The sequence below is a fragment of the Bombina bombina genome, chromosome 4, assembly GCF_027579735.1.
Source record: "Bombina bombina isolate aBomBom1 chromosome 4, aBomBom1.pri, whole genome shotgun sequence".
Lineage (NCBI taxonomy): Eukaryota > Metazoa > Chordata > Amphibia > Anura > Bombinatoridae > Bombina > Bombina bombina.
This window is the reverse complement of record NC_069502.1, coordinates 358576756-358720934: the sequence shown is the minus strand read 5'-3', so window position 1 is coordinate 358720934 and position 144179 is coordinate 358576756. Positions and strand designations below refer to the sequence as shown.

Genomic DNA, 144179 nt, shown 5'->3' with positions numbered 1-144179 from the left:
TTTAGGGGTTAACAGGCAGAGTGGTCAGAGAAGCAGAGTTCAGCAGCAGTATATCAATCCAGCAATTTAGGGGTTAACAGGCAGAGTGGTCAGAGAAGCAGAGTTCAGCAGCAGTATATCAATCCAGCAATTTAGGGGTTAACAGGCAGAGTGGTCAGACAAGCAGAGTTCAGCAAAAGTATATCGATCCAGTAATCACACCCAGGAGCACACAAAGTAACACATATACTTGGGCAGTGATAGATTGCTAAATGGCAACTTAGGATTCGCGCCACAGGGGATCCCAACCGGCATCAGAGCGGAGAGCGTGTGACGACTGCTAGTGCGGTGCGGCGTGACAGCTAGCCCATTTATATAGCACTATATGGCAGCAGTGTTGCAAGAATGTTATTGATTTGCAAGAGCACTTTTTTAAAACAATATGTTCTGTCTGAATCACAAAAGTACATGTTTGGGTTTCATATCCTTTTAATGATAAAAGAAGCAGTATCCTTCTTTGTTTCTCCTCAATAAATTTCAGTATAGGTATACAATAAACAAGCTTTTATTTATGCAACCTTACCTTGATGACTCTATGGATGTCAAGACAGTTTGGTCACAATCAGAACTTTTTTTCCCTGACACGTGGAGAATAAAGGACTTTGCATTGTCCAAGGTAGATTATTTAGTTAACAAGAATAAGTGTTCATTGCTTTGTGGAGGAAATATTTACCATATTAAAACCCAAGGGGGCCTTTCTGACATTCACCTAGATTACAAGTTTTGCGTTATGGTGTGGTACGGCTATAAAATTGACCATTGCAGGTGGAATGGCAGGTAACGCATATTACAAGTCGCAGCGGTACAGCTATACTGCAAGCATTTTAGCCTTTATGCAACAATCTATTCTGCACTCAAAATATGACGTTTGAGTGCAGGATTTTCCATAGCTCCGCATTACAGGTTGTGCGGTCCAGCTAAAATGCTTGCTTTACAGCCTATACCGCTGTAAAAATCTAACATTACAAAAAAACCTCTAAAATTACGAAAAATAAAAAAACACTAAGATTACAAAAATAAAAGACAAAATTATCCAAAATAATAAAAATTACTTTATTATAGTAACAACAAAAGAAAAGGGGGCGCCCTTGAGAGTATCCAATATAATTTTAGTTTCCTAAATTGACAATTAAATTTATATGATAATATGTAGTATAGAACGGTAGATCATATGTTACCAATTATAATGCACCTTTCAGTATAAGTAATGATTCACTAGATCTGTAGTAACTTGTATATATATTATGAATAGAGTACATATATATTAACCCATACAATTGATAATCACAATGTTAATCACAATGTTAATAGGACAGTTGTATCTCACTCAAAGATAGTAATAATTGGGTGATGATGATCACTAAATTGTCTTTTATAAGGATCTTGATAGTAGAATACCAAGGCAGCAATCTGTAGTGGTCCAGACCAGGATCCAATTAAGCAATCTAAAATATCAAACAGAAACAGATGCGCCACATGGCCCAATATTGTAGTTTCCAAATGTATGTAGATTTTACTATATAGTTGCACTCACATGTATTGGAGCACCTCAATTGGTGCAAATGACACAGTCTGGGATCTATAACAGTCACCCAGCAGACCGGCCTCTCGAGTTATTGCAGGGTCTGTGTAAAATAGAAAACACAAAAAAGCCTATATGGCCTAGTATTGTATGACTAGAGTGATTCCACACCAAATAGTAGTATAAGATTTTGAACTCACATTTGGTGAAGCATCCCCAATGATGCTATAGAGACAGGCTGGGATTAATTCGGTCACCCAACAGACTTAACTCGTTGAACAATGTACATCAGATTTACATTTTATGGGTTCATCTGACCCATAAAATGTAAATCTGATGTACATTGTTCAAGTATACAATACTGTGTCACATTTGTTGCTAAAACATATTAGTAGCTAGGATACTGATGATGTCATAAACCACACCCACAACAAGTGTTACCAATTATGTTAAGTGGTTTGTTTAGGAATATATAGCAAGTGTTTGTAAACTATTTTATTATGCCTGAAGAAACAGTCTGAGACTGAGAAACGCGTTGCAATTTTTTATTATTTTATTAAAGTGATTTTAACTTTTACTAAAAACACTTGCTGCCTTTGAATTGGTTTTTATCTGAGGATATAACTGACCTATAGACCACCAAGAGGATTATTGCATGCTGTATGCCACGAGTTAAGTCTGTTGGGTGACCGAATTAATCCCAGCCTGTCTCTATAGCATCATTGGGGATGCTTCACCAAATGTGAGTTCAAAATCTTATACTACTATTTGGTGTGGAATCACTCTAGTCATACAATACTAGGCCATATAGGCTTTTTTGTGTTTTCTATTTTACACAGACCCTGCAATAACTCGAGAGGCCGGTCTGCTGGGTGACTGTTATAGATCCCAGACTGTGTCATTTGCACCAATTGAGGTGCTCCAATACATGTGAGTGCAACTATATAGTAAAATCTACATACATTTGGAAACTACAATATTGGGCCATGTGGCGCATCTGTTTCTGTTTGATACTTTATTATAGTGTTGGCAATGTGGGGGGCTGGTGGTTTAGGGATTAATAGGTTTATTATAGCAGTAACGATGTAGGTGGGCGGCGGATTAGGGGTTAATAGATTTATTTTATTAGTTGCGTTGTGGGGGGGCAGCAGTTTAGGGGTTAATAGTTTTTTTAAGTGTCAGCTATGTCGGGGAGTGGCGGATTAGGGGTTAATAACTTTATTTAGCATCAGTGATGTTGGGGAGTGGCGGATTAGGGTTATTTAGACTAAGGGTTTATGTTAGGGTATTTTAACGTAATTTTCTTTTCCCCATATACATCAATGGGGTTGCGTTACGGAAATGTATCATTCCACGATCGAAGGTGTTCGTTTTTTTCTAACACTTTCTCTCCATTGATTTCTATGGGGCAAAGAGTGCACAAGCACGTAAACTCAGCCCTTTGCTTTTGCGCGGCATGAAGCTTATCGCACAATAACACACAGCAGAAGGAGGTTTTTCAGTAATTTGTAATGGCAGCGCTATGGAAAGTGCGATACCGCTAATTTTTACGTACCCAGTATAGCGCAAAACTTGTAATCTTGGTGATTGTTAATCCCAAATAGAAAAAAAGAGTGAAAGAGTAGGAGATAGAGGAATGCAAATCATTTAAGGTATTAGGGTGAATCACATGTAAGACTATCACTAGACCACCTTTCATTTAATCAGCAATAAGTGATACAGTAAAACAATAGAAACAGTAATCCAGCAGTGCCAAGTTAATACAGTAACACATATTGCCCCTAGACATTCTCCAATTAATGCAGATTAAAGGGAAATGCACTAAAATTTTCTTCTATTGTCTGAAAATAGTTAAAGCTGTTTACATTAATTCTGCAGTATCAATTGTGTGCTCCCTACTAATGCACAATAGCTGATATGATCAACTCACAAAACTCTGTTCATAGAGAAGAATGCCCTCTAAAAGCCTGACTGTCCTGATAGGAAATCTTTGTTTATTGAGAATAAGAACATTCAGTTTATGAAAAACACATTTTTACATTTTAAAATGTTCTTGTTAAAATGAACAAGTAAAACAAATTACTATAGTTTCCTTTTAATATTGTGTGTGATACCTGCCAACCAGAGGAGCATAAAGGAGGAACTTTTTAGTCAAACGTTCTATAGGGGACATAAATGATTTACATCATACATCACATTTTATCAGTTGGAAACATTGGCAGGTTGTCACATTAGTTCCACAGCTGAATGGTTCCTTTAAAATGACTTATTTAGACATTTCACAAATATTTGACAGTGCTGTCAAATTTCCAGCTATGATGATCAATATTTATTCTATAATTCAGTAAGTAAATAGGTCCACCGGGTCACTGATTGTGAATGTTCTGTATAAGAGAGTTTGCCCATCAAACTATAAACTAGCTCATGAGAACAATAAATCCAAAGAAAAGACAGTGTGTAGCTAGGAAGCAGAGAACTGATAGAATTCATCATAACACTGTGTCTGAGCAGATACAAAACACAGTCTTTCACTTCACTAAAAGTATTTTTCATATATGTGACATGAGATGTATAAAATATACAATGCATTGTGGTTCAGGAATGAAGATTTAAACTAAATAGTTTATTTCTATGGTGAGGTGCACATGTAGAGAGAAGCATTTGCTACTTCAAAATTAGTTACAATTAGGAGTGCCAGATTCAATCCCGGGATGGCCATGAAACTGACTCCACAACTACTGGCCATAGCTCCCAGGTTGCATGTAAATAAATTACAATAACTTAAATCAATTGGATAGGAATTCAACAGGTGTCAAAGCTGAGCCACAAAAGTCTGCTGCAATTGTTCAGAAGACTGATCCAACACAGATATTATAATTAGGCTTTGGAGCAGGCCACATCTTTCACTGCCCTGGAACAATTTGATAATGCAGAGTTCACTCAGATAATAGAAACAGATTGTTTGAATGTCTTTTGCGACTTGTTAGTTTAGTGGCTAACATTCTCAAGACAAAATTTAAGATCCTCAAATGGATATAAAGAAAGCACATTCTAATCTAGTGCAGTATTTGTAGTCCACTTTTCTTTCTTTAATAATATTGTGCGCCCACAAGATCATCACATTTGGGATTATACTCCTACCCTCTAGGAGGAGGCACCCCTATATACCAGAGCTTTAATCCATCCCACTCTCTTTGAATCCCCCAGTCAAATGTTTGCCACCTTGATTGTGTAAGGTGAATTCAGAAGTGTTCCGCTACAAGGTAAAGAAAAGGAATCTCTAACCTACTTGTAACCCTATTTCCTCATCAGAGAGTCTGCAAGGTGGACAAAGGGGTAGACGTGTTTTCAGCCATGCAGGGAAAATCTTGTGAAATATGGCTTTATCCAACACTCCCCTGGTGTACATAGTGCTGCATCTTGTATGCTGGAGCTGTGCCACTGGGAGAAATGTGGATTTGTCTCCCAATTCTCCTGTCTTAGAGTGGCACATTTACAATTTATGTAATTTTTGAGGTGCTGCCACTTTAAATCTAGCGCTGGTTTAGCTCTTTCTGGTGCTACAGAAGCTACTGAAACAGCCATTATTCTCCATGTGCTATTGACACCATTTTACAACATGTCTCAGGCTCTCTTGGATAGTAACGTGTGCTAGCAATTTTTACCTATTGGGAGAGGTATTTCCATGCCAGTGGAGGTGGGAAGCTCACCGTGTCTTACCATATTTTACCCTTTTATGCTCCAAGGTTAATTAAATTATTTACTATGTTATACATTTATTAAAGGGTCTGCAACAAATTCTGTAATGTTTAACTCCCTGTACTCCCTATCAAGGGACTTATCTAAATTATGCTTTATCTATATTTATGACCAATAATTAAACCTAGTTGTTAATTATGTGATCATTTTCATGTTAATCTGTGTTTGCTATCATCTGATACAGCACCACTTATTCCTTTCTGTAAATACTATATTCTAATATGGAGCTAATTTGTGCAGCTTCAGTCTCTGGATCATACACTGACCCTTTGGAGGGGAGATCTACTGACCATTTAATCCTTTCCATCCCCTGTTAATTCTAGTCAAGGTACTCCAGCTTTGACTTATTCCTAGACTTTTCAGGAGTATGCAATGCCCAAAATTTATACCCCAGGATTTGCGACTGATTTTTTCCGCTGAGTACATTAACTCAGCTTTATCTATGTTATTCCTTGAGTTGCCAAACATGGACACTTTCTTTGACTTTAAGCTCATCTAAGATTTCTCATATAGACAACCCTCTTTAAACTGTCTATTATAGGTAATTATAATCTAATGTCAGCTTACATACACACCAGCTTCACATTTAAAATCAGATCAGAGAACTTATCTGTACTTAACCCTCTTCCATTCCCCTCTTACACAAGCTATACATTTGAAACAGCCAATTCCTCTTCTGAGAATGGATTACCAGAAACCCAGGACCCTCTACTTGAGGATGTTTCCGTTAATTTCAAACTAGAATATATTCATGCTTTTTTTGAGGAAAGGTTTAATTACTTTACAGGTGGATGATGCTTCTGTTTCAGGCAAACAGCCTGTTAAAAGAATAGATAAATTATTTACGTCAACTCCAAACTGCTTCCTACCTTTCCTGTTCCTGACTTTTAACTTCTAAAAAAATTGAACAATTTATACTCAATATACTCAATTCCTTTGAAGGACAGTATCTCAATCAAGAATCCCATGGGAAAAAAAATTGGATGGTTTTCACAGAATGTCCTTCCAATTAGAAAGTTTTATGTTTATACCAGCAGTCAGCATAGCTTTTGTGGCAGCAGCTACAGCAGTCTGGTGTTACAAACTTACTGAACTTCTAATGAAGTATTCCTGGAGGAGATCCAGGATAGCTTGAACCTATTAAGGACCGCAAACATCATATACTTTAATGCTGCTATGGCTTTTTAGTAAAACATATAGCTAAAATCTTGGTCAGCAGGCATAGGGGCTCATTTATTAATGTCCGCCCCACATTGATAAATGCCGACAGCATACTCTGTCGGCATTTTTCATTGCACAAGCATTTTGTGTGAAATGCTTGTGCAATGCCGCCCCCTGCACATTCGTGGCCAATCGGCCGCTAGCAGGAGGTGTCAATCATCCTGATCATATCCAATCGGAATGATTACTGTCAGTCACCTCAGAGGTGGCAGATGAGTTAAAGGGACAGTTTACTCAAAAAATTTCTCCCCTTTAATTTGTTCCCAATGATCCACTTTACCTGCTGGAGTGTATTAAATTGTTTACAAGTAGCTCCTTTACCCTTATATTGGCATTTGAAATGGTTGATTTAGCATGTGGTATCCCCACCTATTCTGAAAGTTTGTGGCCGCGCGTTCCAGCTATAGATAAGCTTTGTAAACACAGCCAGCAGAAGAAATTACACTCACAGTTGGATATAGCAGAGATAAGGTAATAAAATGTTGATTTTCCATTGTTCTCTCAAGGTACTGGTGATTGTTTTAAGGACAGATATAAGATAAAGAAGCAGGTATATGTGCACAATGTGATACAGTAATGAGATCTGATTATACCTACAAGCTCAACCCATTGTATTAGGTTGTGGCTTCAAAACACAAAATCAGAGCTTTAATATACACAAATAAACCTTAAAAAGCTAATTTTCATACATTTTTTACTCTGCAGTTGGTAAAAAAAACAATTGTAAACACATTAAGGGAAAAACTATTTTACAGTATACTGTCCCTTTAAGGAGCAGCAGTAAGACCGTTGCTTCTTAAAGTAAGTTTCCTGCAAGCCTGAATGCTCAAGCGGAAACAGCAGCATCCGCTGCTTCTTAAATCGGCCCCATAGTCTCTAAGGCTAGACTGTTATCCTTTCATTTAAAAAAAATATATATATTTGGTCCAGGACAAGAATCAATTATTGCCACATTTACTGGAGGCAAAGGATCCTTCCTGTTTTAAGGCAAAATCTAAGGACAAACAGAGCTCTAACAGGATGTTTTGTTCCTTTTTGCAGTGGAAAAATCAGAGAGCTTCTTACTGTACCCAGCATTCAGGTTCTCCAAAAACCTCTCAGATGTCCAATGCTTTCTGGTGTAAAAGCAAACAGACCAAGAAGCCTTCCCACACCATCAAATTCGCATGACTGGTCCAGATCAGAATCTGGTAGGGGCAGATTGAATCTTTTTCTGGAGGCTTAAACTCCTGTTCATGATCCTTGGGTATTGGACATCATTTCTCAAGGGTATCGTATCATGTCTCAAGTTCCTCAGAATACTTTTAAAGTCAAAGCCTTCCTGGCTTATGTTCAAAATCTAGAATAGAAGGGAGTTATATTTTAAGTTCCAGGATCAGATCTAAATCAGCAATTTTACTCCAATCTATTTATTGTCACAAAGAAATAGGACATGCTCAAGATCTCTAAAAGCTTCTATCTTCAAGATGGAAAATATTTGCACTATACTTTCTTAAGTGCTGGAGGGTCAATATATGTCTATGATAGACTTAAAAGATGTGTGTCTACATATTCCTATTCATAAGGAACATATAAAGTTCCTCACATTAACAATTTGTGCATTTGGTCTATCCACGACACCCAGACTGTTTGCCAATGTATTAGAAACCCTTTTATCAGTGATGTGAGATCAAAGAATATCTTCCTCCATATCTAGAGCCCATTCTGGTACATGCTCCTTCTTTTCAACTGGCAGTGACTCAAACTCCAGCTGTTCTCACATTGCTTTGCAGTCAAGGTTGGAGAATCAATGTAGTAAAGAGTTCCTTAATTCCTCAAACTTGTGTTTCTTTTTTTGGAACATCACTGACTCATTGTCAATGCAACTATGATTAATGGAGCAACAAAGACTCAAAACTAAAGACAGCCTGCTCTCATCTACAACTCAATCCACTTGCTTCTGTTGTTCAGTGCGTATTCCACCATGGAACAGAGACTATGAGGATACAGTCTTTATCTTGGTTCTGTAAAACATAAGAACACAAGGGCAATCTCCGTCTCAAGGATTAGAAATAAATTTTCTAGAAATCAGTGAAATAACAGCTCCTCATCACAATAAAACTCAGTCCATCTGATTGCCTTTCAGCTTTCCCAGTTGCAACTCTGTATGTGGTGTTCTTTCACTATATATTTATATACAGTATATATATATATATATATATATATATATATATATATATATATATATATTTATTGAAACACAACTTTTTCCTTGTAGATTTTACAGCTTGAGAGTGCAGGCAGTTTGGTCTCTTTGGAAGGAAAGGTTGACAGTAAACATCCTAGAACCCAGTGACATCTTCAGGGTTCTTCATAGTTGGCCCAGTCTCAGGAGGGATATAACTAAGTGGGTCCAATAGTGAAGCCTAAAAATAAAACATAACTTTTATTGGTAAAGCTAAAAAGCATTTGTCTGAGCATTTATTTTGGGACATAATTTTGTTTTTTTTATACAAGCGTAATCAGAGGTTGTTTTTGTGATTAGCATATTTTGGAGCGATGTAGACAATGCCCTTTTTCAATAATTTTGTTTAAGAACACCTAGCGATAGTATATTGTTAAGCCCCCTTATTGCCCACTGCCTGTGGGACTCACAAAATCATAGTCTTGTCTTTGATAGGGAACTTTTTTGAAATGGTCGCTGGGTGCTACACAATAGGCCTCTCTGTCCATGGTAACGTGTTCCTATATGATTCCTCCTCCTTGTCATAATTTTATGACTATTATTTGTATTTGACAGAATACTTGTATTTCATTCTCCCTTATACCTTAGACAGTGATAATCTTGTTTTTATATTTTAATTGATGTTATACTTGTGTTGTGTCAACACTTTAGCTTTACCAATAAAAGTTATGTTTTATTTTTAGGCTCCACTATTGGTCCTGCTTAGTAGAAGTGTGTGCCTGATAATTATATATCTTTTTTGTATTTGAACTGTAGCTCTGTATATACTCTTGGCACCCCCTGGATACCTGAATGATTATTTGTCAGTGAATGTATGGCTTTCAATAATACATCCAAATAGATATTGGGCTCAGCATCACTACTATATTAATATATAGAACATCACCATTGTCTGATTTTAGCCATTCACATTCCCGGAGTGAAAAATTGTGAATCAGACTTCTTAATTAGCCAGCGTCTTCACCTGGGAGAAGGGTCTATAAACAAGGATATAATTGACCAGATATTGAGAAGCTTGTGTTTATTAATGATAGATCTCATGGCTTTACACCTGAACCATAAGCTTCCTTGCTATTTCTCTAGGTCATGAGACCCTCAGGCAAAGCTGATAGATGCTCTAGTACTTCTTCAGTTATTCAATCTCATTTACTTTTTCATCCGTTTGTGTTGCTATCAATTCTGATTGCTTCACTGTGGCCTCGCAGACCTGATTCAAATGTCGTCAAGTGCACATTGGCATCATCTTCTCAGGAAAGATCATCTTTCTCAATGTGTTTTCTTACATCAGAAACAAAAGACACTAAATTTGACAACCTGGTGATTAAATGCCTAGTCCTGTCACAAAGAGGTTTCTCTGTTAAAGTGATCAATACCTTAAATCAGACTAGAAAACCTCTGACCAGGTCTATCTAACATATGCTTTGGAAAATCTTTTTGTCCTTGTGTACAAGCACAGACAGGTCTGGGTGCAAGAACCATAGGGAAAATTACAAAACAAATTAATACAACACACAGAGAAAACCCAGCACTCACTTACAAGCTCTCAGCTAAGATTTAAAAGCAAAAATGGAAAGGTTAGTCACCGCATCTGGCCAAATGGGACAAGCTCAGGTACCACGTCAAGGTCCTCTCCAATACCTGAGACCCTAAAACAGCCACACAATGCAAGCTTTCAAATCCAAACAAACTGAAAACAAGGGAAGGGTGCACAAGAATATGTAACCACCCTAGACATATACAAAACACGGAAGGGAACTGCACTCTCATACCGGACCGGGTACACATCCCATGACCCTGCAACATGCTCAGCCCTGGGTGCCACTGGCACTCACAGGAAGCTGTGCTGTCCCCAGAGCCACAAGCAGTTAACCCCAGACAGGTCTGGGTGCAAGAACCATAGGGAAAATTACAAAACAAATTAATACAACACACAGAGAAAACCCAGCACTCACTTACAAGCTCTCAGCTAAGATTTAAAAGCAAAAATGGAAAGGTTAGTCACCGCATCTGGCCAAATGGGACAAGCTCAGGTACCACGTCAAGGTCCTCTCCAATACCTGAGACCCTAAAACAGCCACACAATGCAAGCTTTCAAATCCAAACAAACTGAAAACAAGGAAAGGGTGCACAGGAATATGTAACCACCCTAGACATATACAAAACACGGAATGGAACTGCACTCTCATACCGGACCGGGTACACATCCCATGACTCTGCAACATGCTCAGCCCTGGGTGCCACTGGCACTCACAGGAAGCTGTGCTGTCCCCAGAGCCACAAGCAGTTAACCCCAGACAGGTCTGGGTGCAAGAACCATAGGGAAAATTACAAAACAAATTAATACAACACACAGAGAAAACCCAGCACTCACTTGCAAGCTCTCAGCTAAGATTTAAAAGCAAAAATGGAAAGGTTAGTCACCGCATCTGGCCAAATGGGACAAGCTCAGGTACCACGTCAAGGTCCTCTCCAATACCTGAGACCCTAAAACAGCCACACAATGCAAGCTTTCAAATCCAAACAAACTGAAAACAAGGGAAGGGTGCACAGGAATATGTAACCACCCTAGACATATACAAAACACGGAAGGGAACTGCACTCTCATACCGGACCGGGTACACATCCCATGACCCTGCAACATGCTCAGCCCTGGGTGCCACTGGCACTCACAGGAAGCTGTGCTGTCCCGAGAGCCACAAGCAGTTAACCCCAGACAGGTCTGGGTGCAAGAACCATAGGGAAAATTACAAAACAAATTAATACAACACACAGAGAAAACCCAGCACTCACTTACAAGTTCTCAGCTAAGATTTAAAAGCAAAAATGGAAAGGTTAGTCACCGCATCTGGCCAAATGGGACAAGCTCAGGTACCACGTCAAGGTCCTCTCCAATACCTGAGACCCTAAAACAGCCACACAATGCAAGCTTTCAAATCCAAACAAACTGAAAACAAGGGAAGGGTGCACAGGAATATGTAACCACCCTAGACATATACAAAACACGGAAGGGAACTGCACTCTCATACCGGACCGGGTACACATCCCATGACCCTGCAACATGCTCAGCCCTGGGTGCCACTGGCACTCACAGGAAGCTGTGCTGTCCCCAGAGCCACAAGCAGTTAACCCCAGACAGGTCTGGGTGCAAGAACCATAGGGAAAATTACAAAACAAATTAATACAACACACAGAGAAAACCCAGCACTCACTTACAAGCTCTCAGCTAAGATTTAAAAGCAAAAATGGAAAGGTTAGTCACCGCATCTGGCCAAATGGGACAAGCTCAGGTACCACGTCAAGGTCCTCTCCAATACCTGAGACCCTAAAACAGCCACACAATGCAAGCTTTCAAATCCAAACAAACTGAAAACAAGGGAAGGGTTCACAGGAATATGTAACCACCCTAGACATATACAAAACACGGAAGGGAACTGCACTCTCATACCGGACCGGGTACACATCCCATGACCCTGCAACATGCTCAGCCCTGGGTGCCACTGGCACTCACAGGAAGCTGTGCTGTCCCCAGAGCCACAAGCAGTTAACCCCAGACAGGTCTGGGTGCAAGAACCATAGGGAAAATTACAAAACAAATTAATACAACACACAGAGAAAACCCAGCACTCACTTACAAGCTCTCAGCTAAGATTTAAAGGCAAAAACGGAAAGGTTAGTCACCGCATCTGGCCAAATGGGACAAGCTCAGGTACCACGTCAAGGTCCTCTCCAATACCTGAGACCCTAAAACAGCCACACAATGCAAGCTTTCAAATCCAAACAAACTGAAAACAAGGGAAGGGTGCACAGGAATATGTAACCACCCTAGACATATACAAAACACGGAAGGGAACTGCACTCTCATACCGGACCGGGTACACATCCCATGACCCTGCAACATGCTCAGCCCTGGGTGCCACTGGCACTCACAGGAAGCTGTGCTGTCCCCAGAGCCACAAGCAGTTAACCCCAGACAGGTCTGGGTGCAAGAACCATAGGGAAAATTACAAAACAAATTAATACAACACACAGAGAAAACCCAGCACTCACTTACAAGTTCTCAGCTAAGATTTAAAAGCAAAAATGGAAAGGTTAGTCACCGCATCTGGCCAAATGGGACAAGCTCAGGTACCACGTCAAGGTCCTCTCCAATACCTGAGACCCTAAAACAGCCACACAATGCAAGCTTTCAAATCCAAACAAACTGAAAACAAGGGAAGGGTGCACAGGAATATGTAACCACCCTAGACATATACAAAACACGGAAGGGAACTGCACTCTCATACCGGACCGGGTACACATCCCATGACCCTGCAACATGCTCAGCCCTGGGTGCCACTGGCACTCACAGGAAGCTGTGCTGTCCCCAGAGCCACAAGCAGTTAACCCCAGACAGGTCTGGGTGCAAGAACCATAGGGAAAATTACAAAACAAATTAATACAACACACAGAGAAAACCCAGCACTCACTTACAAGCTCTCAGCTAAGATTTAAAAGCAAAAACGGAAAGGTTAGTCACCGCATCTGGCCAAATGGGACAAGCTCAGGTACCACGTCAAGGTCCTCTCCAATACCTGAGACCCTAAAACAGCCACACAATGCAAGCTTTCAAATCCAAACAAACTGAAAACAAGGGAAGGGTGCACAGGAATATGTAACCACCCTAGACATATACAAAACACGGAAGGGAACTGCACTCTCATACCGGACCGGGTACACATCCCATGACCCTGCAACATGCTCAGCCCTGGGTGCCACTGGCACTCACAGGAAGCTGTGCTGTCCCCAGAGCCACAAGCAGTTAACCCCAGACAGGTCTGGGTGCAAGAACCATAGGGAAAATTACAAAACAAATTAATACAACACACAGAGAAAACCCAGCACTCACTTACAAGTTCTCAGCTAAGATTTAAAAGCAAAAATGGAAAGGTTAGTCACCGCATCTGGCCAAATGGGACAAGCTCAGGTACCACGTCAAGGTCCTCTCCAATACCTGAGACCCTAAAACAGCCACACAATGCAAGCTTTCAAATCCAAACAAACTGAAAACAAGGGAAGGGTGCACAGGAATATGTAACCACCCTAGACATATACAAAACACGGAAGGGAACTGCACTCTCATACCGGACCGGGTACACATCCCATGACCCTGCAACATGCTCAGCCCTGGGTGCCACTGGCACTCACAGGAAGCTGTGCTATCCCCAGAGCCACAAGCAGTTAACCCCAGACAGGTCTGGGTGCAAGAACCATAGGGAAAATTACAAAACAAATTAATACAACACACAGAGAAAACCCAGCACTCACTTACAAGCTCTCAGCTAAGATTTAAAAGCAAAAATGGAAAGGTTAGTCACCGCATCTGGCCAAATGGAACAAGCTCAGGTACCACGTCAAGGTCCTCTCCAATACCTGAGACCCTAAAACAGCCACACAATGCAAGCTTTCAAATCCAAACAAACTGAAAACAAGGGAAGGGTGCACAGGAATATGTAACCACCCTAGACATATACAAAACACGGAAGGGAACTGCATTCTCATACCGGACCGGGTACACATCCCATGACCCTGCAACATGCTCAGCCCTGGGTGCCACTGGCACTCACAGGAAGCTGTGCTGTCCCCAGAGCCACAAGCAGTTAACCCCAGACAGGTCTGGGTGCAAGAACCATAGGGAAAATTACAAAACAAATTAATACAACACACAGAGAAAACCCAGCACTCACTTACAAGCTCTCAGCTAAGATTTAAAAGCAAAAATGGAAAGGTTAGTCACCGCATCTGGCCAAATGGGACAAGCTCAGGTACCACGTCAAGGTCCTCTCCAATACCTGAGACCCTAAAACAGCCACACAATGCAAGCTTTCAAATCCAAACAAACTGAAAACAAGGGAAGGGTTCACAGGAATATGTAACCACCCTAGACATATACAAAACACGGAAGGGAACTGCACTCTCATACCGGACCGGGTACACATCCCATGACCCTGCAACATGCTCAGCCCTGGGTGCCACTGGCACTCACAGGAAGCTGTGCTGTCCCCAGAGCCACAAGCAGTTAACCCCAGACAGGTCTGGGTGCAAGAACCATAGGGAAAATTACAAAACAAATTAATACAACACACAGAGAAAACCCAGCACTCACTTACAAGCTCTCAGCTAAGATTTAAAAGCAAAAACGGAAAGGTTAGTCACCGCATCTGGCCAAATGGGACAAGCTCAGGTACCACGTCAAGGTCCTCTCCAATACCTGAGACCCTAAAACAGCCACACAATGCAAGCTTTCAAATCCAAACAAACTGAAAACAAGGGAAGGGTGCACAGGAATATGTAACCACCCTAGACATATACAAAACACGGAAGGGAACTGCACTCTCATACCGGACCGGGTACACATCCCATGACCCTGCAACATGCTCAGCCCTGGGTGCCACTGGCACTCACAGGAAGCTGTGCTGTCCCCAGAGCCACAAGCAGTTAACCCCAGACAGGTCTGGGTGCAAGAACCATAGGGAAAATTACAAAACAAATTAATACAACACACAGAGAAAACCCAGCACTCACTTACAAGTTCTCAGCTAAGATTTAAAAGCAAAAATGGAAAGGTTAGTCACCGCATCTGGCCAAATGGGACAAGCTCAGGTACCACGTCAAGGTCCTCTCCAATACCTGAGACCCTAAAACAGCCACACAATGCAAGCTTTCAAATCCAAACAAACTGAAAACAAGGGAAGGGTGCACAGGAATATGTAACCACCCTAGACATATACAAAACACGGAAGGGAACTGCACTCTCATACCGGACCGGGTACACATCCCATGACCCTGCAACATGCTCAGCCCTGGGTGCCACTGGCACTCACAGGAAGCTGTGCTATCCCCAGAGCCACAAGCAGTTAACCCCAGACAGGTCTGGGTGCAAGAACCATAGGGAAAATTACAAAACAAATTAATACAACACACAGAGAAAACCCAGCACTCACTTACAAGCTCTCAGCTAAGATTTAAAAGCAAAAATGGAAAGGTTAGTCACCGCATCTGGCCAAATGGAACAAGCTCAGGTACCACGTCAAGGTCCTCTCCAATACCTGAGACCCTAAAACAGCCACACAATGCAAGCTTTCAAATCCAAACAAACTGAAAACAAGGGAAGGGTGCACAGGAATATGTAACCACCCTAGACATATACAAAACACGGAAGGGAACTGCACTCTCATACCGGACCGGGTACACATCCCATGACCCTGCAACATGCTCAGCCCTGGGTGCCACTGGCACTCACAGGAAGCTGTGCTGTCCCCAGAGCCACAAGCAGTTAACCCCAGACAGGTCTGGGTGCAAGAACCATAGGGAAAATTACAAAACAAATTAATACAACACACAGAGAAAACCCAGCACTCACTTACAAGCTCTCAGCTAAGATTTAAAAGCAAAAATGGAAAGGTTAGTCACCGCATCTGGCCAAATGGGACAAGCTCAGGTACCACGTCAAGGTCCTCTCCAATACCTGAGACCCTAAAACAGCCACACAATGCAAGCTTTCAAATCCAAACAAACTGAAAACAAGGGAAGGGTTCACAGGAATATGTAACCACCCTAGACATATACAAAACACGGAAGGGAACTGCACTCTCATACCGGACCGGGTACACATCCCATGACCCTGCAACATGCTCAGCCCTGGGTGCCACTGGCACTCACAGGAAGCTGTGCTGTCCCCAGAGCCACAAGCAGTTAACCCCAGACAGGTCTGGGTGCAAGAACCATAGGGAAAATTACAAAACAAATTAATACAACACACAGAGAAAACCCAGCACTCACTTACAAGCTCTCAGCTAAGATTTAAAAGCAAAAACGGAAAGGTTAGTCACCGCATCTGGCCAAATGGGACAAGCTCAGGTACCACGTCAAGGTCCTCTCCAATACCTGAGACCCTAAAACAGCCACACAATGCAAGCTTTCAAATCCAAACAAACTGAAAACAAGGGAAGGGTGCACAGGAATATGTAACCACCCTAGACATATACAAAACACGGAAGGGAACTGCACTCTCATACCGGACCGGGTACACATCCCATGACCCTGCAACATGCTCAGCCCTGGGTGCCACTGGCACTCACAGGAAGCTGTGCTGTCCCCAGAGCCACAAGCAGTTAACCCCAGACAGGTCTGGGTGCAAGAACCATAGGGAAAATTACAAAACAAATTAATACAACACACAGAGAAAACCCAGCACTCACTTACAAGTTCTCAGCTAAGATTTAAAAGCAAAAATGGAAAGGTTAGTCACCGCATCTGGCCAAATGGGACAAGCTCAGGTACCACGTCAAGGTCCTCTCCAATACCTGAGACCCTAAAACAGCCACACAATGCAAGCTTTCAAATCCAAACAAACTGAAAACAAGGGAAGGGTGCACAGGAATATGTAACCACCCTAGACATATACAAAACACGGAAGGGAACTGCACTCTCATACCGGACCGGGTACACATCCCATGACCCTGCAACATGCTCAGCCCTGGGTGCCACTGGCACTCACAGGAAGCTGTGCTATCCCCAGAGCCACAAGCAGTTAACCCCAGACAGGTCTGGGTGCAAGAACCATAGGGAAAATTACAAAACAAATTAATACAACACACAGAGAAAACCCAGCACTCACTTACAAGCTCTCAGCTAAGATTTAAATGCAAAAATGGAAAGGTTAGTCACCGCATCTGGCCAAATGGAACAAGCTCAGGTACCACGTCAAGGTCCTCTCCAATACCTGAGACCCTAAAACAGCCACACAATGCAAGCTTTCAAATCCAAACAAACTGAAAACAAGGGAAGGGTGCACAGGAATATGTAACCACCCTAGACATATACAAAACACGGAAGGGAACTGCACTCTCATACCGGACCGGGTACACATCCCATTACCCTGCAACATGCTCAGCCCTGGGTGCCACTGGCACTCACAGGAAGCTGTGCTGTCCCCAGAGCCACAAGCAGTTAACCCCAGACAGGTCTGGGTGCAAGAACCATAGGGAAAATTACAAAACAAATTAATACAACACACAGAGAAAACCCAGCACTCACTTACAAGCTCTCAGCTAAGATTTAAAAGCAAAAATGGAAAGGTTAGTCACCGCATCTGGCCAAATGGGACAAGCTCAGGTACCACGTCAAGGTCCTCTCCAATACCTGAGACCCTAAAACAGCCACACAATGCAAGCTTTCAAATCCAAACAAACTGAAAACAAGGGAAGGGTGCACAGTAATATGTAACCACCCTAGACATATACAAAACACGGAAGGGAACTGCACTCTCATACATAGTGAGTGCTGGGTTTTCTCTGTGTGTTGTATTAATTTGTTTTGTAATTTTCCCTATGGTTCTTGCACCCAGACCTGTCTGGGGTTAACTGATTGTGGCTCTGGGGACAGCACAGCTTCCTGTGAGTGCCAGTGGCACCCAGGGCTGAGCATGTTGCAGGGTGATGGGATGTGTACCCGGTCCGGTATGAGAGTGCAGTTCCCTTCCGTGTTTTGTATATGTCTATGGTGGTTACATATTCCTGTGTACCCTTCCCTTATTTTCAGTTTGTTTGGATTTGAAAGCTTGCATTGTGTGGCTGTTTTAGGGTCTCAGGTATTGGAGAGGACCTTGACGTGGTACCTGAGCTTGTCCCATTTGGCCAGATGCGGTGACTAACCTTTCCATTTTTGCTTTTAAATCTTAGCTGAGAGCTTGTAAGTGAGTGCTGGGTTTTCTCTGTGTGTTGTATTAATTTGTTTTGTAATTTTCCCTATGGTTCTTGCACCCAGACCTGTCTGGGGTTAACTGCTTGTGGCTCTGGGGACAGCACAGCTTCCTGTGAGTGCCAGTGGCACCCAGGGCTGAGCATGTTGCAGGGTCATGGGATGTGTACCCGGTCCGGTATGAGAGTGCAGTTCCCTTCCGTGTTTTGTATATGTCTAGGGTGGTTACATATTCCTGTGCACCCTTCCCTTGTTTTCAGTTTGTTTGGATTTGAAAGCTTGCATTGTGTGGCTGTTTTAGGGTCTCAGGTATTGGAGAGGACCTTGACGTGGTACCTGAGCTTGTCCCATTTGGCCAGATGCGGTGACTAACCTTTCCATTTTTGCTTTTAAATCTTAGCTGAGAGCTTGTAAGTGAGTTCTGGGTTTTCTCTGTGTGTTGTATTAATTTGTTTTGTAATTTTCCCTATGGTTCTTGCACCCAGACCTGTCTGGGGTTAACTGCTTGTGGCTCTGGGGACAGCAGAGCTTCCTGTGAGTGCCAGTGGCACCCAGGGCTGAGCATGTTGCAGGGTCATGGGATGTGTACCCGGTCCGGTATGAGAGTGCAGTTCCCTTCCGTGTTTTGTATATGTCTAGGGTGGTTACATATTCCTGTGCACCCTTCCCTTGTTTTCAGTTTGTTTGGATTTGAAAGCTTGCATTGTGTGGCTGTTTTAGGGTCTCAGGTATTGGAGAGGACCTTGACGTGGTACCTGAGCTTGTCCCATTTGGCCAGATGCGGTGACTAACCTTTCCATTTTTGCTTTTAAATCTTAGCTGAGAGCTTGTAAGTGAGTGCTGGGTTTTCTCTGTGTGTTGTATTAATTTGTTTTGTAATTTTCCCTATGGTTCTTGCACCCAGACCTGTCTGGGGTTAACTGCTTGTGGCTCTGGGGACAGCACAGCTTCCTGTGAGTGCCAGTGGCACCCAGGGCTGAGCATGTTGCAGGGTCATGGGATGTGTACCCGGTCCGGTATGAGAGTGCAGTTCCCTTCCGTGTTTTGTGTATATATATATATATATATATATATATATATATATATATATATAGTTATAGATTGTGCCACAAGTTTTACAAAAAGGGTGTTGCAATGCAGTAAGCACTAAATTATTACTATTTTGATTAAAGGATGTATTTTCCATAGTTGGACTTGTCTGTGTAGATTTAGAAACCTGAGATATTTCCAAGTCAACCTCAATATCAGAAATATTTCTTGAGTTGTTGTCACTACTTGCATCTGTAACATATATTTATAATTTGATACATATATAGATTGTTAGATTGTAGTATAATTTTTATTTATAAAGTAAGCATAGAGACATTAAACATTTACCTAGTTGCGTTGATGGTGAAGTTACTGACATAGTTTTAGGATGATTATTCATCATTGTCACTATCTATGAACGATTACAGATTAACACAATTAAACACTTAACAATTTATTTTTTTTTTGTTTTTTTTTTAAAGGTACAGTCTACACCAGAATTTTTATTTTTTTGCAGTTTTGCATATCCAACACAGTTATAATAATATATGTTTTACATCTGCCCCCCTATCTCAGTGCTTTTGACATACATGCAGTTTAGCCAATCAGTTCTGATGCCTAAATAACTCTACGGGAGTAAGCACAATGTTATCTATATGACACACATAAACTAGTACTGTCTAACTGTGAAAAATTTTCAAAATTCCTTGAGCTAGGAGGCATTTTTCAACGCTTTAAAAAACAGTTTGAGCCTTCCTTGGTTTAGCTTTTAAAAAATACCACCAAGCAAATTTGATGATAAAAGTAAATTGAAAAGTTGTTTAAAATTGCATGCCCTTTCTGAATCCTGAAAGTTTAATTATGAATAGACTGTCCCTTTAAGTATTAGAAAAATACCTTCAGTAGAAGATAATTGCAATATTCTTTTGAACCGGGTTTTCTTCTTTTTCACCACTCTTTTATTGGTTTCTATTATAAAAAAAATAATCTAAATCATCATTATGTTAATAAGAAGATTAACTTTAGAAATTGAATTCAGGGTTTCTTTTTTACCTTGAGATGTATGTACGATTGTTAAGCGTCTGACACCTTCTGTGGAGACAATTCTCTGTCAAGCAAAGACAGTGGCAAGGGCGGGGATCTAGCCTCACTGTGAGGTGGCAAATTTAGAATAGGCCTTACATAACGTGGAGGAGGAGCACCACAAATATTTTCTTTCTTCTTATCTGAATTATTGAAAACAGATATTAAAAACAAGATTAATAAATCGATTTTGTTTGTTTATTTTTATCACATTTCAAATTACTTTAGTTTAATAATAAATATTCTATTATTTAAATATTTTAAGTTTTCTCTTTTACTTTGATTTTAATCTTATACATTGATTTATAAAACATAAAAAGAGAATACATCTATTGAAATAATAGAATACAATCTGACACTGATACTGAATACAAATAAACAACATTTTACAATTGTGATTAGTATTCAACAAGTCATATACAATCATCAATTCTAATAATTGTTGATGTATGCTGGATGATTCTTAACTTTGTATTTTTATAAATGTATTGTAAATATTTTAATAAATAAAATCAGTTATAAAAGAAATTATAATTTTGTAAATAAAAGTTTCAGTCAGACATCTTTCTTAGGCCTAGATTTAGAGTTCGGCGGTAGCCGTCAAAACCAGCGTTAGAGGCTCCTAACGCTGGTTTTGGGCGCCCGCTGGTATTTGGAGTCAGTGATTAAAGGGTCTAACGCTCACTTTTCAGCCGCGACTTTTCCATACCGCAGATCCCCCTACGCCATTTGCGTAGCCTATCTTTTCAATGGGATCTTTCTAACGCCGGTATTTAGAGTCGTTTCTGCAGTGAGCGTTAGAGCTCTAACGACAAGATTCCAGCCGCCTGAAAATAGCAGGAGTTAAGAGCTTTCTGGCTAACGCCGGTTTATAAAGCTCTTAACTACTGTACCCTAAAGTACACTAACACCCATAAACTACCTATGTACCCCTAAACCGAGCTCCCCCCACACCGCCGCCACTCGATTAAAATTTTTAACCCCTAATCTGCTGACCGCCACCTACGTTATACTTATGTACCCCTAATCTGCTGCCCCTAACCCCGCCGACCCCTGTATTATATTTATTCACCCCTAACCTGCCCCCCACAACGTCGCCGCCAGCTACTTACAATAATTAACCCCTAATCTTCCGACCGCAAATCGCCGCCACCTACGTTATCCCTATGTACCCCTAATCTGCTGCCCCTAACACCGCCGACCCCTATATTATATTTATTAACCCCTAATCTGCCCCCCTCAACGTCGCCGACACCTGCCTACACTTATTAACCCCTAATCTGCCGAGCGGACCTGAGCGCTACTATAATAAAGTTATTAACCCCTAATCCGCCTCACTAACCCTATCATAAATAGTATTAACCCCTAATCTGCCCTCCCTAACATCGCCGACACCTACCTTCAATTATTAACCCCTAAACTTCCGATCGGAGCTCACCGCTATTCTAATAAATGGATTAACCCCTAAAGCTAAGTCTAACCCTAACACTAACACCCCCCTAAGTTAAATATAGTTTTTATCTAACGAAATAAATTAACTCTTATTAAATAACTTATTCCTATTTAAAGCTAAATACTTACCTGTAAAATAAATCCTAATATAGCTACAATATAAATTATAATTATATTATAGCTATTTTAGGATTAATATTTATTTTACAGGCAACTTTGTAATTATTTTAACCAGGTACAATAGCTATTAAATAGTTAAGAACTATTTAATAGTTACCTAGTTAAAATAATAACAAATTTACCTGTAAAATAAATCCTAACCTAAGTTATAATTAAACCTAACACTACCCTATCAATAAAATAATTAAATAAACTACCTACAATTACCTACAATTAACCTAACACTACACTATCAATAAATAAATTAAACACAATTGCTACAAATAAATACAATTAAATAAACTAGCTAAAGTACAAAAAATAAAAAAGAACTAAGTTACAGAAAATAAAAAAATATTTACAAACATAAGAAAAATATTACAACAATTTTAAACTAATTACACCTACTCTAAGCCCCCTAATAAAATAACAAAGCCCCCCAAAATAAAAAATTCCCTACCCTATTCTAAATTAAAAAAGTTACAAGCTCTTTTACCTTACCAGCCCTGAACAGGGCCCTTTGCGGGGCATGCCCCAAGAATTTCAGCTCTTTTGCCTGTAAAAGAATAAATACAATACCCCCCCCCCCAACATTACAACCCACCACCCACATACCCCTAATCTAACCCAAACCCCCCTTAAATAAACCTAACACTAAGCCCCTGAAGATCTTCCTACCTTGTCTTCACCATCCAGGTATCACCGATCCGTCCTGGCTCCAAGATCTTCATCCAACCCAAGCGGGGGTTGGCGATCCATAATCCGGTCCAGAAGAGGCTCCAAAGTCTTCCTCCTATCCGGCAAGAAGAGGACATCCGGACCGGCAAACATCTTCTCCAAGCGGCATCTTCGATCTTCTTCCATCCGGTGCGGAGCGGGTCCATCTTGAAGCAGGCGACGCGGATCCATCCTCTTTTTCCGATGTCTCCCGACGAATGACGGTTCCTTTAAGGGACGTCATCCAAGATGGCGTCCCTCGAATTCCGATTGGCTGATAGGATTCTATCAGCCAATCGGAATTAAGGTAGGAATTTTCTGATTGGCTGATGGAATCAGCCAATCAGAATCAAGTTCAATCCGATTGGCCGATCCCATCAGCCAATCAGATTGAGCTCGCATTCTATTGGCTGATCGGAACAGCCAATAGAATGCGAGCTCAATCTGATTGGCTGATTGGATCAGCCAATCGGATTGAACTTGATTCTGATTGGCTGATTCCATCAGCCAATCAGAAAATTCCTACCTTAATTCCGATTGGCTGATAGAATCCTATCAGCCAATCGGAATTCGAGGGACGCCATCTTGGATGACGTCCCTTAAAGGAACCGTCATTAGTCGGGAGACATCGGAAGAAGAGGATGGATCCGCGTCGCCTGCTTCAAGATGGACCCGCTCCGCACCGGATGGAAGAAGATCGAAGATGCCGCTTGGAGAAGATGTTTGCCGGTCCGGATGTCCTCTTCTTGCCGGATAGGAGGAAGACTTTGGAGCCTCTTCTGGACCGGATTATGGATCGCCAACCCCCGCTTGGGTTGGATGAAGATCTTGGAGCCAGGACGGATCGGTGATACCTGGATGGTGAAGACAAGGTAGGAAGATCTTCAGGGGCTTAGTGTTAGGTTTATTTAAGGGGGGTTTGGGTTAGATTAGGGGTATGTGGGTGGTGGGTTGTAATGTTGGGGGGGGGGGTATTGTATTTATTCTTTTACAGGCAAAAGAGCTGAAATTCTTGGGGCATGCCCCGCAAAGGGCCCTGTTCAGGGCTGGTAAGGTAAAAGAGCTTGTAACTTTTTTAATTTAGAATAGGGTAGGGAATTTTTTATTTTGGGGGGCTTTGTTATTTTATTAGGGGGCTTAGAGTAGGTGTAATTAGTTTAAAATTGTTGTAATATTTTTCTTATGTTTGTAAATATTTTTTTATTTTCTGTAACTTAGTTCTTTTTTATTTTTTGTACTTTAGCTAGTTTATTTAATTGTATTTATTTGTAGCAATTGTGTTTAATTTATTTATTGATAGTGTAGTGTTAGGTTAATTGTAGGTAATTGTAGGTAGTTTATTTAATTATTTTATTGATAGGGTAGTGTTAGGTTTAATTATAACTTAGGTTAGGATTTATTTTACAGGTAAATTTGTTATTATTTTAACTAGGTAACTATTAAATAGTTCTTAACTATTTAATAGCTATTGTACCTGGTTAAAATAATTACAAAGTTGCCTGTAAAATAAATATTAATCCTAAAATAGCTATAATATAATTATAATTTATATTGTAGCTATATTAGGGTTTATTTTACAGGTAAGTATTTAGCTTTAAATAGGAATAAGTTATTTAATAAGAGTTAATTAATTTCGTTAGATAAAAATTATATTTAACTTAGGGGGGTGTTAGTGTTAGGGTTAGACTTAGCTTTAGGGGTTAATCCATTTATTAGAATAGCGGTGAGCTCCGATCGGAAGTTTAGGGGTTAATAATTGAAGGTAGGTGTCGGCGATGTTAGGGAGGGCAGATTAGGGGTTAATACTATTTATGATAGGGTTAGTGAGGCGGATTAGGGGTTAATAACTTTATTATAGTAGCGCTCAGGTCCGCTCGGCAGATTAGGGGTTAATAAGTGTAGGCAGGTGGAGGCGACGTTGTGGGGGGCAGATTAGGGGTTAATAAATATAACATAGGGGTCGGCGATGTTAGGGCAGCAGATTAGGGGTACATAGGGATAACGTAGGTGGCGGCGTTTTACGGAGCGGCAGATTAGGGGTTAAAAAAAATATGCAGGGGTCAGCGATAGCGGGGGCGGCAGATTAAGGGTTAATAAGTGTAAGATTAGGGGTGTTTAGACTCGGGGTACATGTTAGGGTGTTAGGTGCAGACGTAGGAAGTGTTTCCCCATAGGAATCAATGGGGCTGCGTTAGGAGCTGAACGCTGCTTTTTTGCAGGTGTTAGGTTTTTTTTCAGCTCAAACAGCCCCATTGTTTCCTATGGGAGAATCGTGCACGAGCACGTTTTTGAGGCCGGCCGCGTCCGTAAGCAACTCTGGTATCGAGAGTTGCTTTTGCGGTAAAAATGCTCTACGCTCCTTTTTTGGAGCCTAACGCAGCATTTGTTTTAACTCTCGATACCAGAGTTAAATTTATGGTGCGGCCAGAAAAAAGCCCGCGGAGCGTTAACAGCCCTTTTACCGCCGAACTCCAAATCTAGGCCTTAGTTTGTTCAAATTGTAGATCTTAGATATGTTTATAGTATTTTGAAATTCCCAAAAATTCCAAATTCAAAAACAATAATTAAAAATGTTAATAGAGATATTCAAATAGTCAGTATATACATCAAAATTATAATTATGGGACACTGAAACTCAAATTGTTCTTTCATGGTTCATATTGATGATAAAATGTTTATCACATTTATAATTTAATCATATTAATTAGTTTTCTTTGTTTTCCTTGTATTTGTTTTTTTTGTTTTTTTTTTAAAGCAGGGATGTAAATTTTAAAAACCATCACATTTTATGTTCAGCAACATGGATAGCAATAGCTTATTGGAGGCTTACATTTACCCACCAATAAGCAAGCATAACCAAAGTTTCTAAACCAAACATGGGCAGGCTCCAAGGAATAACATTCATGCTTTTTAAATCAACATAGCAAGAGAACTACAATTTTTTTAACATGATTTAATTATAAAGTTGCTAACAATTACATTTTCTATCTGAATCGTGAAAGAAAATATAGGTGATTAGTGTCTCTTTAATAAAAAGTTTAATGGAAAAGTCACAGTAAAGCGCACAATGATATCTATTTAAATTGATAGAATTTTTTTTAATAAACTTAAATGTCCTTAGAAGGCTTTTAATGGATTGGTAATATAGTGGCTCTCTATGTCTAATATCACTGTAGCGTCTCAAACATTGACATCTGGTCCTTTTAATTTTTGAAACCCGATACATTCTGCGTATCATTTCGTATATTGTTGTTGTTTTGTCCCTTTCATCTTTCATGATTCCTCGGACAGCTCCTAAACGTTTAGGAAAATATCGGTCCATCACATTCACTAGAATTATCATTTCACCAGATGTGAAAGGTGTTAGTCTCTTCATGCTTCCTGGTCGCATAGCAACTTTCTAAATGGGTGTGTCGCATCTATAAAGCTTTTAAATATCGCGTTATTTAGTGCTTCTCAAAAAAAATGTATATATTGTTAAAATGTTAGAAATATTTACATAAATTATTTTGAATATTGTACTATTTATTGTAATTCTACGTTTAATTTTTTTTGTTTTGTTACAGAGGCAAAAAAAAAATGTGAATAATAATTTATGGTATATGTATTTTTTGTTTTCAGTACATTTGTTTGTCTTAGTTCAATAAAGTTATCAATATATATATTTTTTTTAAATTTGTAATGTAGTATAGAGTGTCATGTAATTATAGATCATTATAAGTTTTTTTGATTATATAGATAATATCTAATCTGTATATTTGAAATGCAAAATAAAATTTGATTATTAATCAATATTTTATGGGACATCTTTAAAAAAATATTTATATTGATATTTAGCAGCATGGACTAATAAAGAAGTTATTTTTTTCAAATAATAACTACTGCTTGCAATTTATAGCCTTTTTATTGCTTCACATAAATTTATATGTTTATATGTTTATATGTTTCTATCTATAACATACAATTGTAATTGTTTTTTAACAAATAACTAAAGAGAATTTGAAATTATCACTCACACAATATTTCCAATGAAAAATCAAAAAATGTATTCACAATTAAAAAAAAAAATTTTTTTTTGAATGATATAAAAATATATATCAATCGATTAAATTGTATTCATGAAATCAATCATTAAAATAGTTTTCTGCAACATCATTTTTGGCGGTAATGGCCTGTCTTGTTGGTACATCATTGCAGATGACCTCAGGAAAGTCCTCAAAGGAGATTTCGTTAGCATCATCAATTTCACATACTCTTCAAATTGCAATGTTATGAAGAATACAGCATACCAGAATTATTTTTGCAACCTTTTCTGGAGCATACTGCATCACACTACCTGAATGGTCAAGAAAATGAAAGCTCATTTTTAACAATCCAAAAGCTCTTTCAATGATGCCTCGGGTGGATCTGTGTGCCTCATTGAATTTAACCTCACATCTTCTTTGAGGATTATTGTTTGGTGTGAATAACCATTCTCTACTGAAATAACCAGCGTCCCCTATGAAAAATATATATATTTTAAATTAACATTTATATATGATGATAAAGATGATACATTTAAAGACAATTCAGTTTGTTATAGACTTACATATATCACCATCTAACACAATAACATAATGAAAGTGACATTTCAAATACAACTACACTTATCTTACATTGAAAAAAAATTACATTTAATTACCTAAAAGCCATCCTTCAGGCATCTCTCCATCCTCAAACTTTCAATATAAACCAGACTGACGCAAGATATACGAATCATGGCAGGATCCAGGGAAGTTAGAATGGACACTGATTAGTTTCATGTTATGGTCACACACCATCTGAACATTGAGAGAATGGTACTGTTTTTGGTTACAGTAAACTTCCTCACGTTCTTGTGCTGGTTTGACTGCCACATGTGTGCAATCGATGGCTCCAAAGACATTGGGCATTACTGACATTCTATAAAAGTTAGACTTCACAGATTGCCACTCTTAAGAGTTGATGGAAGGCTCACATATCGTGAAAAGCCCACCATAAATGCATTAATGACTTTCGTTAGGTGCCTAGAAAAAGCAGACTGGCTGATGCCAATTATGACGCTAGACACAGCTTGGAATGAACCCATGGCAAAAAAGTGTAAGGCTGCCAACAGTTTTAATAGTCCGGGTATGGCTTGTGAACGTGCTGTCATAGGCTCCAGGTATTGTGCTATTTCATTGTAAAGTTCTATAATAATTTCTCTGTCCAAACGGAATCTCTGGATAACCTCACGATCAGAAAGGGCTTGAAAACCCATACAAGGAAAGAAAACTCTAGGGACTTTCATTCTTCAACCTCTCCTTCTTGGCAATCCATTATTTCCCAGTGCCTGTATAGCCCTTCTTCCTCGTAATTGAATCAATCTGAATAGAAACATATGTAAAAGTGTCTTCATCTTCATTCACTGATCCAAAAACCAATAATGAAACTATTGTAGTCTTGTCGTTTCACTTAAGTACTTCAACCTGGCGTCAGTTTAATACCCCACATAGTTTTCTATTGTATTTGCTACCTAAATGGTCATGAAGCAAATCATGCGAAGTTACAGTGAAAGTTGTAGTGGACGGATTACTTGTAACATTGATAATTTCCGATAGTAGCAAATTTACGTGTGATCGATCATGTAGTAAGTGAAAAAAGGGTTAGGAAGGATTAGTTGCGTAAAATTACGATCGCTGATGAAAAATAGTGGTTTTTAAATTTGGTCGCGGATTGGTAAATAAGAGATGTAGACCGTGAGTGAATTTTGACGTGGAAATACAGACGAAGGGTCACTTCGATGCTTAGTACATGGCGCCCTAAATCCCTTTATGCAAAGCTGTAGAGTCAATTTTTCGATTTGCAAAAAGACAAATTGCCAAGGGTGATGTATGTTTATAAAGGTTAAAGGTAATTAACTGACAACCTACATATGATAATAACCTGTTTGTTGGGTGGTATGCACTGAAGATGAAGTCTTACTTGTTACTTTCCATAAGATCTCTCTAGTACTGTATAAATGTGATCACAAAATGAAACACAAACGCCTAGACACTAATTGATTATCTTATCACTGTGTCATAGTAAAGGCCTTTTTATGTTGAAATTTTTATTGAGCAGTATTTTCCGTATATTAACAATTGTACATTGGAATAATAAACATCAAAATCAGAAATAACATAACAAAAAACAAACAAAAATAATACAAAAGCACAAAATGCATGAGTCAATAGATATTAATATCATTATAACAATTCAAATAAGAATGTTCATATTTTCGTTCCGTGGATGATGAGGGTGTTGAGCATTAGTGTTAAGAAAGAAATCAGTATGTGGAGTTATGGGTTGTGGTGGGTCTCCCTTTTAGCACCCAATAAAACCAAATACTGTCCACTGCTTCCTTATTATCTAGGATCCAGGATGCTGATTCATACATAGAATATGTTGCATTGATTTTATTTAAAATCTCCTGCCATAAAAGGGATCCAGTTTTCCAGTATCTGGCTATATAGGATCTTGTAACAGTGCACAAGATCTTAATAAATGTATTAATTGGTTTATTGAAATTAGGGAATCGGAGATGTAGCAATGCCTGTGCCTTCGTAAGTTGAATATTTGCATCTAGAGTGTTGCTTATTAAAAGAGAGAGATTATCCCAAACCTGTTTGACTTTGTCACATTCCCACCATAGGTGCGAATAAGTACCTAGGGTATTGCATCCTCTATAACATAATCTATTCCCTGTAGGGGACATATGTGCTGTCTGCAATGGAGTCAAGTACCACCGATAGGTAGTTTTAAGTGCATTTTCCCTGAGGTCTGCGCTTAGTAGTCCTTTATCTATCTCACTAAAAATGTCGACCCATTTCTGCATATCCATCTCCTTTCCCAAATCCCTCTCCCAGTTTAGAATTAGCTGAGATTTTACCTGTACATGGGATGATTGTATAGCGGAGTATAACCTCAAAATAGTATGTTTCGTTCTGTGTGGAGCCTTGCATATAATCTCTAGTGTTGTGGTATTTTGGGTTATATAAGTCTTTTTAAATTCCCTATGAGCGGATATTATTTGAAGGTATAAGAACCAGTTTAATATTAGAGGTGCAATTTTATCCTGTATCTGATTGAATGTTAAAATTACATTATTGCTCATTAGGTCAGCAACTCTATAAAGCCCCTTATTTCTCCATTTATCTATTAGTAAGTGATATTCTTGAGGTAAAAGATATCTAATTGGCATATTTCTAGAGTGTATTGGTCTTAGCTTAGTCGTTTTGGCAACTTTATTCCAGGATACGAGAGTGGAGTCTAGAGTAGGGGGTCTGAGCCTCCCATTTCAGCTTCAAGAATCGGCCAAATAGTATCAATATTAGGGTTATCTAAAAGTACTGTTTGAGCTAATCTCGCAGCCTTATAATAGTCAATAAGATTGGGGACCCCTACCCCCCCCTAATGTTCTATGTCTCGTCAAAGTAGTTGCTGGGATTCTAGGGTTTTTCTTCCCTCTAAAAGGCCTTTTTAACAGGATGGAGCCCAATGGCAGGAGTAGCAGGGGGACTGGACAGATTGCATAGCAATAAACTGGAGAGTCAAATATATACAACAGTCCTGTTTATTATGAGAAAGTTACACAGGCAAATAACAAGTAATGTCCTGAAATAGATTATACTGGGAAACAGGAAACCAGTACAGACAAGAGCTAACTGAAGCAAACTGTACAAACCAGCATAGCTGATGTTCAGCTGCAAGTCCACTTCAGGACCAAGAAATGTAGTGCCAATTCTGGGTCAAGCAAAATGGACTGCCCACTTCTGGGCCAAGCAAACACAAGTGTCTGCTTCTGGGCAAAGTAAAGGAGAGTACATGCTTCTGGGCCAAGCAATGGTTAGTGTGCGCTTCTGGACCAAGCAAAGGAGAGTGTCATTTTCTGGGCCAAACAAAGGGAATGCCTGTTTTTGGGCCAAGCAAAGGAGAGTGCCCGCTTCTGGGCCAAATAAAAGGAATACCTGCTCCTGGGCCAAGCAAATAGGAATACTTGCTCCTGGGACAAGTAAAGGAAAACCATGGTATTAAAAACAGAGGCTGTGCTGGAGACAGGACACACAAATAGGCAAAACATACAATAATGTACAGGAGATGTGAAACTGCAACAGAGCAAGTTCAATCAAAAATACTAACTGTGCCAAATGCAGAGACAAGGTCGGGACAGTCCAAAATTTAAAGAATGTCAGCAAGTATCCAAGAAGAGAAAACAAAAAAGTTCAAGGAGCACTGTGTTAGGAGTAAAACACAAACTTTATTTTGATTTCGGATAAAAAATACACAAATACGTCAGATAATAAGGAAACATTTCACCTTGTTATCAGCAGATGATGGTTTAAAAAGTACAGTGGAGAAGGGTGTCAGGTTTGCCTATAAGAGGAATAGGACTATAGGAAACAAGATAGCTCCCACTAGGCTAAAGAAGGAGCAAACTGAAAACTCTTCCTGGTTGAGATTTAATGGGACCTATTGCTGTAATTACCAAGCCTGTGTAGCATGTGAGAGAGTGGTTACTGGGGGAAATTTCAAGTCTGTGGTGACAGGGTAGTGTTTCCAAAAACGCCTATGCCTTAATTGTCGGTCCACTTATATTATATACTTAATGACGTGCACTCAATGCACTCAATGTGCCCTTCAATACATTGGACTTATGACTAGGGAGGCTAGAGTAAGGATAAAAGAACATCTAGCAGGCATTAGAGCTGGCACACTGACAACTCCTCTCATTAATTCCTCTGGTTACCCATAATCAAAAATTAGCGGAGAGGGAGACCTTCTGGATCTTCTAGTTGAGGACTAGGGTTCCAGAATGTCTGAACTCTGAATTTGTTCTAATACATTTTTGGTAGGCACTAACATAAACATGTAGGGATATGTACCACACTAGCAGTAATAAGGGTAAGATGTTAACAATTTAAACTTTGGATAGGTCCCCCAGTGAGTATTGCTCTATATTGAAGGACACACTAGGCTGGAATTTAATTCCATATGAAAACTAGTGACCATCAATAGTAAAATGGGGGTCAGTCTCATAATATATAGGAATACATAATAAATTCCACCTGGGTCAAATTGTACCCCTTAATGGAAGGCTATACTCGATTTAGGAATGCCAGCCAAGTATGTCCTAGAGACCATTAGGGGATCATCAGTGGCCTAGAGATATGTAGCAACACTTTTGAGGTTTAATAGCTTTTTCTCTCCCTTTTTCTTCCCTTTCTCTCCCTAGTTCATTACATGATAACACATTAAGTATGGAGATTGTGATAAAACATAATTGAAACAGAGGGTCATATTTGCTCACTTTATATCTTCAGTTACTGCATTATAGTGGTTAAGAGAAGGGCTAGGGGGATATCCATCCTATTCTGTTTAATTTTTTAGGTTGTATATACTCTGTACCGTCAGTGATTATTTATTCATTAGTGTAATAAATGTAATATATCATGACATTTCTAATGAAGTGTAATTCAGACCAGTGGAGAGAAGTAACTGGAAACGGCATTGAGTGAGCCGGATTTTGTAATTTAGGGGGGAGTGTGAACCCAGTAACCAATAGGCAGGGAGACAGTGTGTTTTAAGTATGGATCGGCTAGATTACGAGTTTTGCGTTATGAGGGGTGCGGTGCTAATTTTCACATTATTGTCACCGCTCACTTACCTAAAGCACTGGTATTACAGGTTTTCAGAAACCCAGCGTTATCAGGCAAGAAGTGAGCGTAGAGCAAAATAGAGCTCCTTACCGCACTCCAATACCAGCGCTGCTTAAGTCAGCAGTGAGCTGGTTGTACGTGCTCGTGCACGATTTCCACATAGACATCCATGGGGAGAGTTGGCTGAAAAAAAGCCTAACACCTGCAAAAAAGCAGTGTAAAGCTCCAGAATGCAGCCCCATTGATTCCTATGGGGAAACAAAATTTATGTTTACACCTAACACCCTAACATGAATCCCAAGTCTAAAAACCCCTAATCTTACACTTATTAACCCCTAATCTTCCGCCCCGACATCGCCAACACCTACATTATACTTATTAACCCCTAATCTGCTGCCCCTACCATCGCTGACACCTACATTATATTTATTAACCCCTAATCTCCCACCCCCAATGTCGCAGCAACCTACCTACATTTATTAACCCCTAATCTGCCGCCCCCAACGTCGCCGCCACTATACTAAATTTATTAACCCCTAAACCTAAGTCTAACTCTAACCCTAACACCCCCTAACTTAAATATAATTCAAATAAATCTAAATAAAACTTACAATTATTACCTAAATAATTCCTATTTAAAACTAAATACTTACCTGTAAAATAAACCCTAAGCTATCTACAATATAACTAATAGTTACATTGTATCTAGCTAAGGGTTTATTTTTATTTTACAGGCAAGTTTGTATTTATTTTAACTAGGTAGAATAGTTACTAAATAGTTATTAACTATTTACTAACTACCTAGCTAAAATAAATACAAATTTATCTGTAAAATAAAACCTAACCTGAGTTACACTAACACCTAACATTACACAACAATTAAATAAATTACATAAATTAAATACAATTACCTAAATTACAAAAAAAACAAACACTAAATTACACAAAATAAAAAACAAATTATCAGATATTTAAACGAATTACACCTAATCTAATAGCCCTAAACTAAACTACCAATAGCCCTTAAAAGGGCCTTTTGTGGGGCATTGCCACAAAGAAATAAGCTCTTTTACCTGTAAAAAAAATACAAACAACCCTCCCAATAGTAAAACCCACCACCCACACAACCAACCCCCTAAATAAAACCCTACCTAAAAAACCTAAGCTCCCCATTGCCCTGAAAAGGGCATTTGGATGGGCATTGCCCTTAAAAGGGCATCTAGCTCTATTGCTGCCCAAACCCTAATCTAAAACTAAAACCCACCAAATAAACCCTTAAAAAAACCTAACACTAAACCCCGAAGATCCACTTACAGTTTTGAAGACCGGACATCCATCCTAAACGAAGCCGGGAGAAGTCCTCAACGAAGCGGCAAGAAGTCCTCAATGAAGCCGGGAGTAGTCTTTATCCAATCCGGCAGAAGTGGTCCTCCAGACGGGCATAAGTATTCATCCAGACGGCATCTTCTATCTTCATCCTTCCAATGCGGAGCGGCTCCATCTTCAAGACATCTGGCGCGGAGCATCCTCTTCTTTCCGATGATTAACGACGAATGAAGGTTCCTATAAGGGACGTCATCCAAGATGGTGTCCCTTGAATTCCGATTGGCTGATCTAACTCTATCAGACAATCGGAATTAAAGGTGAAAACATCCTATTGGCTGATGCAATCAGCCAATAGGATTGAGCTTCAATCCTATTGGCTGATCCAATCAGCCAATAGGATTGAGCTTGCATTCTATCAGCCAATCAGAATTCAAGGGACGCCATCTTGGATGACGTCATTTAAAGGAACCTTCATTTGCCGTTAGTCCTCGGAAAGAAGAGGATGCTCTGCCCCGGATGTCTTGAAGATGGAGCCGCTCCGCATCAGAAGGATGGAGTAGGAATGTGCCGTCTGGATGAAGACTTCTGCCCGTCTTTTTTTAAGGGTTTATCGGGTGGGTTTTAGTTTTAGATTAGGGTTTGGGCAGAAATAGAGCTAAATGCCCATCCAAATGCCCTTTTCAGGGCAATGGGGAGTTTAGGTTTTTTAGGTAGGATTTTATTTGGGGGGTTGGTTGTGTAGGTGGTGGGTTTTACTGTTGGGAGGGTTGTTTGTATTTTTTTTACAGGTAAAAGAGCTGATTTCTTTGGGGCAATGACCCTGCAAAAGGCCCTTTTAAGGGCTATTGGTAGTTTAGGTTAGGCTAGGGTTTTTTTATTTTAGGGGGGCTTTTTTATTTTGATAGGGCTATTAGATTAGGTGTAATTAGTTTAAATTTATGTTAATTTGTTTTTTATTTTGTGTAATTTAGTGTTTGTTTGTTTTTGTTGTAATTTAGGTAATTGTATTTAATTTATGTAATGTATTTAAATGTTCTGTAATGTTAGGTGTTAGTGTAACTCAGGTTGGGTTTTATTTTACAGGTAAAATTGTATTTATTTTAGCTATGTAGTTAGTAAATAGTTAATAACTATTTAGTAACTATTCTACCTAGTTAAAATAAATACAAACTTGCCTGTAAAATAAAAATAAACCCTAAGCTAGCTACAATGTAACTATTAGTTATATTGTAGCTAGCTTAGGGTTTATTTTACAGGTATTTAGTTTTAAATAGGAATAATTTAGGCAATGATAGTAATTTTTATTTAGATTTATTTGAGTTATATTTAAGTTAGGGAGTGTTACGGTTAGGGTTAGACTTAGGTTTAGGGGTTAATACATTTAGTATAGATGTGGAGACATTGGGGGCGGCAGATTAAGGGTTAAAAACTGTAATGTAGGTTGCAGCTATGTTAGGGACAGCAGATTAGGGGTTAATAATATTTAACTAGTGTTTGTGATGTGGAAGTGCAGCGGTTTAGGGGTTAATATGTTTATTATAGTGGCGGCGAAGTCGGGAGCGTCAGATTAGGGGTTGATAATTTTATTTTAGTGTTTGCAATGCGGGAGGGCCTCAGTTTCGGGGTTAATGGGTAGTTTATGGGTGTTAGTGTACTTTTTAACACTTTAGTTATGAGTTTTATGCTACAACTTTGTAGTGTAAAACACATAACTACTGAGTTTAGAATGCGTTATGAATCTTGTGGGATAGGCTGTACCGCTCACTTTTTGGCCTCCAAAAAAAAGCTTGTAATACCGGCGCTATGGAAGTCCCATTGAAAAAAGACTTTATGAAAATTGTGTAAGTTAATTTGCGGTACGGCCAAAAAAGTGTGCGGGACAGCTGTACCTACAAGACTCGTAATAGCAGCGGTAGTGAAAAAGCAGCGTTATAACCCATAATGCTGCTTTTTTACTCATAATGAAAAACTCGTAATCTAGCCGGATGTTATTAATGATTTTACAGGGGGCTAGGAGTAAGGCGAAAGCTGAAACGCATCAGCCTGAGTTATTGTCTTGCTAATCATTCACTGAATTTTACCCTGTGTTTTTTATCCGAAACCAAAATAAAGTTTATGTTTTACTCCTAACACGGTGCTCCTTGAACTTTTGTGTTTTCTGTTTTTGGATTGGCCAGAAGTGAGTACGTGTTAGTGTAGTAAGCCTGTGGAGGATTGTTCGACAGCGACAAATGGAACAGCTGTGAGGAACGGGGACATTGAAAGCCAGATTTAAGTGGCGTTCGCATGCACTGACCCTATCGAAGTGACGGTTAGAGCACTCCTATGGAGTTCAAGAAACAAAGGACGCGACTCCAGTAGTGATGTCGCGAACATAAAAATTTGGGTTCGTGAACGGCGAACGCGAACTTCCGCAAAAGTTTGCGAACCGGCGAACCGGGCGAACCACCATAGACTTCAATAGGCAGGTGAATTTTAAAACCCACAGGGACTCTTTCTGGCCACAATAGTGATGGAAAAGTTGTTTCAAGGGGAATAACACCTGGACTGTGGCATGCCGGAGGGGGATCCATGGCAAAACTCCCATGGAAAATTACGTAGTTGATGCAGAGTCTGGTTTTAATCCATAAAGGGCATAAATCACCTAACATTCCTAAATTGTTTGGAATAACGTGCTTTAAAACATCAGGTATGATGTTGTATCGATCAGGTAGTGTAAGGGTTACGCCCGCTTCACAGTGCGCAGTGTAGGTGATATACCTGCCCTGACCATGCTTTGCAGACCAGATATCAGTGGTCAGATGGACCCTTGCCCCAACACTGTGTGCCAGACATGCCATTATAGCAGACTTATATGGCTTTGGCGTTGCTTTTTGGTAATTAGAAGGCTGCTAAATGCCACTGCGCATCACACATGTTTTATGCCCAGCAGTGAAGGGGTTAATTAGGGAGCATGTAGGGAGCTTGTAGAGTTAATTTTAGCTTAAGTGTAGTGTAGTAGACAACCCAAAGTATTGATCTAGGCCCATTTTGGTATATTTAATGCCACCATTTCACCGCCAAATGCGATCAAATAAAAAAAAATTGTTCACTTTTTCACAAACTTTAGGTTTCTCACAGAAATTATTTACAAACAACTTATGCAATTATGGCATAAATGGTTGTAAATGCTTCTCTGGGATCCCCTTTGTTCAGAAATAGCAGACTTATATGGCTTTGGCGCTGCTTTTTGGTAATTAGAAGGCTGCTAAATGCCACTGCGCACCACACATGTTTTATGCCCAGCAGAGAAGGGGTTAATTAGGGAGCATGTAGGCAGCTTGTAGAGTTAATTTTAGCTTAAGTGTAGTGTAGTAGACAACCCAAAGTATTGATCTAGGCCCATTTTGGTATATTTCATGCCACCATTTCACCTCCAATTAGAAGGCTGCTAAATGCCACTGCGCACCACACGTGTTTTATGCCCAGCAGAGAAGGGGTTAATTAGGGAGCATGTAGGCAGCTTGTAGAGTTAATTTTAGCTTAAGTGTAGTGTAGTAGACAACCCAAAGTATTGATCTAGGCCCATTTTGGTATATTTCATGCCACCATTTCACCTCCAATTAGAAGGCTGCTAAATGCCACTGCGCACCACACGTGTTTTATGCCCAGCAGAGAAGGGGTTAATTAGGGAGCATGTAGGCAGCTTGTAGAGTTAATTTTAGCTTAAGTGTAGTGTAGTAGACAACCCAAAGTATTGATCTAGGCCCATTTTGGTATATTTCATGCCACCATTTCACCTCCAAATGCGATCAAATTTAAAAAAAATTAAATTTTTTCGCAATTTTAGGTTTCTCACTGAAATTATTTACAAACAGCTTGTGCAATGATGGCACAAATGGTTGTAAATGCTTCTCTGGGATCCCCTTTGTTCAGAAGTACAGACATATATGACTTTGGCGTTGCTTTCTGGTAATTAGAAGGCCGCTAAATGCTGCTGCGCATCACACGTGTATTATGGCTAGCAGTGAAGGGGTTAATTAGGTAGTTTGTAGGGAGCTTGCAGGGTTAATTTTAGCTTTAGTGTAGAGATCAGCCTCCCACCTGACACATCAGACCCCCTGATCCCTCCCAAACAGCTCCCTTCCCTCCCCCACCCCACAATTGTCCCCGCCATCTTAAGTACTGGCAGAAAGTCTGTGTCAGGTTCCATTGTTTGTGTGTATACCTTTAATTTCTGAATGACCTATCACATACACACACCCCATTTATAACACCTGCAATAGCGTTACTCCTTGCTTAGTAATTTGTTTAAACTGCCCAGAGTAGTACTACTATAGCTAAGCTCCTGGATTTCCTAACTACTCTTAGTTTATTTATATCCAGAGCCTTAAATCTTCCAGAAGTAATTGTGTCAATTCTGCCGCAACTAACTCTGTGCTTGCTTGTAAATTCTAACAGTGCTTGTGCAAGTCTCTTTCCAGCCTTTTCACTCTACTGCTGCCTACTGCTGAGATCAGATTGTCAGACCGGATTACTTTCTCATTTCAAGAAGTTTGATATTGAGGATTCTTCAGTAAGGACTGTAATATTTGAGGTACCCTCTAAAAGCATCTGTAAAACTTTAACCGCTTAACCATTTCAGATCTGAATACCTTATATCGGCACACAGCCGCAACCGGTGCTCTGACGTCAGACGCCACTCACTGTTCTCAGGACAGACCGGAAGAGAATAATTCCCGCAACTCAAAGAAAGCTGTTAGAACTACAACTCTCCGGTAAGAAAACGATCTCCTTTTCAAGGTGCAGCTTCCTCTTTCTGTGTTCAGTAAAGTATTGCTACCACGAACTGCTTGCTAATTAGAAGTAACATTCCTTGTCTCTGCTGTTCGCTACCTAACATTGCTAACACAAAGTGCTTTCTACTATCTTTGGTTTGCTGTTCTATGAAGATAATAAACAGCTCACTATATCAAGAACTGATAAAATTCATAAAAGGCTGTATTTGACTTTGTTCTCACATAATCCTTGTTTTTCTTGTCTTATGAAGTTAATAAGATAAGTTGCTGTATTGGAATACTGATAACTTTTCTAATCCACCAAGCATCAGTACTACTTCTTGGTATCTCCTGATACATGTTCATAATAACCACACCTATAATATTAGTTGATACTTCCATATAGTATTGACAATTACTAGGTGTAACAAAAAATATATTTATTTCCTGTACTACATAAGGGAAACTTTATCAGATTGGTTACATATTCTCTATTAGCTGGACATCCAGGCGTAGCTCGCACTTTAGACTTATTATCTAGAAAATACTTGTGGCCTAATATGTTTACCTCAGTGCTTGATTATATTAAGTCTTGCATTGTTTGTCAGGTGTCTAAAACAGAGAAAAAACCTCCTTATGGATTGTTGATGCCTATTCCTATCGCAGAAGGTCCCTGGCAACAAATTAGTCTAGACTTTATTGTTGAATTGCCACCATCGAATACTTATACGACTATATTAGTTGTTATTGATACCTTCACTAAGATGGCACACTTCTTGCCATTTCACAAATTACCAACATCATCTGAGACAGCTACATTGTTCATCAACAACATCATCAAGCTGCATGGCATCCCAAAAACAATAATATCTGACAGAGGCTCTCAATTCCCCTCACGGTTTTTGAGAAATTTGTGTCTTTCCCTGAAAATAGATCATCATTATACTACATCTTTCCATCCACAAGCTAATGGACAAGCAGAAAGATTAAATCAGTGGTTGGATGAATATCTAAGATGCTTTTGTTCATATCAACAAAATGAATGGCATAAGTTCTTGGCACTCGCAGAATTTGCATACAACAACTTAACTAATTCTTCAACGAAACTTTCACCATTCTATGCCAACTACGCTTATCATCCAAATTTTGATTCACTCCCAATTACTCCATCCGTATCTCCAACTGTTGATGACTTAAATAATGCCATCCTTGATAATTTCAGGTTCCTCAAAGACAACATCTCTAAGGCACAAGCAACACAAAAACACTTCTATGTCTTACGTCGTAGGAAACCTCCTGATTACAAGATTAGTGACATGGTCTGGTTATCCACCAAAAACCTTCGGATACAAGTTCCCAGCAGAAAACTAACCCAAAAGTTTTGTGGACCTTTTTCTATTTCACGGATTGTTAACGAGAACGCTGTTACACTAAATCTACCTGATACTCTAAAAATTCATCCGACTTTTCATGTATCATTGGTCAAACTGTACCTTCCAACTAGAACAACTCTTCCACTCATTCCATCAAACTTGATCTCAGATGATTCTGAAGTTTACGAAGTCCATTCACTGCTCGATTCCAGATTCCATAAAGGAATTTTACAATATTTAGTTTGTTGGAAAAACTTTACTGAAGAAGAAGACAGCTGGGAGCCTTCCTCTATTCTACAAGCCCCTCGTTTGGTAGCACAATTCCACAGACGCTTTCCTGATCGACCACGACCTCAAGCTGTGGGACAGCTTGCCTGAGGAGGGGGTCCTGTCAGGTTCCATTGTTTGTGTGTATACCTTTAATTTCTGAATGACCTATCACATACACACACCCCCTTTATAACACCTGCAATAGCGTTACTCCTTGCTTAGTAATTTGTTTAAACTGCCCAGAGTAGTACTACTATAGCTAAGCTCCTGGATTTCCTAACTACTATTAGTTTATTTATATCCAGAACCTTAAATCTTCCAGAAGTAATTGTGTCAATTCTGCCGCAACTAACTCTGTGCTTGCTTGTAAATTCTAACAATGCTTGTGCAAGTCTCTTTCCAGCCTTTTCACTCTACTGCTGCCTACTGCTGAGATCAGATTGTCAGACTGGATTACTTTCTCATTTCAAGAAGTTTGATATTGAGGATTCTTCAGTAAGGACTGTAATATTTGAGGTACCCTCTAAAAGCATCTGTAAAACTTTAACCGCTTAACCATTTCAGATCTAAATACCTTATATCGGCACACAGCCGCAACCGGTGCTCTGACGTCAGACGCCACTCACTGTTCTCAGGACAGACCGGAAGAGAATAACTCCCGCAACTCAAAGAAAGCTGTTAGAACTACAACTCTCCGGTAAGAAAACTGTCTCCTTTTCAAGGTACTGCTTCCTCTTTCTGTGTTCAGTAAAGTATTGCTACCACGAACTGCTTGCAAATTAGAAGTAACATTCCTTGTCTCTGCTGTTCGCTACCTAACATTGCTAACACGAAGTGCTTTCTACTTTTGCGTGGGCTACTTCCTGCTGTTTAACTATTTCATGCTGCTTAAGGACATTTATCACTCCAGCTACGTTTAAGTTTACTATCAACTTTAGCTTGAACATATTAGGCTACATTTGACCTTGTTCTCACATTATCTTTGGTTTGCTGTTCTATTAAGATAATAAACAGCTCACTATATCAAGAACTGATAAAATTCATAAAAGGCTGAATTTGACTTTGTTCTCACATAATCCTTGTTTTTCTTGTCTTATGAATTAATAAGATAAGTTGCTGTATTGGAATACTGATAACTTTTCTAATCCACCAAGCATCAGTACTACTTCTTGGTATCTCCTGATACATGTTCATAATAACCACACCTATAATATTAGTTGATACTTCCATATAGTATTGACAATTACTAGGTGTAACAAAAAATATATTTATTTCCTGTACTACATAAGGGAAACTTTATCAGATTGGTTACAGTCTGCCAGTACTAAAATAAAAGGATTTTATTTTTTTTTAAGCATATTTACATATGCTGTGGTGTAGCATCCCCCCTTAGCCCCCAACCTCCCTGATCCCCCCCCAAACAGCTCTCTAACCCTCCCCATCTGCCTTATTGGTGGCCATCTTGGGTACTGGCAGCTGTCTGCTATTATTTCACAGTCAAAAAAGTGTTGTTTTTTTTTAAATGTACACTACTGTTACACCAGATATGAGTGGTGGCACTGGGCAAGTGGGCACAGTATACGCTGTGAGCCTGACACACACGCTGGCAGGCAGGCAACTGCAATTAGATTACACAGGAAAAAAAAAAAAAAAAGCAGACTGATGTTCTAGCCCTAAAAAGGGCTTTTTGGGGTGCTGTCCTTACAGCAGAGATCAGATGAGTCCTTCAGGACTGTAGTGGACACTGAATACATTAGCCTAGCTATCGATTTCCCTATTAAATCAGCAGCAGCTACACTGTCCCTCCTCTCACTAAGAATGCAGCTTCTGAATGAATCTAAAATGGATGCTGTCCAGGAGATGGGAGGGTCCGGGAGGGAGGGTCTGCTGCTGATTGGCTGTAATGTGTCTTCTGACTGTGAGGTACAGGGTCAAAGTTTACTCAATGATGAGGAATAGGGGGCGGACCGAACATTGCATATGTTCGCGCTCCGCGGCGAACGCGAACATGCTATGTTCGCCGCGAACTATTCGTGACATCACTACACTCCAGGGAAAAGCTGGAAGGAATGCACAAGAAGCTGGGATGGAGGCTTGCAGACATGATACGTTAGTGGTGAGTCACTACAATTTCATGTAGATTGTAAGTATCCTCATTTAAACAAACAGTGGGGGTGTGGGGAAGCCTCTCACTGTGATTTCAAAGTCTGTCGATCAGTAGTCTGCCTCCTTTTTTGATCAGTTTTGAACTAGCTATATCGTTGCAAATATTTGGCAAATACAAGTGTAGCAGACCTATTACTTTTCCTCTGATTTTAGCAAGTATCCAAACTTAGGTAAGGTCATGGACAGGAAATCCAGCAAAAAACAGGAACCAGAAACAGGAAAGATTCCAAGAGCAAGGATTAAAGGCATAGGCTGCTCAATATGTAGTCAGAGAGCTCTACCCTGTTTGAATAGCATTCAGAGGGGGTGCAGCTGGGAGAGACACATATTGGTGATAATATCCTTCCACTAACCCCTGCAAGTAAACATTCTCTAGTAGCACAAACAGAGCAAGCCAGACTCTGAACCTGGAGTGCCTGGTTCTACCTCAGGTAAGGAACAGGAAGGGAAAATTGCATTTTAGGATAAAGAGAGTATATGGGATCCTGGTTCATGTTACATACAGATATGTTTTACTACATCTTAGTAATACATATTTATAATACAAATGTGTCCCTATATCTTACACAATGACCATTTCTTATGCTTTTTTTGTTTCTAATCAAAGTAACTAAGTAGGTTGCATTGTTTATACTACATGGGAAGTATCCAATTTCTTTAATTATCTGGCAACACTGTCATCAAATGTATTTGATATACTTGTAAACTTTCAACACTCATGGTATAATGGGAATCTGTGTAATTTACTTAATCAACAAAGTAAATTAAATTAGCTTCATCATAGAAAATTAGAAAATTCCTTTGAGGCAGTAAGTATGGACTTACACAAAGGCAAATCAAATCGTTTTAGATTTGAAATGCCTTTACTATAGGGCCAGATAGAAAATTAATGCACAAAATAAAAGGACTAGTAAATAAAATACATATTAACAAGTGTATTGAAAACTATTTGAAATTGGGAAACAAATAATAAATTTGTAATTAAGCAAACCTATTAAACGACTTTTTGCATATTTTATATTGTAACTACTATTTATAAACATTTTTATTTTGTATTATTATTGTAGGTACTAGTGATCTCTTTATACCCTGGATGATGCTGTTAATACCTAAGAACACTGGACAATAGTATAAAGCACTGGCAGTTCATTTTAAAGGACAGTGTTAATAAATTAGGCTGGTGTGTTGTTTTCATTTTATATCTCTCTCCATACATATGTTGTTAGTTGTAAATATCACAATTCCTATATGCTTAATTTATTGATCCCTAATAATACATTCTGTTGTGGGATCCATAAGACCCTTGTGTTTGATATTTTGAGGCAGGTTTTTTTTCTGCATTATGGGACCTGATTAGATTTATTTGACATAAATAGTATAGTGTGTATTTTAAACCACTCCCCATGGGAATTTGTGAGTGTAAAAGCTCTTGCATTGATATTGAAAATATTCCCCTCAGAGAGTAAGTAATATTATGTTTATTACTATATGATATTGGAATGTAAATTTAATTCTTGCCAGTGTATTCTAATAAATATCTGGAGGGATTTTTTTTTTAATTTTAACAAAGCTAGTGTGCAAAGAAAATCCAACACATGGGAATAAAGCAATTACCTGCAAGACATCAAGCTCACACGGATGCACAACATATAACAAATTAACAATATTCATATTTGTTAGGGAAATTAACATTTAAACATTTTGGGCCAGATTGTAAGTGGAGTGTGTGTGTGTATATATATATATATATACACAACAAATACATATGAAATGTAAAATAAAGGTTTATTATGGAAATAAATGTATAAAAACTGTCTTTAAGGGATGCCAGCATTTTACCAAGTTATATGAAATTCCCGATTTGCGAAAAACAAACAGAAAAAAAAATATCTTCTGATAACTAAAATGCAATCACATCTCTTGTTTAATAGCCACATCATTAAACAAAAAGAAAACAGAGATAATTAAATAAAAGTAGTTGGGTGAATTCCTGTTGTGGACATACATTCTCTTTTTTTATTATATTTTTTGTTATGCTGTATTTTGTTATTTATAAAAAAAAGCAATTTTGTGCTCCTGATAAGTAATTTAATGTGCAAGAAACATTGTTACAATAAAGAATGTATACGGAATGCATTTTTATTCCATTGCTTTGAACTACAAGCAATTAGCCAGACTCTGCATTATATTTCAATAATATCAAGCTTATGAGTTAGAAAAAAAAAAAAAGATTATTTTGTGACAAGGAAACGTGAATCCAATACCATTCATGATCCCATATTCCCTTTTGTAGAAAACTATTGTATTTCTGTATTTACCTGTAAAATCACATAAATCCATAGTAATGTTCCTGTAAAGATACCTTTTCTAAACATGATATTACTGCACGTTTCTAAGCATAAAGTTAAAGTCTCCCCACAATATTTCTTGATTTGTTGGCATTTTTAATATTGTCAGAGTTATTATTGGAATATAACCTGCTATGGAGGTTTAATGACTCAGGATAGGTAATGAAAAAGAAAGCAATATTGGAGTATTTATGAACTCTTTGCGCATATGTTTTATTTATTTTCTGGTGTTTGAAAGAAAAAAATGCATTATCCATATTTGCTCCCCATAGCATTGTCAATCAACGCAAGCTCTTAAGGCATTTCCATCGTTTTATTTTAGTTGTGTTTGTTTATTTATGTCATCTTTGAATATATTTAAATAGATCCCTATTATATACAATCTAACACATTGCTTATTGTGGGGAATTTTTTTTTTTTACAGCTCTACGACATATCTTAAAGTGAACACGTAAAAAATGTTTGCTATTCAGCTTCAGTTTACAATTTTGCATCTTAAGCAACAATGTTTTTTTTTATGCAAAGAAAAGCTGTTTCTATCTTCAAATTACCAAGATATTGCAGTAACAAACTTGGGCCCCCATTTATAAGCAGTCTTCATGGTGAGCAGGCACTAGACAGTGAATGTTTCCAGCCACCATTTATCATTGCACAAGGAAATCCTTGTACAGTACCACCCTGTGCTCTTGCGCAACTGATTGTGTAAAAGCAGGGCCTGTCAATCACCCTAAATGAATAAGTCATACAACTATTAGTTTTTCACTCACGATAAGCAGGCCTGAATGAGTGAGCCTGTACTGCAAGGGCTCCAAAGCAGCCTCCTATGCTAAATAAATGGAGCCCTTTGGATTATTTTCCAGCTGTGGTGCCAGTGATGGTAAATCCAAGCATATAAACAAATGCTATATTAGTTTCTGTCATCACTTCCTAAAAAAAAGGGTTCCTAACTCACCCTATTTCTGTGACAAGTATACCGCTAACTCAGCGCCTCCGGCCACCCACAGCACATCCCTCTTCTCCAATGAGGTGATGTTTCCACCTCTAGGTGTGTTAGGATGTCAGTTGACATGCATGGCTATTGGTTTAGAGGTGGAAAAATAACCTCATTGTAGAAGAGCGCTGATTCCTGGGCTGCCGGAGGTGCAGAGTTAGCACAAGATAAAGGAAGTTTAGCGCCCTTTTTTTAGGAAGTGATGACAGAAACGTATGTTTATTTTAGTGATGGTAAATCCTAGCATTTTTTTATACGCTTGGATTTACCATCACTTTAAGGGTTTGTTTAACACCACCATTATTTTATTCTGACACATTTCCAAGATTGAAAATAATTCTGAATACAAGGTATCCATAATAATTAACCATCTAACCCTTACAATGACAACATTGCTAAAGTGATTATTGTGAGCAGGTGCTGGATGCAAATATAAATGTATGAAATATTAAGGACTCTTTATAAATCACCCAAATAATCTAGTGATTAGATGTGCACAGTTAAAAAAAAATGTTTTTAATGACTTTTTATTTCATGTTATATTCACTCATGTGGTCAATGTGTAAGTATTCCATATTGCATCATCTATAAAGTATAGAGAAGTTCTAAGCTTGTTGGTAACTGATGGAATACAATGTATTGCTCTGCATTCAACTGGCACTGATAGATTGAAGTTTAGCATCCTGATGTATAAATATAGAAGTTGCACACACATCCTCAATGGAATGTTGGCTGATTTAAACAGCCAATATGATTTTAGTAGCTCTCATCCTATTGGCTGATTTGAATTTGAACAATCAAGTCAGCCAATATGAATTCAAGGGACGCCATCTTTAATCGTGTACCTTGAATTCACTATTCAGTGTACGGTGGCGATCGTACGAAAAGGATCTTCCACGCTCCATGACTCTGCGGTCGCCCGTCTTCAGTTCCAGGGTCGCCGGTCTTCAGTTTCAGGATCGCCGGTCTTCATTTCAAGGGTCGCTGGCTTTCAGCTCCGCGGTCATCGGTCTTCAGCTCTGCCCTCCGCTCCGCGCCAGATTGTTCCTGGAAGAAGAAAAAAGAGGTCGCAGCTTGGAAGATGACTTCACCGCCTGGAACAGGACCTTCTCAGGAACGGGGAGTACCAACCTGTGGGTTAGATTTAGGGTTTTTTTTAAGTTTTTTTTTTTTTGGGGGGGGGGGGGGTTGTTTTAGGGCAATGGGTAGTTTAGGTTTTTTAGTGTTAGGTTCTTTTATTTTGGGGGGTTTGGTGGGTGGAGGGGTTTACTGTTAGGGGGACTTAGACTTTTTCTGTAAAAGAGCTGTTTATCTTGGGGCAATGCCCTGTAAAAAGCCCTTTTAAGGGCTACTAGCAGTTTATTCTTAGATTAGGCGGTGTTTTTATTTTGGGGGGCTTTTTATTTTCATAGGGATTAGGTTTAATTTTGTAAACTTTGGTAATTTGTTTTTTATTTTCTGTAATATTAGTTTTTTTATTTTCTGTAATTTAGGTTAATTTAAACTTAGGTTTAATTTTTTTTTTTTTTTTATTTTAAAGTTTTTATTGAGGACATAAAAATAATAACATTCATCATACATAAAATAAGCGTTATAAAGATATTCACATCATATCTGAGAGTGATTGTGCACATTTGGGAAAAGTCCTCATTTTACATCCCCTTATAGACATGTGATAGGTCACTCTTGGACCAAAGTTGATATAATCTTGTTAAAGTTCAGGGATTATTATAGAGCAATAAAGAAAAATATACATAAAAAACAAAAAACTGCATCCAACTGAAATCATTGTAGACATAGAATTAGTCAGATATATTGTTAGACGCTGTTGCCGGAACAGGCACGCCAAAAACAACAAACATTTCAAGAAATATCTGAAGATTTAAGCATATACTTATATATTCCTTATTTGTAATACATTTGGGAGAGAAAAGACATTTAAAAAAAATAAATAAAAAAAATAAAAAAAAATTCCATACTAGAATATATGCACCCCTGTGTTGCTTTCTATATTTAAAATGTGATGCCTTATGTGTCACATATGTCTAAGTTATTTTTGTCCACCTAGCAGCCCCGGCCGTGGACTGCCAGGTCAGGACAGCAGCCATATATTAGCTCCAGCTCTTGAGTTTGTGGCTCAGTAATCCTGACATCTCATACCCTGTAAATTTTATATTATCGCAGTGATCTCCCCAGGGGCCCCCCTCAAACCCCCACAAGAGACGTCAGTTTATACAGGACTGTGTGTCAGTAAGAATACAGAGAGTGGAACGTAATTAACCACTATTAGTTATGTGACTTCCTGTGATGATGGTAGATCTGTTGGCAATATAATTATAGTGAAAGTGATAGTGATTTTGGCGCCTTTTTATGAACATGTCTCCCATAATAGATAACCAAAACTTGCATAGACACATAAGGTATAGCTATACCACTCATAGAATAGAGGAATACTATACAGTCATCTTATGAAATATTAAAGGTCCTCTTGATCAGCAATCTCAGTGCATTTTAAAGTGACATGCTGGACAGTCATACACATCATTTGCTCCTGAGTAACGGGTACATCGGTAAAACCCTCATGTATGGGGCAGACTTGAAATGGCTAAGCTCTCTAATAATATATAGTCCGTTAGCTCTTTGAGGAAGGGCAAATCTTCTAAGTGCAGCCATGGAGTCAGAGATAGAAAGTTACCTTTGAGTCCCCAACGTCAGTGATACTGGGTCCGGGACCGGCTTCAGAAGCCTTTGTGGAAAGTTGGGAGTACCCCCCAGGCTCCCACTGTGTAAATGTCGGCAAAACTGTTCCCGCCCGTGAAGGCCCCTGCAAGGCTGAATCTTGTTCCGCGGGCAATAAGGTGAAGGTGTGTGCCCGATGTCTCCCCTGAGTTATCAAGATCGCCGGATGAATGTTGAGATGTCTCCCCTTCAGGGGCTATAAGCCCAAATGAAGGTCGGGTGCTTGGTAGACATGCTGACACAGATTAAGCCTCCGTATGTAATCTTTCCCTGCAGTCATTGTCGGTGGTGGCGTAGTAGGGCCAGTACCTTGTTGAGTGTCCTCCCCATCTATCTGCATGTCAGCTTGATTCTTCTCCTCTAACCACATTGTCGTTTTGAGGCAAAAAGTAGTGCCATGCTACGGGAGTAGGTCCATGTTTGCAGCGGGTGGCATTCTGTTTATTAAGCTTTGGATAACCTGCTCCGAAGGCATCTTGTCAAGTATAGCTTGCATCATGGCTTCTATTCTTGCAAACCGCATGTCAATCGCATCTTGTTCAGTATTGCTCCACATGGTTGTGTGCTTGAAGGCTTCCGTTATGTAACGTGATAAGAGTGTCTAAATTAAAACACTAGTTTAATTATAGTCAGCGGCCCGCTCCGGCAAGTAACCCCGAGTATCCGGGGGGGGAACGCTGCCTGTGTAATAATTACCGCCGACACAGGCCTCAACTGTCCATTTCCTTCACTGGGCTCATTAAAACAGCTGAGGGAATGCAATCTGTAGTAGGTACCGTAGTCATACCCAATGCCAATAATATTATTCATAGGTGCTGTTAGGTAATATCAATAATCGGCGGATTATATGATATTTTCACCCGGAGCTATGGGAAAGTGCGACTCCTCAGAGCCGCTGTTAGGACACGCCCCCTAGGTTTAATTTTTTAATTTGTAGGAGTAAGACTTAGGTTTTTATTTTTTTTAATAGTTTTTTTTTTTAATTAGGGATGGGCAGCAAAAGTGCTGAATGCCCTTTTAAGGGCAATGCCAATACAAATGCCCTTTTCAGGGCAATGGATAGTTTAGGTTTTTTAGTGTTAGGTTTATTTATTTTGAGGGGTGGTAGATTTTACTGTTAGGGGGGGATTAGAATTTTTGGTAACTGTAAAAGAGCTGTTTAACTTAGGGCAATGCCCTACAAAAAGCCCTTTTAAGGGCTATTGGTAGTTTAGCATTAGATTAGGAGGTGTTTTTATTTTTTTTTTGGGGGGGGGGTTATTTTCATAGGGATTAGGTTTTATTTTTTTATTTTTTTGATAATTTGTTTATTTTTTCTTTAGTTCAATTTTTTTTAATTTAACAACACATAGACTGTGAGGGGAGGAAGAGAGCAAATGAGAGGGGAGAGAAAGCAAATGAGAGGGGAGAGAGAGCAAAAGAGAGGGGGGAGAGATAGCAAAAGAGAGGGGGAGTGATCAAAAGAGAAGGGGCAGAGAGAGCAAAAGAGAGGGGTAGAGAGAGCAAAAGAGAGGGGGGAGAGAGCAAAAGAGAGGGGAGAGAAAGCAAAAAGGGGAGAGAAAGAGCAAAAGAAAGGGGAGAGAGAGAGCAAAAGAGAGTGGGAGATAGAGAGCAAAAGAGAGGGGGGAGAGAGAGCAAATGAGAGGGGAAAGAGAGCAAATGAGAGAGGAGAGAGAGCAAATGAGAGGGGAGAGAGAGCAAAAGAGAGGGAGGAGAGAGAGCAAAAGAGAAGGGGGAGAGAGAGCAAAAGACAGGGGGAGAGAGAGAAAAAGGTGTGGTTAAAGAATCCAGCATAAGCTGCATCTAGGTCGAGTCAAAAAATGGCAGGGTGGTGAAAGAATCCACCTGGATACCATTTTCATAATCCACTAGTATATATGAAAGGGACAAAAAGGGCACTGATAAAATGATCGTATGTACTAGAGCATTTTGTTATCTCACTTGCTTTCAGAAAACTAATATTTAAGCCCCACATAGGTGTTTATTTATTACTGCTCCTTAAGTTGTCTTTGAAAATAAATTTTTTCTCTGTAAATGTTTAAAGGGACATACAACAGTGCTTGAGTTAACATAAATATTACACAAGAGTAAAGAATACATAAAGTATATGTACATATATAAAAAATTAAATAATGTACCAGTTTCCATTTTAAACAAGCACTTTGAAATTCCTTACTATGCCACTGCCTGCAGGATGCACAGGGAGCCGCCATATTTAAACCTAGGTTTTCTCTGAGCATCCTGTCACATGACTTTCTCCAAGAAGCCCTCTGCTAGATATGTATAAAACAGTGCATTTCTGTTGACCTATGCAGGTTAACTGTAGATCAGGGGTCAGAAACCTTGGGCCCCCAGATGTTTTGGAACTACATTTCCAATGATGCTGAGACACTCTTTAGGCTGTCTGAGCATCATGGGAAATAGAGTTCCAAAACATCTGGGGGCTCAAGGTTGCTAACCCCTGCTGTAGATGAGTGTCCATGTTGTTTCTTAGCAACATATTCAACAGCTAATTTAAGAAAATTAATTAATTGACATTAATTGACTAATTGACAATAAAACACACAATTTTTTTTTTTTTTATTACGAATAGCACCTTAATATAAGGTGGTTTAAAGCAACAAATATCTGATAAATGTCAAAATTAAAAAGATAAAAATCATAAATATAATGGTTGTAATTGATTTCAACCGCCTTTCAGTAGATGTTGTATTTATAATGTATACTTATTTTAAGGTGTGTCGGTTATGCACACATAAATAAATATCTATGTTATATTATATATATATACACAACACACACATTATAGACAATTTAATTTGAATTTGCTAGCGCAAGTCCAAATTAAAAAGCTATTTAAATTTGCATTTGATAGTCATTGCTTTGAACCACTTTCCAGTAGAGGTGGTATTGCAATTTTATTTTGGGCTGTGGGAAATACACACACAAAACTTTTTGCATTATAACAAAATGTAAAAGTCCATACTGTAGTCATTGCTTTGCACCACCTTATAATAGTGGTACTTGTCATTTGTATTTATGGCTATGTAGATTATAAAAATAAATCAATTACCACCTCAATCGAAAGGTAGTTCATAGCAATGACCACTATACACACACAATTCTATATAATATTGTAAGACAGAAGATTATAAAAATATTTTAAATGTAAAGCTGATATTAAATATTTATTTCATTTATAGTTGCTTTTTAAATGAAAGTGCGTGAGCAAACACCTAAGGCACAATTACATATGTGGCGTTGCCTGCAAAAGCCGGCGACGCTGGTTTTTAGTCCGGTATTGCTATCACTTATACGGCACCACATATAAATCCGTCGCCCGATTATTTTACTCCCATAAACTAAAATAGAACCGCATCGCAAATCGGTATCACATTTTCAACGCAAGGACTTACGCAGCGAAAATGGAGAAATATTACTCCATTTTCACTTCGCCACATATAGGCAGGCAAGGCAAGTCTTGCGCTGAGTAGCACCGTAACTGCCTAAAAGTATTACAAACACCTAACACATGCGCAATATCTATCTACCTGTCAACAGCCATCCCCCACCGCAATAACTAATAAAATATATTAACCCCTAATCCACCAATCTCCACATGGCAATCTACCTATTAAAACTATTAACCCCTATTCCGCCATCCCCCCACATTGCAAACTATCTAATAAAACTATTAACTCCTAATCCGCCATTCACCCACATTGCAAATTAACTAATTAACCTATTTACCCCTAAACCACCATTCCCCCACAACACATTAAACCTAAATAACATATTAACCCCTAAACCGCCAACCCCCCACATCGCAATAAACCAAATGAATCTATTAACTCCTAAAACGCCAACCCCACACAACGCAAATAACTCATTTAATTACTAAGCCCCCTAACACCCCCTAAATTAACCCCAATTACATAAAATAAAATATACTAAGTTACAATTAAAATAAAATACCTATCATCTCTTAAAAAAAAAACAAAAAAAAAAACCTAAGATTAAATTAAATTGATCTAAAATTACAAAAAAATAAAAAAGTCCAACATTACAGAAAATAATAAACCAAATTATCATATTTGTATGGGCATTATCCTTAAAGGGGCATTCAGATCTTTTACTGCCCTTAAAAATGCATTCAGCTCTTTTACAAGCCCATTGAATCCCTAATCTTAAAAATAAAAAAAAACTTAAAAAATAAAAAAAAGCTTAAGTCTAACCCCCAAATAGGTACTCACCGTTCCCTAAGTCTGGCGGAGAAGGTCTTCTTCCAGGTGGTAAAGTCTTCTTGGAGGCGGCGATTTTCTTCCAGTGTGGTGACCTCTTTTATCTTCATCCAGGACCAAGTCAGCGCAAAGCGGAGGTCACCGCAGAACTGGACCTGCGACCGCGGAGCCATCCAGCGTGGAGATACTCTTCTTAGGATCGTCACCGCACACTGAAGATTGAATGCAAGGTACCCGTTTAAATATGGGGTACCTTGCATTCCTATTGGCTGAAAAATTAAAATCAGCCAATAGGATGAGAGCTACTGAAATCCTATTGGCTGATTTCAATTAGCCAATAGGATGAGAGCTTCTGAAATCCTATTGATTTTAAAGTATAGTGTAGATTGCACTATTATCCCTCTTGTGTGGTGAGTTATGTGATAAACTTGAGCGCAATGGAAAATCTAGTGCTCTTAGGAACATGAAGTAAATTGTTAAAGGGATATTCTAGTCAAAATTATACTTTAATGATTCAGATAGAGCATGCAATTATAAGCAACTTTCTAATTTACTCCTATTATCAATTATTCTTTGTTCTCTTGGTATCTTTATTTGAATGTAAGCTTAGTAGTGGTTCAGAACCTGGGTAGCGCTTGCTGATTGGTGGCTATATTTAGACACCAATAAGAAAGTGCTACCCAGGTGCTGAACCAAAAATTGACCAGCCCCTATGCTTACATTCCTGCTTTTTCAAATAAAGATACCAAGAGAACGAAGAAAAATTGATAATAGGAATAAATTAGAAAGTTGCTTAAAAATGCATGCTCTGTCTGAATCATTAAAGCTTGATTTGACTAGACTATTCCTTTAAGTCTTGAATATATGCAAAACATAACACTTAAATTATATATTAAAATAAAGTATTTCAGACACACAGTATTTTCAGTAATATGAGCACAACAATAAAAACGCTATTGAGTTAAACTAATATTTTTACTTCTATTATAACATAGGCCACAGTATTTCTTAAACAAAAAAACATAATTTCCACTAATAAAAGATAAAAATACATGATGAAAATGAAAAATCCTCAATGTTTGGTATAACTGCTGTTTGCTTAATGACGGCTTTAACTCTGTCTGGCATTTATTCTACAAGTCTGTGCAGAATTTTCCAACTTACATTATTCTCCTTTAGAGTATCCCAGAAACAATCTAGAAATGTCACAGTGTCTTTAGTGTTTTCCCTTTTCAAACGTTCCCTAAAGACGACCAATAGTTTTGAAGTCTGGTGATTGTGGAGGGTAAGACAGGCAAATTAGCACTTCTTGCTTTTCCTTAGACTTTGGATACGCTAGCACAGCTTTGATGCATTAACAGGATTGTATCCCTGATGGAAAATGAACCTTGTTTCATACAACTGTAAGCCATAGAGAGTATTGAATGCATCTGCAGAACTGAGTGCTACTTCTCTTTAGTCAAAGGATGGTTGATCTTGTGCAAGTCCAGAATATCCCCACACCTGAATATTTCCAGCAGCATATTGATTAGTAGGTTTTACACATGTTGTGTTATCGTCTCATGCTGCTGTCTCCTCACATTCATTTTGAGATTGAAACCAAAAATTTCACATTGTTATTTGCCAGTAAAAAGGATGGTTTTTTTTCCCAGTCTTCTACTATGATTTTTCTGTATTATTTATTCCATGCTAAATGTTTATAGTTTTTTGGGGGTTTTTAACACAGAATTATCTTACAGACCTCTACTTACAGACCTCTACTCTTCCACGAAGTTTGCACTTCATAGAACAGTAGATATATATTGAAAAATAAATATAATCAGATTACAATATTGTTCTACTTTTTCATATAAATATATATATACTAGTCTTAAAGCACCTATCTCTCATTCTCCCTCCCTGCCGCTGTCAACTTTTTTTTTCTGTAGTGTAGCGGTCCCACCCACTCCCACCCCCCTCTAGCAATGATCCACCCACCCACCCACCCACCAGCCTCCTAACCCTCCCACATAAGGCTTCGTGACCTTCCTCGCGCAGACACGCACCTGTGATCTTCACGTGCCACTGCGTCGCACACAGTCTTTTACGGATCACAGGTGTGAGGCCCGGTGTGTTTGTCCTTGCGCAGTCTCTACTGTGCATGACTGCATCAGACAAACACACCTGGCCTTTTAAAGAATAGGATATATATATAAAACATATTCAACAAAATAAATGTCTTAGTTGGAGACTATTCAAATTAGTTGGAGACTATATCAAAACACCCGATTGCAGTTTCCACAACTGTTGTATTTTAAAGGCTATAGAATAAATAGAGCTATATACAAGTAGAATTTAGAATTTGTATACCCAAATATAGTGTCACAAGAATATTCATATAAATGGCAATATCACAATAAAGATGAAACAAAGTAATGGAAAATTGATTTGCAAGCACTTACAAGCACTCAGCTAAGATTGAAAGCAAAACTGTAAGAGTTAGGTACCGCATCTGGCCAAATGGGACAAGCCCAGGTACCACGTCAAGGTCTCTCCCAAAACCTGGGGCCCTAAAACAGCCACACAATGCAAGCTCTCAAATCCAAACAAACTGGGAACAAGTCAAGGGTGCACAGACATATGTAATCACCCTAGATATATACAAAACACGGAAAGGGACCGCACTCTCAGACTGGACTGGGTACACATCACATGACCCTGCAACATGCACAGCCCTGGGTGCTCAATAGCACTCACAGGTAGCTATACTATCCCAAGAGTCCCAGGTAGTTTTATATATATATATATATATATATATATATATATATATATATATATATATATATATATATATATAATTATATCTATGTATCTATCTATGTATCTATGTACTGTATCTATATATCTATCTACTGTATCTATCTATCCATCCATCCATCATCTATCTATCTATACCTAATTGTATTGCTTATATTTCTGTTTTTTTCAAATAAATATAGCAAGAGAATGAAGAAAAATTGATATGAGGAATTAATTAGAAAGTTGCTTAAAAATGCATGTTCTATCTGAATAATGAAAGAAACAAATTTGGGCTTAGTATCCCTTTAATGTTAAACCTCCCCTCAGCAATTTATTTAGAATTTAGTAATTTTTTTATTTCAGTTTTTAATTTTAAGGGAAAATAATGACCTTAGCATATGTTGCTTACCAGCCCTAATATGATGGTGTAAAATACAGCGTTGTGCTTGCAACCCTCACCTTTGATAGGTTAAGCCTACCAAGCCCAAACAAACATTCATATATATTTTTAAATGTGTACTAAAGTAAATTTCAGATTCATATGTTTAGTTAATAAACTTCCTTTATGTGTTTAAACTATATCATTATTAATTATTACTCTAATATCAAATAGTCATATTTATAAGTCATGTTTATATGTGAGATATACAATTCAGCCAATTCAGAGGGCAGTCTATTTTTTTTAAATTGAGGATTGCAGGAAATTAAAATCCACCAGGGCAGGGAATGTGGACTACCTTCTGCATACTGACCTATTTAAAATTACAGAAAAAAATAAACAAAATGATCAAAAATAAAAAATAAACCCCCCAAAATAAAAACACCCCCTAACCTAACAATAAACTACCAATATCCCTTAAAAGGACCTTTTGTAGACTATTGCCCTAAGTTAAACAGCTCTTTTACCTAAAAAAAATCAAAGTACCGCCAAAAAGTAAACCAAATAAAAAAAAACTAAGTCTAAAAAACCTAAGCTTCCCATTGCCCCTAAATGGGCATTGAAAAAGGGCAATGAGTTATTTTGCTGCCCATTAAAAAATAAAAAATATCCTAATCCAAAAAAAAACCCACCCAAAAAAACAAACAAACCCCTAAGTCTAACCCCGAAATAGGTACTCACAGTTCCTGAAGTCCGGGGGTGAACGTTTTCTTTGCGGCAACGTCTTCATCCAGCGCGGGGACATCTATCTTCATCCGGAGCAAGGGCGGCGCAAAGCGGAGGTGACCGGGGAGCAGGATCGGCAATCACGGAGCAGTACTAGCAGCCATGAGGCAGGACTGGCGTGGAGGATCCTCTTCATGTGGTTGCTGCCGCACACTGATTTAATGCAAGATACCCCATTTAGGTAACTTGCATTCCTATTGGCTGAAATTTTGAAATCAGCCAATAGGATGAGAGCTACTGAAATCCTGTTGGCTGTTCAAATCAGCCAATACGATTTCAGTAGCTCTCATCCTATTGGCTGATTTCAAAATTTCAGCCAATAGGAATGCAAGGTATACCAATATAAATGGGTACCTTGCATTCAATCTTCAGTGTGCGGCGGTGACTACATGAAGAGGAACCTCCACGCCGGTCCTGCTCTGTGATCACTGGTCCTTCTCTGCGGCCATCTCTGCTCCGCATTCCTCCGGATGAAGATAGAAGATGTCCCCGTGCTGGATGAAGATGTCGCTGCCTGGAAGAAGACCTTCACCGCTGGACTTCAGGAACTGTGAGTACCTATTTCGGGGTTAGACTTGTTTTTTTGGGGTTTTTTTGGGTGTTTTTTTCTTAGATTAGTGATTTTTTTTAAAAATGGGCAGCAAAATAGCTGATTGCCCATTTAAAGGCAATGCCCATACAAATGCCCCTTTAGGGGCAATGGGTAGCTTAGATTTTTTTTTAGACTTAGGTTTTTTATTTTGGGGGGTTTTGTGGGTGGGGGAGTTACTTTTAGGGGGTAATTTATTTATTTTTTATTTATTTATTTAGGTAAATGATCGCTTTAGGGCAATGCCCTACAAAAGGCCCTTTTAAGAGCTATTGGGCTTTTTTTATTTTAATGGGCAGCAAAAGAGCTGATTGCGCTTTTAGGGGCATTGTCCATACAAATGCCCCTTTAGGGGCAATGGGTAGCTTAGGTATTTTAGACTTAGTTTTTTTGGGGGGGGTTGGTTGGGTGGGGGGTTTAACTGTTAGGAGGGGTAAAAGAGCTGTTTAACTTATGGCAATGCCCTACAAAAGGCTCTTTTAAGGGCTATTGGTAGTTTAGTGTTAGATTAGGTGGTGTTTTTGTTTTGGGGGCCCTTTTTTATAGGGATATTAGTTTAGATTTAAAAAAATAATAATTTGGATAATTACTTTGATTTTTTTCTGTAATTTTAGATTTTTTTTTATTTTTTTTTTGTAATTTTAGTGTTTTTTTGTTATCTTAGATTTTTTTAATTTTCGTAATATTAGTTTTTTAAATTTAATCTTAAATCTTGTAAGTTTTTTTTATTTGATATAATTGGGGTTAATTTATGGGGTTTTAGGTTAAGGGTCTTAATGATTAGATAGATTTTTTTCCGTTGTGGGGGTTTGGCAGTTTAGGGGTAAATATTGTAATTAGGTAGTTTGTGTTGTGGGGATTTAAGGGTTAATATTTTCATTATGTTATTTATGTTGTTGTTTAATTTGTGGATTAGGGGTTAATTTCTTTATTATTTTGCGATGTGAGGGTTGGTGGTTTAGAGGTACATTTTGCACATGCGTTAGGTGTTTTTTAATATTTTTTTGCTGGCGGTTAGATGTTTTTTTGTCAATACTTTGTGCGGGCGGTCAGTTTTTTTTGTTAATACTTTGGGCAGGTTAGGTGTTTTTTTGTTAATACTTTGTGCGGGCGGTTTGGTGTTTTTTTGTCAATACTTTGTGCGGGCGGTTAGTTTTTTTGTTAATACTTTGGGGAGATTAGTTTTTTTTTGTTAATACTTCATGCAGGCTTTTATGTTTTTTTTGTTAATACTTCGTGTGGGCGGTTAGGTGATTTTTTGTTCACACTTCTTGCGGGCATTTATGTTTTTTTTTTTAATACTTTATGTGGGTGGTTAGGTTTTTTAAGTTAATACTTCGTGCGGGCGGTTAGGTTATTTTGTTATTATTTCGTTGGGGCGGTTAGGTTTTTTGTTAATATTTTGTGCGGGCAGTAAGGTGTTTTTTGGTATGCTTCTTTTGGCTGCGCATCCAGCCTACATTCTTCTTGTCAACTGACTGACGACGACGGACGTTTTACAAACACAATTATAGTATAGATGTGTGTAAATGTATTTCATACACATCTAGGTGAGGCCAATAACTGGAAACCTGTTGATAATCTCAATGAAAACTTTGTACAAATTATCCTTTTTGACTCCAATAGACTTGGGGCCCGATCCGATATAAATCGTCGCCCGCAAAAGCCGGTGACGCCAAAATTTGGTATCACATATACGGCATAACATAGAAGTTACGCTCGTATATTTCTGCCTTCGGCCGTAGTTTTTTGGCCCATAGACAGGTATACCAAAACAGCGCAGTTTGGTATCCAATATACAGCGTAAGGACTTACGTGGCGAAAATGGAGAAATCCTACTCCATTTTCACCTCGCCACAAATTTCAGGCGTAGTAAGCCTTATGCTGTCTATTGGAGCCCCGTAACTCCCTAAACTAGCTGCTAAATAAAACACCTAACGCATGCGCAATGTATATCTACCTGTCAACACACACACATACATACATACATACAGATACACACACATACAGATACACACAAACAAATGCATATATATATATATATATATATACATACCGATACACAAACACAAATGCATATATATATATATACATACCGATACACACACACTAATACAGATACACACACACAAATGCATACATATATACATACAGATACACACACACATATACATACAGATACACAAACACATGTATACATACATACAGATACACACACACATATACATACAGATACACACACACGCATACATACATACAGACATACATACATACAGATACACATATACATACACACACACACGCATACATACATACATACATACAGATACACACACATATACATACAGATACACACACACACACATGCATACATACAGATACACACACATATACATACAGATACACACACATGCATACATACATACATACATACAGATACACACACAAATATACATACAGATACACACACATGCTGTAACAGGCTTTCATTAACTCTGTGATATACCTGTGCTTGTAAATGTAATTTTTAGTTAACAATGCATAACTTTGCAAATAAACTTTGTTTATAGCATGCTTGTCTCAATAAAAGCTGCTATGTAATGTTAGATTGCAAATTAATATTGCTATTCACTTGATAAATATGCCAACAGTAAGAAATACATTCTTTCAGCAAGACACTTATAACTAACTATAAATGATAGATTTCTTTTAAATCTATCATGTACAGCTTCTATACATAAAGACTGTACCTTGTTATAAGAGCCTGTTCACATAAATTGTGAAAAATATAATCTTTAATATGCTTATTTTGCAATATATGTATGATTATATTCAAATATATGTTTAAATGATGTACAATATGTACAATGTATAACTGAATACTTTTATATGTTTAAACAAAAGTCTTTTACAATATAAAAGGTTTTTATTATCTGTCTGCTAACATACTAACCAGCTAACTAGTCTTAACATAAGATGTTATATGATTTAAAATGGAGGTTGATTCAACCTTGAATTTATAGCTCTAAAATGGATGCTCCTTGCAATTTAAAGTGCGTATGTCTAAACTCTTGTATAACAGATTATCAAGGCCACATAGTTGAAGATAGAAAAAGCTAGACAAGTTTTGTTGATGTTAAAATGATGCTAAAAATACATATAAAAAGAAAACAATAAATGATGACGTCATCCAAATAAAAAACTATAAAAACACCTTGTTGTAAACATGAGGCAGGTGACTCTGACAGGATATTATAGAGCATCTCTAAGGATAAGATTTGGTTGCAAAGAAGTCATTTCGAGTGGTATGTAACAATTGTTATTGAAAGCAAGTTTAAACTAAAAATCTTTTAACTCTGTGTGTATATTGGATTTAAATTAATTTAATTTTATATTACTTCTGTAAGCTGATTTTTCTGTATAATAAAATTTATTTTTAAACAATGTTATCTTCTCAAGTACCATTTCTTTATTGTACTCAAAACTTTATTTGTAAGAAATGAGACCTGTTTCACTGATATAACATTTAAAGTTCAGTGCTTGGAATTTATATTTCAATATAACTGTGCTTTAAGACCTTACAAGTGAATTAGGTGTGAACCACTACAATTGGCGTCCCTGGGTGTTTTGAGAGGTAATATATGTTTTATAATAATTATTATAATTTTACCTGGGTCCCCTCACACGTGAGGGAAGGTGCTACAATATCATGGCTAATCAGGATTTGCAGAATCTTTTGAAACTCAATGTTGTGTTTAAAATGCAGAATGGTAGAGTCATTGGAAATTATGAGGTTATTGCTTTGGAGATACAGTTATGGTTTAATTCATTTAAACTTTGCTAATGCTGCTGGAGTAGTTTTGCAACAACCTATATATCACACTATAGATGCAGATTTTGATTGTGCAACAAATAGAAATACAAATGTTTTTTATGATGGTATAGTAGAGATTTTAGGCAGACCTCCTGTTATTGCTACAGGAATACAAAGACATTGACCTAAAGGCTTTAGCCTGAATTGAGATGTGGGGTACTCCTAGATCTAGTTTGTACAGTCCAGTAAAGGGAAAATAAATAATACCAGCTGCAGAATATGAGCAAGCTGAGAGGGAAAACCTTTTTAATGTGATACAATGTTTAGGTTATATGTAAGCTCAGGTTTTAAATAGTGAAAATGTCTGGAGTGTCCGGCATATAGCAAGTTTTTTTTTTTTTTGCTGAAGCTGCAGGAATTCCTAAATGTAATATAAAAACAACAATTGGAGTGATGCCACCCAATCCGAAGGACATAGCTTTGTGGTTAAATGACAGAGTTCATGCATTGGCTGGAGTTTATCCAACTCATTATCTTTCACAAAATAGAACATTAGTTAATGCTATTTTATTCTATGGTTTGTGTGTTTTTATATTTGAGGCAAGGAAGTGGAATTTAGTGATTTATGCATATCACGTAAAGACACAAGGTAAAGATACTTTGGCTTCACTTGCTGATATTTTTAGGAATGATGAATATAAATAGTGGCATTGTAGCAGCATATTTATTAGAGCTGAGATTTACAATTAAAATAATCACGACATGGTTGTTTAAAGCCAAATGTTAAAGGACAAGGCTTAATTTTGGATATAGAGAGACAAATACTCTCTGTACCTATAGCAGAGAGACCTAAATAAATGCCTGATATATATTAAGACATACTTATACACTTGTAGGTAAGGACCTGACTGGAGATGCACTAGTAACTTCAAATAGCAGAGAAAAGGAAGGAGAAAAGATTTTCCAGCAGAGGAAAAACAGAGCTCAGTTTGTAAAATAAAAAAAGAATGCAAGAGAACAATATCCACAGAAACAAACTAAATTTAACTCTCCACTACCTTACTCCCAAGCACCTCCATCTTACACCAATGAAAATCAGTTTATAACTATTTAGAGCAAATCTTCAGATTTGCCTTATGAGGAATTTCCTCGCAGGACAGTGAGACCATTTAAAAAAAAAAAAAAAAAAAGACTCCAGATCGGTATGGATTTGGAGATGGTAGTGTAAGATATAGAGGAAAAGGTACAGGGGTCAGGATAGATATCAGGAGCGTGAGATTCATTCTACTGAAAGGAGTAAAATTTCAGTTGCCCCAGCTAATACTAAAAAAGTAGGGCAAATAGAGAAATCACTACCAGACATCCCAGAAGAGTCTGAAGGTGAATGAAGTAAATTAACAGTAGAATATGGGGGAGAGACTTATGAGGGGTATTTAGATACACAAGCATAAATATCTTTAGTACAATCAGATATGTTAAAAGAAGATGTATTAGCAAATATAACTATACAGACTTTAAAAGGTGAAGGTACTTATCCCTCATGTAATACACAGGTAAAAATAAATGGTAAAAGAGTGCACTTAGAATTAGTTCAGCATCCTAAGCTTGATTCTGATTTTCTTATAGCTTATAAGGATGTAGCACATTTTATTTCATTGCAGCTGGAAGATGAACTTCCTTTAACTACTAGAGTTGATGTAGCAGCATTTATGAAAATGCAATTGGATAATACTGCAGCATCTGATGTTAGAAACTTAGATTTTTGCTTAAGGAAAAATGTTAAAATATTTCAGAAGTGGGAAAATCAGGTTGGGCATCGTAAAGGTATCAGTCATCATATTGCTACAGGCATAGTAGTTCCTAAGAAACAGGCACAGTATAAAATCAATAGTGTAGCCATTCCCTATATACAGAAAGTCATTGATGATTTACTTAAACAAGGAGTACTAAAAGAACAGTACAGTCAAATGAACTCAGCAGTCTACCCTGTTCCCAAACCGGATGGTTCTTGGTGAATGGTATTAGACTATAGAGAAGCTAACAGAGTTACACCAAGGGTGGCAACACAAAATACACATGCACCTTCTATTTTACACAATTTGCGTAGGAAAACTTTTAAGACAAAGTTAGACTTAGCAAAAGGTTTTTGGAGTCATCCTATTACTCCAGATAGTTACTGGATAACAGGTTTTACTTGGAAAGGCAAAACTTTGGTATTTACCCGATTACCTCAGGGATTTTTTAATTTGAGTGCGTTATTTACTTCAGATGTAGTAAATTTATTGTCTAAATTTCCAGAAGTGGAGGTGTATGTAGATGACATATATTTTTCACATGATAGTGAGGAGTAACACATAGCAGTGTTGGATCAGGTTTTGACTATATTACATGCTGCAGGTTATGTAGTATCTCTTAAGAAATCTCAAATTGCAGGACATACTGTTACTTTCTTGGGATTTGAAATTTCTGAAAGGGGGAGAGGATTATCTGATAATTATAAAGACATAATAGCAGCTTTAACACATCCACATTCTCTAAAACAATTAAATAGTATAATTGGTTTACTTACTTATGCAATGTTTTCATACCTGATTTCATTGTCTTATTTGCACCTCTGCAATTGCACATCTAAAACAAAAAGTCCAAGGATACTTTTTAAGTGGACGACTCAGGAAGATGATGCACTAAATGCATTATTAGAGGCAGTAAATAGAACAGAGTATTTAGCTCAAAGAGATAGTACTAAGGATCTATTAGTTTACATAAATGTATCGCTGAATGCAAGCTATATAAGGTTATATAACGTAAATGAGACAATTCCAATAGCACTTCTATCTTATGTATATTCAAAAACAGAGATAAAGTTTACTATGATAGAGAAGCTTTTGGTAGCTGTTAATATAACACTGTTAAAGTCAAGACAGATTGCACAGGGGAAAGATATATATGTACATACATCAGTAGCCTCACTTGATAACTTACAAAAGCAGACTATACCAGACAAGAAAGCACTAAAGAATAGATGGATAAAATGGTTTTCTATTTTGGACGACCCATAGATACATTTTATTCATGATAAGAATCTGACACCTCTAGATGATTTACCAGCTCCAAAGCAACCCTCAAGTTGGAATTTACAAACTTATCCGAATAATCGTTATTCTGCTATTTTTTTTTAAAAATTACATGCTCTATCTGAATCATGAGTTTATTTTGGCCTAGACTGCCCCTTTAATTTTTCAAAATAAAGCTTTATTGGTAAAAGATTTGACAATGAATATATGCATATGGAAACCATTACAACATAGCATCAATAACAATTATGCACATCGGTTGTAGCTTATCTTTTCTTTTACATCATATCTTTGATAGCGTACCGTTAAGTGATTGAAATTGAATCTTTTACTGTACCTATGAGCATTTTTCCTAAAATTAAAACTATAAGCTTTGAAAGATCTATACTCTATCAGGCGTTATAGAAAAGAAAATATTTAACAGGCTCTCGGATTTATTTATTACACTACCGAGAGTATCTTGATACCTGATATTTGCTCTTCTGCAGATGCAGAAGTAGAAAGTCAACCAGATTAGAAAAATAGTAAGAGAATAGGGAGGAAGTGAAAAGTGTCGAGTGACTAAGGAAGGGAGAGGAAATGGGGAAAAGGAGGGGAGAGAAAAAAAAAAAAAAGGGGAATAATATACAACAAACAGCCGTTGCCCACTGAGTTACAGTCCACGACCCTCCCAAGTCAGCAACATCATTTCGTGAGTGCTAAGCTTACCGATTCTTAAATAATGATACCTCTCTAACCTCAATAGCTCTCCCACCTTAGCCTTCCATTCCAACATATTTGGAGTGTTTTGTTTTTTCCAGTATAAGGGGATGAGACCCTTTGCAGCGTTCATCATTAATAGGAGAAGCAAGTACTTATCCTCCCCTATGATCTTGGGCAGGTGGTGATAGATAAGATAATTAGGACTTGGGGGGATAATAACCCCAAGTATTCTGCTCATTTCCCCCAGCGTCGTATCCCAGTAAGTTTTTATGTATGGGCACGACCACCAGATATGAATGAGGGTGCCTTCCTCTCCACATCCTCTCCAGCATCCCCCACCGGTCTGTGTGTATATTTTTTTGAGTCTCTGGGGGGTGAGGTACCATCTGCTTAGTAACTTATAATGTGATTCTTGTATTTTAGCTGAGACAGATGCCCTCCTTGCCCTCTCGAATATCTTTAACCACTCTTTATCAGTGATTTCTTGTCTCAGGTCTTCCTGCCAGGCCTGAGTGTAAGTTGGGAGGGGAGTCTTGTTACCTATGATCAAGAGTTTGTAAATCTGCGAAATCAGGTGTGTTGGGGTGTGTGACATGGTGCAAAGCATCTCAAAGGGTGTCCTACCTCTGGTCAGGGCAGACCTATTCTTATGTGTACTAAAGTAGTGTCTAACTTGAGCCTCCCTAAACCACGATGAGAATAGAGCGCCATCCCATTCAATCAGTTCTGGCCTAGTTTTCATCTTATCCTGATGGAGGATATTGAGGATTGCTGCGTCCTTTAGGTTATATATCTTGTCTGGGAAGTATGGACCTGTCTCTACTCCCACATCAGGGTTCTCTCTTAACGGCATGACGGGGGAGTCAAAGGAAGACAGTCCAGATTCCTTATTAATTAATCTATCCCATCCCAAGAACGCGCAGTCCAGTAGTGGGTATTTTTTGATAATGATTGGTCTGTTATTAGGGGAAATCCACGCCAGGGACCCTGTATTACCCCTCTGTAAGATAGCATTATCCAGATGGATCCATGCCTTTTGCAGCGAGTTTTGGCACCACTCCACTATTCTTTGGAGAGATATAGCCCTTTGATAGACCCGCAGATCAGGGACACCTAGGCCCCCATTCTGCTATTTTTTTATACTGATGGTTCTGCAGTAATTTCTAGTAAAGAAAAAGTAAATAAATCTGCTGGGGCAGGAATTGCAAAATATTCCCCCACTCTGACTTTATTATGTTCATGGCAAATTCCTTTGGGAGATCATTCAGCTCAATTTGCAGAAATTTCTGCATTAGCATTTGCTATGAAGGAAGCATTGTTAGATAAAGGACCAGTGTTGATTGTAACTGATTCTGCATACCTGGCAAGATCTGTATTCCAGGATTTACGAATCTGGAAATCTAATGGTTTTTTAACTGCAAAGAAAAACCATTAAAGCATATTCTCAAATGGAAAGCAATTGCTGCTTATTTGGATCTAAAGCCTGATATTGAAGTAGTACATGAACCAGCTCATAGAAAGCTAGGTTCTTCTTTGCATACAGAAGGCAATACATTTGCAGATACGCTTGCATAAAGTGTAAGTCAAAAATATGCAGTAATTGCAGTTAAAACTCGAATGACAGCAACCAGTAATCTTGACACAGAGTTAAATGCTTGCTTGGATAAAACCAGACCTAATCCACCTGGTTATCCTAAAAAATATCTTTATGAATTAAAAGACAAACATTGTATGGTTAAGATTGGAGACTAACAATTGATTATTCCCCCTGTCATAGACAGATGGAACATAACAGAGATGGCCTATTCTAGTATTGGACATCCTCATTTAGGGCGAGATAAAGTCTTATTTACCCTAAAGTCAAAATATTGGTGGCCTAATATGAAGGAAACGGTCATAAGAGTTATAGGGAGTTGTAAAGCATGTCTCCTTGTTAATAATCCAAATCACTATAAACAACCATACATTGTTAAAGAAATTCATAATAAGCCATTTGATCTGATTTATTTAGATCACATAGGGCCTTTACCTACTTCACATGGGTATAAATATGTGTTAGTATATGTTGATGCTTGTACAAGGTTCATATGGTTATACCCTGTTAAAAGTGCCACGGCTAGTACCACGCTTGATTAGTCTCAATTCCTTAGTAAGTATTGGTAAACCTAAAGCCCTACACTCAGATGCTGGATCAGCTTTAACATCTACTCAAGCACAAGAGTGGGCTAAGTCTTTTGATATAAAATGGGAAATCAGTGCACCTTATCATCCCCAAAGTAGTGGGGTTGTTGAAAGGAAAAATACTGAGGTAAAACGATTGTTAACCAAGTTACTAACTAACCGCCCAAGAACAGTGGTATCCCCTGTTAACTTATGTACAAGTAGGTTTAAACAATATACCTTCTGTTATTTCTGGGAAAACACCTTATAAATTGTTATATGGTATACCTATGAATACAATGTTTAATACTGAGTACCTTTCTGCACCAGGGAGATTAGAGCAATTATCTATTTTACAAGAAATACGTGATTGTTTTGCACAACCTGCTTTTACACCTAACCTTTTATGAGCTTGGACACCACAGGTTGGTCAGTTTGTCCAGGAAAGTGTTCAAGCAGCGAAACCTTTATGGCCAAGATGGAAACCTACAAAGGTAAAACATGTCATTAACCTAAGGACTTTGATTATAGAAGACAAACAAGGAAAAGACAGAATTGTCAGCATTGAAAACTTAAAACCAGCATCTAAATTTGAGTTAGAAGATGACAAACCCTCTGACTTACTCTCAGTGGGTTACTCTGAATGAAGCAAACCGGATTAATAATCAATCTTAAATGATGCCATTTTCTTCAAATCCAGAGACTATAACACCTTTTTTTATTATGATGTTGAAGAAGGTGATCAAATAACTGAAGTAGATTCATTTGATACACCAACACCAGTTACAAGATCTAATCCTGTTTTACCTATCATAAATACTATGCTATCAGTACAAACACTGATACAACAACAAGGACTAAAAATGTTAAAGAACTTGTTCAGTTATAAAAATCTTAAAATATTGGGATATACAGTACTGATACTTTTTATACTTCTCCTTATCTTGATATCAACCTGCATGTTAGTTTTTCGTCTACAGTGGAATAGTCTTGCAAAGAGACCTGGAGCTGTTCTGGCATGGAATCAAACAAAAGCTCGAGATGATGCTGTAACAACAATATCAAGACTAAAAAGAGCTGTACATTACAATCTGCAACCTGTAGAAATAAAGATGAATGGGCTACTGCAAGGAATTTATTGGAAACCATTTCCAAAACCTATAATACAAAAGCAAAAAGTATTAGGAATATCTCAAGTCATATTGATAGATTCAACAGTAATATCAAAGAAAGCAAAGATCACAACTCAAATGGGAAGAAAATTGGTATAAACGATCACATAAATGGGCAAATGGAAATGATACAAGCAAAGACTTTGGAATATGATTTGCCTTTGCAAGAATACTGGAAACAAAAGACATACAGAGAAAAAATGTGTTTTTCAACATTTGCATATTGCTATTTTGTGGACTTTCAAGGGACAAGGAGATGGCCTGCAAAAGAAATAAAAGCAGATCAATGTCCACGTCCTGGGATTACATTTGACAAAGTCAAGTATAAAGAATATCCTATTTTTTATCTAAACACAGGACAATTAACTCAAAAAGGCTTCTTTCCTGAAAATCACACAGATCCTCGCATTGCATTCTGGGAAAACGCAGAGGAGGAGGAATACAGGTTTCCTGAAGGAGTAAAATCATATAATGGAGCAGTGTTTTGCACTAACACACTTTATTCAGAATGGTGGATACCAGAGTTACATACAAATGAAGGATACCTGCAACTATTTGAGAAACTTCAGCTTGAAGTAGTGGATCAACAGACAGGAAGACTGCGAGAGCAAGCATTACCTACAGAATGGAATTAGAAAGGAAAAGATGAAATGTTTTTGAATCTAAAAGAATGGGATACATGTACAAAGCCAAGATAAGCAGCTTTCTTAAATACAATGTATTACAGTCACTCATGCAAAGAAAAGAACAATCTTTGTAATATAACAGTTGAAGATCTAATTAAAAAGGGCAAACTATCAATGTACATCCTGTTGCTTCTACCTTAAGGAAAGAAGGACATATTTTTGTTTTTAACCTAAAGACATTGATAAGGGGTTCCTACATTATGTAGGCATACCTGGGTTTTGGTGCGTGACAAAACATCACATTATTAACAAAAATAATGTAATATATTCCCTGTTTCAGAAATGTCTCATAGATAAAATATCCAGTAAATGTAGTAATTGCAAGTATGAAACTACAAATGGATGTAAATATAACAGTTGATGACATACCATGTAAATATGCTAAATGTTATAAGCAAAATGTGACAGATATGACTTATGATGAAGCTGTTTGGGGAACAAATAATATATTTGATAATGTAACATATATTACAATAGAGAATATAATTCCAGATGATTGTAATACAGAAGAAAAAACAAATAAAAGGCAGTTAATGTCTAATGCTGAAGTTCAGATATTGACAGGGCATTTATTAAAGGGACACTCAATCAAAATTAAACTTTCATTATTCAGATAGAGCATGCAATTTTAAACAACTTTCCAATTTACTTCCATTAACAAAATGTGCACAGTCTTTTTATATTTAAACTTTTTGAGTCACCAGCTCCTACTGAGCATGTGCAAGAATAAGTGTGTATGCATTTTTGAATGGCTGATGGCTGTCACATGGTACGTGTATGCATTTGTGATTGGCTGATGGCTGTCACATGGTACAGGGGGGAGTGGAAAAAGACATAACTTTTAAAATTGTCAGAAACAAAATCCACTACTCATTTGAAGTTCAAAATAAGTGCTATTGCATTGTCTTGTTATCATGCATTTGTTGATTATTCAAATCTACAGTGTTGACTGGTCCTTTAAGTGATGCAGTATTAATTGTCAGTGAAATTTCAGATATTAATGATGAAGACGTAAAGAGAGGATTGATGATCTTAAGAGATCACATGATAAAAATGCTAACTGCAGAGATGTCTGATTTTACAATGGTAGATGAAGAAATGAAAGCAGTAACAATACTAAATTATTTGACAGCTATAAGGTTAACTTTACAAGAAGGACACATTGATATTACACTATTAAATGTTACAGAAATTTCTACACAATTAAGTCTAACGGTAAAACAAACAGAAATTATGCTGCATATTTCAAAATCAATGATTTATAAGAGAATTAAAGCGTAGAATAACAAATAACCCAGAAGATTGTGTATGGGAAATATATATATATATTATGAGATTATAATACCTGGAAATGTATACACAACAAATTGGGAGATTGTTAATTTTGGGCAATTAATTAGTACTCCGGATCGTATGGCATTGTTACAAATTCAACATCCATATCAATATATTTCACAGTATTGTGATAGCTGGGAGTATATTGAAACAGAAAATTGTGTTGATCTAGGATATTTAGTATGTGAAAATGTCTACAAACGAAAACATGTGGTATTGATAAACAAGACTCTGATTGTACTGTTAAAATTACGCCTCTACAATCACCATACACTCGCATAGAACCAATTCATAATGGGTCATATGTTGTGATTACTAGTCAAAATGATTGTAAAATCCCAATGCTGCAAGCTACAATGGTAACTGTTAATGAATCTGTAGAGTGTTATAATACAATTTTAACACCACCAGTGATTAAGAATATACATGCTAGATCACATTTAACAATGCAGGTACCCCATATTACATTGCAAATTCCATACATGACAGCACTCTGGGCTCATTTACATAACATGCAAGTGAGATTGGGCTCCTCCCATAAAGCAATTGAGAATTTGATTAAAAGGGCACATGCAGACCTCTTAAGAATAGACTTGCATAAAGGGGACTTTCCTACCTGGATTAGAACTTTAGGTAAATCATTGATTCCAATAATGCCAGCATTGGGTAATGTTATTTCAAAAAATTGGAGAAGGTTTAGCTACAGTGGGGAATGGTATTTTTGGAGACATACTGGGAATATGTACTATGTATTAATAGCCATAGTATTGTGTATCATTTTATTTAGAATTTTTGTCCTTTCTTCCTAGGAGAAAATCTAAGTAAAAAAATAAAATAAAATAATAAGCAATTATTTGTCAACCTATTTTCTTTTGAATGAAATAGCAGAAAAGAAACGGCAAGCTTATTATCATGTTATGCTATAATTCATATATACTATATGTATATATCTTGTTAAGCTATCATTTATATGCCAATAACATTTGTAGAAGTAAAGGTTTATTACTTTTATTATAAATGTATTTTTATTATAAATATAACCAGTATAAACTTATTGGTTAGAAACATTAATAATCCTTTATTTTCACGAAGAAAACCTGTGGATTACAATTTATTATCTACTTGACTTAAAAAACCTTGAATTACAAATTGTTATCAGTGTCTTTGCATTAACGCAGAATCAAGAATGAGGAATGTACACGTTTTTTTGTTTCTTTTTCTCATTTAAAAGGAAAGTAATAAATGTACTCCTACGACACACATTTTTATGAGGATATTTCTCCAAGCAAGAGATGCCAAGCTAACTGGACATCTATAACTCATCCACTAATGAATCATACACCAATTAACCAATTTCTATCAAATGGATATTTTGGAGAATTTATTTACGACGTATTCCTAAATGGCAAGTCATCTTCCAATGAGGAGGATATAACCTTTGTTACCTAAGGATTTACAATTATTTAACGTTACAATCTTGTAACTTATGAAAGAAATACTAATATGCTTCAACAAAGCTTTATGGAGATTTTTTATTTGTATGAATCCGTCATACTTACATTGGCTGGGATCCAACTGTTTTTCTTACTGGCGCAGGAGTAAAACGTTTCTGTTCAACTAATAGTTTGCTTCAAACTTCCCAAAATGGATTACAAACAAAATCCTGATTCTTCAATCCAGAGAAAAAAAAAGTTTGCTGCAATAATTTCCATAACGAAATACAAACAAGATGTTCTATCTGGCGCAACGCTTCATGAATGAATTACAGATATACTCCTACTTAAAGAAGATTATGAAAAAGTTCAGTTTAATTCCTGGATCATTAATGTCTGACTTTACTTTGTTTGCATTATTATGGACACTTTGATTTCATGTCCGTTACTCTGCTGAATCCCGGACATTAATGACGCATTTCTTTTTCTGTGGGAACGAAGGGCTGGACACTTTCTTATCTTTTCTTCAAGAATGTATTGGAGGGGCTGTAACAGGCTTTCATTAACTCTGTGATATACCTGTGCTTGTAAATGTAATTTTTAGTTAACAATGCATAACTTTGCAAATAAACTTTGTTTATAGCATGCTTGTCTCAATAAAAGCTGCTATGTAATGTTAGATTGCAAATTAATATTGCTATTCACTTGATAAATATGCCAACAGTAAGAAATACATTCTTTCAGCAAGACACTTATAACTAACTATAAATGATAGATTTCTTTTAAATCTATCATGTACAGCTTCTATACATAAAGACTGTACCTTGTTATAAGAGCCTGTTCACATAAATTGTGAAAAATATAATCTTTAATATGCTTATTTTGCAATATATGTATGATTATATTCAAATATATGTTTAAATGATGTACAATATGTACAATGTATAACTGAATACTTTTATATGTTTAAACAAAAGTCTTTTACAATATAAAAGGTTTTTATTATCTGTCTGCTAACATACTAACCAGCTAACTAGTCTTAACATAAGATGTTATATGATTTAAAATGGAGGTTGATTCAACCTTGAATTTATAGCTCTAAAATGGATGCTCCTTGCAATTTAAAGTGCGTATGTCTAAACTCTTGTATAACAGATTATCAAGGCCACATAGTTGAAGATAGAAAAAGCTAGACAAGTTTTGTTGATGTTAAAATGATGCTAAAAATACATATAAAAAGAAAACAATAAATGATGATGTCATCCAAATAAAAAACTATAAAAACACCTTGTTGTAAACATGAGGCAGGTGACTCTGACAGGATATTATAGAGCATCTCTAAGGATAAGATTTGGTTGCAAAGAAGTCATTTCGAGTGGTATGTAACAATTGTTATTGAAAGCAAGTTTAAACTAAAAATCTTTTAACTCTGTGTGTATATTGGATTTAAATTAATTTAATTTTATATTACTTCTGTAAGCTGATTTTTCTGTATAATAAAATTTATTTTTAAACAATGTTATCTTCTCAAGTACCATTTCTTTATTGTACTCAAAACTTTATTTGTAAGAAATGAGACCTGTTTCACTGATATAACATTTAAAGTTCAGTGCTTGGAATTTATATTTCAATATAACTGTGCTTTAAGACCTTACAAGTGAATTAGGTGTGAACCACTACAATGCATACATACATACATACAGATACACACACACATATACATACAGATAACACACACACTCACACAGCTACACACACACACACACACACACACACTCAGATACACACACACAAATGCATACATATATACATACAGATACACACGCACATATACATACAGATATACACACACACGTATACATACATACATACATACCTACAGATACACACACACACACACACACATATACATACAGATACACGCATGCATACATACATACATACAGATACTTACACACATATATACAGATTTATGCAAATACATGTAAAAACATACACAGAAATACATACATATGCACACATACCCACACATACAGACATAAACATATACGCACACAAACACCCAGACACTGACACACACTCATTTTAGTAAAAAAATAAATTACTTATTTAAATTATGTTTCTAAACTAACACGCTTTATACATCTAAAATATATATATTTTTTTTTTTTCGTGAGAGGTTAAAATAAAGTTGTTTATTTTGATTTTGAAGCAAACAGAAGCTTATCGACTGATAAGGAAATCTCTCACAGATGTGTTGGTGTACAACGCCATCCCATATAAATAAGAACAAAATATGTTTTTGCTTTCTTCTCAAGAACATCCATTAATTTTTCAAAAACACACAAAAAAGCCTTTGCATTTTTATTTGTTCTCATGGGCTGGTTATAGTATAATTTGATATATAATGAAACAAACAAACAAACAAAAAAAATCACAATGATACAGGCCATAGTTTAACTTTCAAGAAAGCTTAATATGATTTTTTTCCCTACAGTTTACAATAATACCATTTTATACATTTAGACAGTAAATCAGAGATTCTTTAAAATGACCCAAGACAGTGGCATCTTTATAAGTTGAAGAAAGAGATGATACATGAAAGAATCACTTCTCGAAAGAAGACCCAATAAAATATTTTTACTTTTGTGAAGAGTTATTGATGTGACATTTTTATATATCTACAAGGGTTCCATACGCTGGAACTATTTGACAGAAGATCAGAGAACCTCTGAAGCAATAGGAGCACATTAAGATAGAACAGTTTGCCTCAGTATAGCCTCTCTTTGTAGATTGAATTTTCCTTTTTTTGTGGGGAAATCTTCCCTTTTGTGCAAGGTTGATTTTAAGCAGTTAATGTGTTTCTTTTATTTAGAACAGGTAGCATAACATTGTATAACTTTAGGAATTTTCAATGCAAGACAATAGACTTTCAATATACAGTATAATGCAACAGAAAATGTAGAATTTATTAAAGTCCTACATTATCTAAAAATATAGGTTTACGGATATTTTATCTTATCTACAGTAGATCACTGGGGAAAAGATTCTGACAACTATATTAAAACATAGTTATTATGTGCCTAGAGTCTCTCTAACAAGTTTGAAAAGTTTTATTAAACTAATCATGTGAAATATACATACAGTGATATCAAATATATTACTTATCTTTCTTAATTGAAGATGGTCAGATGTAGCAGGTGTGCTGACAGACTTGGCTCCAGAATGAATGAAATGGGGGGGCATTTTTTTTCACAAGGGGGCACACATTTTTTACAAAGCATGTATGAGAGTCAAAATAAGAGTAGAGTGAGGGGACATCCCTTTCAAGAGAAATAAAATAATGCTACACTGACAGTGCAATTACCACTCAGAGTGACATCAGAGTTTCTAATCAAATACACTTGCAACAGAAGCATCTGACAGAAGCACTTTTAATCCATACTGCACTGAGACTATAGTGGATATATCAAGCAAATGCATATAGAGAGTAAACTACTGGTTAATGCAATCAGCTGGTAATGTTAGTAAACAACATAAAATATGCTAAACGTGAAGATATATTAGCATCAGGAAACCACATGCTTTGCCTCTACAAGGTTGTGAGTGACCCGCTATGCCAGTCACAGGCTCAGAGTGAATGCTTCCCGCCTGCCTGTTGGGTATATAATGCGGGCACAGAGCAGGTTTAAAGCTCGGTTAGCATTGTATAATATGGTAAATAGAAAAGCTTGGGACTTACTGTGATACAGCAGCTGGTGCGCACCTCTGAGGGCCGCCATGTTTATGTAAAATGGAATCATTCCCTTAGTTAGTTTGCTGCTGTTGTCAGATGAGAAGGGCTCCTTACCCTACTGCTTGTTTTGCTGGCCCAGTGCAGGCATTGGACTGTAACTTGAGCACGACATGCATATGGGTTGGACAAGAGGTTGGCATTGTATAAGGAACCACCCATTGTATGTGACTGGTATAGATAGACACGCTATGCTGGGAACACCTACTGCATGTGACTGCTATATACACACTATAATGGGAACACCCACACCATGATTGATATGTACACAATTTGCTGAGTGGTTGCTGGTATCATTGTTCCCATTGAGTGACTGGTTTACAAAGTTTTTTGAGAACTTTACAGTTCGGGGCTGGTGTCATAGCTACCCTAGGTGAAGGTGCATTGCGTGTAAGAGATTTATTCTATACAGTCTCCCTGTAAGAGTCTGGTTTGTACACATTGTGCAGGGAACAGTTTATGTTTGTTGCTTGTAAAAGGTCAGCATCATTCCACTGAGAAAGTGATACACACACAACATGCTGTGTGAATACCCACTAGGTGTGACTGGTATCATAACTAGGGTTACCAGCACCTTTCCAAAATCATGAGACACTTATTTATACAATAACAAAATTATTTTTTGATGGGGCACAGCATTCCATTTGGCGGGCATTGCCCCCCCTTGGAGCCGATCCTGTGTGCTGAATAGATAGATCTTAATTTACCTGAATATCTGAATATCCTTCCGCGATTTCAGGTTTTCTCTGCAGCCAGCAGTTATAATTTGGGCAAATAGTGGCCTATTTTTTTAATTTTCTTTTTTATGGTATTAAGTTTCTATTTGCAAAAAATATATATTGTAGTTTAGATTACAAGTGAAGCACAACAATTCAAGTGGTATGGGGTGTTAATATTACTGGAGCTCAATCCACACCAGTTGCATTTTTGTGTGACATAAAAATCTGTGGTATATATATATATATATATATATATATATATATTGTATATTGTACACTTGGTACAATAATGCACCATAAGCGTTCCTCATGGATAGAGAAGATTTGTTCTTTGTTATAAACATTTCATTAGTAGCAAGATGGTTTTCAAAAGATCTAAATTTGAAAGCATTATTTCTGATTGGCTGCAAGTACTACATTTAAAGGGACATTCTAGACAAAAAAATTTAGAGCATGCAATTTTAACCCCTTAATGACCGAGGATGTGCAGGGTACGTGCTCTTAAAAAAGTCACTTAACGACCAAGGACGTACCCTGCACGTCCTCGGTTTGGAAAGCAGCTGGAAGCGATCCTGATCATTTCCAGCTGTTTTCCGCTTATTGCAGGATGCCTCGATATTGAGGCATCCTGCAATAACATTTTTTACCCCTCCGGTGCAGAGAGAGCCACTCTGTGGCCCTCTCTGCACCGGACATCGATGGCCGCATTCGTTGGTGGGTGGGAGCTGAAGTGGGAGGTGGGTGGGCGGCCATCGATCGCTTCTTAGTCAGAGAGGGGGGCGGGATCGGGGGCTGTATCGCCGGGGGCGCGCACGGGGGCGCGCACGGGGGGTGGCGGGCGGGCGCGTGCACGGGGCGGGAGCAGGTGGGAACCGCTACACTACAGAAAAAAGTTACAAGTAAATTGTAAAAAAAATGAAAATAAACTTATTTTTTTAAAAGCATCTAAGGGATCAGGAAGGGGTGGGGGGTTGGTATTGGGGGGGGGAAGCTACACTACAGAAAAGGGACATTTTTAAAATAATAACAGCATATTTTTCACTAAAATGGGTACTGGCAGACAGCTGCCAGTACCCAAGATGGCGCACATTAAGTCAGAGGGGGAGGGTTAGAGAGCTGTTTGGTGGGGGATCAGTGAGGTTGGGGGCTAAGGGGGATCCTACACATAAGCATATGTAAATATGCTAAAAAAAATGCACAAAAAAGCCAACATTTTCCTTTTATTTTAGTACTGGCAGAGTTTCTGCCAGTACTTAAGATGGCGGGGAGATTTGTGGGGTAGGGGAGGGAAGAGAGATGTTTGGGAGGGATCAGGGGGTCTGATGTTTCAGGTGGGAGGCTGATCTCTACACTAAAGCTAAAATTAACCCTGCAAGCTCCCTACAAGCTACCTAATTAACCCCTTCACTGCTAGCCATAATACACGTGTGATGCGCAGCGCCATTTAGCAGCATTCTAATTACCAAAAAGCAACGCCAAAGTCATATATGTCTGCTATTTCTGAACAAAGGGGATCCCAGAGAAGCATTTACAACCATTTGTGCCATAATTGCACAAGCTGTTTGTAAATGATTTCAGTGAGAAACCTAAAATTGTGAAAAATTTAACGTTTTTTTTTAATTTGATCGCATTTGGCGGTGAAATGGTGGCATGAAATATACCAAAATGGGCCTAGATCAATACTTGGGGTTGTCTACTACACTACACTAAAGCTAAAAATACCCCAAAAAGCTCCTTACATGCTCCCTAATTAACCCCTTCACTGCTGGGCATAATACACGTGTGGTGCGCAGTGGCATTTAGCGGCCTTCTAATTACCAAAAAGCAATGCCAAAGCCATATATGTCTGCTATTTCTGAACAAAGGGGATCCCAGAGAAGAATTTACAACCATTTATGCCATAATTGCACAAGCAGTGAGAAACTGAAAGTTTGTGAAAAAATTTGTGAAAAAGTGAACGATTTTTTGTATTTGATCGCATTTGGCGGTGAAATGGTGGCATGAAATATACCAAAATGGGCCTAGATCAATACTTTGGGATGTCTTCTAAAAAAAAATATGTACATGTCAATGGATATTCAGGGATTCCTGAAAGATATCAGTGTCCCAATGTAACTAGCGCTAATTTTGAAAAAAAAAATGGTTTGAAAATAGCAAAGTGCTACTTGTATTTATGGCCCTATAAGTTACAAAAAAAAGCAAAGAAGATGTAAACATTGGGTATTTCTAAACTCAGGACAAAATTTAGAAACTATTTAGCATGGGTGTTTTTTGGTGGTTGTAGATATGAAACAGATTTTGGGGTTCAAAGTTAGAAAAAGTGTGTTTTTTTCTATTTTTCCTCATATTTTATAAATTATTTTATAGTAAATGATAAGATATGATGAAAATAATGGTATTTTTAGAAAGTCCATTTAATGGCGAGAAAAACGGTATATAATATGTGTGGGTACAGTAAATGAGTAAGAGGAAAATTTCAGCTAAACACAAACACCGCAGAAATGTAAAAATAGCCTTGGTCCCAAACGGACAGAAAATGGAAAAGTGCTCTGGTCACTAAGGGGTTAAACAACTTTCCAATGTACTTTTATCATCAAATTTTCTCTTTTCTCTTGATGTTATTTCTTGAAAGCAAAACCTAGCTAGGCTTATTTACTAATTCCTAAGCCCTTGAAGACAAAGGGTTTCATGTACGAAGCAGCGAAAGCTGCTCCGGAGCCTTTGCAGGGCAGGTTTGCATATGCGAGCCTGCTTCCCGCAATGTAAGAAGCAGCGGTCATTAGACCGCTGCTTACTACGCCACCTCTTAGGTGGCGAGGGAAAATCACTGAGAGCTTGCTCGCTCTTGGTGATTGACAGCCCCTTCAATCACCTGATTGGTCGCGCGAATGAAGGGGCAGGCATTACACACTCCGATGAGTGTGTAATGATACATATGGGCAAGCGGATCAACAGATCTGCTGCCCGTGTGTAGCGAAGGCGGACGGACAGCTTCGAGAGTTGAGAAGCTGTCCGCCCGCCGTTTAGTACATGGAGCCCAAACTCTTATCTCTGTGCGTTTTGAATTTTTTTTACAGCTAGACAGTGATAGTTCATGTGTCTCATATAGATAACATTGTGCTAACTTATGTGGAGTTATTTATGAGTCAGCACTGATTGGCTAAAATGCAACTCTGTCAAAAGAACTGAGATAAGGGGGCCTATCTATCAAGCTCCGAATGGAGCTTGATGCCCCGTGTTTCTGGCAGGCCTGCAGGCTCACAGAAACAGCAGTTATGAAGCAACGGTCACAAAGACCGCTGCTCCATAACCTGTCCGCCTGCTCTGAGCACGATTGGGTTGATTGACTTGGGTTGATTGACACCCCACTGCTGGCGGCCACGAGTCTGCAGGGGGCGGCGTTGCACCAGCAGCTCTTGTGAGTTGCTGGTGCAATGCTAAAGCAATACGCTCGTCGTATTCAGCGAGGTCTGGCGGACCTGATCCGCACTGTCGGATCGGGTCCGCCAGACCGTCTTAAATAGGGGCCAAGGGATCAATCTGCAGAAGCTTAGATACAATAAAATCACTGAGGTAAAATGTATATTAATATAAATATGTTGGTTATGGAAAACTGGGTAATGGGTACTAAAGGTATATTCAATCTTTTTAAACAAAAAACATTTTCAAGTAGATTGTCCCTTTAAAGGGACATGAAACCCAATTTTTTTCTTTCATGATTCAGAGAGCTTTACATTTTAAACAACTTTCAGATTTAATTCTATCATCAATTTTTCTAGATCTGATTGGTATTCTTTATCGAAGGAGAAGAAATGAGCTACTGGGAGTTAGCTGAACACTTCTGTATGTTAATAACAAAAGGCATATACTGTATGTGCAGCCACCAATCAGCAGCTAGCTTTTAGCTCCTGAGCCTACATTGGAATTCTTTTCAACAAAGGCTAGAAAAAGAACAAAGCAAATTAGATAATAGAAAATTGTATGCTGTGCTACCACCTTTTTTCTTTGATAGCATAGGATATACTATTTATATATCAGGTGCATTACAATACATTTGTTAAACATTTTAAGGGTCATGAAACCCAAATGTTGCAGCGTTTGAAAGTGATGCAGCATAGCTGTAAAAAGCTGACTAGAAAATATCACTTAAACATATCTATGTAAAAAAGGAATATATTCAACTCAAATGTTCTTAAGTTTTCTCACCTCACTGTAAAGAATGCTAGTCCTAGGACTTGCAAGGGAGTGTGCATCTGGCATGTCATGCTATTCCCCTATTCAGTTTAAGGAAAAATATCTTCCCGAGATGTTCAGGTGATATTTTCATGTCAGCTTTTTACAGTTATGCTGCCTCACTTTCAAGTGATATAGCATATGAGTATTATCCCCCTTTAACTTGGGTTGAAATCCAACTTTTTCTCTCTTTATTGAGTGCACATTTAGATTACAAAGAATAAATTCAATAGTGATATTAAAACAAAAACACAAATTAGTTGCTTAATGTAAACGTATCTTAATCCCTGCAGTGTAAGCACAACAGTTAATACAAAAACATTACTTATCAGGATCACTTACGGCTAGATTACGAGTTTGGCGTTAGCCTTAAAAAGCAGCGTTGGGAGGTCCCAATGCTGCTTTTTTAATGCCCGCTGGTATTACGAGTACCGCTCACTTTTCTTCCGCGACTCGAGCATACCGCAAATCTCCTTACGTCAATTGCGTATCCTATCTTTTCAATGGGATTTGCCTAACGCTGGTATTACGAGTCTTGGAAGAAGTGAGTGGTAGACCATCTCTTGTCAAGACTCCTACCGCATTTAAAAGTCAGTAGTTAAGAGTTTTATGGGCAAACGCTGGAACATAAGACTCTTAAAGGGACAGTCTAGACCCAATACATAGTTTTGATAACCTATTGTTACATACCAGAGAAGCATCCTGCAACTGGTCCCACTTCTATAAGCTTGCAAGAAGTATATGAAACATTTGAATAATCATTGTTGGTTAGTAACTGAAAATGGCCACCAAGCTCCACCCACAGCTTTCTTCTTGTCCAGCTAGCCCTTGTCTTGTGTGACAGTTTAGCAGTGCACGTTTAGTATTTTTCAGTTAGCTATTTCAAATTGTGCATGTTTTTTTTTTTTCCTCAGACAGAAATACAGGGGACATTTATTGTGGGCGGACCGTCATCATTTCATACAAATAGTGATAGTTATAGTGGCTTCCTAGTGGAGGTTCAGTTTCCTTTTACTTGTGATTTTTTTCTACTGCAAGTCCTTAATTGTTATATAAATAATCTTTATATTCTTGTGGTAAGAAAATGTTATTTTATTCAGTTTATCATTTATGTTATTGTTAATAAAGTCTAATACATTTTGGCTCCTTACTTATGAATGTTATAAACCACAGTTGTCCTTATACCCCGGTCTGTGCAGGTAGACAAATCTCTGCACCTCTCCCTCATATAGGGCTAGATTACAAGTGGTGCCCTAACAATTACTCGCAAGCGTAAAGGGGTTTATTGCAGGCATTTTCGCGCATCAGATGTATCGCTCGTGTTACAATTTTAAAGTAAACATGATCGCTTGAGCGCAATTGAAGTAAATGCATCGGGATAGCATGTTCTCAGAGCTCTGGTTAACTGTTTCGCAAAACAATTGCACAAAACACATTAAAAATACATTTAAAGAAGAGTTACTAATAATAACACCATCTAATAAAAATTATTAAAAAACTAATATTGCACAAAAAAGTGGTCTCAGGTGTTAGAAAAAAAAGGTAGGTAAAGGGCTTTAACAAAGAGATACATACATATAAATGTCTAAGTATGTATATGTGTGTATGTATATATATATATATATATATATATATATATATATATATATATATACATATACGTATATATATACATATATACACACACACAGGCGGGCACACAATAAGCATTCAGGCCATTAGGCACTTGACCAAGGGCCCTGCGCTCAGCTGCAGGAATTTTAATCACAGTCATGCATCTTTATTAAAATAATGGTATTTATTATTTTTTATATATTAAATAAGAAAAATTACTAATTCATAATATTTGTGTAGAGGAAGGGGGTCTGGTGGCGTGCACTCTGTCAGCTGTCTTTGCATGGGGGTGGTGGGATTGTGCACCATGTTGGCTCATCTATGTAAATTGTGCAGATGCACAGTAAGTCCTAGGCTGGCACTCAGAAAAAACTTCACAGCGCATCATGCAATATGCGGACAGGGAGGGAATCTGCAAAGGTGTAAGTGCACCATCAATAAGATACTAACTAGGGGAGGCTGAAAGTGATACTGGCTTCTGCAAAGAACAAAGTTTTTCCTATTAAACTGGACTGTGGATTAGAAGATAGGGTCTCACTGGAGCCTCAGTTTTCTTATTTTTTATTTAAATGTTAACCCCAATAATTATTTGCTTTAATCTCTTCTTTTTTGGTTGTGTAGAAAGAAACAAAACATATTAATTAATAGTGCTTTCCCCCTACTTAGATGTTTTTAATTTTTTTTAATTATTGCAGAGAATGGGTGTATCTTGCAGTTCATAAGTGATACTGTCTCTGCTCTCAAACCCCCTCTGTCTCTTTCCCCCCTGTCTCCCCCTCTTTTACTCTGTCTCCCTCCTTTGTCTCCCTACCTCTAGCTCTCTCTCCACCTCTGGTTCTTTCTCTCTCTCCCCCCCCCCCTCTGTCTCTCTCCCCCCTGTCTCTCTCTGTTTCTCTGTCTCTCTCTTTCCCTTTAGCTCTCTCTGCTCTGTTTCTCTGTCTCCCCCTCCATGTCTCCCCCCCCATCTCTCTCTATCTATCCCTTTATCTCTCTCTCGCTCTCTGCTCTGTTTCTCTCTGTCTCCCCCCCCCCAGGCCCCCCTGCCAATAACAATACATAGATTAGAAATAATAAAATAATGTGAAAGTTGTTAACAGTATTATAACTACTGCAGTAATAAACCCTGAGCCGATAAATAAATAAATAAATATGACATGCTGTACAGTGTTTTTTCCTAGAAACCATATTGTCTAAAAATATGTAAAATGATTACATAAGCGTATTAAAACTAAAAGTTGTGAGTACTTAGCCTTTAGCAAGTAGATATGAGGCTGACAGGATTCTTGTCATCAGAGTGTCTGTGTTACAGACACAATCACTTTTACAACACAAACGGCGTCGGCGAAGAAGTGTAGAAAAATTATAGCAAGAGGTCAGGAGCTCAGCACAGCTCATTAGGTTAGAGGAATTTAGAAACGGAGGTTCCTGTGACACTTTTTTTTTTTTTTTTTTTTTTAATTGTGCTGTGCTTTTTGACCATTAAGACAGAGGCTCAGACTAGAACAGAAAAGCAAAACGAGATAATGTGAAGCAGAAAGTGTGGGAGATAGTAGCAGACACCGGCAGACAATTCAAGATTTTGCCACACAGAGACAGGAAATATGGAGGTAATTCTGCTAGTGGAAATGGAAGAGGGGCAGTGGTTTGTGCGGAAAGAAAACTAAAATACACACAGCAATTTTAATACACTGATGAAGTGGGAGAGAACATACTAGCATACAATACATATGCAGAGCGTAAGCAACAGTCAAGCCTTCCGGAACAAAAATTACAGCAGACTATTTTGGGAAGGAATAGGCAGCAACACTCATATGTATTAACTGCAGATCAGCGGGAGCGCGTATAAAAACATATTTACGAGTCGATCATGATAGGAAGAAACTAGACATAAACCAACTATGCAAAGCAGTGGGCGGAGCTTGGCATCCATTTTAGGCAGTTACAAAGTTCAAATCTGTTACATTTTCAGCAACTTCTTGAAAGCGTATAGAAGAGGGACATGGTAAAGGATGCTTGTGTGATATGTAAGAATATGTTAAAATACATATATGTTGGGTGTAGACTGTCCCTTTAACTAAAGCGCTAAAAAGAACACTAACACCCATAAACTACCTATTAACCCCTAAACCGAGCCCCCCCCATATCGGAAACACTTTAATAAATATATTAACCCCTAATCTGCCGACCGGACATCGCCGCCACTTTAATAAATATATTAACCCCTAAACTGCCGCACTCCCGCTTCGCAAACACTAGTTAAATTTTATTAACTAGTGTTTGCGTCCCGAACATCGCTGACACCTACCTACATTTATTAACCCCTAATCTGCCACCCCCAACGTCGCCGCTACTATATTAAAGGTATTAACCCCTAAACCTAAGTCTAAACCTAATGCTAACCCCCCCAACTTAAATATAATTTAAAATAATCTAAATAAAATTACTACAATTAAATAAATTAATCCTATTTAAAACAAAATTTAGTGGACACAGCTGACTTCCCTGCCTATATATTTAACATTAGCTTGGGCTGTGCATTGCTCTGGGCAGTGTGCATTGCTACAAAAACATATGTTCACATTTTTTAAGTGAACATTTTATAAATGAGGCATTAAGAAAGATTTATACAAGAATTAAACAAGGGTTGGACAAGGGGCAATACACAAGGCAAGTCATTTTGTAATATTGTGTTCTATGTATCTCATTGTTTCCTTATGTAATTCCTGCTGTAATACTGTGTCTTATGTGTTTAATTGGTTCCCACTTTTGTAAAAATGCTCAATATATTTGTTCTGTCTATTATATGCTTATTATGTTCATGTTGATGACATCTGGTGGTTTCATGTTGCAATTACAGCTTGGTTCCTCTCAAGAATAAAACAGGAAGTGTTAATAAAGTTTGTTAATAAAAAGTTACTTTCAGTTTCTCAGCAGCCATCTTAGCTTCAAGAAGCATGGAAATCAGCTCTTAAACATTTGCCTCTAAACATACATATGCCTGTAAGTTATTTGTTTTTTTGCTAAGAGTTCATTGTACATTTGAATTGCATTGCTATTGGCTGTAAGGAATAAATGTAAGCTCTCTGTGTTAGAAACATGTATTATTGTATGTATTGCAAGCACCACGTGTAACTACATATTGTAATTTCAACTTTTCTTTTTGTATTGCAGTTTTACAAAAATAACTATTCAGAAGTAAAATCAGTTTGGAATAAACACAAAGCTATTTCTGTCTGGTTTGTTAACTAGCTGTCTAGCTATCAGTAGTGAGGACAGTACAGTAAAAAGGCATGCTATATCAAAGCAAGATACAAAGCTGCATTGTATAGTAAAAAGGCAGGCTATATCAGGGGAAGATACAGAGCTGCATTGTAAAGTAAAAAGCATGCTATATCAAGGGAAGATATAGGAGCTGCATTGAAAAGTGAGAAGCAATAACAAGCAAGATACAAAGGCTGCATTTTAAAGTAAAAAACAGTAAATAACAAGCAAACATACAAGACCTGCAATTTAAAGTGAAAGGCAGTAAAAATAATTTGCACAAGAACTGCATTTAAAATATTGCACTACTTTAACCTGATCACTATGAACCAAGATAAGAGTGTTGATATGACGCAGCAAACTTTAGAGACCAGATCCTATGCCTCTGGCTCTAAATATTCCATGCGCTCCAGCAGATCATCAGTCAGTTCTGCAGGATTCAGAGCCCGTGCTAAAGCGCAAACAGCCCAGGCACAAATTTCTTATGCTGAAAAAGAAGCAGACATGATAAAGCTGAAAGCAGCAATAGAAGCAGAGGCAGCTAGGCACAAGGCAGAGTTAGAAGAGAATATGCATGTGCTAAAGATTCAAAGGGCAGCAGTTGCAGCATCTGCTGAAGCAGCAGTCTATGAAGCAGCAGCTGAACTAGAAGAGGAACCACTTCAAGATTTTGCAGAAATAACTACCCATAATTCAGTACAAAGGACTCATGAGTATGTACAGAACCATGCTCTGGATCAAGATAAAACAGAGCATGCTCCTATCCAACATATGTCCAGCATAATGCCACAGTTTCCTGACTCAACATATTTACAGTCCACTCCAAGTATTACTGACTTGCACCCTCCTTCCCAGACTGACACTGCAAATGTCTCAACACCAAGGGTGCGCTTTCAAGAAAGCAGAGGCTATGCTGATCCACAACATCCATCACATTATATGGACTCTCACATATCCCCTCTCAGAAATAGCACATTAGGAACTTCAGAGACTACTGACCTAGCAAAGCACCTGATTCGTCGAGAGTTAGTGAGTACAGGGCTACTAACATTTGATGATCGACCAGAGAACTACTGGGCATGGAAGACATCATTCCAAGGTGTCACCAGAGATCTTAATCTTACAGCCAGAGAAGAGCTAGATCTTTTGACTAAGTGGCTTGGACCAGAATCATCTCAACAGGCTAAGAGAATCAGGTCAGTGCATGTTCATAACCCAATTGATGGAGTTAAAATGGTATGGCAGAGACTAGAAGAATGTTATGGCAGCCCTGAAGCTATTGAGAATGCACTGTTAATGAAGCTAGAAAACTTCCCCAAAATCTCAAACAAAGACAACATAAAGTTAAGAGAACTTTGTGACATGTTGGCGGTGAATGCAGCTAAGACAGGAGGCTTTTTGTCAGGACTGGCATACCTAGACACAGCTCGTGGCATCAGACCAATTATTGAAAAACTGCCATATAGCCTGCAAGAAAAGTGTTTTTTTCAAGGTTCCAAGTACAAAGAAGACCATCATGTCTCCTTTCCACCATTCAGTTTCTTCACCAGATTTATTGTCAACCAAGCAAAGACCAGAAATGATCCAAGCTTCATATTCTCAACATGCAGCAACCAATTTCCAGTAAATACAGAGAAGTCAGGAACAAGGTACAGCAACAGACCAACGGTGTCAGTAAGAAAGACAGAAGTGTCAGCTACTAATGCAACTCCACAAGTGAAAAGCCCTTCTTGGAAATCCATGGAATCAGACAGTCCATGTCCAATTCATAATAAACCACACCCACTGTCATAGTGTCGTGGGTTCAGAAGCAAGCACATTGATGAACGTAAAACTTACCTGAAGGAGAATTCTATCTGCTTTAGATGTTGTGCATCCACCAGACATATTGCCAAAGACTGCAAAAATAACATAAGATGCAGAGGATGCAACAGTGACCAGCATACTTCAGCTTTGCATCCAGGTCCAGTTCCCTGGGCAGTAGAGACTCCTTTACCAAAGGGAGAGCAAGGCGGGGAGCAAGAGGAAGCTACTCCACCCACTATTGTATCCAAGTGTACAGAGGTATGTGGGAAAGGGACAAGGCCCAGATCATGTTCCAAGATTTGTTTAATGACTGTATATCCCTCTAACAAACCTGACTGTTCTGTAAAAATGTATGCAGTGTTAGATGATCAAAGTAACCGTTCTTTAGCCAAATCAGAGTTTTTTGATGTGTTTAACATTAGTGGTGAAACATTTTCCTACACTCTAAGAACATGCTCAGGCATTACAGAGAAAACAGGGCGTAGGGTATCCAACTTCACTGTTCAGTCTATTGATGGGAAAACACACATAAAACTCCCCACACTCATTGAATGTCACATGATACCTGATGACAGGTCAGAAATTCCAACACCTGAGATTACACAGTATTTCCCTCACCTGAAATCCTTAACAGACAAGATCCCAGCACTTGACCCTAACGCACAAATACTTCTCTTGTTAGGAATAGACATTCTGAAGGTGCACAAAGTACGTGTGCAGATTAATGGGCCTCACAACAGTCCTTATGCACAACATTTAGACTTAGGTTGGGTCATAGTTGGGGAAGTATGCTTAGGAGGAGCTCATAGACATAGAAACATAGAAACATAGATATTGACGGCAGATAAGAGCCATAGGCCCAGCAAGTCTGCCCGACCTTACCTAACAGTATAAACTTATCTAGTTCGTAGGATAGCCCTATGCTTGTCCCATGCATTTTTAAAGTCCCCGACAGTGTTTGTTGCTACTACCTCTTGAGGAAGTTTATTCCATAAATCAATCACTCTTTCGGTAAAGAAGTGCTTCCTCAAATTACTCCTGAATCTACTACCCTTTAGCTTGAGCTCATGACCCCTTGTTCTTGAATTTTCCATTGTATGTAAAATACCCACAGCCTCAGTTTTACTAAACCTTTTAATGTACTTGAAAGTTGCTATCATATCACCTCTTTCCCTTCTCTCCTCTAAGCTATACATATTTAGGTCATTGAGCCTATCCTGGTAAGTTTTATTTTTTAGACCATGTACCATTTTGGTAGCCCTCCTTTGCACAGATTCAAGTTTGTTAATATCCTTCTGAAGATATGGTCTCCAGAACTGCACACAATACTCAAGATGAGGCCTAACTAATGATCTATAAAGTGGCATAAGAACCTTACTATTTCTGCTGCAAATACCTCTACCAATACATCCAAGCATTCTGCTAGCCTTACTCGCTGCATTACTACATTGTTTACTAAGTTTTAAATCATCTGAAATAATAATTCCCAAGTCCTGTTCCTCGTCTGTAACAGTCAGTAAAGTGTCATTGAGTCTGTAATTAACATTTGGATTTTTCTTCCCTAAATGCATTATTTTACACTTTGCTGTGTTAAACTTTAGATCCCAGTCGTTTGTCCAATCCTCCAATTGTTGTATATCACTTCTCATTTTGTCTACCCCCCCTGGAACATCCACTCTGTTGCAAATTTTTGTATCATCTGCAAAGAGACATACTTTCCCCTGTAGCCCTTTGCTGATATCGCAGATAAATATGTTAAACAAAACAGGCCCCAGAACTGACCCCTGAGGAACACCACTAGTAACAGCCCCCTCTGCTGAATGAACTCCATTTACTAAGACACTTTGTTTTCTGTCCTTAAGCCAGCATTCCACCCAGTTCACAATTTTTGAATCTAGACCAAGGAGATATAGTTTGTGAATAAGTTTATTGTGTGGGATGGTGTCAAATGCTTTGCTGAAATCTAGATATGCTACATCAACTGCTCCTCCCTTGTCTAATACTTTTGTTACATAATCAAAGAAGTCAATTAGATTAGTCTGACATGATCTCCCTGAAGTAAAACCATGCTGATTTTGGTCCTCTAAATTGTTTGTCTTTATGTAAGTCATAATTCTTTCTTTTAAGAGGCTTTCCATTAATTTCCCTACTACTGAAGTTAAACTAACTGGCCTGTAGTTGCCAGATTCTTCTCTACTGCCCTTTTTATGAAGGGGTATTACATTTGCTATTCTCCAATCATCTGGGACAGCTCCTGTTAATAGTGACTGATTAAACAGATCAGTTAATGGGACAGTTAGCACTGATCGAAGTTCTTTTAAAACCCTTGGATGAATATTATCAGGACCCACTGCCTTTGTAACATTTATTTTTGATAATCCTAACAAAACCTCATCCTCTGTAAAAAGATTACTGTTAAGCTTGTTTCTATTTTGCGTAGCATCCCTTAATGTAGACATTGTATCTTCACAATCTTTAGTGAAAACAGAACAGAAGTAATCATTGAGACAGTCTGCAATCTGCTTATCTCCTTCTATTATTCTACCATCAACTGATTTCAATTTTACTATTCCTACCTTATTTTTTCTTCTTTCACTGATATATCTAAAGAATGTTTTGTCCCCATGTTTTACTGACTGTGCTATCTTCTCTTCTGCATGAGCTTTAACCTTCCTAATTAACTGCTTAGTCTTTTTTTGTTGGAGTCTCCATATTTTCATATCATCATCTGCTTGTGTGTGTCTGTAATTTTTATAAGCTATCTTTTTTGTCTTTACAGCATGTGCTACTTCTTTGGAAAACCAAATTGGTTTCCGCTTTCTTTTACTTTTACAGACATGTCTAATACAGTGTGCGGTTGCATCTAAAATGGCACCTTTCACAAATTCCCACTGTTCTTGAACCCCTGTAATAAGAGTTTTCCACTTTAAATAGTTTTTTAGGTATTCTCCCATTAATGAAAAATCTGCCGTCCTAAAGTCTAAAACTTTTGTTTTAGTCTGGGTGGACAGTTCCTGAACATGAATACTAAACCAAACAGATTGATGATCACTGGATCCTAAGTTCTCACCTACAGACACATCTGAAACTGTATCACTGTTTGTAAGTATTAGATCTAATATAGCTTCCTTACGAGTTGGTTCCTTGACTAATTGTTCAAGTGATTCCCCTAGCAGAGATTCAAGAATATACCTGCTTCTAGCCGATCTAGCAGAAGGAATCTTCCAGTCTATATCTGGCAAATTAAAGTCCCCCAGTACTATAACCTTACCCTTCATGGTCATTTTGGTTATTTCATCTAATAACAGATTGTCCAGTTTTTCATCCTGCAATGGAGGCCTATATACAACCCCTATTCTAAAAACATTTTTATCTCCAATTTCCAAAGTCACCCAAATACTTTCCACCTCATCATTTGTTCCTACAATTTCAGTAACCTTTATATTTTCATTCACATACAAAGCAACTCCTCCACCTTTCTTTCCTACTCTGTTCTTTTTAAATAACCTGTATCCAGGTATGACTATGTCCCAGTCATGCAAATCATTGTACCATGTTTCTGTTATAGCTACTAAATCCAAGTTGTCCCTAGTCATTATTGAAATGAGTTCAGGTAATTTATTTCCTAAGCTGCGAGCATTTGTGCTCATGGCACGAAGAATTTTTCTACTAGAATTTCTAGAATTGTTACTTGGACTAACAGTTTTGGCATGCTGTGGGGGGCAGGTGGATATATTAATGCTACCCTCCTTTATTAGTTTAAATGATTTCTAATAAAGTATTTGAACTCCTCTCCCAGATACTCTGTTCCTTTAGCATCCAAATGCAAGCCTTCTCTCCTAAATAACCTAGTATCTTTCCAAACAGAGCTATAATGGCCAATCAAACCAAATCCTCGTTCCCTGCACCACTTATCTAACCAAGAATTAAATGTTGTTATCCGCTCCATCTTTCCTGCTTCCTGGTCATACACAGGTAAAATAGCAGAAAATGATAGAGTTGATGCCACAGTCTCTAAATGATTACCTAGGTCACAAAACCCTTTCTGAACAGCAGCAACATGATTACTAGCCAGATCATTTGTTCCTAAATGTACAATCACATCTAACTCACTTCCCTTTCCTGCTGCCTTAACAATTCTCAAAATACGATTCTTATCCCTGTGAGCAGTAGCTCCTGGAAGACATCTAACCTCCCTTGTTTCTCCTTTACTTTTACCTAAATACACATTCCTCAAAATAGAGTCACCCACTAACAGTCTTTTTCTCAAAAACACATCTGCAGTTCTTTCCTGTGTTATGTTATCTGGAGAATCAGGTGCCAATAGATTTAAATTACCTGTTACAGCTTCAGAGGGCTCAGAAACAGCAATCTCCTCATCACAAGTGTATTCGGCAAGAGCAGCATAGGAGTTTTGCAATGGCAGAGGTTGTGGGCAATGCTTCTGGTCTACTGTTCTAATTCTTCCAGAGCCTACAGTGATCCATCTGCCTCTCCTTGCTGATCTCTGGGGTAGAGGGGCTTCTTTCTGAGGCAGCTTTGTAGAGGTAACAGGTATGTTACTTACCTTAGCTTGAAGTTTAGCTATTTCCTCCCTTAACAGGGAAAACTGCTTACAAACAGGACAGCTCCTAAATCTCCAAAAAGTAGAACGATTAAAAAGTGCAAAACACCCATTGCACTGTATCTGAGACATTTTAAACTATGCAACACTTTAACAATAAGAAAAATATAAGTATTATTTACTACTGAATAAGCCTGAATAACCCTGAATAACTCCTGAAATAACTCAAATATCCTTATGTATTTGATCCTTTTTTAGTTTGATCCCTTTGCTAAGAAGCAGAGCTAAATGTTTAGCAGAGCTATACAGATCTCTTTAAATACCCTCAGAAAGATAGGGTGGGGTCCCTCCTAATTGCTCACCTATGCAAACAATCTAATTGTTATCTAATTGCAATACTAAAAACCAGAATACAAAAGAATGTAAATTAACTCAAACCTTTAACTATTCAATTTCTGTAGTGAAACTAATTCACAGTTCAGGTCTACCACCTTTCTGAAATAACTCAAATATCCTTATGTATTTGATCCTTTTTTAGTTTGATCCCTTTGCTAAGAAGCAGAGCTAAATGTCTAACAAGCAGAGCTTAACTTCAAGCTAAGATGTGAACTCTTTCAAGACAAATGTGTTGCCTAGTGGGCACACTTCTCTGTTCAGCCCATGCACTAGCTATATACAGGTAAAAGAGACCTTTAATGCTTGTAAACAACAGTCATACACCCCCTCATTGTGTTATTTAGGAACTGCAACTCACAATGTGGGCAGTTTAGATGATAATGTGTTTGTTACTACTCCAAACGATGACAAACCTGCTATGTCTATTCAAGATGGTATGTTCCTTGATGTAGTAGAAAAAGAGATGTTTATTGATGAAGCAAATTACTGGGTAGCACCCCTACCATTTCGCTCACCTCGACTTAGACTACCAAACAACTTAGAGCAAGCCCAGAAAAGACTACTTGCTCTACAGCATTCCTTTGTGAAAAAACCTGAAATGAAAGAACATTTTGTTAACTTTATGCAAAAGATCTTTGACCATGACCAAGCAGAACCTGCCCCACCATTGGAAGCAGGTGAGGAGTGTTGGTACCTACCAATCTTTGGTGTCTATCACCCTCAGAAGCCAGGACAGATCAGAGTAGTTTTTGACTCAAGTGCTCAGTTTGAAGGCATCTCACTGAATGACACACTCCTCAGTGGGCCTGATTTAAATAATACACTACTAGGTGTCCTTTTACGTTTCCGCAAAGAGCAAGTTGCAATTACCACTGATGTACAACAAATGTTTTACTGCTTCATGGTTAGAGAAGATCACCGTAACTATTTGAGATTTCTTTGGTATTGTGACAATGACCTTAACAAAGAAATTACAGAGTTCAGGATGAAGGTACATGTCTTTGGAAACAGCCCTTCTCCAGCCATAGCCATTTATGGTCTAAGACAAATAGCAAAGCAAGGAAAAAGTGAGTATGGCGAAGATGTAGAACAGTTTATCTTGAGGAATTTCTATGTAGATGATGGACTTGCATCTGTGCCTACTGAAGCTGAAGCAGTCAGTCTCCTGCAGAGAGCTAAGGACATGCTCGCAGGATCAAATCTCAAGCTACACAAAGTGGCATCCAACAGAAGTCCAGTAATGGAAGCATTTCCTGCAGATGACAGAGCTAAAGATCTAAAGGACCTTGTTTTAGGTGTCGATCCTCTACCCCTCCAAAGGAGCTTAGGGGTAAGTTGGAACTTACAGACCGACAGTTTCACCTTTCAAGTGTCTAAAGAGGTAAAACCTTTCACACGGAGAGGTATCCTGGCTACAGTAAACAATCTTTATGACCCACTTGGGTTTGCATCTCCAATCACTATGCAAGGTAAATCTTTAGTCAGAGAACTCTCAACAGACCAATGTGACTGGGATTCCCCACTCTTACCAGATAGAGAAGCTCAATGGAGAGCATGGACAGAAGACCTGATCCATCTTGAAGATCTCAGTATTCCCAGACCCTATGTGCCAGTGTCACTATCATCCACAGTAAGAAAGGAGGTATGTGTTTTTTCTGATGCTTCTACTGTAGCGATAGCAGCTGTAGCTTATCTCAGAGTCATAGACATTAGCGGTCAATGTCATGTAGGCTTTATTATGGGCAAATCTAAACTAGCTCCAAGACCAGCCCATACAGTGCCACGTCTAGAATTATGTGCAGCTGTTTTGTCAGTTGAGCTAGATGAACTTATTACTGAAGAAATGGACATTGAACTTTATGCAGTTAAATATTACACTGATAGCAAAATTGTGTTAGGTTGTATTCACAATACTTGTAGGAGATTTCATGTATATGTCTCAAACAGAATAATTTGTATTAGAAAATCTACTAATCCAGATCAGTGGCATTATATTAACACCAGTCAGAATCCAGCAGATCATGGTACTAGACCAATTCAGGCAGCTCACCTAAAACATAACAACTGGTTCTCAGTCCCAGATTTCTTACATCAGGCAGATACAGGTGATCAATCTGAAGCTAAAGTATTTGACCTCATTGAACCAGATTCTGACAGTGAGATCAGACCTGAAGTGACAGCTTTAATAACTGAAGTGTATGAATGCCAGTTAGACTCCCATAGATTTCTCAGATTCTCAAAGTGGAAGTCCCTTGTGAGAGGTATAGCAAAACTTATTCACATTGCTAAGTCATTTTCCAGCAGCACTCAAAAGGAGTCGTGTACAGGCTGGCATTGCTGCAAAGGGTTATGCCATTCCTTAGATTTCTTGCAAGCTGAAACAGTGATTATCAAATGTATCCAAACATGGAAATATAGAAAATGGAAAGAGAAACAAAACATTCAAGAAGGAGATCTTGTATTGTTGAAAGACTCTCAAGTAAAACGCAATGGATGGACAATGAGTCTTATTGTAACAGCCATTCCTAGTGGTGATGGTAGAGGTAAAAATCATTAAACAAGAGACTGCTAAAGTATACCTTAGACCTGTGTCAGATTTGATTGTTCTTTTTCAAAGTAAAAAGTTATCTGGTTGAATTTAATAATAATTTATAGATCATGTAATAGTGGTATATTTTTATACCAGGCGGGGAGTGTTCTGTCTATTATATGCTTATTATGTTCATGTTGATGACATCTGGTGGTTTCATTTTGCAATTACAGCTTGGTTCCTCTCAAGAATAAAACAAGAAGTGTTAATAAAGTTTGTTAATAAAAAGTTACTTTCGGTTTCTCAGCAGCCATCTTAGCTTCAAGAAGCATGGAAATCAGCTCTTAAACATTTGCCTCTAAACATACATATGCCTGTAAGTTATTTGTTTTTTGCTAAGAGTTCATTGTACATTTGAATTGCATTGCTATTTGCTGTAAGGATTAAATGTAAGCTCTCTGTGTTAGAAACATGTATTATTGTATGTATTGCAAGCACCACGTGTAACTACATATTGTAATTTCAACTTTTCTTATTGTATTGCAGTTTTACAAAAATAACTATTCAGAAGTAAAATCAGTTTGGAATAAACACAAAGCTATTTCTGTCTGGTTTGTTAACTAGCTGTCTAGCTATCAGTAGTGAGGACAGTACAATATTCATATCCCTTTTGCTACCTCCTGTCTCTATAACAAACTACATTATTCAATGACTGCTTCTCCCTCTCCACCTGCACTGTTCATTAGCCCATCTTTCTTAAGCTCACCTTACTTTTGTACTCATGAACTTTTCCTAAACACTCTCTCTCCCCCCTCATCTCAAAAACAGTCTCATTACTGCAAATCTGTATCTCATCTCATGTCACTCTCCCTCTTGCTTTTACTAACTGCTGGTGACATCTCCCCTAATCCTGGTCCCCAACAACTGCCTAGCTGTGCACATCCATGTGTATCGTCCCATAGACTTAGAAAACAAAACTCTGCCAACCTTACTCACATTCCTCTTGCATCTAAAGCCACTACCCCTTTAACTTGTGCACTATGGAACTCTCGCTCTGTTTGCAACATGCTCACTTCCATACATAACCTTTTTATTTCTCGCTCCCTTAACCTTCTGGCCCTAACAGAAACCTGGCTCTCTCCCCTAGACACAGCATCCACTGCTGCACTGTCACATGGGGGTCTCCACTTAAGCCACACTCCTAAGTCTGGTAATAGACAAGGAGATGGCATAGGTATTTTTCTTTCCTCTCATTGTACCTTTCAACAAATACAACCCATCTCTTCCCTCACATTTTCCTCATTTGAAACCCACATGATTCACTTATTCTCTCCTCTCTATACGTGTTGCAGTCATATACCGACCCCCTGGATCCTCAACTCACTTGGCTGCCTGGCTACCTTATTTCCTTTCCTAAGACACCCCTGCCTCATTCTTGGTGACTTCAACATCCCTCTTGACAATCCCACTGCCTCCTCTGCAAAACAACTACTGCAACTCACTTCCTCTTTGGGTTTGTAACAATGGACTGATTCTCCCACTCACAAAGACGGTCACTCCCTTGACCTGATTTTTAGCTATCGATAGACTATCTCAGACTTCACAAACTCCCCTTTTCCTCTTTCTGACCACCATCTCCTCACTTGCAACATATCATCCCTCCCTACAATTCTCCCTCCTCCTACTCCTCACACCAAACTTCACAGAAGCATTAAGTCATTAGATCAGCAACAGCTTTCTAATTCCCTTGAACCTCTCCTCTCATCCTTCTCCTCCTTTTCCTGCCTTGACCAATCTATCTGCCACTATAATTCCACCCTTACATCCGTCCTTAACAATTTGGCCCCTCTTACCATAGTTCAGAAATCATACACTCATCCTCAGCCCTGGCATACTCCTCTCACACAGTACTTACACAGATGTTCCCATACTACTGAGCGGCACTGGAGAAAATCTTGGAGTTCAGCTGATTTTTCTTCATTACAAATTCATCTTGAACTCCTACTATTTTGCCCCATGCCCTTAATCTTTATAAGCAACATTACTTCCCTACTCATCTCTAATCTTTCTTAAAACCCAAAACGTCTGTTCTCCATTTTTAATACTCTTCTCCGCCCACCCCCACCTCCTAATACAACTTCTCTGTCAGCTCAAGACTTTGCCAGCCACTTCAATAACAAAATTGACTACATCAGAAACAAAATCAGCTCTCAACATAATTCCATTCTCTCACCCCTCAAACGCTCGCAACCAATCATAACCCACATAGACATAAACTTAGCTCTTTCTCCCCTGTTACTGAGGAAGACGTTTCTGGACTTCTACTGCAATCTCACCTCACTACCTGTCCCCTTGACCCTATCCCCTCACAGCTACTCCCCTTCCTCTCTTTTACCCTTACCCCTATACTCCCACACATTTTCAACCTCTCCCTCAGCACCGGTATAATTCCCTAATCTCTGAAACATGCACTGGTCACACCTATCTGCAAAAAACCTTCCCTTGATTCAACCTCCCCATCCAACTACCGCCTTATTTTCCTCCTCCCTCTTGCCTCAAAGCTTCTTGAAAAACTAGTATATGCATGCCTATCCCATTTTCTTGCATTAAACTCCCTCCTTGACCCACTGCAATCTGATTTCATCCCCATCACTCCACAGAGACAGCAATCGTTAAGGTTACCAATGACCTACTTATAGCAAAATCAAAAGGCCACTTCTCTCTGCTTATTCTCCTTGATCTGTATACATCATTTGATACTGTTGACCACCCTCTTTTGCTCCAAACCCTCCAATCCTTCGGCATATATGACACAGCCCTCTCTTGGTTCTCTTCCTACCTATCAAACCGTACCTTTAGTGTAGCCTTCTCTTGGGCCTCCTCTGCCCCGTCACCACTTTCTGTCAGGGTACGGCAAGGCTCTGTCCTTGGTCCCTTACTCTTCTCAATCTACACGTCATCATTAGGTTCCCTAATAAAGTCCAAGGTTTCCAATATTGTATGCCAACGACAACCAAATCTACTTCTCTTCACCAGACCTATCTCCTTCCTTGCTAACCCGTATCACTAACTGTCTTTCTCATATATCTTTTTGGTTGTCCTCTCACTACCTCAAGCTTAATCTCTCCAAAACTGATCTCCTTATTTTCCCCCTTCTTCCAAAATCTCCACCCCCAATCTCTTTATAACTGTCGACAACTCCATCATTACCCCTACCCCACATCCCCGATGTCTCAGGGACACATTTGACTCAGATCTTTCTTTCACTCCTCTCATTCAGTCCTTGGTTTAAGCCTGCTGCTTTCACCTTAAAAACATCTCTAAAATTAGACATTTCCTTACACAAGACACAACTAATATTTTAATCCACTCTCTCATCCTTTCCCATCTCGATTACTGCAACCCTGTCCTCTCTGGTCTCCCCAGCTGCCACCTAGCTCCTTTACAATCCATAATGAATGCCTCTGCCAGGTTTATCTTCCATACACATCGCTCTTCATCTGCTGCACCTCTCTGCCAATCCCTTCACTGGCTTCCTCTTACCTCTAGGATTAAACACAAAATTCTCAATCTGACATACAAAGCCCTCAACTGCACTGCTCCCCCTATATCTCAGACCTTGTCTCCAAATACCATCCCTCCCGCCCCCTTTGCTCTGCTCATGACCTCCTACTTTCCTCCTCTCTTGTTACCTCATCAAACTCCCGTTTACAGGACTTCTCCAGACTTCTCCAGACTGGATAGGAATCTTGTGGAACTCTCTGCCTCGCTCCACAAAACTCTCCCCTAATTTTGAAAGCTTCAAGCGCTCCCTAAAGACTCTATTGTTCAGGGATGCATACAACCTACACTAACCTTTCTTTATACCAGTTCCTTTCCTTCATTGCTATCCCCTGAACCCCCTTAGCATTTATGTCTAAGAGTCCAGCTGTTTGCAGTGCACCTTCTTAAGAGCTGACTACAACAGTGCGACTCTTGGCAAGGACCTCTACCCATTTGATCCCTATGATTGTTTTGTTGTACTCTGCCTTTGTTTATAGTGCTGCGGAATCTGTTGGCGCTCTACAAATAACCAATAATAATAATAAAATAATAATAATAGCAGCACCACCAATACTTGATAGCATCTAAGAGACTTTTATTCAGATTTTTTTTATACATGACTAAGGACATGGGTCCAAAACGTTGTTGATTCACACTCAGGCAGAATGAAAGTCTCCTTGATGGTATTAAGTATTGGTGGGGCTGCTATTCATTCTCTTTTGCTCAGAAATTAGAAAGGTACCTCCCTGCATTACAAATAAACTTTATTTATCTATCTGTCTGTCTGTCTGTCTGTTTGTTTGTCTGTCTGTCTGTCATTAATTAATCTATACCAATATATATATATATTTATATATATATATATATATATATATATATATACACACACACATACATATATATGTATATACACATAAATATACGATTTCTTGTAAGTGAAGAAAAAGGGTAATTATTAAAGCACCATTGGCTTTAGTGCAGTTGTCCAAGTTCATCTCCGGGTTAGCATGTGAGCAAAAGCCAGAATAGGCTCTTTCATTGCACCTCATAGTATTCTAAGGAAATAGGGAGTGGTGGCGCCGCCTGAAATCCAGATATTAGTGCTCCTGAGCCTTTTGCTTTGGTGCAAAGATTTCACCTTAAACTTGTAATATGAGCGCAAGAATAGGAGTACTATTGATATAACCTGTGCAGTGTTAGCACTCAGTAGTGCTAATATTTTTGTGCTCTACAGTGCTTAAAGGGACAGCAAAGTCAAGATTGAACTTTAACAATTCAAAAATAAAATGCAGTTTCTAAACAACTTTCCAATTTACTTTGTTATTTAATTTGCTAAGGAGCAGAATGCACTACTGGGAGCTAGCTGCTGATTGGTGGATGCACATATATGGCTTGTGTCATTGGCTCAGCCATTCAGCTATCTCCAAGTAGTGCATCAACAAAAGATACCCACAGAATAAAGCAAATGTGCTAATAGAAGAACATTTTAAAAGTTGTGTAAAATTGTAGGCTCTATCTGAATCATAAAAGAATAAATTGGGTTTTCTGTCACATTAAGACACAATCACTTGCATGCACTTACCTCAGTATGCTCTTATGGAAAAGAGCCACACAAGATATCTAAATAAATAAGTAAATAAGATAATATAAGTAAATACATTTTATTTAAATTGTATGCTCCGTGTGACTGATCAAGGGTATTTTTTTCATCCATCTCACAAGAGCTTCTGGTGCAATGCTGAATACAGAGAGCGTATTGCTCTCCGCATTCAGCAATGTCTGTCGGACCTGATCCGCACTGTCGGATAAATAGGCCTCTAAATCTCTATTCACTTGCTTATGTAACCACTGTATGCCCCTGACAGACAACAATGTGTTAATTTGTAATATGTTGAAAACAGGGCCTTAATTTAAAGGGACATTAAACCCAAATTTTTTCTTTCATGATTTAAATAGAGAATACCATTTTAAACAACTTTCTAATTTACTTCAATTATCTAATTTGCTTCATTTTCTTGATATTCTTTCCTGAAAAGCATATCTAGATAGGCTCAGTGGCTTCTGATTGGTAGCTGCACATAGATGCCTCATGTGATTGGCTCACCAATGTGCATTGCTATTTCTTTAACAAAGGATATCTAAAGATTAGATAATATAAGTAAATTGGAATGTTGTTTAAAATTGTATTCTCTATCTGAATCGTGAAATACATTTTTTGGGTTTAATGGCCCTTTAAGCTAAACAAATTTTCACAAAAAGTAATTAACATTCTTCTCTTATGTTAATCTCATGTATTGCTTTTGGATTATATTTTAATTTTATCTCCCCCTTTAATTGTTAGAACACTGTAAAAAAAAATAAACTAAAATAATAGAAAGGAGTTTGTGTAATTTACCTTCAGGACATTTTTCACATTATGCGGATAGCAACAAAGTAGTGCTAGAGAGACATAATTGTACAGAATTTATAATATCTCTAAATTTAGTTCATTAGAAAGTTAAAGTATAAGTGGAAAAGGACGACTATCACATAGCATAATACATTAAACTGTACGAGGAAAGACTCAGAGCAAGCTTATCTTTCTTTTGCAATGCACATTCAATTTTCCTTGGAATGATTTTATACATCAAGTTTAATGAAGTTGCTAAATGAAAGCTTGCTATTCTTGGCAAACGGCACCAGAGTTCTATTTCATCTGTTCAACAGCTCCTCTAGCACACTGTACTTTCTCTACATATTTTAATGTTTTAATTCTGGCCATTGTAGGTGTCATTTATCCTCTCTTGGTTTGCCCTTTTATTTATTGGGATGTTTTCCTGCTATTTTCAAATTTAGTAACTCAATTCGTCATAAGCAGCTATAGCTCAAGGCAAAATTCATTCATCTCTCACAATGAAGTCTTCGTACCCCATAATAGGCACATGCGTCTCTGGAAAAATAACAGATACATTTTCTCTTTTATTACACTTAACAGAAGGTTAAATCGCATTAAAGCATTGTTTTATTATGAAATGTCTTGGCTATACTGGAGATATGTCACAAAATGATGTGTGTGCCACAGTAAGCGCAATGCAATATTCAAATTAACTTGAGCTTTTCTGATATTCCTATCAGCTTGGATGATGGCGTCAGAAGAATATGTCTGGAGGCATTTGGTTGTCAGATCAGTGAAACCTTCTATTGATTTTCAATTGACTTCTGGTTTTCAGGAGTATGAAGTAGAAATCCCTATTTCTTTTTACTGTAGTAATAATGGCCTACAGCAATCATCTCTGTCATACTCGCTATTCTTCATGTCATTAGTATTATTCACATATGGTGATAAAGTTGTCACAATTATTGGGAAAATACATTTCTTGTTCTTGTTTTTTGTTGCATCATTTTAATGAACTGGCACAATGTAAATAACAGTTATTTAAAGATGAGGTGTTTCTTATAAAAGTTTTATTGTGAAACTATTGAAGAAAACTTTTCCCACTAAAGGCACATTAAACAATAAGCTTAAAAAACAGAAGCAAACTATACTATATTATACTTCTTTTACTATTCTTGTATCTGCAACTCAGGACTGCAAGTAAATGGATGAGAAGAAGAGTTACAAAGGGCAGCCTGTTCAGTACCTAGGTAGATGCTTTTTTTTCAGCCTGTGTGCATGTACAAAGTCAATTGCTAAAAGTCAGTGATGAAATGCATGACATGACCATCCCCTTTGTTTGAAACATGAAAGTATGTATTTGAAAAGACATAAAAGTAAAAATTAAGCTTTCCTGGTTCAGATATAGTAAGCAATTTTAAGACACTATTCAGTTTACTTCTATTACCAAATGTACTTTGTTTATTTGTATCCTTTGTGGAATAGCAATACATTACTGGGAGCTAGTTGGTGATTGTGGGCTACACAAATGCAATATGTCTCTTCTCATTGGCTCACTTAGGGCTAGATTACGAGTGGAGTGGTAGTTTGCGCTCATGGTCGAGGATTAAAACCGATAGAATTTTTTTTTGCGCTCAGCGATTCACTCACGTATTACAAGTTGAAAGTAAAAAGTGTGCTTTCACGCATTTGCAAAAATGCATTCCCCCCATACACTTCAATGGAGCTGAAAAAGTTAAAAAAACTCACAAGTTGCGCAAAAACACAATTGCGGCTTAAAAGTGCAACATAAGAAGATAATATTGCATATTTCATAATCCAATGTTCTGCACATAGTAGAATATGTTCTATTTATTCTTAAAGAAATATTTGAATATATATCTGATGGATTATTGCACAAATATATATATATATATATATATATATATATATATATATATATATATATATATTTATACCTATATGTATATGTGTGTATATATATGCACACATATATATGTATATATTTATATATATGCACACGATTATAGAAAGGTATATACAGATATATATATAGGAATATTTATTTAAAATACTTAGAACATATTCCCCAATGTGAAGAACATTGGAATGTGAAATATTTACAGTTAATACACAGCATAACACTTTATTAAATATTAATATTGCATAAATATGATCTTTAATGTTTTTATCTACTTGACTCTAAAGAGCTCCAGTGCGCATATATTAATATGTATACATGTGTATACATATATATATATATATTTATATGTATATATATATGGTATGTAAATACATATATACATATAAATACATAAATACATATGTACACACAAATAAACATATCTATATACATACATATACATATTTAGACATGTGTATGTGTGTATCTCTATTTTAAAGTCCTTTTCAGTCCTTTTTTTCTAACACCTGAGACCTCACATATTTGAGACCTTATAACTTTGTATTGCCATTTTTAAAAATAATTTTATTCGATAGTGTTAATGTAAATGTAATTGTACTTTTAATTGAAAAAGATTTTTAGTATTTTTTCCTCAGTTGTACAAAAGAAAAAAACATAACATGAAGGTTATCAAGGCTTGCAATGACAGGTCACAATTGCAATAAAGGTGAAAACAATACAATACAGGTATCCAGCAGCGTGCTAAACAGAGATATGCTGGAGATGTTGAAAAGGGAAAGACATTTTATGTTAATACTGCTAATGCCTTGGCCCGGGGGGCAAAAAATTTAGTCTATGACAATATCTAAAACATAGGAATAGAAAATGTCAGGTAAAGTTCAAACAGCATGTTCCTATCCACATAGTCCCAGAGCATCTTTCCATCATCAAATTACTAAAACTTTATCAAAACCTAGAACCTTGGGTAATATATTTCAGTTAGGTGTGCTGGATAATATAGTGTGTGAATCAGGCTGTCTCTCAGGTCTAGCCTCAGAAAACATGATCCACGGTTCCCAAATGGATATGAACTGTTCCCTGGCTTCCAACAAGTCAGCTGCATTACTACTCATTTGGTAGTAATATTCAATTTTGTTTCTAATAATCTGAAAGGTGGGAATCACTGTTTTCCAATATTGGGCTATAGTCAATCTGACTATTGTACAAATAATACAAATAAACTTGTTTTGTGCCTTATTAAACCCTGGTATAGGCTCATGCAGAAGGGCCTGAATGGGGGTCACCGTTACGGGGCTCCCAAAAATATCACTTAACAGGGTAGATCCTTTTGACCAGATGCTAAGGACCTGTGGGCAATACCGCCACATATGTGAGTATGTTCCAAGTTTTTCACACCCCCTCAAGCACGTTCTTTTATTCGGCTCAGAACTATGTAATCTAGAGGGGTGAAAATACCACCTGAATGCTGTTTTCATATAGTTCTCTTTTAAGTGTGTACAAAAGGAGAACGAGGTCCCTTTGTATAAAATAGTGTTCCATTTATCAAGTGACCAAGTAAAATTAAATTCTTCCCCCCACTTCCACATAAATGGAAGTTTGAGTGCCGTTAATGGTGAGTTAAAAAGGACATATAACCTAGAGATGGTACTGCATGTTCTCTGTTTTGCTAGACATATCTGTTCTAGATAAGTGGTGTTCCCTTTGTATAAACTGCCTATCACACCAATGACTCTCGCCCTAAGTTGTAAGTAGTGAAACAAACTGGGTTTGTCCTTTTCATTAAGGCTAGCATATGTGTTAAAGTCCATAAAATTCTGACCCTGCAAAGTGTCCGCAATTCTGTATAGTCCTTTATTAGCCCATTTATCTTGAAATCCTATGTCGAATGTGGTAGAGAAACTGGCTAAAGGAGTTGCCTTAGATGCATTTGAAATAAGCTTGAATTTAGTAGTTAGAAAGTCCCATAATGTAATAGAGTGTGAGATAGAGAGGAAGGTTCTCCAGACTGCAGGTCTGTGAGACTTATTGGACCAAAGGAGTTTGTAGATTGGATGTACCCTGACCATATCAGATTCCAGTTCAACCTACTGGATGTTATCAGATTTATTGTGCCATAAAGCTGTCTGGGCCATTTGTGCCGCATGATAATATGACAAAAGGTCTGGGAGTCCCATACCTCCCCCACCCCTACCCCTACAAAGTGTACGTTTGATAGTTCTTGGTCTCTGCCAGATAAAGGAAATTATATGATTTTGAAGTTGGGTAAGAGCCTGGGTTGGGATCGACACTGGGAGGGATCTAAAGAGATACAGGAGTAAAGAGATTTCCGGAGTAAATTTTTAATTTGAGAGAACAGGGGTGGGAAATTATTCTTTTAAAAAAAAATCTTAAAGTATATATTCTGTATAACTCACACTCTGCCTCTATATTGTACAAATTATCCCAAAATTAATTTGTAAGTAATATATTTTAAACAGGTATAAAGTCTGGCCCAAACAATGCTGGTGTGGTTTAAAATAATTTTCTAACTTGAAATTGTTGAAAATTAAATAGGCACTATGTGATATTGCTAAAAACCACTTCACTGCAAATGTCAGCTGTTAGCTGATTTCTGTGTGGAACCTTTAATCAAGTCAATACAAATTCCCAAATCCTCTCTAATCTAAACTCATGTAAGTCTCCTAGGATGTCTATGCGTTATGGATATATAAAAAAATATTATAAAAAAATTATTCAATATGGGTACAAACAAGGTGGTTACATTAACTCAGAGACCAAATTTCTATTTTAAAAGACTCTAAAACAATTTAATATATATTCGATTTACAAGCATGCATACAATTAAATATTTAGTAATTCTATTACTATAACTTTAAAATTATAAGTTTTCTTAAACCACACAATTTGAATTCATACACTGGTGTATTTCACAACTAATAAAATTAATTCATTCTATTTAATCAAACAATACTCTGTCTAAAAAACAATGATAGCAATGGTTACAAATATTTTGCAACAATCTTGCAGCAGCAATGATTACAAATGGTATAAAACAATTAGCCAATTGATACAGGGCTTAACTTGGGCTGATATAGTACACTTAATATATGTTTGTGTTTTCAAGATCTTGAATTGTTACAGCAAACTTTCGGCTAGATTTAGAGTTTTGTCGGTAACGACCCGCGTAGCTAACGCTGGCTTTTTTCCCCCCCGCACCTTTTAAATACAGCTGGTATTTAGAGTTCACAGAAGGGCTGCGTTAGGCTCCAAAAAGGGAGCATAGAGCATATTTACCGCCACTGCAACTCTCAACACCAGCGGTGCTTACGGACGCGGCCAGCTTCAAAAACGTGCTCGTGCACGATTCCCCCATAGAAAACAATGGGGCAGTTTGAGCTGAAAAAAAAACCTAACACCTGCAAAAAAGCAGCGTTCAGCTACTAACACAGCCCCATTGTTTCCTAAGGGGAAACAGTTCCTAAGTCTGCACCTAACACCCTAACATGTACCCCGAGTCTAAACACCCCTAACCTTACACTTATTAACCCCTAATCTGCTGACCCCTGCATATTTTTTTTAAACCCTAATCTGCCGCTCCGTACACCGCAACCTACATTATACCTATGTACCCCTAATCTGCTGCCCCTAACACCGCCGACCCCTATATTATATTTATTAACCCCTAATCTGCCGCCCCCAACGTCGCTGCTACCTTCAATAATTAACCCCTAATCTGCCGACCGGACCTCACCGCTACTATAATAAATGTATTAACCCCTAATCTGCCTCACTAAACCTATAATAAATAGTATTAACCCCTAATCTGCCCTCCCTAACATCGCTGACACCTAACTTCAAGTATTAACCCCTAATCTGCCGACCGGACCTCACCGCTACTCTAATAAATGTATTAACCCCTAAAGCTAAGTCTAACCCTAACACTAACACCCCCCTAAGATAAATATAATTTAAATCTAACAAAATAAATTAACTCTTATTAAATAAATTATTCCTATTTAAAGCTAAATACTTACCTGTAAAATAAACCCTAATATAGCTACAATATAAATTATAATTATATTGTAGCTATTTTAGGACTAATATTTATTTTACAGGCAACTTTGTAATTATTTTAACCAGGTACAATAGCTATTAAATAGTTAATAACTATTTAATAGCTACCTAGATAAAATAATTACAAAAGTACCTGTAAAATAAAGTTTTCTCTGTGAAAAAAATCACAAAAAGACAAAGGCGCCTCCTAGTGTAATGCAGTTGGTGAAAGAGATTTGTTAGGTCATCAAAAAGGTACTCACAAGTGGAGCAGCACCCAATTGTGCTAAATCAAACAGACTGGGATCTCACAGTGTCCCAGCTCACTGACACTGCAAGGAAACTGGTTTCTCAAATGTCTTGCCGGACTGACAGAGCTCAGACTCTCACAAAGAGGTTTACATAAAACCAAATTTTATTAATAAAATAAAAATCTCAGTGTCTCATGACACTAGATATTAAAAGAACAAGCAACGCGTTTCTCAGACTGCTGTCTAACACTAAGCCCCTGAAGATCTTCCTACCTTATCTTCTTCTTCTTGCCGCTTGATAGAAGACTTCAGCCGGATGATGGATCTCCAGCCCCCGCTTGGGCTTGGATGAAGATTTCGGAGCCTGGACGGATCGGTGATACCCGGTGTGGTGAAGATAAGGTAGGAAGATCTTCAGGGGCTTAGTGTTAGGTTTATTTAAGGGGGGTTTGGGTTAGATTAGGGGTATGTGGGTGGTGGGTTGTAATGTTGGTGGGGGGGTATTGTATGTTTATTTTTACAGGCAAAAGAGCTGAATTCTTTGGGGCATGCCCCGCAAAAGGCCCTTTTAAGGGCTGGTAAGGTAAAAGAGCTTTTCTATTTTAATTTTAGAATAGGGTAGGGCATTTTTTGGGGGGGGCTTTGTTATTTTATTAGGGGGCTTAGAGTAGGTGTAATTAGCTTAAAATTGTTGTAATATTTTTATTATGTTTGTAATTAATTTTTTTATTTTTTGTAACTTAGATTTTTTTATTTTTTGTACTTTAGTTAGTTTATTTAATTGTATTTATTTGTAGGTATTTCATGTAATTAATTTATTGATAGTGTAGTGTTAGATTTAATTGTAGGTATTTTATTTAATTAATTTATTGATAGTGTAGTGTTAGGTTTAATTGTAACTTAGGTTAGGATTTATTTTACAGGTAATTTTGTAATTATTTTAACTAGGTAGCTATTAAATAGTTATTAACTATTTAATAGCTATTGTACCTGGTTAAAATAAATACAAAGTTGCCTGTAAAATAAATAGAAATCCTAAAATAGCTACAATATAATTATAATTTATATTGTAGCTATATAAGGGTTTATTTTACAGGTAAGTATTTAGCTTTAAATGGGAATAATTTATTTAATAAGAGTTAATTTATTTCGTTAGATTTAAATTATATTTAACTTAGGGGGGTGTTAGTGTTAGGGTTAGACTTAGCTTTAGGGGTTAATAAATTTATTATAGTAGCGGTGAGGTCCGGTCAGCAGATTAGGGGTTAATACTTGAAGTTAGGTGTCGGCGATGTTAGGGAGGGCAGATTAGGGGTTAATACTATTTATTATAGGGTTATTGAGGCGGGAGTGAGGCGGATTAGGGGTTAATAAATTTATTATAGTAGTGGTGAGGTCCGGTCGCCAGATTAGGGGTTAATAATTGTAGGTAAGGTAGCAGCGATGTTGGGGGCGGCAGATTAGGGGTTAATAAATATAATATAGGGGTCGGCTGTGTTAGGGGCAGCAGATAAGGGGTACATAGGGATAACGTAGGTGGCGGCGGTGTGCGGTCGGCAGATTAGGGGTTAAAAAAATGTATTAGAGTGGCGGCGATGTGGGGGACCTCGGTTTAGGGGTGCATAGGTAGTTTATGGGTGTTAGTGTACTTTAGAGCACAATAGTTAAGAGCTTTATGAACCGGCGTTAGCCCAGAAAGCTCTTAACTCCTGGCTTTTTTCTGCGGCTGGAGTTTTGTCGCTAGATTTCTAACGCTCACTTCAGCCAAGACTCTAAATACCGGCATTAGAAAGATCCCACTGAAAAGATAGGATACGCAAATGGCGTAGGGGGATCTTAGGTATGGAAAAGTCGCGGCTGCAAAGTGAGCGTTAGACCCTTTCCTGACTGACTCTAAATACCAGCGGTAGCCCAAAACCAGCGTTAGGAGCCTCTAACGCTGGTTTTGACGGCTAACGCCAAACTCTAAATCTAGCCGTTTGTTTTTATGCTGTTAGTGCATATGAATTTCAATTCTTTGAAGGTGTAAAATGTAGATGGTATCTCCGTTTCGTGGTACTAAAGTTTATGTGCTTTAAAAGATCTTGATAAAGGCTTTTCGCCGAAACATGTTGACAGAGCCATATCGTGCACTTCAAACTGAAAAATAAACTGGGGATACGAGAGGAGAAGGTGAGTGCTCACAAATACTTCATCCTTGCAAAGAACAGAGACATTGTACCAAGAACAGGAAACCTTGGTTAAAACACCCAGCGGATTTGTTTTACTTCAGAGCTGAAAGAGAACTCAGAAACAGCTTAAGTTGCTAAGTGCCAGAGAGGAGATCTAAGTGACCAACACAGGAGTGTTACACGTAGGGTCACGGAAGGTAAGAGGGTAGTGGGTTATAAGTTCTAAAAACCTGCCAAAATCCCTTAATTTCAAATCATCGCAAAAAGCTTCAAACTATCTCAAGCACTGGGAAATTATTCTTGAAAAGAGAGTCCACATCACCTGAAAGCACAACTCCAAAATAGCGCATTCCTCCCTCCACCCATGAAAAAGAAAAATTGAGTTCTACAAGTTTTTTTCTATGTAAAGGCAAATTAACACTAATGGCTTCATATTTATCAGCGAACTTAGCAATAGTGGAATATACTGTGGGTAAAGCGATTAGGGGCCTGGTGATGGAAAGAATAACATCATCCACAAATAAACTAATCTTATATTCTTTAGAATTTACAGTTACTTCTGTTATATCTGCATTTTGTCATATATATGGGCTGCATGGGGTTCAATGCAAAGTGCAAAAAGCAATGGGGACAGAGGGCCTCCCTGTCTAGTTCCATTTGCAATATCTATAGGCTTTGATTTATACCATGCTATTTTAACAAACATTGATGGATGGGAATATATAGTGGAGACTGCCTTCCTAAAATTACCCATTATACCCATTGTGACAAGAACCCTATCCAAATAATCCCAGTATATGCGGTCAAATGCCTTCTCTGCATCCAGGGATATGAACAGAGAAGGCACCCCATTCACTGATGCAAAATTTATCAAATCAGTCACTTTTCTGACATTATCCGGGGCCTCCCTATTTGTTACAAATCCGACCTGGTCTGAATGGACGAGTTTGGGCAGAAAATTGGACGATAATGTTTACAGTGTTGTTTACATTTGCCAGGCTTTGGAATAACTGAAATCCGGGCCAACAAGAATTATTTGCGGATAAACCCCCCTACCAACATGTGATTACAGGTGCTAACCAATAAGGGGCCCAGTTCATCCAAAAATACTTTGTAAAAAGCACCAGAGTATCCATCCGGACCTGGGGCTTTGTTAGCTTTTAAATTTTTTATTGTCTGTCTGATTTAATTAAGGGTAATCGGTGCATTCAGACTGTCAAGATCAACTGTATCAAGTCTGGTCAAATTACATTGCTTCAAGAAATCCAGAAAGCTAGCTGTGTGAGTGAGGCTGCTAGTACTTCGGGGTAGGGCATATAAATACTGATAGTATGTGGCAAATGTGTCTGCTATTATCTGTGGGGGATTAGAAGTAGACCCATTCAGCTTCTGTAATTGCGGAATTGTCGTTAGCCTCTTTTAACTTATTAGCCAACATTTTGTCGGGCTTATTGGCATAAATAAAATATTGTGTATCAACAATTTTAAGGGATCTGTCAGCTTCCTGGGACAGTAACCAATCAAGCTCTGCTCTCTTGGCAGTTAACGTTTGGAGTGTCACGTTACTATGGATGGAGCAGTGTTGTATATGTAATTGCTTGATTTCCTCTCTGAGTCTCTCAATGAGTGTTTGTGCTGTTTTTAACTTAACACTAGATTCTCTGATCAACAGTCCTCTAGTAAAAACTTTAAGCACCCCCACGTAAAAGCAGGGTTCTCTACTGACTGGTGATTAACCTGGAGGAATCCACTAATTTCTTAGTGGAGAAATATTTTATCCTTGAACAGGAAGGGGTTCAGGGTCCAACTTTTGTTTCTTAGAGGGTCTATTAGACCCGATAGTTTGGTTAACACTAAATTATGATCTGACCAGGTACTGACTACAATGTCAGAATCTATAATTAAAGGCCCTAAGATCTGGCTTACCAGGATATGGTTGATTCTTGAGTAGACCTTATGAGCTGTGGAATATAAAGTGTAGTCCCTACTGTTGCCATTATGCACCCTCCAGCTATCAAGTAGGTTATGGTCCAGTAGGAAATCATATAGTATCTTTTTAGTATTTCGGGGCTGGGAAGAGAGTCCAACACCAGACCTATCTAGCCCTGGATCTACCACTAGGTTGAAATCTTCTCCAATAATTAATCTATATTGTTTCCAATATGTCCATAGTTTACTTATTTTAGACAAAAACAGATCTTGGGACTCATTGGGAGCATATACAGTTCCAATGACTACCAGGGTATCATGAATTTTACCTCTTAAAATTACATAGCGACCTTGTTTGTCTATAAAGGATTCCTCTTCCTGAAAGTTAATACTATTATGAAAAAGTATAGAGACTCCACATTTCTTTTTTTAATTTGTGGCATGGTATTATAGGGAATATGTTTTATCCCAGTATTTGGGGGTTAAGGATTTATTAAAATGTGTTTCTTGCATAAATATAATTTGGGTGTTCAGGGATTTATAGGTGCCTATGGCCTTGCACCTTTTCACATTGGAGTGGAGTCCCCTAACATTATGCATTATTACATTGAGTGTCATTAAGGGTATTGACCAAATGTTGCTCCCTGCATAATAACATTGCGGAACATTTCTACATGCATCAGTAAAACACTTCTAAGAGACAGCATATACGGACTCAAACATCTTAAACAGTATACCACAGTTATACTTTGTTGAGAGTGTAAATATGATTGGTACCTGGAACCTGGTAGTTGTCGTGTACTTGACCTGTCGCAGAAAGAAAGTTGAACATTGCCAACACATTTGATTAACCTTAGAACAAGAAAAATAACCAATAACATATAGAACCTGATACTCTGGCTAATTAACTTTGAAACAGCGGGTGATCTAATGTCTCCCTTAAATTAGTGAGAGATATATGAGAACTTTAGCTGACTCAATGGGGGGAAGGGAAGGGGAGGGAAAGGGGGGAAGGGTTAGGGAATGGGATAGCAGTAAACCTTAATCATATCCAAACTTAGTGAGAGACCTAGGGGATGTGCAAGAACAAATACTACCCCTTCCTCGCATCCCCCACAACCGGGGGATCAGCAACTTAAGTCATATCAACAGTGACCACTATGACCCCAAAGGGTATCTTCAGGTGGGGCTTTCCTGTTCCTGTCTGGATCTGGGATTCTTGCCATTTATGCTCACTGGTGTCCAATCTCTTGCTATAGCTTTTCGCTGGGGTTTCGGGGAAGAAGACACCTCTGCAGGAGTTCTATCTAGATTAAATTTTCCTAGAATGGCCTGACCCTCAGAGAGGGACGAGCAAGAGTAAGGTGTCTTCTCATACATGGGAACCGCCAACTGTATTTAATCTTTGCCTTGATCAGGACCAACACAACAGGTTTGAGTTTCCTTCTCCTTCTGAGAGTTGTTGGTGAAAGATCTGTAAATAGTTGCAGGTTGTGGCCTTCAAAGGTAACTTTAGATAGGTGGCGCACTGCCTGCATGATTTGATCCTTGACATGGAAATAGTGTAGCTTGGTGATCACATTCCTTGCAGCTGATGATGTAGGTAGCTTGGCAAGTGCCCTGTGCACTCGATCCATGAGAAATAGTGAGGGATCCACTTCTGGCAGTATTTGTTTAAAGAGCTTCATAAGTGTATCTGATAAGTTGTTGCAAGATTCAGGAAGGTTGCGGATTCCGATGTTTGATCTCCTGGATCTATTTTCAAGATCTTCTAAAGAATCTTCCAGCTTTTGAATCTGTTCTTGCTGTGATTGTATGGTTGAATGGAGATTTGGTATCTCATCAGAAATGTCATCAACTCTGTCTTCTAGAGAAGCAGTTCTGTCTCCTATGTCTGAAATGTCCTGCTTTAATTCAGAGAGCGGCCCTCATCTCTTTTTGAAATAGTTGCTTTATTTGTTGCAGGAGATCACCATTTGATAAAGTCACAGTCGGTGCTGTAGGAGGACTTTTGGGAGAAGATTGCTGGGACTCCCCATCTGGAGAGAGGTCCCCAGCGCCTTGATTCTTTTTTGAGCTGAGACCTTGAAAGGCAGTCTTTAACAGATTGATTTCTCCCCTTCATTGCAAGAATAAAGCTGTATAAGGCTTGAATCTGAAATCAGGGCACTATGGAACCACCAGTTTGGCAAGTGTTACAGAGGGTACATAAGGAGGGGATCCCACCAAATGCACTGATACGGTGTTACTCTAATGCTGTCATGACTGTAGGCTCAGTCATTTCTGACCTTGAGATTAGTAGTGGACATCAGGGTGGCAGTTCTTAGACTTCTTGGTAAATCTCCCTTGGTGTCCCAGGCCCAAGGTGAAACCCCAGGTCCGGGGAGAGAGAGAGGGACAGACTGTTCAAAGTCTCTTAACTGCGATTTACACCCCTTCAGGTACAATAAGTCAAGTGTGCATAGCGGCCCACAAAGCCCCTCTCCCCAGGGATAGCGTCCTCACAGGACAATGCCGGTACAGGGAACTTAGGATTTGACCCGCAAACACACTGGGTGGCGGGAAAAGGGAGGGGAGAGAGCTATGTCGCTATAACTGGAGGGTGACACTGACGGCAATCAAGCAGGCTCCCAAACGGGTTTCGTTGCTCTTTGCAACCTCTCTGGGTAAAAGTTCTAATCGGCCTGAAACTGGTGTGCCTCTGTATTAGAGGATAGTATGAGGTCTTTTAATAATAAACATCCTTGTCAGGGCTGCTGTTATCCCATACAGGCATTTGGGATTAGTACCCTACTCATAAAAGTGTGAAGCAAGGGTTACTATTAATATATCTGCTGTCTAAATGTTGGGGCTTTCATTCAAGATGGCAATTTTCCTGCCACTTACCCTTCTCCAGGGACACCAAATAACTCAGTAAACCCGAGGATATAAAGTTGCAGTAATCATTCTAGCGTAAATCATGATTGCACTCATGTGTTACATTTACTTTCAACTTAATACGGGTGGAATTTAACTTATATGCAAACGGCCTTGAAAACCCATTATCACTCACGCGTAAACGATTGCTCTCCACTAGTAATCTAGCTCCAAATGTTTTCAGTTAATTCCCAGTAGCGCATTGCTGCTCTGGACCTGATTTTACTCTATGTTTAATAGGCAGAATATGGAAGTTCACCTTGTACTATTAGTATGGATTTCAAATGATCACCATTCCAAATTGCTTCTGTTGAAAAAAGGCTGTAAAAATGTTTTCACTACTAACGCAAGAAAAACATATTTGTCATTGTACAGTTTGAGATATCGGTGATGAAACCAAAAATGATTATTACAATAGCCATTTTACGGGTTTAAACCAGTAGAGGTTTATTGATACTTTTGTACACTGTATAATGATATGAACTTATTTGATGTGTAGGGAGACCTACATCTTAATTGGACAATATAGGTATAAAATCCTACATTTTGATTTTTTGGAAAGGTGAACCGACGCTAAGGGCTAAAAGCAGCGTAAGCTGCTCTGTAGCCCTTTCAGGGCAGGTTTGCACCAGTGAGTCTGCTTCCTGCAATGTAAAAAGCAGCATTCATTAGACCACTGCTTCTTACATTGCTTCTTACACTCTCTGCCACCTCCAAGGTTGCAAAATTACACTACCCCGCTCGCTTGGGGTGATTAGTCACGCGAGAGAAGGGGCAGGTATTACACACTCATCAAAGTGTTAAATGATACATATGTGCAGTAGATCCAGTTCGTTAAGTTGAGAAGCTTGTCCTCAGGCCAGTTAATACATAGAGGCCTAATTGTGGGACAATAAAATGTGTGTTTGAAATATTTTGGAAATAATGATACCCGTACTACCATTTACTTTGTACACCATAGAAAATAACACATAAATGTAAATTATTATTTTTTTTGCATTTCATAAGGTGATGTTTTCTTCATAGGACATGCCACACATCTGTTGCCTAGCAATGTGTCTTTTTGTCACCATGGCAGCATCACTGTGTTTTTTCTTTCTTATATTGTTCTTTGGCGGTGCTGATCTAGAGAGGTTCTAGATGGATTCAATGTTCACTCTTTTTTGTTATGTGGAGTCAATTGGCAATTTTATAAGATTTATTCCAGGTATAAAATCTTAGGTAATAAAAGCTCTGTTAAAGAACCATGTAGCAAAACCTGGAATAAATCTTTTGAAATCAGCACTTTACTTCCTCACTACATCCATATAACAGATAAAGAGCGAACATTGAATCCATCTAGAACCCATAAAGACTAGCGCCATCATGGAATAACATTGGTATCTTGGGGTCTTGGGAAAGACTAAGGAAGACAGCGGTCTTTTCCAGAGGGTAGAATGGTTTTTAGCTTATATGGTTTTCTCTGTAATATTGTTTTGTTACAGTACTTTTGTCTTGTTTTCTCTTTCTTGTTGCATAACTTTTCCTGTCATTTTTGCCCCCACATCACATTTGTTTTCATGTAAGTTTTGCTGCTGCTTTGTGTACATTCTCGTGTCACTGGCATACTTTTTTCTTTGTTGGCGTCTATTTAATGCTGTGTTTGCTGGCATCTTGGCCCATGCATTGAACTAAAATCTAGGTATGTTCTTGTATCTTGCATAATATTTGACCTTGCCAACCTTCTGACTCCTGTTCTTGGATTACCCTTTGGGTTGTCAATTGTTACAGTTGCTTTTTGCCTTTTATTGTCCTTTGCAAGTTCTTCTGACTTCTCTTCTGGTTTCCAGTTTGGTTCTTGTCCCTGTCCGACTGCATCTGACCCCTGACTTTCCTATCTGTAGGCTTCTGGTTTTGTACTGTCAATTATCTCTAACCAAGACCTCTCCCATTACAACCAACTTAACATATCACTAATTCAACCTCTCATAGCATATCATCCCATGTAACCACTTATATGCCCATTCCATTGTAACACACACCACACCTTCCCTTTAGGGACGAGTTGGGGCCAAAAATTGGCTGCAGGCATTTTAAAGCAGAGCAGTGTACTCCCCTGAGTCCCCTCCACTTTTTTTTTAAATTAAACTATAACTCAAAACTCACAAGTATAAGGTAAAAGTTTGATTTACAAAAATATTAAAAGTTTGTAACCCTTCTGTCACTGTATTTTGTAAACTGGTTGTCATTAAATAGTATAAAAGGTTAAAAAAAAAAAAAGGAACACATCTAAATAAAGAATAATCTTATTAGCCTGTGTAGTCACAATTGCTCCAAATAGCAATTACCTAAGCACATAAGCTGCACTATCAAAGAGAAAAAACACACAAATACATCCACAGGCAGTCGACATCAACATGCACAGATAAAGCACCCCAGATATCTATAACCACACAAAGACAGGCACACACTGGCTTCAAAATGCGTCATCAAGAGGAGTTACTTCTCTGTGACTGGTTCACAGACACAGCAAGGTAGCGAGAGGCAAGGCAGGCTGGCCCTGCAGCATACACAAATAATAATGCTGGTGATTGGGTGGGGCTAAGGCTGCTAGGTCTCGCCCACGACTGGCCCATCCCAGTTGGCAAATACCTTGTATGCCCTATGGCCAGTCTGGGACTGCATCCCCTTCCCATTGCAAAATTGCTTAACTTCCAAAGATCTGATTCTTTAAAAAAACAACAACTATACTATACTAATCATCTCTGAAATATATCTTGTCTTCAATCTCTTCTGCTTATTAGCAGCAGGTTAGTTGTCTCTATGTTCCTCATCCTGAATTTTTTTTTTTTTTAAATAATTGTTCCTGTTTTAGATAATCATTTTAAACTATCAAATCTTGTTGATCATGTAAACAAACAGAAATTGTAAAATGAGGGGGACTAACTGTCTAAACTGAGCCCACCCTTCTTTCAGCTTTCATGCACCAAAGTACAGTGTATATATAAAAATAAAAAGTTGAAACAACACAATTACGTAGTAAGATAGTACAATAAATGAAAAGGTAAGTCATAGAAAAATGTATTAAGATTGGATGAAAAAAATCAGAACTTAACTTTAGTCAGTGTACTAATTAGGTAATACTGAGGGACACCCATATACCATTATGTCACTTGTGAATGTCTAATGATCTCATTTTAGACTCCATTTTATATGGTCATATTAAAAGTAAAAAACATTTTTTTGTTCTATTATTGCTAAAAAATTAGACATTTCTCTCTTTTTTTTTTTTAAAACTAGAATACAATTTTGCTAATTAACATGAACTGAACTTGCTTAAAAATGTCAACACCTTTGAAAAGTGCACTAAGAGCCAAGAAATGTTGCTTAGTTAAAACAAAATCATGAAAAGCCTTGTGAGATACCTTGCACAGTTCTTCTTACTGATTGACACACTGTATACCCCTTTATAAAAAATGATTTTATGAAAACCGTCAAGAATCAGGATGCTATAAAATCATTATGGAAATCATTCTAAGAGCGCCTGTAAATGAAAGCTGAATAAACTATATTAAATTATATTGTTTTCTGTATTCTCTTTTCCTGCACTTAAAATTGTATATGATCCTCCCCATCCAATTGCTTGAACTGAATTTGTAAACACATAAAAAAGTAGTTTAAACCATCCCACTGACAATTCAGATTATCCTATCTTTGTGAAAGAATAATCTAGATTTTATTAAAGAGACAGAGACGATTATTTTGCTCCTCTAATTGAAGACCATCTAAGAGGGTAGCTAAGTTTCTTGATTATTATATGAGAAAATCTCTTTTTAATAAAGCAAGATCTACCCTTAAGGCAGAGTGTTTTTTTCCTTTACTGCTCAACAGCCATTGAAAGTAACAATAAATAATTTAAATATTTAACATAGAAAGAACAGAGATAAATATAATGACCAATGAAATACAACCCTGGATGGTGTGATCTAAAGCAGACCAATCAGAAAAGTTAATTCTGTTACAAACTGTCCACATATCCCGTATCCCAACCGCCTCTTTGAACTTTGGGGCTCGAAAAGAAGGAGTTGCTGCGGTCTTCACAAATAAATCCATAAACTGAGACAAAAAACATAAGTTAAAACAATAAAAAGTAGAGAAAAAACTTGTAACGCAATCCATCAGCTGTAACTTGAGAAGAAGAATGGAATTCTGTAGAACTGGAAGAAAATTCACAACATGAATCAAAATATTATTACAAGGACAGAGACTCATATTTTGCAAGTTTAAAGCTAAAATGTATATAAAAATCAATCTAATTAGCCCTGATGTATATAGGTTTAAAATACAATTGTCTAAATACTAAAAATGAGGACCAGTCGACAGCATTTAAAAGAGGCTGATTTATAAAAAGCCTTAGAAGCAGCAGCACCTCTAATAGATGAGAAGAAAAAGATTGATCAATACCTGCTTCATTCATAACCCATTTAATCCATCTACTAATGGAAGTAGAAGAAACAGGAAGGTGAGGAGGAGAAATAAGAAATTAATAGTTGATTAGAAGAAAAATAATTTCTAAAAGAAATAGTAAGTTTTTTGTATTCTTTGACACAAAGTACAACACACAAAAAGGGACGATCAGAAAAATAAGGATAAAAGATAGAAGAAGACATACATTTAGTTCTTCTGGAGATTATTAACATCCCAGAAAGAAGAATATTTAGCAGCAGGAAGTCTCTTAAGATTAACCCCTTAAGAACCACAGCACTTTTCCATTTTCTGACCGTTTGGGAATCAAGACTATTTTTCATTTCTGCGGTTTTTGTGTTTAGCTGTAATGTTTCCCTTACTCATTTACTGTACCCACACATATTATATACCATTTTTCTCGCCACTAAATGGACTTTCTAAAGTTACAATTATTTTCATCATATCTTATAATTTACTGTAAAAATGTTTTATAAAATATGATGCAAAAATGGAAAAAAACACACTTTTTCTAACTTTGACCCCCAAAATCTGTTCCACATCTACAACCACCAAAAACACCCATGCTAAATAGTTTCTAAATTTTGTCCTGAGTTTAGAAATACCCAGTGTTTACATGTTCTTTGCTTTTTTTGCAAGTTATAGGGCAATAAATACTAGTAGCAGTTTGCTATTTCCAAACCATTTTTTTTTTCAAAATTAGCGATAGTTACATTGGAACACTGATATCTGTCAGGAATCTCTGAATATCCCGTGACGTATATATATATATATATATATATATATATTTAAAAGACATTTCATTGATGTCTGAGTATTGAGTATTGATCTAGGCCCATTTTGGTATATTTCATGCCACCATTTCACCGCCAAATGCGATCAAATAAAAAAAATTGTTCACTTTTTCACAATTTTTTCACAAACTTTAGGTTTCTCACTGAAACTATTTGCAAACAGCTTGTGCAATTATGGCACAAATGGTTGTAAATGCTTCTCTGGGACCCCCTTTGTTCAGAAATAGCAGACATATGACTTTGGTGTTGCTTTTTTTTAATCAAAAGGTCTCTAAATGCCACTGCGCACCACATGTGTATTACTCCCAGCAGTGAAGGGGTTAATTAGGGAGCATGTAGGGAGCTTTTTGGGGTAATTTTAGCTTTAGTGTAGTGTAGTAGACAACCCCATGTATTGATCTAGGCCCATTTTGGTATATTTCATGCCACCATTTCACCGCCAAATGCGATCAAATAAAAAAAAATCGTTCACTTTTTCATAAACTTTTTCACAAACTTTAAGTTTCTCACTGAAATTATTTACAAACAGCTTGTGCAATTATGGCACACATGGTTGTAAATGCTTCTCTGGGATCCCCTTTGTTCAGAAATAGCAGACGTATATGGCTTTGGCATTGCTTTTTTGCAATTAGAAGGCCGCTAAATGCCGCTGCGCACCACACTTGTATTATGCCCAGCAGTTAAGGGATTAATTAGGTAGCTTGTAGGGTTAATTTTAGCTTTAGTGTAGAGATCAGCCTCCCACCTGACACATTCCACCCCCTGATCCCTCCCAAACAGCTCTCTTCCCTCCCTACCCCACAATTGTCCCTGCCATCTTAAGTACTGGCAGAAAGTCTGCTAGTGCTAAAATAAAAAGTATCTTTTTTTTTAAACCCCAACATATTTTGCTGTGTAGGATACCCCCTTAGCCCCCAACCTCCCTGATCTCCCCAAGAAAGCTCTCTAACCCTCCCCCCTCTACCTTATTATGCGCCATCTTGGGTACTGGCAGCTGTCTGCCAGTACCCAGTTTGCAAAAATATGTTATTTTTTTATTTATAAATCTATTTTTGTAATGTAGCTGCCCCCCCTAAATAGCCAACCCCCTCCCAGATCCCTTACAAACCCCCTCCCCCTCTTCTCTCCCACCTTATCCTCAGCTAAATGTAATTGTGCCCTAGTGTAGCAGTCCCACCTGCTCCCACCCCCATGCTCGAGCCCGCCCCCCATGCACATGTGCACCCCCGTGAGTCACCCCGTGCACGCGCCCGGTTCCCCGTATGTGGTCCCGCCCCCTGCAATAAACTTCCCCCATCAATGGCCACCCACCCACCCACCTCCCTGCAACGGCTCACACCCACCAACGATCGTGGCCATTGCTGTCCGATGCAGAGAGGGCCACAGAGTGCCTCTCTCTGCATCAGATTGCTAAAACATGTTAATGCAGGATGCCTCAATATCGAGGCATCACTGCAATAACATGAAAGCGACTGAAAGTGATCAGGATCACTTTCACCGCTTGAAAACACCAACGACGTACAGGGTACGTCCTTGGTCGTTAACAACCTTTTTTTGTAGGATGTACCCTTACATTGTTGGTTGTTAGTCAGATAAACTAGCGATGTCCAGAATTGAACGCAAATACAAATTTCTGGAGTCGCCAGTGACTTACGGCACTTTAGAAATTGCTGGCGCCTAAGAAAAATAAAAAATATATAAAATCTCCCGTAAACGTCTAACCCGCCTCCCAAAAATAAACCTGACACGTAAAATCCCTATATTCCCCATCAAACCGACATCGGAACTAATGAAAATGTTAACCCCAAAACCGACAACCCCCCCCACAATGCAATATGTCTAATTAAATTATTAACCCCTATACTCGCCATCAAACCCACATCACAAGTAATAACTAAATTATTAAGCCCTATATCCACTATCAAACCCACACCGCTAGTAATAACTAAATTATTAACCCCTATATCCGCCAACCCCAACATCGCAAACTACCTAATGTAGAGGGGAGAAGGGGTGTGTTTTGATGCTGTTTTAGCATTACCGGATGAGAGCCAATGAGTAATTAGATCCAGATTCACACCCACATTATGTCCTATGAGAAGACGAATATGTAGGATGGGAGGGGTGACATGACGCTCCGGGTCCGGATTACCTCTCGTCAAGCATTAGGAGGTTTAAAAGACCTCAGTACCCATGATTTCGGCTTGTCAGTAATCACTTAACATTAAGAAAGGCCGGAACTCGGCTGAAATGCGTTTGTTTTAATAGTGTTTAAATAGTTTATCGTCTGTGACACCCCTGGCACCTGAAGCCGACGTATCCTGTTTTTGGCCAGGAAACAAGGGGGTGTCTGACATTTCCTATAAGGTGATGGTGGGAGGTGGTTGTAGGGTTTCATGCGGTTTTATGTGTGATCATTATTAAAGGTTAAGTTTTAGCCTATATTACTCAAACTATTAGAGTTGAGTGCTATAAGCCCCTATCTCTTTTTGTTCTCTCCCGTCTTTTAGGAGGGTTTTTTGCTTTCATATTATATATAGTGGGGTAGCACTGGACCGTTTGATTCATTCCCTTAGTTTATAATTAGTCGCAATGCCAGTATCCAATTTTGTCTTGTTAACCCCTAATCTGCCTTAAACCCACATCGCAAAGTCCCTATTAAAACTATTTACCCCTAAACCGCCATCCCCCACAATGCAAATACATAATTAAATTACTTAGCACCTGAACCTAACACCCCCTAAATTAACCCAAATTACCTAAATTAAAAAATACTAAAGTTACTAACTATTAAAATAAAAACCTAACATCACTTTAAAAATAAAATAAACTAAATTTAAATTAAGCTAACATTACAGAAAATAAAAAAATCTAATATTACAGAAAATAATAAACAATGAATAGCCATTAGATTTTCAGTAGCTCTCATCCTATTGGCTGATTTGAACAGCCAATAGGATTTCAGTAGCTCTCATCCTATTGGCTAATTTGAATTTGAAGAATCAAATCAGCCAATAGGATTTCAAGGGACGCCATCTTTAATCGCGTACCGTGAATTCACTATTCAGTGTATGGCGGAGGTCGTACGAAGAGGATGCTCCACGCTCCATGGCTCCGTAGTCGCCGGCCTTCAGTTCCAGGGTCACCGGTCTTCAGTTCCATGTTCGCCGGTCTTCAGTTCCATGGTCGACAGTCTTCAGCTCTGCGGTCATCGGTCTTCAGCTCCGCCCTCCACTCCATGCCGGCTTGTTCCTGGAAGAAGAAAGAAGAGGCCACCGCTTGGAAGAAGACTTCACCGCCTGGAACAGGACCTTCTCCGCTGGACTTCAGGAATCGTGAGTACCAACATAGGGGTTAGACAGTTTTTTTTTTAAAATTTAGTTTAGGGATAGGCAATTCTTAAAAGAGCTAAATGCCCTTTTAAGGGCAATGCGCATACAAATGTCCTTTTCAGGGCAATAGGTAGATTAGGTTTATTAGTGTTAGTTTTTTTTATTTTGGGGGGCTTGGTGGGTGGGGGGTTTTACTGTTAGGGGGGACTTTGTTTATTTTTAATGTAAACAAGCTGCTTAACTTAGGGCAATGCACTGCAAAAAGCCCTTTTAAGGGCTATTGGTAGTTTAGCATTATATTAGGGAATGTTTTTATTTTGGGGGCTTTTTTATTTTCATAGGTATTAGGTTTAATTTTTTAATTTTTGATAATTTGTTTATTATTTTCTGTAATATTAGATTTTTTTTATTTTCTGTAATGTTAGCTTAATTTTAAAAAAAAATATTTTTAAAATAATGTTAGTTTTTTTTTATTTTAATAGTTAGTAAGTTTAGTATTTTTTAATTTAGGTAATTTTGGTTAATTTAGGGGGTCTTAGGTTAGGGAGTGTTAGGTTAGGGGGTTTAGTAATTTAATTATTTATTTGCGTTGTGGGGGTTAATAGTTTTAATAGGGACTTTGCGATGTTGGTTAATGCGGTTTAGGGGTTAATAGTTTTAATAGGGACTTTGCGATGTAGGTTAATGGCGGTTTAGGAGTTAAAACATTAGGTAGTTTGCGATGTTGGGGTTGGCAGATATAGGGGTTAATAATGTAATTATTTCTTGCGGTCTGGGTTTGATGGCGGATATAGGGGTTAATAAACTTTATTAGTTATTGTGGTGGTGGATTGTGGTTGACAGGTAGATAGATATTGCGCACGCGTTAGGTGTTAGTTTATATTTTCAGGCAGTTACAAGAGTTATGGTGCTCTCATACTCAGCGCAAGGCTTGCTGCAGCTGCCTTTGTGTGGTGAGGTGAAAACGGAGTAAAATTTCTACATTCGCCACGTAAGTCCTTGTGCTGAATATTGGATACCAATTTGCGACGCAGTCCCATGTTAGCTTATGGGAGTAAAAATTGCGGACAACGGGTGAAATATATGTGCCGCATTTAGACCAGGAGCATAAGTAACATTTCTTAGTACCTGGAGCTCAGAAGCCTTGTAATAAAGATTTAGCTGATGAAGAAAGACCTTCGGAAGCCAAGGATCCCCTGAAATTGTCCATGCAATAAGTTGGAGAGAACCTTGAAGTACCAGGTCGTGAAAATCTCGCAATTGAATTGAAATTTCCAATAGGGACGGGTAACAAGAGTGGGTTGGCCAAAAGGGTGATATCAGAAGAAGCGAAATCTTGCTCCTCCCGACGACATTCAAAACTCAAGGTATCATCGAGAAAGGTGGAAAGGCATAAGCTCCCTGAAGCGGACCAATTTGGAGAAAAGCATCCATTGCTAGAGCCTCTGGATCCGGATGCCAACTGTAAAAGGGAAGAATCTGATAATTCAGACGAGACGCAAATAAATCTACAGAGAAAGGACCTCCCCTCAATGGAAATAAAATTATCAGGTAAGCATAATTTATGTTTTCCATCTAAAGTGGAGGATAGTCCACAGCTTCATTCATTTCTTGTGGGAACAAATACCTAAGCTCTAGAGGACACTGAATGAAAAATGAGAGGGCAAAAGAAGGCGGACCCTAATCTGAGGGCACCACAGCCTGCAAAACCTTTCTCTCAAAAACTGCTTCAGCCAAAGCAAAAATGTCAAATTTGTAAAACTTTGTAAAGGTATGTAAAGAGGACCAGATGGCCGCCTTACAAATCTGCTCCATAGAGGCCTCATTCTTGAAGGCCCAAGAAGAAGCCACAGCTCTAGTCGAATGAGCCATGATCCTCTGAGGAGGCTTATGTCCCGCTATCTCGTAGGCTAAGCCAATCAAGCTCCTGAACCAAAAGGACAAAGAAGTTGAAGAGGCTTTCTGCCCCTTGCACTTTCCTGCATACACCACAAAAAGAGATGTAGATTGTCTGAAATCCTTCGTAGCCTGAAGATAAAACTTCAAGGCTTGAGCCACATCCAAATTATGAAGTAACCTCTCCTCAGAAGAAGAGGGGTTGGATACAAAGAAGGAACTACTATTTCCTGTTTGATGTTATGGTTAGACACAACTTAGGAAGAAATCCCAATCCAGTGCACAGAACAGCCTTATCTGCGTGAAAGACCAAATAAGGATGCTCAAACTGCAAGGCTGCTAACTCAGAAACTCTGTGAGCCGATGCAATAGCCAACAGAAAGAAAACCTTCCAGGAAAGAATCTTAATGTCAATAGAGTGCATAGGTTCAAATGGAACCCTCTGCAATACCCTCAGGACCAAGTTCAAGCTCCAGGGAGAAGCGGACTGTCTAAAAACAGACCTGATTCTAGATAGAGCCTGAACAAAAGACTGAATATCAGGAAGCTCAGCAAGCCTCTTGTGCAAGAAAACAGATAATGCCAAAATCTGTCCTTTCAAGGAACTGGCGGCAAGTTCCTTCTTTAAACCATCCTGGAGAAAGGACAGAATCCTGGATACTATAACCTTGTGCCAAGTATATCCATGCTTCTCACACAGGACAAGTAAGTCCTCCACACCTTATGAAAGATGAGATGAGTGACCGGCTTCCTAGACTGAATGAGAGTATCAATCACTCTCTCTGAAAAGCCTCTCTTGGCCAAGACTAAGCGTCCAATCTCCATGCAGTCAGCCTCAGAGAATCTAGATTTTGATGTTGACAGGGACCCTGTACCAACAGATCCCTGCAACAGGGTAACCTCCATGGAGGAGAAGATGACATCCCCACCAGATCTACAAACCATGTCCTCTGCGGCCATGACGGAGCAATCAGAATAGCTGAAGCTTGCTCCTGCTTGATGCGGCCACTATACGAGTTAGAAGTGGCAACTGGTGGAAAAATGTAAACTAGGTTGTAACCCCCAAGGCACCACTAAAGCATCTATAAGATCTGCCTGGCGATCCCTGGACTGCGATCTGTATCTGGGTAGCTTGCAATTGAGTCTGGATGCCATGAGGTCTATCTCCGGCGTCCCCCATCTGAGACAAATCTCCGCAATCACCTCGGGATAGAGAGACCATTCCCCCGGGTGGAAGGATTGCCTGTTGAGGAAATCCGCTTCCCAGTTGTCCACACCCGGAATGTGGATTGCTGAGAGCGAGCAGTTGTGGGACTCTGCCCATTCCAATATCTGAGAAACCTCCGTCATTACCAGAGAGCTTCTCGTCCCCCCCTGATGGTTGATGTAAGCCACTGAGGTAATGTTGTCTGTCTGGAATTTGATGAAGCTGAACGACCCCAGTAGAGGCCACACCAGAGCATTGTAGATCACTTGAAGTTCCAGAATATTGATCGGGAGGAGAGACTCCTCTCGAGACCACTTTCCCTGTGCCATCCAGACACCCCAAACAGTTCCAGAATATTGATCGGGAGGAGAGACTCCTCTCGAGACCACTTTCCCTGTGCCATCCAGCCACCCAAAACAGCTCCCCATCCTGCCAGACTTGCGTCCATTGTCACAATCTCCCAGGACGGTCTCAGGAAGGATGTCCCTTGGGACAGTTGTTCCGGAAGGATCCGCCAAGAGAGGGATTCCCACGTCCGATTGTCCAAAGAAATCTGTTGGGAAAGGTCTGTATAATCGCTGTTCCACTATCTCAACATGCATAACTGAAGAGGTCTGAGGTGGAACCTGGCGAATGGAATGACATTGATGCTGGACACCATGAGCCCGATCACTTCCATACTCTGAGCCACCGGGGGACAGGAGGAGGACTGAAGGGCAAGGCAGGTGGACACAATCTTCCTGCATTGCTGATCTGTGAGAAATTTTCTCATGGATATAGAATCTATTATCGTTCCCAGGAACTCCACCCTGTTGCTGGGAATCAGGGAGCTCTTTCCTGAGTTCATCTTCCAACTTTGGGATTTAAGCAAAAGAAGAAGAGCCCTCGAGTGATCCTCTGCGAGACTGAACAATGGCGCCTAGACTAGGATGTCGTCCAGATAGGGCGCCACAGCAATGCTTCTGGATCTGGCCACCGTAAGTAGTGCCACCAGAACCTTTGTGAAGACTCTCGGGGCCATCGCCAGACCAAAAGAATGGGCCACAAACTGGAAATGTTGGTCCAGAAACACAAATCTCAGGAACCTGAAGTGATCCATGTGGATTGGCACATGAAGGTAAGCATCCTTCAAGTCTATTGTTGTCATGAACTGACTCTCTTGAACTAGGGGCAGAATAGATCTGATCATTTCCATTTTGAACGATGGAACAGCCAGAAATGTGTTTAAACATTTTAGGACTAGAATTGAACGGAACATGCCCTCCTTCTTTGGGACCACGAAAAGGTTTGAATAGTACCCTAGATCCCTTTTTGCTGGGGGTACTGGTACAATTACTCCAAGGGAAGAGAGATCCCTTACACATTCTAGAAAGGCGTCTCTCTCTTTTCCGGTCTGGAAGACAGATTTGACAGGAGGAATCTGCCCCAGGGCAGATGAGATCTGAACCCTATCCTGTATCCTTGGGCAATAACCTTGAGAACAGAAGGGTCCTGAACATCTTGCAACCAGGATTCTGAGAAGAGAGATAATCTGCCCCCTACATGGTTGGGGGTTGCCCCTGAATGCTGACTTTGTTTTGGTTTGCTTCTTGTTCTGCTTGGACTTATTTCAAGACTGAGCTGTTTTCCAAGTGCTCTTGAACTGATCTGCCTTCACAGCGGGCTGTTGGAATTGGGCCTTGTCCCCACAAAAGGGACAAAAAGTAGATCCCTTAGGCTTAACCTTCTTATCCTGTGGTAGGAAAGCACCCTTGCCTCCCATAATCGTGGATATGATAGAGTCCAATCCTGCGCAAATACTCCCAGAAATGAAACTAAATTCCATCTATTGCCATAGCCTCATCTCACACATATCGCAGCAATGACACAATAAGCAATATTATGTATAACTCCCCCGATGTTCAATAATCCCCTTACCAGGGATATTAACCCTTGATTCTATAAAGACAAAAGGTATCACACTGTGACCCTGTCTTCTGCGTTAACATTATGTGTATAAAGAACGAAACAATCTTAGCAGAATCTATGCCGCTGAACAGACACATGGCCTCTCAAGTGTGACAGTGTAGTAGCATCGCTCCTGACATGGACTTGAGTGTAGACAGTAGGCAGCAAAACTCGTCAACGCTGATTGCTTATGGAGCTGTTAAAATGAGTCAGGAGGGTTTCACAGAAAGGCTCTCCCTGCATCTCCGGACTCTAACTTTCACCCATGCTATCACTGAGAGGCTGACAGGACTACTTAAAATTTCAGTCCCATTTCGAAGACTACTACCCTCCATAAGAGACTACTCAGAATCTTCCGACACTTCTCTGCCAACCTCCTGTGACGAAAGGCAAATAATGACTGGGGGATGAGGGAGGTGGGGGAGGTATTTAAGCCTTTGACTGGAGTGTTTTTGCCTCCTCCTGGTGGCCAGGTTTTTAATTCCCACAAGTAATGAATGAAGCCATGGACTCTCCTCCCCTTTAGATGGGAAAGATCTGGATATAATCTCCAATCGTTTGAGTCTGATATATAACAGGAACCCCAATCTGCTGTAGTATTGTAGAGGCTCAGAATATATTCTGCTAGAATAGAGGTGTTGTTCTGAAGACATTAATGGATAAAATTGTTTGTGATATCTGATAGTTGTTTGGAATGAGTTCCACTCAAACGATTCAGGTATCTGACTGCCGAAATATTGTCTATCCTTAAAAGAATATAAATAGGAGAATTCTGTTTGATAAAGCTCTTTATTGCCTAAGAACTTGACATCAATTCCAGGCAATTTATGTGCGATTTGCGTTCTGAAATTGACCATTTGAAAACCACATCTGGCACCCCATTCTGAATTGCTTGCATCTGATTCTATTATGATATCTGGTGCCTTTCCAAATATAACTTTGCCATTCCAGGATTCTATATTGTAAAGCCACCAGTTCAATTCTAGTCTGGCTTCTTCTGAAAAAGAAATTCTGTGAAAATAAGAGAAACCCTTCCTTAAATAAAAAAATGTAATCTCTGTAAAGCTCTGTAATGTAATTGGGATGGAAATATTGCTTGAATTAAGGAAGAGAGGAGTCCCACTATTCTTGCAAAAATCCTGATAGGAAGAAAATAAATTCTTTAAAAGATGAGTGATTTCTAACTTTATCTTTTTGATTTTCTCTAAAGGTAAATTCAAGGTAGATAAGGTAGTGTCTAATAGAAAACCTTGAAAAATCAGTTTCTGAGAGGGTAAAAGAACCGATTTCTTGTAATTGATAAGAAAACCTAGATTTTTAAAAATATTTATAGTCATTTTTATGTGTATTAAAAGAAGAGAAGGATCGGTTCATAAGAAGTATATCGTCCAAATAAATGGGGCTGAATTATCATTGTGCGTGCGGACATGATCCGATATTGCGGATCATGTTCGTTGCGCATCGATAAATGCTGACAGCATACACTCTTGGCATTTATCATTGCACCAGCAGTTCTTGTGAACTGCAGGTGCAATGCTGACCCCTGCAGATTCACGGCCAATCGTATTTGATCTGGTTGATTTCTGGTGATGTCGTTCCGCCGCCTCAGAGCAGGCGGACAGGTTATGGAGCAGTGGTCTTTACGGAGCTTGATAAATATGCCCCTTAGTCTCAACCAAGCTACCACTGGTTTTAATTTTTTTTAAATGCCCAAGGAGCTGAGGACAGGCCAAAATGGGGACAAGTAAACTGCAAGATATCATTTTTCAAACAAATTAAAGAAATTTGCGATGAGCAGGATAAATATGAACAGTTAAATAGGCATCTGTTAAATCTAGTCTTACCAACCAACCAGTCTGTGTCCATAAGACAATCTCTCAGAAGATGAATTCTTGAAATAATTGTAAGAAAGGAAGCCATTCAGATTTCTCAGATTTATCACTGGACGAAGAGATCCTTCCTTCTTTTTTAGAAAAAACATGTTGCTGAGAAAAGAATCTATTTTGTCTTGTTTTAGATGAAAATTTAACATTTCCTGATCTAAAAGATTTGTGTCTGTTTTTGAGAAAACAATAGGGTTTGGAGGATAATTTTGAAAAGAAGGGGACACAAAATCTAAAAAAGGACCTGACAGTCTGAATAAACGAAGTGTCCGATGTTATTAGTGTCCAGTTTTTTATAAAAAAGGGACAATCTTCCCCCAACTTTGTATGGGACAAATTTTTTGTTGTGTGAAAAGGGTGGTCTTACCTGTCAATGGTCTAGATCGGGGTTTTGATCTTGAATTCGAAGACTGGGCTCTCGAGGGAAAGAAATTTGTGAGGGAAGGGTTTGGAGGTGGGAACTGTTGAAATTGTTGAAATTGAGGTCTATTACTGAAATAGGGGTGACCGGGAAAGTGACCTCTTCCTTTCCCGGCCCAGTCAAAAACACGATTAGATTGGTTGTAAAATATTTTCTTTGTAGAGGTTTTAACCTTATTTAAGGAATTATATGTATTAACACAAGAGCAGGCCCGGATTGGGCCACCGGGATACCAGGAAAAATCCCGGTGCGCGGGCAGCCAGTGGGCCGGCAGGGGCAGCTGCAGTGTGTGGAGCTGTTGAGAGTGATGGTGCATATTACTAAGTTACCAGGAGGTTGTTTATAGGTTTTTCACAAAGTTTTTAATTCCTATGCAGTTAAACAGTAGAGCTCTGCAATTTTCTCACAGCATGCATGTCCGATGATGAAATAAGATGTAGGCAGAAAAGCGCAAGGGGAAAATGCCTAAAGTGTCGGAGAGAGTGAGTCCAGTTGGCTGAGCCACTGCAAGGGTAAGGGGAGGCGCTACTATTTCAGGGACAGCCACAGTACTGAGCAAGTCTGGAGATGAGAGACACATGCAGTACACTCCATAGTCGCGGCCGGGCCCTTAGAGGTCCGCCACTCTGGGGGGGGGGGAAATACCCTGCCACCACTCCTGCAATGTGCAAGGGCCAAGGCAGACAGACGGTCCGACATTCGGCTCAGCAGCATAGAGGGCTCTGGGCCGGCAGTGCAGGGTCCTGACATTGATGTTCTGTGCCACACCCCCAGATCAGAGTTTCTCAGAGTCCCACAGCAGACAGGCACCAATTCCAAGAGGCAGACATGGCAGAGCGTGGCAGCAGGTAGGGCTAGATAAGAGGCCCCAGGTCAGGACAATTAGTTCCTACACCTCAGTCTGTAAATTACATGCTAGTCCCATTTGTGTCAAACTAAGGTCTTAAGTAGTATCTAATTTTTAGATCAACATAGTTTGTGCTTCACATTGTGTTTACAACCTGAATGTTGTGTACTGAGTGAAAGGTGAAAGCAAATATTTTACACAGTAAATATACATTAAGTGTTTTAAAAAACAAGGTGGACACAATTTAAGAAAAACATTGAAGTATTATGGAGAATAATGGCGTTTTGGGCATAAAGTGTATTTTAGCACTGTGTCAGTGTATCAGTGTACACAAAATGGCTGCTGCCTGCAAAATGGGATTCAAAGTCACACACACACATATAATGTATGTATATATACTGTATATATATATATATATATATATATATAAAGGTATATATATATATACATACACACTCTTGTCACTAGCTCAGCTCAGGAGGGGGGGGGCACTGGGGGGGCTGGTCTTCTAACATTTCCAGGGCCGTTCTGGTTTCCCAGTCCGGCCCTGCACATGAGTTAAGCTCTTTTAAAACCAAATCTCCAAATAATAAACCTTCAGCCTGAGGACCCATTTCCTTAGGGGCGAAATTAGATATCTTGGGTTCTATTTTCCTCAAAAATATTCTTCTACGTTGTGTAGAGAATGCAGTGTTAGCATCTCCCAAGAAATAAAAAGACCTTTAAATCCATTTTCTTACAATATAAGGAACCAACATGGTATTATTTACAATAGCCTCCTCAGTAAATTCAAAAACTTTTGTTATTGGACCCATAGTATCTAAATATCTGTCTTGGCATTCCTTTTTAACCTATCAGGGCCTTTCTTGAGATTGAAATTCTTGTTACTCACAAATTTAATTATATTTGCATCAATTTCAGGTTTAACAGATGTTCAAGAAACTTAGCTACCCTCTTAGAGGGTCTCTAATTAGAGGAGCAAATATGAGTCTCTGTCCTTATAAGGAATATAAAATTCCTTCTATGCTTTGGAAATTCCTTGGAACTAGAATATAATTGCAATTTAGCATTCTCCCAATTTTTTTCTTTCTTGATTCAGATAGAGCATGCCATTTTAAGCAACTTTCTAATTTACTCCTATTATCAATTTTTCTTCGATCTCTTGCTATCTTTATTTGAAAAAGAAGGCATCTAAGCTTGTTTAGGTTCAGAACTCTGGACAGCACTTTTTATTGGTGGATGAATGTATCCACCAATCAGCAAGGACAACACAGGTTGTTTACCAAAAATGGGTCAGCATCTAAACTTATATTATTGCATTTCAAATAAAGATACCAAGAGAATGAAGAAAATGTGATAATAGGAGTAAATTAGAAAGATGCTTAAAATTTCATGCTCTATCTGAATCATGAAAGAAAAAATGTGGGTTCAGTGTCCCTTTAATGTAATTCTATAAGATACTGTCTTGTGAGTCTTTCTGTATTAATAAACCCAATACAATTGGGGTCCTCAAGGTTTTTCCCTCATCATTCTTATGCCATATACCTGGCTGCAGAAACTGGTGCTGTATTGTGTGTGCCTGGGTGCTCCATTTTACTAAGCATGGGTCAAGCAACATAGAGAAACCTGTTTTGTACGAACTAGGGATGCATTTTGCAAAAAGCAAAAAATTTTTACCTTAAAGGAACAGTACAGTCAAAATTAAACTTTAATGATTCATAAGACGCATGCCGTTTTAAACAAATGTCCAGTTTACGTCTATTATCAAATTAGTTTTATTCTCTCAATGTCCGTTGTTAACGTGTAAACTTAGGTAGGATTAAGACCTATAATGCACTCATTTTTATTGATATATATATATATAAATATTTATATTTATATGATAATGACGATATGTATTTAAAATAAAAATAACATTCCAATATGTGACAAACACAGGAATGTGAAATATACATAACTCCTTTGGGGTAGCTCCATTGAAATCTATGGTGTGAATGTGTTACCATGGGTGCGATATCCAAAATCCATGTTATCGCATGTCGGGTTTTACTCACGGCCATACTATTTACTTTCAATTTGTAATAAGCTCTCTACCCAACACATGCAAAAAGATTACTTCTAGCAAAATTTACTCTCCTGCAGGAGTGCTAAATAGTGCACCACTTGTAATCCAGCCCTATGTGTGGTGTTAAAGCTAATTTAAAACAGATTAAACCTGTTTGCTCAGAATATAATAAAAATTAGTTTAGTCACTGTATAATGATAACTTGTAATAAATTGTGGACAAGTTTGAGATTCAGCTAGAAAATGTGGTTTATGATTTCCATAAATAGTACTAACATTCAGCTAGATTACAAGTCTGTGCGTTCATCTTTTAATGCTGAAAATATGGTAATTTCAGCGTTAAAACAGCACTTCAGCCATTACGAGTATTGTCAGTATAGGTGTACCGCCTTCCATTTAGCCTGTAACGCAACGTCAGTACCGCACTTGTAAAAATGATGTTTTTTAATGAGATTTCCATAGCGCTGGTATTACGAGTTTTGTGGTGAGGCTAAAAAGCGAGCGTTACACTCTAAAATGACAAGATCTGTTAAGCCATCTAAAGTCAGTAGTTAGGAGTTTTACGCTACAAAGCTGTAACATAAAACTTATAACTAATGTGTTAAAAAGTGCACTAACACCCATAAACTACCTATTACCCCCTAAATCGAGGCCCTCCCACTTTGCAAACACTATAATAAATGTATTAACCCCTAATCTACCGCTCCCGTCATCGCCGCCACTAATACAATTTATTAACCCCTATACCGCTGCTCCCCAACATAACCCCCACTATACTAACGTTATTAAGCCCTACACCACCGCCACTATAATAAACCTATTAACCCCTAAACCGAAAGCCCCCACAACGAAATATAATAAATTAAACTATTAACCCTTAAACCGAAAGCCCTCCACGTCACAATAAACTAATTGAAACTAGTAACCCCTAAACCTAATGACTCCCTAATGTTATATTAAAATTACAATTTCCCTATCTTAAATTAAATTTAAATTTACCTGTCAAATTAAAAAAAATAAGTTTAAACTAAAATTAAACTAATATAATTATTAAACTAAAATTAAACTAACTACCAATTAAATAAAGTAAACTACACATAAAAAATTCCTAACAAAGTATCTAATTAAAAATAACCAACTAAATTACAAAAAATAACAAAGACTAAATTACAGAAAATAACAAACAAAATTTTAATAAGTAAAAAAGAATTACACCTAATCTAATAGCCCTATCAAAATAAAAAAGACCACCCAAAATAAAAAAAAACTAGCCTACAATAAACTACCAATGGCCCTTAAAAGGGCCTTTTGTAGGGTATTGCCCTAAGTTAAACAGCTCTTTTAACTGTAAAAAAAATACAAAGACCCCCCCAACAGTAAAACCCACCACCCAACCATCCCCCCAAAATAAAAAACCTAAATCTAAAAAAACCTAAGCTACCCATTGCCCTGAAAAGAGCATTTGGATGCGCATTGCCCTTAAAAGGGCATTTAGCTCTTTTACATGCCCAAACCCTAATCTAAAAATAAAACCCACCCAAAAAAAACTTAAAAAACCTAACACTAACCCCCGATAATCCACTTATAGTTTTTGAAGTCCCGCTTGAATGATCTTCACCCTGGCGGAGAAGTCCTCATCCAGGTGGTGAGAAGTCTTAATCCAGGCGGCCTCTTCAATCTTCATCCGGATGGCGAAGTCCTTATCGAAGCGGCGAGAAGTATTTATCCAGGTGGCCTCTTCAATCTTCATCCCGGCAGTGAAGTCCTCATCCAAGCGGCGAGAAGTCTTCATCCAGGAGGCCTCTTCAATATTCATCCAGACGGCATCTTCTATCTTGATCCCGGCGCACGGAGCGGGTCCATTTTGAAGACATCCGGCGCGGAGCATCCTCTTCATACGGTCGCAGGCGTACACTGAATCTTCAATGCAAGGTATACGATCCAAGATGGCGTCCCTTGCATTCCTATTGGCTGAAAAATTTGAATCAGCCAATAGGAATTAGAGCTGCTAAAATCCTATTGGCTTTTTAAATCACCCAATAGGATTAAAGCAGCTCTCATTCTATTGGCTGATTCATCATCCAATAGAATTAGAGCTGCTTTTTCAGGGCAATGGGTAGCTTAGGTTTTTAGATAGTTTTTTATTTTGTAGATTTGGGGGGTGGGGGGTTGTAAGTTTTATTCTAGATTAGGTTTTTATTTTGGGGTGTTTTTTTTAAATGAAATTTTTATTATTTTTGATAATTTGTTTGTTATTCTGTGTAATGTATTTTTTTAGGGGGTGTTTTTTTTGTAGCAAAATAACTGTTTAACTATTGCAATGTCCTACAAAAGGCCCTTTTAAGGCCCCCCAAAAGGCCCTTGGTAGTTTGGGGGGTGGGGGTTTGCATACTGTTGTGTGTGTTTGTTTGTGTAACAAAATAGCTGTTTAACTTAGGGCAATACCCTACAAAAGGCCCTTTTAAGAGCCAGCAAAAGACCCTTTTAAGGGCCCTTCGTAGTTTGGGGGCTGAGGGTTTGTATACTGTTAGGGTTTTTTTGTTTTTTTTGTAGCAAAAGAGCTGTTTAACTTAGGGCAATGCTCTACAAAAGGCCCTTTTAATGGCCCTTGGTAGTTTATTCTAGATTAGGCTTTTTTATTTTGGGGGGGGGGGGTTATTTTTTTAAAGACTATTAGAATAGTAATAATTTTTATTTTTTGGATAATTTCGTTTTTTTTGTAATGGTAGGTTTTTTTATTTTTTGTAATGGTAGGTTTTTTTATTTTTTTTATTTTTAGTGTTTTTCATTTTTTGTAATGTTAGTTTTTAGTGTAAGGGAGCTTAGGTTTTATTTATTTATTTTATTTTATGTTTGTATTTATTTTAACTAGGTAGTTAGTAAATATTTAATAACTATTTACTAACTAGTCTACCAAGTTAAAATAAATACAAACTTACCAGTGAAATAAAAATAAAACCTAAGCTAGCTACAATATAACTATTAGTTATATTGTAGCTAGCTTAGGTTTTATTTCACAGGTAAGTATTTAGTTTTAAATAGGTATTATTTAGTTAATAATTGTAACTTTAATTAAAGCTCTATTTTAATTATGTTAAAGTTAGGGGGTGTTAAGGTTAGGGTTATGTTAGGGTTAGGTTTAGGGATAGGTGTAGGGGTTAATAGTTTAATTTAGGTTGTTGCAATGTGGGGGGCTGGCGGTTTAGGGGTCAGTAGGTTTATTTAGTGTTAGTGATGTAGGAATCCAGAGGTTTAGGGGTTTATAAATGTATTTAGTTGCAGCGATGTCGGGGAGCGGTGGAATAGGGGTTAATAAGTTTAATATAGTGACGGCGATGTTGGGGTGCGGTGGAATAGGGGTTAATAACTTTAGTATAGTGGCAGCTATATCGGGAGCGGCAGATTAGGGGTAAATAACTGTAGGTAGGTGTTGATTAGAGGTGTTTAGACGTTACTTTCTTTTTCCCCATAGACATCAATTTGGGCTGCATTACGGATCTTTTCTTTCGATCGCAGTTGTTAGACTTTTTTCTGACCCGCTCTCCCCATTGATGTCTATAGGGAAATTGTGCACGAGCATGTCAAAACAGCGCTTGTATTTGGTGTGGAATGGACCCCATATCGCACGCACAAGCCATTTTTTTTTAAAACTTGTAATGGCAGTGCTATAGGGAATTAAATAACGCCACTTTTGTTGTGGTCGTTAATTTCTCTATAGCGCTCAAAACTCGTAATCTACGCGATTGACAATTGATGTGATTTACCAGTATGCCAGTATGTTTACTGTTTACCACATATATTTTTCTCCCCAGGGTTTTTATCACTTGTTAGTTGTAAATGAGTACAATTTGATTATGATCTTGGCATGTGTTTTTAGAAGGCAGGCACAATTATATATATAGATAGTAGTAGTAGATGGCGCTGGTCTATTGAATGATTTTCTCTAGTAAGTGAAGAGAAAAAAGGCTTGATGCATATATTGAAGCCAATTAATATGGGTGCAGTATACTAACTCCATAAGATTAATCTTTACAGTTGAAAGGGAACATAGCGTCAGATGGCAAGAGTCCACAGGTTCCTGGAGTCAAATATTGAATTTTCAGGTTTATACAAAAGTGGACTATAAATGAATAGAGGCCCAAATGACAAAAGTATCCAGTGTATAATTGAAAAAAAAATGTAGTAACTTACTCCATAAATAAGGAGATTCCAGCTCAGCACAGCAAAACAAGATCTTGACAATCTTTCAACAAAGGATAAAAGGTTTAATTTGCTCAACGCGTTTCAACGTATTACATGTCTTTATCAAGAGCATACATTAAAATAAGTAAAACAGGTAAGTAAAACCAAGTATTGAGTGTGTTTGCTGTGGCTACAGGGCTGGTTTATATACAGGTGAACAATTAGTTCCAATTTCCTGTTGAGCATAGGAAATTGGACTCACAAAAACTTCATAAAATGTTTAATACTATATATATATGCATCAATAGTAAACAATTCCTGAAAATAAAAAATGAAGAAAAATATATTTTAAAGAAAATCAGTAAAAAACCATCAAAGTTTAAAAATAGAGGCTTAGTTTAGTATTGATACGTTATTTAACCAATCAAAACACTTCTTGGATATTTAGACCAATGAACAGACAGTAGTATAAAGTCCTCAATCAAGTAGTCCGTTGTGTAACAGTTCCTTTTCAGGTCCGATCTGTGGTCATGTGCTTTTCTTGTCCAATCAGAGGATGGCTGTAATCCAAGGGTGAAAGCATCAATCCGGAAGAGTCAAAGTTCTGTGTACTAATAGAGGGAGTGTCCCGAATGACATCAGACATACATCTCAGCCAATAAAACAAGATAAATAATTCTGAAACAAAAGCAGGGAAAGAGTGACCAGTATTTGCTCTTCAGAATGAATCTGAAACATTTGTGACACGCTACATTCATATTTCAAAAAGGGGATCCGTACGGCACATTCATATTACAAAAAAGGGGGTTCAATATTCTATTAAACTGTCACAATATTATTACATCTCATGCAGATATTCTACATCTGAATTATGAGTATTGTAGGACCATATAAAGTAAAGTGCCTGATTTGCAAAAGCCCAATATATACTGACAGTGACGTTAACTGTTGTGGGTTTAAAATAATTATGATCATTGTCACAATGTCATTACATCTCATATAGAGGTATTATGTGTCTAGATTACATTCATTGTGGGGCCATATAAAGATGAATAACTGATTTGGGAAAAAACAATATATATAGTCAGTAGCACTAACTATAATAATGTGAAAAAATTACAACTTATATGTCTCCTAATTAAAGGGACAATACATAAAAACAAAATATCAAGATTGAGATGGTTGTGCCTACCCAAACAAATGAAATAGACATATGTAACTTCCATAGCAGGAAAGAATACATTTATGTGCATTTATATGAATCATGGTGAGAGCCCACAAATCTAGTAGCATTATAATAAATAAATATTTTGTTTAAGGAAATTTCATGGTGAGAGCCCACAAATCTAGTAACATGATTGTAAATAAATATTTTGTTTAAGAAAATTTCAAATATTGTCGCTAACATAAGAAATAATAAAAAAAATAGATATGTGCAACATTTGAATAGTGAAAATTTAATTGTGCTTATTTACTATAGAAAGTCCCTATACTAATACATGAAAAAAAAAAAGAAATGAATGAAAAAATAAGTGTGATATCTTAAAAGTGAATGTGATGTCTTAAATATTAATTTAATCCTAAAATATAACATAAGTGTGAATGGTATGTGTGAAGTGTTGATGAGATACCTAAATGTACCTGATAGTTTATAAGTGTAGCATTAATTTAATAATGTGTCAAAAATAGTGTATTAAATTAATAGTGATATAATTGATATATTGGATAAAAGCTGCTATCCTAATGTCCTTGTTTAGACCCCATTGGTTGTAGGTTCTCATAGTGTGAATCCACCAAAGTTCCCTTCTGTCTAGTTCTTTTTCCAGCTTCCCCCCTCCAGTGGGTAGACTCTTTCTATACCCAACCAGAGGAAATGATTTTTATTGAAATCTTGACAGGAATTACAATGTAGGGGTACACCATGATCTTCATGCTTTTTCTCTATTTTATTGAGATGTTCTAGTATACGTGTTTTTAAAAACCTGGTTGTTTGGCCTAAATATTGGATCTTACAATTGCACTGTAGAAGGTAAATGACGTTAGTGGTTTTGCATGTTGTGAAATGTTTAATAATAAATGTTTTTCCTGTAGTGGATGAAGTAAATGACTTGTGTACCCTTTTTGTGTAGTTACAACCCTTACACCGACCAAAGGTGTAGAAGCCTTGGATAAACCTTTTTAGATCTGTCCATTTCCATGAGAGAGGGAGTTATACACACTAAAACACATTTTAAAAAATGTGATACTAACACATATATCAGACACGACAGCCAACATCATCCCAGTTGGCTTAAAGCCATCTCTAAAGGCTAATTTCAACGCCTCAGACGAAATTGTGACCAATTAGACAATTATGAGGAACAGTCCATACCATCATGCTAAAAAAAAGATTTTTACAAAAAGGATACAAGTCAGAGACATTAGAACTAGATAGACAGTATGCCAAAAATCTAGATCGAAGGGAGATACTTAAAGGACATAAACGTATGCAATCACAAGAAAGCTCCTTCCCTAGGTTTATAACAACATTTAATTCAGGACATAATCAAATTAAAAACATCATAAACAAACACTGGCACATGTTAAAGCGTGATGAAGTATTAGATAAAATTATTCCCTCCAAACCACAAATTACATACCCCTAGAAGTAAGCTTTTTGCGTGCGGGTATCGCTCATATTACAAGTTGAAAGTGCAATGTTTTAATTCGAACAATAACCCGATACACACAAAAAGCGGTAACAAAGATCCTGAACCAGACAAAAGAATCCTCTCAACAGTATCGTGGAGCAGGGAAGTACAGAACAGAACACACCATGGAGTAAACATCAGGTGCCAGTAAATGGCGAGGCGGATGCAGTACGCAGCTGTCTGAAGCATGGTATGTTACAGAGAAAGCACAGGCTGCCGTTACTCACCCGGTGATCTCTGTGTGAGTAAATATATAAGGTAACATTCTGCTATAGGACGTCTTTGTTGGATCATGATTTAATTCCACAGATCTGTATTAATTGGTGGCTACATGGCTTTTAGGTAAACTAACACTCTCAGTTTGGAAATGGACTTATAATTTCATTTTATTGGACATATAAAATGAGATGCTTTTAACAATCTTGGTACTAATTTGAATTACAAGTGACTTATACTCCTTTGGCTTCAATTTTTCAGTTGCCTTTTTAGACTATTTACCTGATATAAGGGATTTTGCTATTAATAAATAGTTGTTTTTAAAGAATCCCCTGCTCCTTTTCTGTTCTCTAATACATTTTTAAATTAATGGGTTCGCACTGCATAGGAAGTTCTATTTTCTCTTTGCTGTTTTATATATATATATATATATATATATATATATATATACTCTTCAGATATATATATATGCTATATTTTTAGTGTGAATTAGATGACTAATGTAATAATTAAATTACAGTTATTCTCTACAGTTTTACTATATTCAATTTTTGATATGTCACTTCTGTTACTCAAAAGTAGATGAAGACTGCAGAGAGTAAATATAAAATGGCATTATGAATTAGATGACAAAGGATTGAATTCATTTGATCATCTGAATATGTGGTATAAAATATTGCAATTGTTTAATTCAATTGTCACCTCAAAGCTTTTTAAAATTAGTAATTTCTTGTTATAAAAATTCCAAGTTGAGCAGAAAGTAGTTCAATTTTTCAAGTAGGGATCCCAATTAACCTTTTTTGGAATCTGTCAAGCAATATCATGCAAAATAAATCCACAAATTACAAGATATGCATTGTTGAATCACCAAAGAGAATAATTTAAATGCGTAATAGCATCCAGAGCACTGGAGTAATTGGTTACATTTATAACAAGAATGGTGGTTACAGGTGTGAAATTTTCATAAGGTGAAATCATCTTGCTACTAATTTCTAGAAACATACTTATCCAGTAGCTCAATATTATGATCATCCTACACATAAGTCACAACACAAACAGCAAAGGAATTTATTTGAATCTTGTTGCCGAAAGGGATTGTGTGTAACAATGTCATGGGAAGTTGTTGTCAGAGGTAGGGCATTAATAACTGGCCTAACACTCTAAATTGTTGTTGTAAGGAAATGATGAGAGAGAAAATAAATTGATATTGCAGCTATGAAACTGGCAGCAGATAGAAAAGAATGATGAGTACAGAAAGAAGGGTTAGCCAGGTAGCCCAGTGGTCATGCATGCAATAATAAGTCAAATAAAATACTATCCAATAGTGAAAAGTCAAGAAAAGGATCAAACATTAGATCTCATAAATATCCAAAAGGACACAGAATAGTTCAAGTTACAGCAAAATTTCAAAAGAAATCCAATCATTTCGGAAAACAAATCTACTGTTGGTTAGCCATACTATACACTGGAATATGAATACCAGCACGTTTGTTCTTTAAAGAAAGAAAACACAAAAAAACACCTTATATCAATGAAAGTCAGTCAGGTTAAAATATCAATAAATCAATAAATAGATTTATTCTAGCACTGCAATATGCTGTTAGAAATTTCAATGGGATTATAATGCTGCTTCCAAAAATATTTTATTTTTCTCACTGAACATTTAATCTTTTTGATGTATATATATATATATATATATATATATATATATATATATATATATATATATATATATATATATAAAGTAAAGAGAGTGGTTTTCAATCCTTCATTAATAATATGTATATGTCCAAAGATAGCCTTATCCTTTAATAACCCCAAATGGCTATTGCCCTAAGACTTCATTTGAGAGGCAACAACAGTCTCATCTGAAACAATTGTATAAATCATAGAGCGTAATCTCTGTTGTGAGTAAATGTCGGTGTGGGTTTGATACACAATCTTCCTTAAAATGTGTCTTACTCATGCAAGAAACCGCTATGCGGCTACCCACTTACCGACCTCACCGGATGTTTCCTCGATAGGTGATTGCTCTTGGCGTCCTGGAAGTTGGTTATCCACCGCTATGTCCGTATTCTTACTTCAGCATTGAAGCAGCCCTCTGTACTTCCAATGCCATTCCGATTTCCACGCACTGGAAACAGCGTGGATACGTGTAGATGCGTGTGTGACGTACCACGTGTACGTACTCGTCCAATCAGATTGGAGAAAATCCGGGACACCTTTCTTTGAATGATAGTAAGCCTCAATAGGGAAGTCTAGCTGTCCACGCCAAACTGGGGTGTAAATAGAGCACTTAATACCGCTATTGCACAATTGCTGACCTGAAAAATTCACAAATCCACAAGCCCAAAGTTTTCAGCAAAAAGAGCAAAATAGCGGTAAAAACATAAACTTTATTCAAGTGTAGTCACACTCATTAAAACATGGGGGTATCAGCGTAAAAATAGAACAAAGAACAAAAAATCAAACATGAGAACAAATAGCTGACATGTTTCGGCACACAGCCGTAATCATAGCTAATGGGCACACCTGTGTTAGACCTTTAGTACCCTTCTCTAAATTCTCATTGGTTACAATAAAATCATGTTGAAATTGTCACTCCTCCCTATTATTTATTTATAACTTACAATACAATCTTGATTGAATATAATAGGATCGAACTCTTAACTGGAGGAACATAATTCTAACAAAATTACGTCTAATATATTTGATATAAATTCAAACTTAAACACTTAGCCAGACTAACGTTACAATTGAAATAGATGATAACTAGATGGATAGCAGCAGTTCTAATATCTTATGTATTAATAATAAAAAACCTTAGTAGATAGTAGAAAAAGTTGTAACCATACAATTCCTTCATTAAAGATATATTGAAAAACTTAGTGCATCCAAAAGTGTAGATAAAGAATGTTTGAAAGTTCCATGAAAAAAGTATAAAGTGTTTTTTTTTTGTTTTGTTTTTTTTTATTAAAAAAAAAAAAAAAAAAAAAAACACCAAATACAGCAATGAATCCGGACTTGGTATATAGCTAATGAATCAACAAATGAAATCAAATGTATTCATTCAGGATCATCCTGTCTTTATTTAAGTGTATACCACACCAAATCCATATTCATTACAGTAACACAAATTAAGCAAGATTGGAAATAATCTATTTCCAATAGTTAATTAAGTCGAACTCAGAGTTCAAACCTGAGGGGACTCTGGTGCCCAGTCTAAATATCCAGAACATCTCCCTCTTGCCCAGTAATTTATCTCTGTCCCCTCCCCTAGGGGGGGTAGCCACCCTTTCAATAGCCTGCCAGCGAAAAGTGGTCAAAGTCTTATTGTGCCTTTTAGCAAAGTGCTGGACAAGAGGGGTTGTTGCTGTGCCTGAATTGATCGTGGATAAATGGTTCCTAATTCTCGTGTTGGCATCATTTGAGGTTAATCCTACATACTGTACAGAACACTCTATACATGTTATTAGATAAATAACATAAGTAGTGGTACAGTTGAGGCATGTATCAATCTTAAATGTTTCTCCTGTACTAGTCGAATGGAAGCTGTCAGAAAATATTGCATATTCACAAGGTCTGCATTTACGTTTACCACACTTATATAGCCCTTTGTGTTGTATCCAAGAGCTCTCAGACTTTCTATTAGATTTTGGTAAACAAGAAGGGGACAGAATGTTACCCAAAGTTCTACATTTCCTATATGAACATTTTAGGCCTCTGTCCACACACTCTACTAGACCATCGTCTGCTGCCAACATTTTAAAGTGTTTTTTCACTATTTTACAGATATCTCTGTATTGGGCGCTGTACTCAGTGACAAAATAAGACTCTCTCTTTTTCACTGGGTTGATGTTATCTGTTCTCTTTCTTGTATTGAGCAATTTCTTCCTATCTATCCTGGCTACCTGCCCCTGTGCTTTATCCAGGATAGTATCTGCATAGCCTCTCTCTTTGAGTCTTTTTCTCAACTCCTCACTTTGCATGCTAAAAGCTCCATCCTCCGTACAATTTCTCCATAACCTTATAAATTGACCCTTAGCCACTGAAAAGGGTACATGTGGAGGATGGCAACTCCTAGCATGCAAAAGTGTGTTGCGTGTTATTGGCTTGCGATATGTGTCACATACTATGCGCCCAGTTCCAGTACCAGTCAAAGTCAAGTCTAAGAAGCAAATGCTCTCTTTGTGATGTTCGAAGGTAAAATTCAAACCCACATCATTATTATTGATCACGGAAATGAAATTGTTCAACTCATCTTCCGTACCCTTCCATATAAGAAGCAGGTCATCTATGTATCTCCTGTAAAACACAATCTGATCTTTAAATGCATTCTTATCCCCAAAGATGTGGGACAGCTCCCACCAACCCATATATAGGTTGGCGAAAGATGGTGCAA

The 144179-nt window shown here is 37.9% G+C and overlaps 1 protein-coding gene across 1 annotated transcript; it reads left to right on the top strand.

The window, feature by feature from the left end:
* Positions 1–85054: 85054 nt before the first annotated feature.
* LOC128655382 (uncharacterized) lies at positions 85055–87173 on the top strand. The gene is made up of 2 exons (XM_053709026.1): positions 85055–85116; positions 85288–87173. Exon 2 carries the CDS (start codon positions 85702–85704, stop codon positions 87169–87171), a length of 1470 nt encoding a protein of 489 aa, XP_053565001.1. The 5' UTR covers positions 85055–85116; positions 85288–85701; the 3' UTR covers positions 87172–87173.
* Positions 87174–144179: the final 57006 nt, after the last annotated feature.

Bases quoted from the DNA above. Each gene is read 5' to 3' on its own strand.
- LOC128655382 (XM_053709026.1), top strand. From the start codon at position 85,702: ATGAACCAAGATAAGAGTGTTGATATGACGCAGCAAACTTTAGAGACC.